Raw genomic sequence first — 117,001 nt, forward strand, 5'->3', positions numbered from 1 at the left:
TTTTTTTTTTGAGAGGATGCAAATGGTTAATGAATCAGTTGTCTGAAAAGTTAATAAAATACAAATAAATAAGCAAAGACAAATTATAATTTTGGAATGTACAAAATTAAACTTTTATAATCATTTTTTTTAAAGATTTTTATAATAAATATATTTTTTTAATGTCTTAACGAATGCGGGCACCGGTAACCAAACCCATAAATAAAAAGCATCACAGAAGAAACTGCACACTGTACCCTCTCTTCCCTTTGCTTACATTATATCCAATTTTCGCCCATTCCAAAGCCAATTTTCACACAAACCCCATCAATTCTGACTCCCCCATAACTCCAACAAAATCCTCAATTTCAGGTTATTAAGAGAAGAAATTGAAGAGCCAAGGGTGTGAGGGGTGTTGAGTAGTGATTTTCTTTTTCCTTGTTTGATATGGCTCTTCACTGTGGTACTTTCTGCTTCTGGACTGTGGCTTCTCACCCTCCAAGTTCTGTCAAGTTGAGTCAACCCACTATAAAAGCTTCCTCCTTTTCTTCCCCTCTTGCCCCTCCACTTGTCAAATTGAATGTCAGAGGTAATCCAAATTTTATGCATGTTATAAGATGAGCAACTGTTTTCTGTTCTGTTAGAATCCTTGCAAACGTTTTGGAATCTGTTTGTTGCAATTAGGGGAGGATGCTGTTTATGTTTTCAATTTGAGTTGTGTGCTTGTGAGGTTTTAGGTGTCTTTGGAAAATCAACTTCATTAAGTGCTTATTTAGTAAGCCTGGCTCTTGTAAGCTATGAAGTGCCAATTTTTGTAATGCATTTTATCATAGGTCTTATTAAGATAGGAGTTTAATAGACATCCACGGTTAGTATAAAATGTTTTTTCACTATTAACCAATAAGAAATCATCCTTGTATGACTTTTATAGTAAGACAAATGATAATCAGTGCCTTAAGCGTATTGGGTAAAAAACTAAAAGGAGAAAGATTTTTATTGGTATGCGTAAAATTGCACTGTCCATGACTTTTTTTATGCTCTCCTATAATCTCCACAATAAATACTTTCTCTCTTTAGTTCCTTAACCAATGCCCTAAGGATACTAGTTAGCAAGACCCTTATAGTAATTATAAAAATCAACAAACTTGTTAATTAGTTTGTGATTAGACCATAGTATAATAAAACTTAAAAATGTTATTCTTAAAATAAGCTTAAATTTTGTTATAGGAGTTATAAACTATTTCCATAAGTACAAATAAGCTTTGTAAAAGCTCTTTATAATGCCTCCTTAATTTAAAGATTGTATTGCTTCTTCTGGAGATGCCAAGTAATGATATGAATATATTTTCACTTCTCAACTTTTCTTTGCTATACAGGAAAGGCTTTTCCTGGTGATGGGACACCTGAAACAAAAGAATCACCTCTTGTGGTTTGTTTTGGTGAAATGCTCATTGATTTTGTCCCAACTGTTAATGGCCTTTCTTTGGCTGAAGCACCTGCTTTTAAAAAGGCTGCAGGAGGTGCCCCTGCTAATGTTGCAGTAGGCATATCCAGATTAGGAGGTTCATCAGCTTTTATTGGAAAGGTGTTGTATAAATACTTAATAAGGTTTTTTCTATACTTTTGATAGGTGTAGGAAACATCATATTTTAATGTGCAACTTAGGCATACAGCCAACGTTTACTTTGCTTGTAAACTTGAAATTGTCCCATCATCTCATATTCTTGTGCTATCAAACTTTTTTCCCATACCAAGGGGTTTACTTTGTTAATCCCATCATGCTTGTTTTCATAATCAGTTTTAATGAAAAAGAAGATAAGGTTGATCAAGAGTTAACTCCCATTTTGGTCCTTGAAATGTTTGTAGGATGTTAAATTAGTCCTTAAAAGATTTGTGTCATTAGTATAATCCCTCCATAATGGAATTTATCACCATGATAGTTCCTATGTTAGCCTCTGTAAAAAAGATTTACTAATGGATTCCAAAGTGACCTGTTAAGTGCTAATATGGCTTGTTAATGCCATCTAAGCATTTATGTGGCAACATCACCTAAGCATTCAATTGGTGGCAAAAAAATGATTATCTGATGAGACATCGATTTTTCAGAATTAAAGTCTGACATGTGAATCTTTGAGTGACACAAACAGGGGTTAACTTTTTTTTTTCCCACTCACAATACTAATTTACAGTACCAGGGTGGTTGAGGCAGGGGTTGTGTTAGTGGTCTCTTTAGGTGGCTCTTAGGCTCTGTATTTTTAGGAATTTGGTTCTCTATCATATAGGTGTGTGGGTTTGGATGGTTTCTAGGCTTAATTGTTCATGGCAAAGGGTTCGTGGTGGTACCACATAATGTTTGCAGGTGGTTTGATGTTGGCTTTTGGTTCTTTCTTTGTTGGCTTGGTTAATATAGGAGGTGGAGATTCTGTTTAGAGGTTGCTACGGGCAGTGTATTCAAGTGGGGTGGTTTTGACTTTTCTATTCTGTGTAATGTGCTGGAGGTGTGGGTTTCTTGGTTGTTTGATAGGTACTGGTTCATTTAAAAAAAAAGAAGAAAGAAAAGTTAGGATTTTATTGATGAGATCTCCTTTATTGAAGAGATAGTATGCATATAAGTTATTCCTCACAGTATTTCCAAAATCTGAGATTTCCCCCCGCCCCCCCCAAACCAGCCCCTAACCAAACAGAATACCCCTAATAATCTCTTTTTATCTCTCTATAGCCTATCTTTGCCAAATTCTATTAGAATTCTAACTAACACTGACTAACTCTAACTCCCATAACTAACAGAAACCAACCCATTGGGCTTACCTAACATAGAGGTCAGCAAGCTATAAAAGAAATGCGTTTGTTCGTGAAGCTGAAATTTGGATGTAGTAAATGTATAAATTCATCAATAATCAATCAACAATAAGAGATCTTTTTCATTAGTATTTAGAATAGACTAAGTTTATCAAATTTCTCAATGTTTTGCTGACTTTACTAACCCACCCCCTTCTTCTGGCTCTTGTGTATGGTTCCCAGAAATTGAATCCTAAATTATTATATAGCACTTGGTGTTTTATGACCTTGCTTGCTTGTTGAGTAGTTCCATTTTACGAGACTTAATTTTACAATATCAGAGTTACGTCCATAATTGTGTGTTTAAAGCTAATTTTCAATTGTGCCCTTTACTATGTAATTTTTCCTGCTGTTGAGTATGAAAGGAAAATGAGAATTTGATATCAAAGATAAATAAACTCAAATTTTGGGCATTATTCTATTTTATTTTATTTTATAAATCAGAAATCATAGTTAAAGTTTCTCTTTGAAATTCATGCTCCACAAGAGTCTAATGCTTTGTGCAACATGAACAGGTTGGTGAGGATGAATTTGGATATATGCTTGCCAATATACTCAAGGAAAATAATGTAAACAATGAAGGGATGCGTTTTGACCCTGGTGCACGAACTGCTTTAGCATTTGTTACATTGAGGAGTGATGGAGAGCGAGAGTTCATGTTTTATCGTAATCCCAGTGCTGATATGCTGCTCCAAGAAGATGAACTTGATTTGGACCTAATCAGAAAGGTAAAAACAAAAGCAGAATTTGTGGTAGTCAAACTAAAGCAAAATGTATGCCATAATCCATGAGTTAATCGAAGGGAAATCAGACCACTATTGAGCCACATTCTTTATGTTGCACTTTTCTCAAGTAATCTTTGTTCCGTTACTCAAAGTTACTTCATTGAACCAGTACTTTGTGAATTTTTTAAACATTAGAACTCACTGTGTAAGGATCTAATCTAAACCATGTTTTTGATTACTTATATAGCATTATTGTTTCTGTAGTTTAAGAACTCACTTTCAGGTTTCCTTAATATCAGGTAAAACATCAAAATGATTGCTAAGTCTATTTCCTTTTGATATTTTCCACTTTGACTCAATTCATAAATTCTAGTAATATTGTTCTATTATTTCTTTCTGGCAGGCCAAGATCTTCCATTATGGTTCTATAAGTCTTATAACAGAACCATGCAAATCAGCACACATAGCTGCAGCAAAAGCTGCAAAAGAAGCTGGTGTAGTTCTGTCTTATGACCCTAACCTGAGGCTTCCTTTATGGCCTTCTGCGGATAGTGCAAGAGAAGGAATTCTGAGTATATGGGAGACTGCAGATATCATTAAGGTTCCTTTCCTATCAATAGGGCAGAATATATATTCTATAGCAATAGACTTTTTCTTGTTCCCTTTTTCAGGAGTACAGATTACAAGGGAATGTGGAATAATAGACTACAATACCATCTCTAACAACTAATCTGATAATTATTCAGATAAGTGAAGAAGAGATTTCTTTTCTTACAAAAGGTGAGAACCCATATGATGATGCTGTTGTTCATAAACTATTCCATCCAAGCCTCAAGCTACTCCTAGTTACTGAAGGTGCAGAGGGTTGCAGATATTACACCAAGGTAAGCCTTCCAAAGATGCTACTTCCAAAAAATCATTTCAACTCTTGCTAATATTTGTTTCATGGTCACCATTTAGTGTATCTTCAAAGGCATGAAAGTAATATTTGCCAATTAAATAGTTGTTGCATAAACTGTGCCCTCATATTAGCCTTTATCCACTATATGGGGTTGGCTACATGGATTGCACTACTCCTTTGACTCAGTTAAAAATCAAACTTTTAGAGATACTATTTATGATGAGACCCTCTTAACAACTAACCCTAATGTCCTTCTAAGTCTCCCTTTCCCCGTTTTCACTAAACTACAAACCGTGCAATCTAGTCTCTATAGGGCTAATGATGAAAGAGATTGATATGAAATAATTAAACTTCTATAGGTGTCAAAGGCTAATGTCCTTGTTGCAATTCTTGCATAAATTAGTTGGATCTGAAAATGATGGGAAACAATATCATGGATATTTATTTATTAGTTGATCCTCTGTGATTAACATCCATATCTTCTGGAATTCGATCACAAAAAACAACTAAAAAGAAGTCCTGGAAAAGTTATTTAGTTCTAAATTCTTATAACATTGATGCTGCTAGTTATAGTGTATGAATGCATTATTGATAACTATGATTTGAAACCTGTCCTACTATTTCTTTGCAGGAGTTCAGTGGTAGGGTCAAGGGATTAAAGGTGGATGCTGTTGACACCACTGGTGCTGGTGATGCATTTGTGGCTGGAATATTATCACAATTAGCTGTGGATCTTTCAATACTTCAGGTGAGCAAAATTATTGTTTGAATTATTAACCATCCCAAAAGTTTACTCCACACAACTGCAGAAACTCATGTACGAAACATCTATTATTGTTTTAATTATTAAAACAAAACTCAATCTCTTGCATCTTAATTATGCATTTTTACGCCTAATCACCCAATTTAAAACTGAGAGGAGTTGAAAAGTGGCTTGATTAAAATAATCTCCCTGCACATGGCAATCCACATGTGAGGTTAAGTCTTAAGAATATAATTGAAATGAGCTGATAATATGAAAACTACATACATTGTCGTTCAATTATAGATTGCCATGTATGGTAAGATTGACGATTTTTGTGATTTATGATTGCAGAACGAGGACGAGTTGAGAGATTCTCTCAAGTTTGCTAATGTATGTGGTGCATTGACTGTGACCGAGAGAGGTGCAATACCAGCTTTGCCCACCAAGGAAGCTGTTCTGAATGCCATGCTTAAGCCCGTATCCTAGCTTTACAGACATACTCTCTGTAATTATGTTAATCAATGAAGATCAATTTTTTGTTTTTGTTTGGAGGGAAGTATTTAAATTCTTAGGAACTTGTGAGCTAGTGCAATAAATAAGAGCTGATCGTTTCAATAATTTGGCAAATGCTCAGTTCAAGCAAAATTCTACCAATCCATCATTGGGTAATGGAGAATCGTTCTCTATGCATCAATTTATACTATTTGTAAACCTAGCTTCTATATATTCAGTTCATGGTTGCATATTGAACTTATGACCTACTTCGCAAAATCTTTTCAACCACTCTATCATGAAATAATTGCTTTATCTAACATCAGTCCTCCTGCATCATCAAAATTGATGTCTTGATCTATCACGGAGTAATTGCTATGTCTAATTTGTAAGTATTCGTGATATTTTTTTTATTCAAGTGAAATATAAAAATAAAAAAGGAAAATTTTATTCAAGAGAAAACATTTAAAATTACAAAAGAGATGTACATAATTTAGTAGATTAAATAATATTTGTTAAATTGATAAATATAAAATAAGCATATTTTGTTTTGTTAGTTATAAAAAAGAGAGATAAGATAATGGATTTAGAGTTTTAAATGAAAAATAGATTTTAATATGATTTTAATTTATGTAAATGTAATTAAATTTGATTTTAGTCTTTTAAAAAAATTGTTAATTTTGATATTAATAATTTATTTTCTAGAAATCTTTTTATCATTTCTTAATAATAATGTGACATGGATCTAACTATACAATATTAGCGCGGGCTCTAGCCCCCCACCCCCCTCCCTCATGACTTTCATGGTTAATTTGAAATATAGCTTTCTTAGTTTTTTTATAGCACTGCACAGCATAGCTTAATACCCTTTTCTGGCACTCCAATTCCTATTTATAAGTGTTTTCTTTACGCTCCAATGGGACCCTCTCACCATGCCATCCTCACTTAGCATTAATTGGTGAGTGAAAGATAAAATATCTGTATAAACTATTTTAATAAATTGAAAAACAATAAATAAAATATTTTACACACTTATTTTATTTCATTTACTACTACTATTTTGATAAATTGAAAAACAATAAACAAATTAGTAAATAGATAAAATATTTGTATAAACTAAATAATTTAGTAGATTTGCATCAAACAATTATTATACTATTCAATTTTTTTTAAATAAATAACTATTATATTTCCTTTCTTTTAAAATAATAAATATTCTGATAATTAAAGAATTTTTATTGGTTAAAATATGGTTTTTCAGTGATAGAAGTATTTATTACTTTTTCTATTTTTATCATTTGAAATAAAAATCAGTTTTGATTTATGTGTAGAATGAGTAAATATTTTATATAAATAATTCTTTATTAAAAATTAGACATTTAAATAACTGTAGAAGAATTTATTTTACCTCCCCCCATCTAGTAGATTTCTGGGTCCGTCCTGTATAATCATATGTCACCTTATTAGTAAGTAGTGACAAGGATTGTTTTGGAAAGAAAGACAAAAAACTAATCGCAATATTTTTAAAAAACTAAAATCAAATTTTATAAAAAAATATCTTTCCCTAAACAATAATAAAGTAGAAAAAAGAACATGCAACACAAGGGGCATTGAAGAAAAGAGTTCATAATTTTATTTTTTTTAGGACTGAGAACTTTCATCTATATCTATGACTCTATATTCGGCTAAACTTCGTTACCTGTGTTGGGCTCTTGTGCAAATGTTTTTTCTCGTCAATGGATTTTTGGTTATTAGTAGTACAGATAACCAAAAGTCCATTTTGTATACTAGCAAATGACTTTATTGAATGGATATTCATATTTGCTTTTGACCTGGGTCTTATTTATCCAAGCAACGTTACGTTATTAAAATAATCGAATTCATCAAAATGATATATTACTTTTGTTTCTTTTTACACGTCCTTTGAGATTATAACATACAAACTAAGAAATATATAATAATGGAATTGTTTTTACATGTTCTTTTTTCTTTGATCTTGATATTTTTTAAGGAAAAATATTACATGATCTGAGATCATAGGATCTTAATAAATTTACACGTCACATGTAATTACATTTTTTTTATATCAATAACGAGCTTTTTTTGCTGAATAAATAACAATTAACCAAGACACATATAATTCTAGATGATATAATAATTTCTCGGATTTTCAAATTATCTTAAGATAAAGCAAATTCACAAAAAGAGAAGCCACGTGGACGTAGTGGTCTTTGACATTCATTCTCCCCTTGCAAATAGAAGCAACGGTAAAACAATTTCAACCATAAACCTCCATTCCATTAATTTCCTAAACATTTTTCAACCATAGATAAGTATGGTAAAAACTGTTGTGAACTATGACCAAGTCTCATTATCGTTGTGCAAAAAAGGACACAAGACCCCGATATTAAAGGGTGTCCTTACATCATGGGCACCCTCCTCCCTCTTTAAGAACCAAGTTCTAAATCCTTTGACCAATCTCCAATTTCAGTGCAACTCCAAAATTAAACTAACTAGAAGGAGCTCTTTCGTTGTCATACAATACACACTCTATCAATCCACCACAATGGCTGAAGATCCTCAAGACGTAGCCGACAGGGAGCGAATTTTCAAGCGTTTCGACGCCAATGGCGACGGCCAAATCTCTTCAGCTGAGCTTGGGGAAGCACTCAAGGCCCTTGGATCAGTCACAGCAGAAGAGGTGCAAAGGATGATGGAAGAGATTGACACCGACGGAGATGGCTACATTTCATATGCAGAATTCACAGAATTCGCCAAAGCCAACCGTGGCCTACTCAGAGATGTTGCCAAGATTTTTTAAACTTAATTACTCCCACTCTTTTTTAATTAATTAACGAGACGGGATACACATATAATAATTATTTGTACACCATTATTTCTTGTGGGTATCTCTTTTTATTACATCATTTTCCTTAGTTGTACAATATTTGCTTTTGTACAATTCTTTGTGCAAGTAATATTTCTCTTAATTAATTAATTAATTAATTAATTAAACTTCATTATTACTTCTTTGGTTCTATGTTGTCAGCAATGAGAAGAGAAAACGGTTTGTGTGCGCATGGTTTCTAATTTTCTATATACATTGTGATGACAATTAGAGATTCATTCATTTCATGATGTCAGCTTCTTTGGGACTTTTTTTTCATATTGGAACCGCCTTAATAGCTGTGCTGTTTTGTGATATGACTTATTTTGTATATAAGTATCATATACTAAGGTCCTCCCTCAAGATGCCAAGATAGGTGTACCAAACAATTAGAGATGATCTAATCTTATTAAATGAAACTTACTTTAAAACATACAAATTTTAAGTTTGTACGTCATGCAAACAAGTATGTAGACACATGACATTGTTTTATACTTTATATTCAACTAATGTTCATCAATGCGAAATTGGCTTGGTTGTGTGGGTGTGTGTATCTTCTTTTGACCTGAATCGGTGGAGAGAGACCTAGAATAGGGGTCTTCTAAAATTTGTATGTTCTAGAGCCAAGAAAAACAATCCCTAGAACTCATAAGGATAGACAGATAGAGTTTTCCTACACAGGTATAACATTATCCTTAAAGAATGAATGAAAATAGAATTTAATTAAAATGTTCTACCAATAAATGAATTTTTCTAATATTTATCACGTAATTAAAAATTATTAATTTTATAATAATTATTTTGAAAATTTAAAATAATTTTTAATTGATAGAGTGTGGAAATTAAACTCAGAAAAATATATTGCACTTTACTCCTAGGTAAAGGGAAGAAAAAAATATACAAACAAGTTACAAGTAAAGTCCCTCTTTGCTTCTACTTCTACTAACAACTTTAAAAAGTTCACATCTAATTCCTGCACTATGGTGAGAATCATGGCAAAAATAATTCTCAATGACAATAGACAAAATCTTCATCCTCACACTCTGGAACTCCTAGCATAGCTAAAGCCAAGTGACTTTTCATCTCATTATTTGTTTCTTGTAACTTAGGGTAATTATCAATCATATATCCATTGCCAAAATAACCAGATTTCCTTCTTCTAGAGAGAACATGCTCTACTTCACCTTTCAATATTGCAACAATCTCACCTATGCTAGGCCTCCTAGATTCTTCACTTGTAACACAGACAGAAGCTGCATCAATCATTCGAACCATTTGATCTGTGTAACTCGAATTGTACTTGACTTGAGGATCAAGCAACTCCTCAATGGCTCCTTTTCCTTTTCTCAGCAAGGGTTTTGCCTACAAATGAATGTCGGATTGGATGTGTCAGAAATACCATGTGCTTTTGTAGGATTTTGGCCAGAAGTAATTACTGTATCACTATTATTTTACTTTTCCATATAATAAAAAATTAAAAACTGTGTTAGTTATTTTGGCTCATTAGATATCTAAGATCTTCTATAGTTTGAAAAAAATGTTTTTTGTTTCTATGTTGATTAAATATAAAAATGTTACCATGATTTAACTTTAATCCATTTTTAAAGATTTCTTATACAAATCTTTAAAATCATGAAACCGATAAAAGCAAGATGACATTTTTGTAATTAAAAGTGAAATAAAAAACATTTTGTTTAAGCAAAACAGTCTTAATTGTCATAATTTACAGCTAGAACATGCAATTTTATTATAGAACCAGATAAAATGACCAATTTTCAACTTTGTTATGTTTTGGTCTAGTCTTTTAGAAGTTACAAACTGATGCAGAAGTCATGAGTTATATGATTGCTTTGTTCATTAATTATTGGCTTAATTGATAGGAGTAATTGATGCTCAGAGGGTTTGGGTTATATACAAAATTACAAGCCATACCATTTGATCATTAACTCACCCATACTACTAAGTTTTCCTCTCCAGGGGGTCGTTTTGCTTCAATTGGATTGCGGCCAGTTAAGAGCTCCAATAGAACAACTCCCAAAGCATAAACATCAGTCTTATCTGATACTTTCCCATGTTCAAAATACTCAGGAGCCAAATAACTGTTGAGAAAGGGCAGGTATAAAATACTTATTTCAATTATCATAATATTAAAACAAATCATGCAAAAAACCAAAAAGATCCCAAAAAATAAATTAATCAGTATGAAGGGGTTAAGTTCATACCCAAATGTTCCTTTCACAGTTTTGCAAAGGAAAGGGACTGAAGGTGCAGAAGTCCATGAAGCTAGCCCAAAATCGCATAACTACAATTTAACAAAAAAAAAAAAAAAACCAATAAGAATGACTTGTAAGGGTTTCTTATGATACAATTTCCACTGTGTAAGGTATACTCCTACTTATCGGCAATAGAGCAACACAACCTACCTTGGGAATCTTCTTAGAGGAAAGCAGAATGTTTGAAGGCTTTATGTCTCTATGAACAACACATCTTTCTGTTCCATTATGCAGATAAGCCACAGCTTCTGCAATCCCAATTGCAACTTCGTACCTCACAGACCATGGAAGTGGTGAACTACCCTTCACACCCTTCTTCCTCCCTATAAAAAAAGCCAAACTATAATCAGTGAAAATCATCAAACTCAATTCTAATCACTACACAGCTGGCAGGAATCAAGAAAAATAAAATAAGAGAAAATGAGTACCATGTAAGTGATGCTCTAAGCTTCCTCCTGACACATACTTGTACACCAAAAACAAACCCTCCTCCGAGTCAATACAAAACCCCACAAGAGGAACAACATTTGTGTCATTCAGAGAACTAGCAATCATCAATTCTCTACAAAACGCCTTGGCACACTCCTTGTCTTCCTTATCCAACCTTTTAATAGCAACAGCAGTCCTCCAAATCCCAACTCTTCCTCTAAATACACAGCTCAAGGCACCTCTCCCCAACACTCTCTCTGTCCATAGCAAAACAAAGAATCACAATCTCATACAAAGGAATCAAATTCAATTCCATCAACAGAATATCCACAGGCACGCACACACGAAAAGTTACCTTTGGAGAAATTGCGAGTAGCAGACAGAATTTCATCATAGCTGAACCTGATCAAAGTGTTGGCCACCGGAGACAGGCTTTTCTCCAGTGACTGTATTCTCCTCCATTTCAACTCCCTCACTTGAGACTCATAGTCCAAATTCACCATCAAAAAGGTTGCAGCAGCGGCAGCAGAAGCAGAATAGCTCATGTTGAAGGACTCAACCTCAACCTGAGAACAGAAGCTGAACCTGAAAGACGAGTGAACCGATCGAGGGTCAGCACTCGCCAATTCGGCTCCAGAATCCGCCAGCAACCACGCCTTGTTGTGCTCCAAAGTTGTCTTCCTTTGACCGTTAAGGTCGTTATTGCCGCCACAAGGAACAACACCAACACATGCCAAAGCATACTCCCACATGGTTTTTCTCAAAAAGGTTATGAATTTGTTGTTGTGCCTTTTTTTGTCAGAAGAGTAATTTCCAACAGTAGAAGAGGAAACGTGTGCATTGGTGTCACCAGAACAGGTTCCTTTGGAGGAACACAAACTCATCATGAATGAAGTAGAGAGAACAAAAGGCTTAGAGAGAAAAGATAAAGAAGAAAAGTGAGGAGAAGCTTCTTTGCTTGTTGTTGGATTGGAGCATAGTTTTTTTTCCTCAACTGCACAGAAAAGAAGAGAGAAAGATGGGAAGTGGGTGGGACTGTCTTTGAATAATTGAAATTGGACTAATTTAAAGGTTGCATCAAAGTGAGAGAAGCTGAAGATGACCCTGCCTTTTGAAGTTTTTAGTTATGTTATGGCAAAATGTTTATTATATAATAGAGGGTGGAGAGAGCACGAATTGATGGTGAAAAATGAGGAAGAGAATCTTGTGTTTTTAAGACTGAAGATGACAAGGTAGAACACGGACCAGGGAACATTTTTCTGCATAATTTAGTTGTTTAAGTAGGTGGGGACTAATGAATAAAAAACATACATATAAAAATAAGAAGAAACTAGTTATCATGTTTTATTTTTTCTAGGGGAAAGATAAAGTGTCTCCTCTAATCTAATGGGTCATGAATTAATCTTGCACTGTGTGGTGAACCCAACAAAATTTTACGCATAATTTTTTTATTAAATAAATTATTCCAATCTAATAATTTTAATATACATGCATTTTGAGTGTAAAAATTATTTATTATAAAAGTTAACAAATTTAACTTACATCTAATATTTATAATTGAATGGGTGGAAAAAGTCTACTAGAATGTCAACAATTTTTTTATAACACTAAAAAATATTTACAATATCAGCACATATATTATTTTGGAAAATTTTACATCTACACTCATTTTTAAAATGTAAGGATAGATGAAAGGAAAAGAGAGATTGGGAGAAAATTTAAATAGAGAGAAAATAATAGATGCAATGATATAATAAAAATAAAGATATAGTAGAGAAAATATGATAAAAAAAAGAAATAGAAGAGAAGTTGAGTGTAAGATAAGAATGTCAGTGTTATCTATTCTTTTAAGTAATTATCAGAGGCTTTAAAAGAGAGAAGGTTGGCTTTTTTTTTATATATATATATATATATATAAGATGTGGCAGATGAAGTTATCAGGCATAAAATTAATAGCGGTGCACAATTTGAAGATAGAGTTCAGTTTTTATTCTTCTTGGTTACATAAGAAAAAAGAAGTATATGATGTAATGTAATGACTTTGAATAAAAAAATACGAATGCTTGTGTAATGTCTGCACAAAAATTCTGAGATCTTTAAAAGGGGTTTGGAACGTCAAAAAGAAAAATTAAATTTCAACATTTTTTCTCTCTTATGTTATGGGAAAGAAAACTATGAAAATAATTATGGTGAAGCTATGAATGTTTATGCAAAATCTATTGAATTATTTTTGCATTATTCTCTCAAGACATACGAAAAATTATGAGGGAAGGATCATGAGAAGTTTAAATCCAGCAAAATCAACACCGAATATTCGATTGGCTTTGCAGTTTGGTGACCATACAACCAATTCCTTCAAACCATATGCTTGTTTCATATAATTGACTCAATTAATAAATCTTATTTTGCATATATATTTAAGTTTTAAAACGTTCGAATTCAATTAAAATTTTATATATAAATAACTGAATTTTATTTATTTAAATAATGAAATCTATTTTACCTCTTTAAATAATGATAAAATGATTTTTTATATATTTGTAAACTTAAATTAATTACATCTATAAGTGAATAAACAATGACTATGTTACTTTTGGATTTTGATTGAGGCTTCTTAAGGTGTACTTAATTAACAACTACATATATAATATCACCAGTAAGTACAATTAACTTTAAAGTGGAGTTAACCCTTTTACGTAAATATTACATGGGTGTTAAGCTAGTTAGGGTTTAAATACAGCGAAAAAAAAAGCTAGTTAGGGTTTAAAAAATACGTCCTTCCGAACAAGAAGAAATAGCACAGCAAACCCATGACAATTTTAATTTAGTATAGATGGAAAGGTTGCTTAAATTTAGCTTGCGTAAAATTACGATGTCTTTTAAAAACAAATGTATAATAATATGTATATATTTGTTTTGTATTAATATTTTTATTAAATGATTAAATTTAAAAATAAATCACCGTAAATCAATTCAAATATTTCAATTTATAGTATAGTGATATATACTTTTTATATTTATCTATCTATTACATCATTTATTCCATTTCATACATCCTTTTCTTTTTTTTCCTCTGAATTATAAAATTTATTACACCGTTTACTATAGAAATAACATTTCTCATAATTTAATACTACGCTAATAAAATACGTTAATAACCTAGATGGTCCCAAATTCTTGTTTGTGGTTAAAGGACTAAGTCTATCATGACACGTGGAGTGCGATTCCGTATCAGAATGGAGCCTACAAACTACCTGAAAAAATGGACATCAATCATCCATTGATCTCCAACCATGTTTTCTTTAATGTGCATTAAAATATCTTATTGTTGATAGTTTAAAGATAATTTTTAATTATAAATACCATCAAAATAAATTTACTTTTACCATTTTTTATACAATTTTATTTTTTTATTGTCTTAAAGATAATATTAAAAATATTTTTTTATTAAAAATACGATAAGGAGACATTAATAATATTTGATATTGTATTTTAGAAAAAACATTATGGTTATTTTTTCAATCATTACTTTCTAAAATAATGAAACCCGTTTATAAATACATCCAAAAATTAAACATTGGTCAATATGTTTAAAAATTCAACTACTCTTATTTATTAATTATATCAGACTTCATTAGCTCCTATACATTTGCCATTGTTATTTGAGAAAATAATTAGAAAGTATAGAAACACAATTTATTTTTAGAGATTAACCTTGATATACACTATATGTCATCAATCATAAATTATTGTAAATATAATTTTTAAAATATTTTTTTTAAATTAACAAACTTATCATAAATGATAATTTTTTATTGGTCAATAATTTAAAATTATTTTATAATATCAATGCACACCTCATGTTTTCTCTTATTTTTAAGTGAAAATAAAATAACTATTATTTTTTATAGAATAAAACAACTATTATAATTACATTAACTTTTATACTAATGTTAATTAAGTGATCCACCATTTGAATTTTGATTAGCCATAAATGAATGATATTGAAAGGAAAATATGTAATGAAACTATACTCGGAAAAAAAACTCTATTAAACTACTGATAAAAATAGTAAATCTATTACTATTAATGAGTTTTTGTCTATTGGACTCGAAATCAGTCCCTTATGACATATAATTATTATTTAGAAATAAGTTAGTTGATGAAATAATTATTGTTTAGAAATAAATAAGAATATTATTGATTATTTGATTGCCAAAATTATTTCAAAGAGATAAGGTAAAATCAACTGATTGAAGATAAGTAACTGAAGATAAGTAATTAATGTGTTAAAGTTAAAGTTGAATTATTTAAATATTATCTAAATTTAATCTTTAGCATAAATAATTTTTAGTTAAATTTTAATTATTTTTTGGTCAAATTTTAGATTTATCAGGATTTCTTTTTTTGATATTAAGAAAAAAAGAATTAGATAACTAAATGGGTCATCATAAATAGATAAATAGAGGAGAGGGACGATAATAATGTGATGTATGATTTTGAATACTAAATTACAAAAACTTATGTAATAAGCTACCTCTTAGCTTTTAAAAAAAAGAAGCTACCTCTTAAGTCAGAATGATAAATATGCTTATGGAAGTTCTGTGAACTTTTACTAACGTTAATAATCACATGCTACAAAAATGTTGTTCGAGTTAAATGGGGTTGCCATTTTTTAAAAATATATATATAATCACCAATTGAAAATATTTATTCAGAATAATTCACTTATGATTTTAAGCATATGGTTATAATTATAGGTTTATCTTTATATTGTTTTAATTTTTTATTCATAATTAGTTGGATTAGTTATAATTATATATGAATATGTTTGATTTAAAATGAATTTGAATGAATTTGAACTGTCAGTGTAAAATTAAAATACAAATGATTGTGGTTATAAATATGAGTTTAAGTGTTGATATGAGGGCAAACATTATAATATTTTACTAAGATCCTACCATTGTCATTTCTTATAAAATAAAATTTAACATTATAATGTATTATATATATGATCTTCAAGACTCAATTATTTTTACTGCAAATAGTAATTAATAATTTAAATTTTAATATACATATAGGTATTTATCATAAAATTCTTATTGCTTTTAATTCATAATTTTTAATTCAATTTTTTCATATGTTAAAAATTTAAAATATTTTATTACTTTATATATCCACAAATCAACATACATGAAATGCGTTGTAACTAGGAACTTTAATTTTAGATTGCTTGAAATATCATTTCACAATAATTATTTATATTACAACCTTACATAAGACATAATTATTTTTTATTTCTCTCATTTATTATATCTTAAAATCCATAATCTATCAGATATATAATCAACTACTATATATAATTGGAAAACAATAATTAATAATTGATTAAGTGCCTTCCAAAAAAACAATTAATAATTAATATATTATACTTTAATTTTAAATAGTTTTTAATACAACTATAAAAATTATTTCAATATTTATTATTTTATAAAAAAATTCATATACAATATTTTCCGTATATGACACAAATTACACACCCACTCTAGTATTTACAAATATCAAACCACAGATCATCAAAAACTTGAAAAGAATGAAGAAAGAGGACCATCGTGAAGTTATGAAGATTTTTTCAAAGTTTACAAAATATATACTTCTTTAATTAAAATCAGAATATTCATTATTAATATTTATTTTAAACTATTTTAAGACAAAAACAATAAATTATTAAATTAATATACTTACAAAAGAAAACTAATTACCGTGAAAGGGTTGAAAAATTGCTTCTACCAATCTTAGCTTATATACGGACCGCCCATTGATCTCCAACCACGTTATTTGATAAATGTTTATAAATGATTGCGACACTTTTGATTTTAAAATTAAATATATAAGTATTTCTTTATTTATCGATCATTAGTAATCTTAAAAATATAAATTATTGCACTTGTAAAACTATAAACAAACTATTAATACCAAATTAATTTAATAATTATTGCACTTATAAATAAATTTTTAGATATATATATATATATATATATATATATATATATATATATCAATTTAATTACTTAATAAAAGAAAATTATTGAAATAATAAAATATAATTTTAGTATTTAGTGTATATATATTTAAAAAACAAAATAATATTTTATAATTATTTAATTAAAAATAAAAGTATTTTCTTAAATCAAGCCTAGATTTATAATTAATGAGAATGAAAATCACTTTACATGTCACTTTCGATGACAAGCTTCCTTATATTTAGATTTTTGGCAGTTACTATCCTAGTACTTTTTTTTCTTTGGCAGAAAGCAGCTAACTAGTGACTAAACGTAATTGTAGATGTTTTTAGTACTATATTTTTTTTTTATAAATTCATAATTTTCATAAAAATATTCTTATTTATGAATTTATATTTTTTTAATGAAATTGTAATTTCTGATGAAACTTTTTAAAAATTTTCTTCGCAAGGCTTTCTTATAAGCAAAATAATATTAATGTTAGGAAAAATAAAATCACTGTAAAAGTTATGCAAATGCTGAGCAGCCAAAAAAAAAAAAACATGTTATACAATCAAATAAAACAGTATACCCCATATTAATCTTAACAACACCAACCACCCAATACAAAGCATGTTTGACAATTCCAAACCTTTACAGAATATGAAAAGGAAGCATCAAAACTCAGTTTCCTTGGGCAACAAAATTTATTTGTAATAATAATGGTACTGCTTCTTTTATCAAACTTGTGAGAGTTAAATCCTTGGGCAACAAAACTCAGTTTCCTTGTGAAATTTTCTGATACTAATATCTTCCTGAAAACTAAAAGCCTGTGATAGGTTGCAGGGTGATTTTCAAGTTAGATTCTTTAGCATCACAAGAGAGAAGTATGTGATATAACAACAAAATAACTTGCAAAAGTGCATTGTAATTTCTTACAGAAAATTTACTTATACAGACAAGGTCCATCTAGGCAAATACATACACAAGCTAGGAAGAATAGGTTATAGAAAACTTCTCAGGTTATCAAACAATACCTTCTTCTTGATAAACCAAAAATTTTTTGTTAGGAAGAAACAAGAAAAACAAAGATCTAATGCAGGATAACAGACATTCGGAAAAAATGCAACATTCTTCCAATTTCAAAGCACTAGTATGTTTGCCAATCAGATGCAAAGTAAACATAAAACAATCTTAATTTATAGCAGTCTAAAATTTTGGAACATATTAGCATACATTGGCTCAAAGTTACTTAACAGTCTATATGAATCAATCAACTGAAGCTACACCTACTGAAATCAACACCAACAATTTTGCTGCGACACACCTCATAAACAAGAGATGGTGCTTCATGTTGTGTCCTCCTAGAGAGGCACTTCAAGGCAAGTCAGTTTTTAGGTGGGAAAAAAGAGGATTGAGAAGTGTAACACACACCATCAACCCACGCCCTTGACTTAAATTTGGAGCATGTTGTCCCTCATTGAAAGTTTCATATATGGGAAGTGCAATGTTTGACTGACTTTTGAGCAAACTCTTTAAATGATTCTTGTGCATCAATTGTTCTGAAAAAGTAAAAAAAAAAAAAAACCTCATGTGAATAATCCATGATGTTAGAGATCACTTTGTGTGTTTAACATAGATGCATACCCCAAATCTCCCAATGAAAAAAAGTGTTTACGATAGTAAACATGAGCAAAGGCAAAGCATGAATATCAATTATCAAGTTATCAAGCATTTAGAAGTCAAAATACAACATTTGCAATGCAAATTGCCAAATACAACGCTGCTTAGTAAAATTATAAGAATTTGTTTAAAAGAATCATGCTTTGGAAACTAACTATCAACTTAAAAGCTTGACGAGCAGTTTGACTAAATGTGAAATTTAATTTATTATTTGCAAACCCACTTTCTCCGAAACAAATATAAAATATTTCCAAAATAAGCTATAATCCAAACATTCAAAATATTTTTTCTCTGTAAACACTCCAGAACAACAGAATAAAAAAGTAAAGGGAAATAAAATAAACTTTCCCATGAGTTAAAATTAGTTTATACATGAATTAAAATCAGTTTAGACTGGACCCTAAATAAAATCAGCTTTTGATGAAGCTTCTCTCATTTAGCTTCTTTAAAAAAATTGATTTTAACTTGTGAATAAGCTAATCTTGATTTATGAAATAAGTTTTTCTTTTCTTTTATTTTTTGTGCTTTCTGTTCTTACAAGTATAAGTATTTCCAGAAAAGCTTATCCAAACACGATCTAACTTTTAATCAAAATTAATTTTGCAAAAACTCAGCTCAACAATAATGATATTGTGATGATACAAAAAACTTTCAACAAATACTTAGAAATATTTTATGGCATACGAGCAGAAGGTTGAACGGGAAGAGATAAAGGAGATGATTGAGGAGAAGATGAAGCCATGCAAGGGTGAGTGAGTGAGAAGACAATGTAAAAGGAGAAGTTTCTCACGAAAGTTTTCTGATAACTGCCGTGTCAGTGTCTTCATGTTTTTCTTGTTTCTCTTTTTGGTGCATGAAGCCATGAACCCCTCTACTCGTACCATGAGAATGGGAAGATTCAAAAATAAATAAAAATACTACTTTTTTTATAAACAAAATGCTGATTATACTTATTTTACTATCTAATAAGTGTTACTTTAAATCAAATACTTAATATATTGAAATTAAGAAATACGCCACGCGGAACAAGATTGCTAATTATCAAAAACTTATTTAATTTCAAGAATTGCACGATGATATCTTCTTTCTATTGAATTTAATTTAATAATATCTCTAATTATTAGCAATATTATTTTGAATTTAACTATTATATTTTAATGTTATAAATCCGATTTATAAACTAGCCTAAAAAAATGGTTCAACAATATAGAAAAACCAATTCCGCTCTTAAAACCGATTTAAAATTAGTTCTGCACTAAATTGGTTTAGAATCGATCTAAAACCGGTTCACCAAAAATCAAACTATTTTGTCAAATAAATTAAAAACCAAACCATAAAAATTGTTCAATGTGGTTTGGTTTACCAAAACATGCACAACTCTATTTGTTAGTATCACTAAAACCAAAATAATAGGCTTAACACAAAAAATTGATTTTAAAAAATTTAACTGGATAAAAGAAACCAAATTGTTAAAAAAAAATGGATTTCAAGCCGGTTCAAAACTAATTTTGTTTTAAAACTCGATTTAAAACCAGTTCAGTTTAAAATAAGTTTAAAACCAATTTAGAATTGGTTCAGTTCAAATATCAAACCATTTGTCTAATTCAAAAGAGTTTGGAGTAAAAGTTGATGACTAAATTCAATTTGATTTTAAAAACAAAAAAAAAAATCATGCACACTCCTAATTGAGATAAATTTATCTTAACTTTTACCCCATTCAAAATTTTAATAAGTACATTTATTTAAGTTCAAATCCAACCAATAATATATGACACCATTAGGTAAACATAAAAATCAATTTTAACATGATATAATATAAAGTTTGAACCCAAAACATGTAAGACCTGGGCTTAACAAACAAAACCGGCCACTAAAGAAGGATTTTAACAACAGTTCCTAAATTTTAACCAGGAACTACGGTTTTCTCTCGATGAACTTTAGTCTTAAGAGTTTGCAACATACACAAGAATTCCATCACACTTTACATTTCTCTACTGTGCCACCTATAAAGAAGGGACTTTGTTCATGGGAGCTGCCGTACAAGGAGCGACCTGAATCATGGGAGCTGCAATGCAAGGTGGGACTTGGTTCATGGGAGCTGCAGTGCGAGGAGGGACTTGGTTCATGGGAGCTGCAGTACGAGCATAAAGTTGGTTCATGGAGGGACTTGGCTCATGGGAACTGCAGTAAAAGGAGGAACTTGGTTCATGGGTACTGCAGAACAAGGAGGGACTTGATTAATGAGAACTGCAGTACAAGGAGGGACTTGGTTCAGAGAAACTGCAGTAATTGGTAACCTGCAAATTTTCACAACAGAACAATCAATTAATCACAAGACACGTCCACAGCAGAAGAAAAAAACTAGCTTTGCCTCCCAAACAAGCAAATACATGTACATATCTATCCAGCTTAAATCATGTCACATTATAAATCCACCAAAACAAGTATTACATATAACGTCCCTCACTACATAATACAAACACAAACTTCTTTTATCCAGGTACAAGCTTTGGCATTTCACCAATGAAACAAAGATGATCTCAACAGATTGTAAGATGAAATGCATGTTCCTTCCTTCCTCTTCTTAAATGGCTTGTTGCGCTTTGGCCCCACGTCATGCACTGCATGCTCATAGAAATCACCATTTGCAAATCCTGGTCCTTTCCTCGATCTCCCATTCCCAAACAGATCAAAACATTCAGTCCCAAACCAGAGATAAACAAACCCTAGAAAATTATCCTTGGGCTTCATTTCTCAGCAATTGAGCATCGAAGCTTTTGGATTCAACTCCTTTGTGAAATCAAACTTTGATTGCAGAACAGATAGCGGCAAGGTAAAGTGAGATAGCATTGGAGGGGAAGTGTGGTCAAGGGAGAGGGGGGCTATCAAATGTCAATTTTTTGTATATGAAATCGAATTTTGGTTCGTTTTATGATTTTCAAATTTTTGTTTGATGCTGGTGCAACAAAGTGTATTAGAATTGTAGAATTAATGGGAATTGTTATGGAGATGATAGAAGTTCACAGTTTGAAATTTCTCAAATCAAAGAGAAGCATTTTTTCTTCTCTTTATGACTGGACGAATCATCTGAGTTTGGCACTAAAACAAAAATAGAATATCTTTATGTCACTATGATCTATGTTGGAAGTCTGCTAGGAAGAAAGATGTAAACCCGTGAAGGCACTCAAATATCAGAGGGTAAAAGTGCTAGGTTGGTTCCAGGCATGACACTAAAAATGTAAAGATCAAAAAAGGAGGCAGCAGATAACATTATGTAGGAATCTCGGGGAATTCAAAATGTGAGTCGACGTCTTTTAACTTGTTCTGTTTTGTGTTAATTTGAAGTAATTATAACAGAATCTCAGAGTGGAGGACAAGTATCAAAATGCCAAAGGGATAAATTTGTGTAGGAGAGCTTTGTGCAGTATTCAGAACCAGTCAAGTGTGGCAATTGCAGCTATGTTACTGGTTTTTGTATATGACCATGTGAGGGTTAGGGGGCCTTTATGTATTTTCTGTAGCTAGGGGGAGTGGCATTGTGCGAGGGGGCAAAGAATTGGATCTGTAAAGGGGTAGTTTACTATGTGCTAACTGAAAGAAGTTTTATTCCATTCTTGTGTGATGTAAACATCATAATTAATGAAAAAGCTTGATTGCTTCCATTCTCTACTTCCATTCAACATAATTTCAACATTTAATCATATTGTAGAAACATGTGGTAATTATAAACTTGGACTCTCAAACTGAGAATAGTTTATGATAAAATAAGAACTACTCTCGTGAACACTAACAAGCTTCCCAAAAAGAATATCACATCTAAGCACTAACAAGCTTCATACTAACAATATTCAGGGACACAATTTGTAAAACCCAAAAAGCATAAAACACCAAATCTCTTCCTCACGTGCACTAACACCACTCAAAACGTGATGTCACTTCTACAAAACTGCATATATCCACACATAAAAATATCCCTGACATACATCCAAACCAGAACCACAAAACTGCATAAAAATCCTCAACACGTAAACACACCGGGTTCTTATCCTCCTCTCAAACCCTCCAATATCACAAACTAAAACCAGCAACAACCTTACTGTATATATTATTAATATTCATTGCAAGTTCACCTCACTGGGAATTGACTAAAACAAAGCATTAACAATTTAACATTCATCTGAACAATGCAAACTTCAGAAATTATGGATAGACAAGGGAAACATGTAGAATAAATGCTAAATAATTATTTTGTTTGCAGAGACAGTTACTCAGTAACATAAATGAGGGGGAGAAAAGACTCAAGAAAATAAATAGCAAAGGAAGCAAAAGAAACACCAAAAAATAACAGATATGAGATTGTAGAAACTTACGGCGGAGTCTCCAACCGTAACTTCTTATTATTAGACTTCTTCTTGTTCTTTTTCCGCTTTTTTGAAGTTGAACTATTATCAATGGAATGTTCTGAACCTGGTTGCAAAGACACATTATTGGCTTCAAGGGAAGATTCTTGTTTTATCATTTGGAGTTCTTGACATGTGGAAAGCATCTTAGAAGACTCAGGAAATTCAACTTTAGCTTCAATATTCTTATTATTATTATTATTATCAAGCACGGAAGCTGTAACTCCTGTATCTCTATGACCCAGTGTAACAGAGATCTGTCCTGTATTTGTTGTGGATAACACTGCACTAGGCTGTAACAGAGGTGGTCCCTTTCCTTTGATTGCATCATAAAATGTAGACTTTGACTTAATAATCTCAATGAGTGTAGTTCCTGAGGTAGAATCACCTGCATTAAATGGTCATTTAGTAGATAAGCACATTGCTACCTAAAAAAGCTATTGTAATAAAGCATACACATAAGCATACCCATAATGGAAAGAATAGCAGCCTTTGTGGCTGACTGCTCAGCTTCCTTTTTTGTTCTAGCTGGATCACCGGTGTAACTTGTACCATTGAAAACTAAAGAAGTTTTAAAAACACGAAGCACCCCTCCTAGCTGTTCCTGAACGGTGTCATATGTAGGTTGCACATGCAGTTTATCAGCATACTCATTCATGATAGACTTGGAAAATGGAGAAATCTGGAAGACGATAACAAGAGTCAACATTTTACATAAAGATAACATTGAATGATAATACCAAACCAAACCAAAATGAAGCAATAACAAATAATTAAGAATTAATGCTATTTCACCAGCAATTTATTTTTTATAAGTTGGCAATGAATTGTTTCAACAGTAATAAGCACTTAATATTAAATCGCTTTTCCAAGACAAAAATTTAAGAATGATTACTTCAAGCTATACAGGATTAGTTTAAATCATTAACAAAGATAAGGAAGGATCTACACTCTAGTTCCATTGGCAACAAAAATTATTTGTTGTAATGATACTTCTTTTGGATCAAACTTGCATGGTTATCTGATACTGTTACCTTACCTGCTGAGAACCAAGAACCTCTGCAACATGATACAAGATGATCTTCAACCAGTGTTGTTAAATAGCAGAATGGCATGGCAGATTTTTTGCCAACCACCATAGGCAATTTGTGAAGGGAAGCCCGCCATAAGGCGCAATGGCGTGTTTATATAGTGGAATTTCAGCCTTCCACCATGTTCTGCCATTAATAACAATGTCCTCAACTAAGATTCTCTATCATTACAAGAGATATATATCCAATAAAAATATAACATTGCACAACTTAATTTATTATAGAAAATCTATTCAAATAGAGAAGATCCAACTTAACATATATGTACACTAACTGAAAAATATCCCAGGTCATTAGACAAAACGTTTTTCTATCTAATAGACAACAATATTTTGTTAGAACAAACATGAGAAACTACATTACATCTAAGGGAAGATAGCAGACATTTTCACAAAAATGAAACAAATTATTCTAATTACTACAAAGCACTAGGATGTTTGCCCACCAGATGAAAAGTAAGCATAAAACAAGCCTAACATATAGGCAGAGTTCAGTGTCTAGACTATAGAAAATTATTATTAACAAAAATTACCTCAAAATTACTTAACAATTCTAACATGGTCAATCAAATCGAAATTGCACCTACTGAAAAATTGAGAACAACAAATTTTAACACACCTGCTGATTGACAAGAGAGAGTCCTTCATCTCTGGTCCTCTGAAGCATACCTTCCAAAGCAACTCTAGCAGCATCCTGTTCAGCAGCTTTTTTCTGGGAAAATGTGGATTGGGAAGCGTAACCCATCTCAGTCACCCACACAGTCGACCTAAACTTTGGAACATGATCCTGTCCCTCCCTCATTAACAGTCTGATACACAGGAAATTTAATGCCTGACCTTGAAGTAAACTCTTGTAAACGATTTTTGTACATCAAGTGTGCTGGAAAATCCCATGAGAGCAATTCAGATCATTAGCGATCTCTTTATGCATTATACATAGACACGGGTAAAAGACTCTGAATAAAAAATGTGTGACGATAGCAAACAACTAAACATAAACATGTGCAAAGTAAGCATATCAGTTAACTTATCAAACATGCAAACACAACAATGGTAACATGATTCTAAATTTGGGTTGTGGTTTCACCACAGTCCTTGACATTGCAGAAAATTGTGAAAAAATGCAGCTGATGCAACCAATTGCGGTAAGTTGAAAAACCTTCCGGTTGCAGATGGCAATTCAGAACCATGATATGTAAGGTAAGGAAAACAACCAAATACATTCCACAATAATGCTGCAAACAAAAATTATAAAAATCATTTAAAAATAATAATCATGCTTATGAGTTAACTAATTCACTTTAAATTTTACCAAACATTTTTCAACGTGGTTTTAAGGAAAGGGTGTCCATGACAGCTATATCCGCTGCAACATCAAGGTTTTGAGCTCGATTGCAACTGCAGCCGCATTTACCCACAATTTCCAGCAAACACAATTTAAAACCTTGTTTTTAAATTCTTTTGTTTTTCTTTTTTTGAACGGCAAAAGAAATTTTATTGAGACCAACTAATACGAAAGCACAAGACTGTATTAGAAAAATTACAAAAGCAAGGAAGGCTCTGTAAAAACATGGCAGCCATATCCTCCACAAAGTCTCACCAGAACTCAAAAAGCAAAGGCTATGAAACGTTTTTCACTACTTCACTTCCTAATGAAGCACAAAGCCATGAGCCTAATTAAAACCCACAATTTCGAGTATCGAAAACCTATGGAAATGGAATCCACCACACACAAAAATACCACTGCTGTTGCTGATTCTGACAGAGTTTCCGCAAACCATCCTATCCATTTTGAGTCAAAACTATATATATATATAAAAAAAAAACATTCAAAATCAAATGCAGCAGAAGAATAACAATAATACGGTTGGTTTCGATGCTAGTATGTTGAAGAAATGAAGGACTTACGAGGAGGGTGAGAATGAACGGGAGCAGGAACTGGAGGTGGAGGCTCAGAAGAAGACGAAGCCATGGAGTTCCTCACTGGCTAGTGTTGAGAGAGGAAAATTAAAGGGTAAGAATTGTGCTGTACCCTTTTATAGATTCACCGGTCAATCAATTCAAGAGGTTCCACTCACTGGTAACTGCTAAGTTCATTTAAAATGCAGGAAATCTATTCTTTCTTAGAATAGCATTAAAACATGGTTCAATTTTGTTTTTTTATTCAGGGATTGATTGTTCTTATTGACTAGTATTCAAAATATTATAACTTCTTTATTTTTTTTCTAATTTTATCCTATATTAATTTTATTGATTTTGTGATTTTTTTTACTAAGTTTATTAATTTTTTTAAAAATCATTACTATTTATTATCCCATAGTCAAAATTAATGCAGGAAGTGAAGATATTTTTAGTAAAATTGTTTCAATAAATAATTTGTTTATTGCTACTCCTAATCCGTGTTAAATATTATACATTTTGAAATACAGGGAGTAAATCCTTATTACATTTCATTCCAAAAAAATAAACCCTTACTACACAAGAATGATAAAACCATATGTTATTAGCCACTTGTAATAAAAAAAAATGTTATTAACCATGTAGTAAAATTTCAGAGTGAGTCATTATGGCATAAAAACTTTTGTCATAAATTTTTAAAATTCAATAAGTTATTATCTTTTGAATATATATATATATGTCGAAAATTACTTACACAATTTTAGTATTAATTTTCACGGAAAAAAATGTCACTAATCATATTTAGAAATTTTCTCTCAATCATTTTTTTTTACTATTTACAAGATGCAAATTTGATATTTTACTTAAATGAAATTGATTTTTTCATTAAAAAATTATATATATTTTTTAGATTGTTATACCAATATTGATTAGAATACCAAAATAATTAAATATATTTGATTATGTTTACAATAATTTATTTTGTTTTTAAAAATATAATTTTTTTTATTTTATGATTTATTTATTTATTAATTTTATGTATTATATTATAATCATGTTGTGTCTTATCCTTTTTAAAACTTATCAATTTTTTGTTTTCATAGTATTAGTGTGAATTATTCATCAACTAATTATATTAATGATCAATCTTCATCTATTCAACTTGATTTGTTACCTTTTGTGAAATCTCTCATTCTAATCACATATTTCTTATTTACAAGACTAGAATATGAAATCGTATATAAGGGGATCGACTTTCCATTTTAGATTAAATTAAAAAAATGAAAAAGATTAAAAACTAAAATTATGAATTTTATTTTAAAAAAAAAAACTATCCAAACAATTTTTTTACACTAGTTTTGAACTATTTTTTTGTTATCAATGTTAGAATGGTTTGACTTTCCTAAGAACTTATCATCTATCTTATACAAACAAGGTCCAAATGATGCTGAGGTGAACATGACAGCGTTAATGTGTCGCAATGTCAAGCACTCTCATTCCCGTCCAAAAACGTCATTGTCATGGTGCATTTATTAGTTTTCGTCTTTTGCGTTTTTTTTCTCCGGTTACCGATACATGTATGTTTTCAAGGACATTTATTACGCTTTTGAAATGACTGTTGCATTTATTAGTTTTCGTCTTTTGCATTTTTTTTGCTTGAGGCATGTATGTTTCCAAGACCGCCATTTCGAATTCCCTTCTATGACGAGTATCACTTTTCAATTTTTCCCCATTTTTATTTTCCTCCTCTGATGACTCACAGTACACTTCCATTTTCATTTTGGATGTCAACGAGAACCCATATAGAAGCTGAGCACTATGTATCCCCTCCCTTAATTACAGGTTCATTTTCTATACCAACATATTGTGTTTTATTGATTTGTTGGTTGTAATGGTGCTTAGTTTTTGTTTTTATGCCATTTTCAGCTTAGTTTTGCATCATTATCTATATTTTTTTAGTTGTCGAAACCTAAATGGTTAAATCTTTTTGTTGTGGTGCGTTGGTTTGTTAACTTGACAGTGTTTATTGTTTCCTATACCAAGTTTTTTGTGCTTGCGTCATATGTTTGTTGGAATGGTTGGTTATTTTTGTTTTGAAAGCATTTTCACATTAGATATGCATCATTTGGTACTTATTCATGACAATCAAGGCAATCCAAAAAATACTACCATTAATGTAGTATATAAAGAAGTATTTGCAAACTTATAAACAAGGTATGTTTCCAAAATTCTTATTGTTACATATGCATTATCATTACTCAATTTCATTTTCTATCAAACTATATAGTAACATATCCTATGTTTCGTGCCTACAACATTATTCATTGACTTGATTTTGAACATATCAATTTCTAATCATAGAATTACAATACACTACATATTTTACTTTATCGTTACTTTATTTGATTTAATAGCTTTATTTCTTTATGATGCAGGAGAACAAAAACAAGAAATGCTGCAAATTTGTTATTAGGTCACAACCACTAAAGCATATTCACATCAATTTACCCCTTTTATGTTAGTATTGTATATAGTAGCAACATTCTATTTGAGATTTTTAAATTTACAGTAATCTTAATTGTATATGAAATCAATACATTCATTTATGTTCACTTTGTAGTCTCTCATTCACTACAACAACATGTAACTCATGATAATCACAATAATACCATCCAAAACTATCTACAATTGCATCAAGTTAGTTTCATATTCATTCTGTATTTAATGATTTTATTCTATCGATACATCAACAATATTATCATCCTAATTAATAGGATTATAAAATTGTATACATGTAGTAATATTTTATATTTATCATTATTCAAATGGCGCGTATTAGCCCGTGCCGATGCACGGGCGCCTATCTAATTTTCTAGAATAATATATCTCTTATTTTCATCTCAATCCAACCCATTTTGGGATGTACATATGTCATTATTCTTTCAGATTTTATAAACTTTTCTATGATATGCATTATTTCTATACAATTTTTGGATTAAAATAAGTGATAAGCTGGAATAGCTCAGTTGGTTAGAGCGTGTGGCTGTTAACCACAAGGTCGGAGGTTCAAACCCTCCTTCTAGCGTTTTCTCATTTTTCATTTATTTTAAATTTTTCAACTGTTTCGTCAAAAGAGAAAAAGTAAAATGTTAAAAACGTGAGCGGCAGGATTCGAACCTGCGCGGGCAGAGCCCACATGATTTCTAGTCATGCCCGATAACCACTCCGGCACGCCCACCTTTGCTGATAACGTTCTTCCATATTAAATTATACTTCTATCATAAAAATTCAGAAAAACATGAATGAAATATACTACTAACATGATAGAATGGTGATGAGGGATAGGAAGTTATAAAGTGATTTGATGGTTAAGGTGAGAAGTTTTTAAGAGTTGGAATGATAAAAATGTCATGAGTTTGAATTCTCTCACTATATAATATACTTTTGGTGATGAAGAAGCTTAAGAGTTGAAACGATAAAGATATTATATATTTGAATTTTCTCACAAACATAACATACTAATTGCTAAAATCTTCGGATTATAAAATAAGCGATCAAGGATCAACTTGATGATTTCTTTTTTTTTTTTAAAAAAAAAATCAAAATCCAGAGTTATGTTAAGGCAAATTGAAAAGGGCAACCTCAACTAGATTCATCAACAACTAAAACAACATATTCTACTATATTAATGATAAAAAAAATAAAGATCATCGGAGATAAACAGTCAAAATTCATGTATAATCATTTGAACCTAAAGCAAAGAATATCATATTTATTCCTAAAAAAATTATTCTAAAATAAAAGATGAAAAAGAATCTCACCAAACTAACTCATTGGTGATAACACCATGAGAGACAAATATAATTACACAAAAGTTACCCTCACAATAAATGTGAAAAATAAAGAAAAACATAAAATGAGTTAGATTTATATAATTTAACCATCTATTTTTAGGTCTCCAAGACTCCACTTTGGACGATTTGAAAGCTTGGATAACAAGCATCACATCACATTCTATCAAAACCTTTCTTTCTCCTTGTATCAAAAGTTGTCTCAATAGCTACCATAATCCCAACTAACTCAACATGAAGAGCAAAAGAGTTACCAAGATTAAAGGAGAAACCACCCATAAAAGAAACTCTATAGTCCCTGAAAATACCCTCACAGACAACTGAACTCGAGGCACCCTTAGTTACCCCAACAGGGTTGCATTTCACCCATCCCCTTTTAACCATTTCATGGCCTAAAGTTAGTCGATACCATACATCCATTGTGTCACATTGAATAAAGTTAGTGGAATTGACAAATATTGTTTCATGCTTTGTCAAACTAATGTTGTTTTTTAGATGATGATGATGCATTTGAAATTAAATCAATATTGTTGCAGTATAAGTTTGAAGTAAAGTCTTACATAATGAGAATGTTGAATACCATATAAGTGAAGACAAGATTCATAAATGTGAACTTTAAAGTTTTAGATTAAAGTATCATGTCAGGTTTACTTATAATTGTTCACTGTCCATTTGTGTACATCTACATGATGTTTGTCCACCTTTGTTGCATAACAATTAGTATTAAAGTCAATGATGATTCAACTTGATGATCGACTCAAACAAGTAAAATGGTGACAACGGATCTATAGACATGAAGATCCTTAAGGTTTTGGATTAAAATATGATGTCAGATTCACTTATATGATTGTTCATGATCCATTAGTATAAATCTCCGCGGTATTTATCCCCTCATACGCTCACCAAATATACCAGCTATCCTTGCTCACTTTGGTGACAATTCAAATTCACTTTAATTAACAAAGGGATATCCCTTATCAGCTGGCTTAACTGAACAATGCCTTAGTTGTTGTAATTATCTTTTGGTATCCGAAAGAAAAAACAAAGTTCACTTTAAATATTACAGGGGTAATGAATTACTTTTACATGAGAATATTTTGGCACATACAAGTTCTAATATCATGGAGGCTTTTTTTCGTGGAAAAAAAATAGCGAATGGCATTGTATCTGCTAAATGCCAACGTAGATTACAGCTCAGACACCCTCACTACTATATATGATGAAGCGTGTAAATTAATACCAGACTGTTACTCATTGGAGAGGTGGCCTGAGACCAAGAGATTCTAGCACATTAATTCCATCTTAGTCATCGATATATGATTTTTGTTTTATCACTGTACATTCATATGCGCTAGAAGCATTTCATTATTAAGTGTTAACCTGTAATTAAGTGTATAATTGTATATTATATAATTTAAATTTGCCCGGTGTATTCAATAAATTAAACAATGGGAAAGCTAATGACAGCACTAATTGGTTGGTTTCAAAGATGTTTACATAATGTTTGAATGGGTTTGGAAGATATAGAAAATTCTGATCTTCTCCCTGATTAAGAGTTTCCAAGTTCATGGCAAGAAGGACACAATTAGACATTCTCCATGAGACAAGGAAAAGGAATTGCTAACTTAATTTTCAATGTCAGCTCTTGTTTTTCCCCCTTTGCCCCAAAATTGTTGTGTGTAGAACTAAACATGTGGATGATCTTCTTTGTGTCTACAAAAGATATACTTAACTGTATTTCATGAGCAGCCAGAAATAGTCCTGCACCGTATGAAAAAGATAACCCTAAAAAAATGAACATGATTAAACTGAGTTGACCACAAGAATTCCTTTTGGTTAAAAAAATTCAGTATGATGGAATCTGTTCGAGAGAATGTTGACTTTTTTTTTCTTTGCCAATAGCTAATTAATGCTAAGTGAATTGTTTAAACTTATAGAAAAGCTATCTTTTCGGTGTTGATCCGTGACAGTGGTGAATAGTGTTAAAGAGAGTTAAGTAATGTCAATAGAAATAAATAAAAGATTGGACATTAATTAATATATAATTGTATTTCATTTATTTTAATGTTTATAGAAATAAGTAAAAGATAAGGATCGACATAAATAATAGTATATGTTAATCTGTCATTTTATTTCGTTTATTTTAAAATTGATATATTAGAGAATATTTATTAAATATAAAAAATTATCTTATTTTCCCCTCTAATTAATACTAATTTCCCAAACATTCTTATTTGTTTGGTTTGGTTTCAAGATAAGAGAAAGTATACCTTGCTTTGATTTTTATAAGGAGAGAAGAAAAATATGAAAAATGCATTATATTCTTATAAATAATAATAGAGGATATGAGAGACAAAATAAAAGCTCAAATACAATTAATCTCTATAGTTCAAAAATATTATAAAGTACTTTTCCTCTTCTTCAAAATATCTCAACACTAGGACTACATTTAGTTTAGAAGAAAGAAATAAAGTAGAGATAATTTAAAAAATAAGAAATAAATTAACAATGAAATGATATGTTTTATTGTTTAATTTAAGAGAAATAAGTGAGATTATAAAATAGAAATAATATTGTGAAGTTATTTAGTATAAATGAGATAAGGAGGAGATAATTAAATAAAGACATCAAAAAATCAATTTTTTTTGTCTTAATATAATAGGATAACCAAAGAAAATCATTTTATCCCTTAAGAAGTAAGTAATAATACATTTTAAAATACATGAGATTAACGTGGATTTTCAAAGTAGTATTTTGTTGATTCTTTTCCTTATTTTTTTTTTACTTAATTATACTTTTGATCCCCTTATTATATTTAAACATTCAATTTGGTCTTCCAAGACACAATTGTAATCTTTTCATCAGATCCTCACTAACAGTGTTTGCAGTGTCAGGTGACATGGCTTGGGAGGTTAGATATGTGATCGTTGGCAACGCAATTAACTTCATCTTTCCCTTTTTATACCCAAACACGAAATTAGGGCTTTCCCCATTCCCAATTCTTCTTCTTCTACGCCTTGTTCTTACTTGGAAATGTCGTGGTTTGAAGGTTCTTCATCTGGTGACATTAAGGAAATCGTTCGGTGGTCGTGGTGTGAGCGGCGACGGTGCGAACAACAGTGGTGTCAGTGATAGAGCTCCACTGTCGCCTGTTTGCAATTGAAAGCAGTTGGTGGTTGTGCAAACAACGTTCACAACAGCCTCGGGAGAAGATTTTGGGGTTGTCCTAACTACAGGGTGAGGGTTTTATTGAAAGTGTTGTGTTGATCCCTATTTTTTTATGGCCATGGTTGATTTGTATTTGTGTTTTTGTTTGAGAAACAACGTGGGAGTGCGAGTGGCTGCAACTTCTTTCAATGGTGTCCAAATGACATTAATGACAAAGATCTTGTTATTGCCAGACAGAGGAGGAAGATTAACAACCTTGAAAGTTCATTGAAGGCAAAGGAAAAATGGCTGAAAATTTTCATTGTAATTTGTTGTGTTCTGTTAGTCATGATTGTTATACTCATTTGACTAAACATGGTTGTCAAAGGAGTTATCCATGGAAGGATTATGTATCTGTAATAGAGTTCCTTTTTACATTGTAATTTGTTTGGTTATGTTAGGTTGAAAATCATTTTTTACACATTCTGGTATCAATGAGATCACTTATTAATGTATTTGATTACACATTGTGATCCAATTTGGCAAACTACGTCATAATTTGAGTGAATCCACAAAGTAACATTGAATAAAAATACCAATAACACAACAAGCATCACAAAGCCATAATCAAATGTATTGAAACTTGTCAAAATACATTCCAAATGTATTTCAAAATACATACCAACTTGCCAAATACATTCCAAATGTATTCCCAGAAAAGTATAAATGTACTTAAACTGAACATAAAGATACTAATTAGTTTTCATTTAGACACTGTAATCCAAAAAAATAATTCTCATATCAATATTCAGTTTCATGGTTTCCACTGAGGTCTTCTTATTTGCAACTTTTGCCTCCTGGAGGAGGCCTTCTTTGGGGCAACTTTTCCACTGTGGCTTGTTTGTGGTGTTTTGGTGGGTTGTAGGGATTGATTAGTTTGGGTACTTTGAGGAGTTTGGATCTGTTGTGGAGGTTGAGTAGTTAGGGTTTGTTGAGGGGTTTGGGTTTGTTGTGGAGGTTGAGTAGTTTGGTTCTGCTGTGTGGGTTAGTTTGGGTTGCAGCCTTGCAGGGGCATTCTTGCATGTAGCTTTGTTTTGACCATATCGGTGACACCTACTACATTTTTTTGTCTCACCCCTCCTGGTTACCATGTCACTATCATTTTTCTTTTCCCTTGCTTCCAAATTACATTTTTTCTTCGGTCTTCCTGGCATTTTTTTCTTTGGTGGTGGGAGGACATCAGGCCAACATGTCCTTTCCCTTACATTTTCCCCGCCAACTGGATGAATTATTGGTGCATAAACTTGGAGGGATGTAGTCAGCTGGTTCATTGTTTCTGAACTTCATGGTAGCTATGACGTGGAAATACAAGATTTTAGTCAACAACCATTTTCTGCAATTGGATTCATTTGTATGCATATTAACTGAGAATTTGTCACCATTGTTGCAAATATGTATGACTTCAAACAATTCATCTCCAACAAAACTATATTGAACAACACATAATTATGTTAATGATAGTAACATAATTATCTTAGGCAGAGGACACGAATTAATACAGAATTATTACCTTGGAACCCACATATTACTATATGTAGATTCTTTCTGCAACCTCTTATTTATCTTAGGTAGAACAAATCCTTCAAATAGAGCTATTTTTTCTCTGTTTGTAGCCTACCTATTTAGCAAATACAATCTTATGTCTTTGAGCATTGTATAGATATGCTTTGCCCTAGCATCAACAATGACACTATCGAATGCTTCACTCATATTATTTAGAAGCATATTAGGCTTATTGTTACTAGTAAACCTGGATTTACTCCAAAACTTGCCCCAAAATGTAGAATTAGTACAAAATTTAACTAGTTCAGTAAATATTAACAAATTTACCTTGGTGGTTCCTGCATCAAATACTTATATCCATCAACATTTAGGGCTTTTATATCTCTCATCAACCTTTCCCGTTTTTGTGGATATGTTGCCTTTGCTGCTCTCCACATTAGATCTTTTAATTTTTTGTTGTTCTCATCAACATTCAGGGCTTCCATTTACATTTACCATCAACCCTTAAGCATATTGCCCTCCTTCTTTTTTTGTCATTTTTCTTCATCTTCATGTTTCTTCCTGAGCTGACTACATATGTAACAGCAACATCTTTCACTTGTTATTTGTCAAGAAAATAAGTTCCAGGCTCCCATTTGTAATCTGCCATTTTTGTAGGCTGTACAAAGGTGGGATACTTCATTTTTGGCTCCATTTCTTCATCACTCTCAATGTCAGTAGCAACATCCTCAAAATCATATTCAGAATCAGACAAGTCTCTAGCATATCCACCTTTTGCAATATTTAATGCCCCAAACAAATCATCATCTGATGTAGACACATCTGCTTCAAAAGTAGGTGCTGGCAGACTACTTCTCCCTATTGGTCTTCCTCTCTTCCTTTTCTTTTTTTCAGTAGCACCTACATGTTCACAGGCACAGATCCATCATCACCAACCACAAATCCATGTCCACCAGCCACAGATCCTTCATCACCATATCTTCCTCTTCAGAGTCATAAAAAATAACATTTCTGGCAATGTCATCACTCTCAGTGTCATTGTCCCTCTGGTTTTCTACTAAAATTTTCTTACCTTTGTCTTTATTGACATTAATTGAACCACAATTTCCACTATGATCTACTGGCCCGATGTTAGAATCTAACCAAAAGTTATCAGTAAATAAAGTTATAAAGTTACAAATAAAATAATAAACTAACCAAGTGTGCATAGTGTTGGTATTGACCTGGGCCATTGTCATCAACTTGGATACTATCATCAACAACTGCTCCATTTTCTGCTACTGGGCCATTGTTTTGTTGTCCTAGGCTATTGTCTGCTACTGGCCCAATGTTATTCTCTGCAAAATTACACAAATCTTAGCGATAAACATATCCATATTTAAATTAAATCACTCCTACATAGTCTTAATTTTTACCTTGATCAGCTGGAACACAATCTATACATTCAATGGCCTCTCCTACATAAATTGGATGCAACACATACAAATGGACATTTCCATGTTGGTTTGCTATGTTAATCGTCTGCATTGCCCCATTGTCATCTGTCAAAGGCCTCAGTCCAGCCTCCACCATGTCAACAATACTCAAAAACCACATTTCCCGAACTTCATAATTCAAATCCTTCAATATTCCAATCAATTCAAAATAGCTCCACCCGGGTCACAATTCTATGTCGACTCCAACCCATCATATGTTAGGTTTTGTCTATTAGTAAAAGTCCCCCTATAGTGAACCACTACATCAAAGTAACCATCCATAAAAAATGTAACAACTACATAAAGCACTAACTGTGTCACCAAAAGTCTTACTAATATTACCCATTTAATAATAACACATTAACAACATTTTACCAACCATATCTGACAACCAACAAATGCTAAATACAACATAATCAATTTTTTTAAAAAAAATTAGACAACCCCAGTAATCAACAGTGTTTTCAAAACTGTTACTCGACCAAAAATGTTCACTTTGACCAAAAAAATGTCAAGGAATCACTAACATGCAAAGTGGACCACAACAAATATAATATTCACATGGTCCCCATAAAAGGGGCACATTGACAAAAAACTAATACAATCTGTACCCATCAATGTATCACTGCACACTATTAAAGTAAACATGAAAATCTAATAACACGTAGCATTACCAAATAGAAAATAAACTAACCTTCTAATGTGCTTGAAACCCTACCAGCAACGAACCCTAACTGCCATGAACCCTAGCCACCATGAACCCAAAACACTTGAACCCTAATCACCTCCAACCCAAATTGCCATAGCCATATGTTTCCTCAGAGTTTCAATTTTCCAACAAAACCTCTCCAATTCATGTAGCCAAAAATGATATCGTCCTGTTTAAAAAAAATTATTCATATTAATATTAATTTTTATTATACACATCATTTATTAATTTTGTAAATTAATGTTTCAACGACATGTTGGCAACCTTATTGAATATTTAATTTAATTAATTGAGGGTACAATTGCGTGCTTTAAATTAATTGAGGGACCTTATTGAATATTTAATATAATTACGGAACTAAAATTACAATTAATCTTTTTTTTTCAATTGTTAGGAATAAAAAAGTATAAATTCGAGCGGAAGATATGAAAAATGACATTAAATTTGTTTTTAAGAAAGTATGTTGGATTAGTTTGTACGTGCAATACTTAACTTTATATTTTATGATGTTTTATCTAAAATGTTCCAGTTGCATGCACTCAAACCATTTGAACGTGACCATAAGTAAACTATTATGAATTCATGCATGAGACTTTTAGCTCGTAAGCTATGAAGTCCATTTATTAATAGTTTGTGTACAAGAAACCAATTCATGCTAAGGTTCAAAATATTCCACGTTACTTTCCCCTGCACATTTTCCAACTTAAAAAGAAAAAAAAAGGAATTCAGAAAATAAATGGAATTATATACAAAACCCACCATGCTTAATGTTCATAATAATGCCAATCAGTGCTATATCTTAGCCAGTTCAATAGCTAGTGCAGACAGCTACACAGAATGTTAACCTATATATAATAATATGGTACATAAATTGAATAGAGTATGAGTCCACGTGCTTAAGTTAATTATAAAAAGGAAGCATGTGAGAAGCTGCAACCCCAAGAGTAGCTCCAGCTTAATTCTTCATCAAAGTGAGAGTAACCAAAATGGGGAATCAAAGAGAGACGTGGGTTTGGCGAAGGATCCGGCGATCCTTGTGCTACTTAATTTGCTCTTCTTTTATATTCTCAATTGCATTCTCTTTTGCCAGCCAATTAACAATCCCAACATTAAGATAAATTAATTAATAAATTAAGAGAAAAAGGATAATATATTAATAATATAAATTTTTTTACATTGGTTTGAATCACAACTCATTATATAAGATAAATTTATCAATTTTTAAAATAATTATTTTAAAATAATTCAAATAATAATTTATAATTGAATGATAATACAAGACTGTCAATGCATAAATATTAAACTCTTAAATTAATTAACATTTTTAAAATTCTTAAATTAAGACACCAGTATTTTAGTATTATATTTTGATTTCTTGTTAAAGATTTCAGTTGACTACTATTACTCCATAAATCTCAATCAACACAAAATGGTGGTTGGTTTTTGAAGGCTATAAATAGGCCTTCTTCACTAGTTGTCATACTCATTATTCACCTTAACAAACATTATAGTTGCTTTTGCATTTGGGTTTCTTTTACCTCCTTAATGGCACTCTCTTTGACATCTAATGGGGTCAATGAGTACCAAAAATGTGTGGTTGAAGAGGAAGATGGCTCACAAAGTACTAATGGGCTCAGCAATGATTCAGCTTCAGCCATAACCCATTCTCCTCCTCTATGTAGCAATAGCAATGAGTATGTTCATAATAAGAGCACACATTACCAACTTGAAGAAGCAGAATCTCTGATTAACTTCAAAGCCAATGAGTACAACACCCTCATACAAGGTAGTGAATCTTTTCTTAGCGTTCAGAAGAGTTGGCTGTTCCCCAAAGAGAGTAATTTGCATGAAGGTTATAACCAATGGAACCATGCTATTAGTCCAAAAAGCACCACAGATATGCGCCTAGTGCAAAATTTCAGTTGCTTTGAAACTTCCGCTGGCTATAGTTCCATATTCAATGGTGCAAAAGAGAAGCAACATGGTGAAAGTTCATCATCTGGGTGGCTATACTCTGAACCAAATGTCCCTAGCGATAGCCTGCTTGAGTCAGCAGCACAAGAGTTGGTCTTGACAAAACGCTCTTCTATGGTATTTTATTGTTTCCTAATCAATACTTTTTTAGAATAAGTTCATAAGAACTTTATGAAATTATAATGGAAGATATTGAGGTCAGATTTGTGTTTATAGGGAGAGAATATGCAAGCTACCAATGCCAAGAAGCCATGCACAAGTGCGAGTAAAGCAGCAAAACCAAAGTTAAACCCATTCAAGGATCCTCAAAGTGTTGCTGCCAAGGTTTGCTTCAAACCTAAGTTAAATTGTATTTGATACATATGTACTAAGTTTTGTTTGCAAATTAAGAAAACTTAAAAATATGAGATTCAATGCTGATAGAATGTTTGTATGAATATATCACAGAATAGAAGAGAGAGAATAAGTGAGCGGCTTAAGATACTACAAGAACTGGTCCCCAACGGTTCCAAGGTAGGTTTTTTTAAACTAGATAGCAGAAAAAGTTGCTTTCTTTTGTACTTTCCTACATATGTTGCAGAGTTGAATTTCAACTCAACCAAACTCTATGAAATTTTACTAACTAGAATTATGATTTGGTTGATGAATTTTGCAGGTTGATTTGGTCACAATGTTGGAGAAAGCAATTAGTTATGTGAAGTTTCTTCAGTTGCAAGTGAAGGTGTGGAACTTGCAAACAGTGCACTACTTTTCTTCTTCTTTTGATAAGCAGTTTCTTAACTTGGTCCTATTTACAATTCTTTTGCATACTCAAATCTTCAGTTTCTTCAAACTAAAGCACATGGCTTAATTTGAATTGGAATCTCACATGTGGCATCTTTGTTCTCTACTGGTTCATTGTGAAGGTGTTGGCAGCTGATGAATTTTGGCCAGTCCAAGGTGGAAAAGCCCCAGACATTTCTCAAGTGAGACAAGCCATCGATGCTATTCTTTCATCTCAAAGATGAATTGCATAAAGATCATGGATCCAAGAAATAAGTGTCATCATAATTCATAATTCAAACACAACTTTGCTGAACAAGAAAAAACTTTGTTCTGGAAGTTGGTCGTTCTGAAGGGCATTTTAGTATTTCGGAATGCTTGAACTTTTATAAATTGTTAATACTAAGTCAAGATCTAACAGAAAATTTGAGCATCTTGTGTTAGCGTTTGTGTATATGCTGGGGCTGGAAATTAAACCTCGCCCGTCCCAGGATTTATTCACAAAATATCTAAGTGTCTACGTTCTGTACCGTTCTCTGTACTAGTGGCGATGGAAATAGGGCAAATAATAAATTAAAAATATAAATCATAGTCTTATTTGACTTTTCTCTCAATTGAATGTCATCAGAATGAGCTGCTACCATTTAATTTGGTATTACTTATGGTAGATGAAACATCTTGGAGGTTGGGGTATTTCTTATCATATTATATCATGTTATATAATATAATATATATATATATATAAAATGAGAATGAAAAATGATTTTGAAGTAACTTGATCCCTTTTCATATTTACTTCAAAGTTATTTTTTTATTTTTATTATTAATTTTTTAAAAATTTAATGATTGTAGTCATTAAGAATCTTATTTGTTATATTCTAAAAAAATGATGATGTATAAGTTGACTCCCCTCATGTGTCAGTTACTGTTCACACGGAAAACGGATAGCCCAAGTGCAGCAAATGATTATTGAGAGCATAAGTAATAAACCCACATGAATGTTTTTCTATTCCAACTTCCCCAAAGCCTCCGGTATCACAGCCGAACGAAGAGTTTTCTTCCCCAGCATAAATGGTTTATGGATGAGTTCTATTGGGGTAGTCGATTGGTTTATTACGAAATTAAGGATAAATAATAATAATAATAATAATAATAATAATAATAATAATAAAATATAGATGATAAATTTAGATGTTACTTTAAAAATTAATGCTATGCTTGGTACAAACATCCCAAAAAAAATGGGAGAAAGGAGGAAATGAGAGGAAAGAAATGATTCTAAAAATATAAATAAATTGAGTTATATCTGAATTATCTGGGATCAAGTAATTGAGTGTTCTATCAAATTTTTGTTAGTTTAATTAAAATAAATAATTTTAAATTTATGAATAAACTTGATTACTTAAATGAGGAAAGTTCAAATTTTAAAGTTGCATATATACATGCATAAAGTTCACTATTTATATGAAAACACTTTATTTACTAAATTATGAAAATAATATAATGTAACATTCAATTTTGGATTTTTGAATTTCATATTTTTCCATAAATCAAAATTTCCGACTTAGTCAAAATTTTATATTAAATCTAATATGATCATACAAAAACAACAACTAAAATTATCATAATAAGTAGCTACGCCCATTAAAAAATTGTATAATTAAACAAAAGATACTAACTTATAGAAAAGAGATTTAGTTTTTAAAATATATGATAACAATTTAACTGATAAGAATTTTTTTTATTTAGATATCATGTTTAAAGGTTTAAAAAAAATAATTGACCTTCAATTTTTATCAAAGCAAAATTTAATTTTTAACATGACAATAGTTATTTGTTTCAAACAATGAAATAATATTTTTTTTTATTAAAAATCGTTTAGAAAAATATAGAAAGGTCTTGAAAACTATTGAAAATGATGGTGGTATATTTTTTGAAAATGGTATAATCTTCATTAGTAAAAGAAACATCAAGAAGAGAGAAACAAAATATGAAATCTAATAAGAAATGCAAAGAGAATTGATTGTAACAATAAAAGAATGAGGAATTAAAACACTAGAATTTGACTTATTTAATTTTAAGCTTAATATCACTTTTGTCTATTATATTGTACAATTAGTTTATTAACTTAAATTTTTTGAAATAGTAGTTTAAGATAGTGGTGACTAAAGCCGCCACTATGTGTTTTTTTCCAGGCAAAAAACTCAAACACCACATCCTTCTCCCCCAACATGAAATCAAACAATCAAGCAATAAGATGTACAAAGTATAGTCTAAATTACTTTTTATGAACTAAGAAGTTTCAGAGAATAAAGATGACTGACAAACAGAAAATAAAAAAGGGTTGTGGGGATGATTGTGTGGATATGGGTTTTTGAGATGGGAGAACGGAATGGGTGACGGTGGAGGTATTGGCGGCGTCACAGTGGTGTTGGGGCTGCGTGGTTCAGATTCCTTGCTCCTTCACTGTCATTGGCGACAAGGGCCACCATGCTATGAAAACCTCAATGTCGCTCGCACACTCTTCCACTCCATGTTGCTCAGCAACACCGTTTCCCGGAACTCCATGGTTGTGTGTGTTTCTCTGTGTTAGTTGAGGAGGAAAGAGTTGGCTATGTGTGGGGTGACTTGTTGGGATAGTGAAAAAAAGAGATTGTCGAAGGTTACTTTTGGATAAGATTTTATATGACTGTGAAGATGAGCTCGTTTGGTTAATTAGAAGAAATGATGAAAACGAGACACTTTAAAAAACTTAAATTGGATAAATAAAACTTTTAAAATTTAAAAATATGATCATCAAGATATTTTAATTAACTTATAATTGTTTTTACTATCTAAAAAATTCATTTGAGTCTTCCATAAGCAGGTTTCTTTATAGTAATTTTTCAATTATTTTTAACTTTTTCTAAATGTTAGTTGAAATAACATTTTTTGAAAAATATTTCTAGTTTATAATATTTTTTTCACTAAAATATTTATTTATTTTTGTTGTTATTTTTAAAAAATAAATTATAATTTTATTATTTTTCTATTATTTTATATTTTTCAGTTATTTCAATAACTAATTTTATTAAACTAGTTAATTTTTTAACTTTTAATTTTTCAACTAGTTAAACATCATATGTGCAAACTTTCTTCTTTTCACAATCTTTATTACTTGAGTGAGTAATGTGTGTCAACGGACGAAGCTAAAGATGCCCGGCCGACATTGATAATCCACAAATTCACCACTTGTTTTGCTATAAATTTTAACATTTTATTGGATGAATGAAGTTGACAAAGATCCAACTCTAACCCACTTGGTTATGTTATAAAAACAATTTAATTAACTTATAGAATTAGAATCATTTGGAAAAAGGTTTTCAACTAGTTAATAGATGTAAATTTATATAAAAGACATGTTCGTGTGAGATTTTATATTTTCATTTTTTAGATAGAAGTGTATCTTTAAATAAATTCAATTTTAAGTTTTTTATTTAATTTTAATCTCTTATTATTTTTAAAGGATCAAATATATAAAATGAATAGCAGTTTGTTTGTTTTTTTCCCTTATAACAGAAGACTATCACGTTCATAAGAAAAATGACACGATTATATTCAATCATGCATACAAAAAAAATCAGCGTTGATCGTGGGATGCATCTTCATAATTTTTTGACTATATACACATAGAACAATCACTGCTTAGTAAAGTAGGAAGACTTCATCTTAAAGCCTAATTAATGTTTTCTAATAACATATCTAATATCTATCCTATTAATTTTTCCATTGCAGAGAAAGAGTTTCAACTTGAAATTCATTCATTTATGCTCCCTGTATAAGTGAAGAACTTTAGTTTAGCATCAACAACGTACAATTTAAAAAATTGTAACGAATTTCAAGTTGAATTCAAGAGTTTAAAAAAAGAGATAACTCAAATATAACCACAAAAATTTGAAAAACAAACAATAAAAATTAAAAGAAATGAAAACAAAAATTCAAAGTAAAATGCCAAAGAAAGGAAAGACTAGAAGACTAAAAATAAGAATAACACAAACCAACAGCACAAAATCCTTTCATGCTATCATATTCCCTATCATTAAAGCACATAATTAGTACTGGTAACCGTAATATCCTAATAAACTCAGATTTAAAATCCTTCTATATCTAGTCCAAAGCGAATGAATTTTGATCTCTATAAATTTGAGTTGTTTATGAAATATATATGATATGACAGTATATATAGTAGATACATACTTATAAGATAAGATACACACCAGTTTTGGACTTGCATGTAGTTAATTACATGCATCTAGTTCCATTGGTTTTAGCCTTAAACACGTTTGATATACTTTTTGATTCCATGATTTCTTCAACCCCTCTCGTGCCTTTGAGAACCTAATTGGTAACGAATGTGTTGTTATCTTGATGAGCTATGCATGCACATGAGTCTCCGTACAGTTTTATGCTTTACTCTGTCTAAACAAATAATTATATATCCTGTACATGTAGAGATTCACTCAGTCTAATTAAGTTGCATTTCAATAATTCTTTTTCCTACTATAGCTTCTTTGTTATTTTGTTTGGAATGAAGTGGGGAACCATGCATTAAGCACGTGTAACTTTTAATAATTAAGGATCACATGGGCAAGGGTAATCACATGCCCAAACCCACAAAAATCGGTGACACTATACTATACAATATACATTCCAATGAATAATGATTTGGGATTAAATAAGTCTTTCTGAAATTTAAAATGAACGAATAATTAATTGGTTAATTTATTATTCCTCTCATCACATATAATTCCTTCCCTTACTTGGACATAATCATTTCCCGGCCATATCCACTTGGACATTATCAATTTGCTTTTCAATGGTTGGCTTCATTTAAATTAATTTTGGGTACAATACAATGATATTAATTGTCACAATAAAAAAAAAAAAACTTTATGTACTCATTAGAGAAGTCAGGGAAAAAAAATAGAAGATTACTGCTTTGTAATTAGTTAGTCAGAAATAACGAACACTCATAAAAAAAAACTTAATTATGTGAAAAAAATTAATTTTTTATATTATATTTTAAAAAATAATATATAAAATTATAAAAATATAATAAATTAAAAAAAATTGAATTATTTTCAAATAAAACTTATATTAATACTATATTTTACACTAAATGTTCAAATGAACACTTGGGTCTTATGGTAAAAGAGTTTTTTTTTCTTGTTTTAAGGATCATGGTTATAGTTATTGCTTAACGTTTAAAACTTAACTAAAAATTAAGATAGTGTATTTTAAAATATAAGAGAACTCAAATAGTAAATTAAAAGATAGGAAGACCGATTTAGTATAACAAGGAACGAATTTTACAATTAAACCTTAAAAAAGTCTAAAATTAAATAGTGGAAGACTTAATCATGTAACTTTCACATTATTAACTCAACGTTCTAATCAACTAAACTAATAAGTCAATTATGTTATAAAATAATTAATATCGTTATGTATAACACTAAAATTTCTAATGTATATTTAATACACGTTTACATAAAAAATTTTGTGACAATTAATTTTATTTTAATATATTTAATTTACCAAAATGCATATGTAAATTTATATAATAAATTTTGTGACAATTAATTTTGTTTTAATATATTTAATTTACCAAAATTAATTGTCACAAAATTTATTATATAAATTTACATATGCATTAAATATATATTAAAAATTTTAGTGTTATATATAACAAAATTAATTATTTTATAACATAATTAACCTATTAACTCAATTGGTTAGAGTATTATTTTAATAATATGAAAGTCAATCGTATTTAAATATAATCCGTATTTACATACAGATTGGCAATACCAATCCATAAATTTATGGATTATGAATCCATAAATTTTTTAAGACTAATTTTAAAAATAACGAAAAAATGTTGAGTGTAAAAAAAAAAATTAGATGCATAAAGCAATTGTCTTATTTCTTGTTAGACAACAAATCAAGCCTCGTAAAAACTAGTACAATTTAACCCAACCTCCCACAGTCCCACCCCCCAATAGGGCACATATATAAATGATAAAACCCACACCAGTGCACCACACACACATTGGAAACTTAAAAAAAAAAAAAAAAAAAAAAAAAAACTACTTCATTTGGGAGGAAGAGGTCAAAGTACCTCGCTTCTAATTATACATCTGTTTTTAGTTGCAGGGAAAAACTAAATAATTCTAATTTCATTTTTTTCTTTCATAATTGCAGGTTCTATAACAGTGGCATCAGGTGGAGATTTTCGTTGCATGGCAAAATATTACAAATTTTATATTTTGTTGAATACTTTTCTATGAATTAATTATTATATGTAAAAATAAATGTCTCACGTATCATTTCGACTTTCGGGTTAGCAGAAGCACATGAATTGTGTGTTGCCAAAAAAAAAAATGAACTACGACTTGTCAATAATCCATAAATTCATATTTAAAATGATCACTTCACAAGCCAATTTCGCTGGGTTTTGATGGCTATAGGGATGCATATGTTTACATCACGCATGCACATCTTATAAATTTGACTCCTTAATTAGGCTACGATATAATAATATAATCGACCGACTTACATACATAATTATGGGTTCAAACGTAAGGAGAAATGACCCTATTCCTATTTTGTTTTATGCATGATTAAGGGGACTGTTTAAAAAATACGTGGTCACATGAACGTGAAACAATTGAATGGTATTGATCCAATATTTATTTATCGATACAATCACACAATTGCCAATGGGGGCTGCTATTTTTTGGTTTATGAATATGGACCCTCCGTGTAATTTAATATCTCGAGAAGAAAAAAGAAATAAAAAAAAAAGAAAACAAGAGAAATAAAGAAAAGTACAAAGAATCAAATAAGTGTTTGCAATATACGTACATAGACGTTGATATATCATTCCTTTTAGTATATATATCCTGACAGAGTAACATAGAGCACTTATCAACGTGCTAAAAGTAATTAATTGCCTTGTGTAACGTTGCTTGAACAAAGATTCCACATCTTTTGGCCTTTTATTTAGAAAATATAGTACTTTTGAATAATCCTAGAACCTGCATACATACAAACGGGATATGTCGTCGTAGATTAGCCATGTCGTTTCATTCATCCCTTCCTTGATTCCCTATTTTTTATCAACTAAAAGTCACAATGCCTCGTGTACTCACTTTAATTACTACTTTTTTTAATCAATATAAACATAATTATATTCTTTTCAAATCAATTTAAATAATATTTGCAAAATATACGAGATACTTGCTATTTTTCAATAAATTTTATTAGAAAGAATAAACACGCACTTGTAACAAAAAAAAAAAAGAATGAATAAACACACAGACATAAGATAAAATAATGTTACCACACTGTGTGACTTCCCCCTTAGGCTGATGATGAACCTGTTTTATTTTATTTTATTTTTTACCAAAAAAGGAAAGGAATTTCAATGAACCTGTTTAATTAAATCTGTTCCAGGTTAAAGGCTTATAGAGATTAGGAATTTATGTTCATCACTTGAGGTTGTAAGAGATTAATTAGGACTCCGAAGGGTCAATTTTTTTCTTGGGCCGTATTTTTTTATTATGAAATGTCCTATAAACTATATTTTCCTTGCATTTAGTCGTAGATGTGTGTGTGTAAGATTATTCTGTATTATATTTTAAAAAATTACAATTAGAGGGACTAAAATAAAATGTTTTAAACAATAGAAACTAAGAAAAAATATTACAATTATTGGGGAGGAAATTAATTAAACCAATTTCAATTTAAATATCAAAATCACAAATTACGTGGAACCTGCAGGGTGGGTCCTGGATTTTTATTTTGGATTTATGTGTTGTAATTTGTTTGATTTGGAAAGCGTTTGGCATTACAAAAATAATGCTTCTTTGTATGAACGAGGTGTCAGTCAATTCGGGATATAAATGGCGATGTGGGGCTTGACGTTCGACCCTCCAAACTGGGCCCCCAACCAATTGCACATTTTTGTTAGGAATGAAAAATTGGTATTGATGCAACAAAAAGAAGAAACAAAAAAAGTATTTGATCTTGAGGGATTGGGAATTTTCTTCGTCTTTAGCCTGATCATTTTCTTTGAATTATACAGAAACATATGTTTGGATAAACCTTTTTATAGATACACCAAAAAAAAAATTGAAAAAATAGGATCATAAAATACATGGAACTCTTTTTATAAGTTAAAACAAACTTAGGTATTTTTTATTTTTATAAGAACTATCTCATGTAGCATTTTCAAAAAGAAGTGAGAAGTTGATTTTAATTTATAGAAGAAGCTTAATTTATTTTGTCTTTTTTTTCCTTTTATAAGTACTTATAAAAGAAGTATATTCAAATAAAGTTTAAATATTTCATTTCAATTAATAAATAAAAATATATTTTGTAAATTTTCATAATTAAAAATTCAACCTAGTATTAAGAGTTTCATATATTATCAAATAATTAAAAAAACATTCTAAATTTATTAATAATTTAAGTACATATGATAATTTGTGATTGAGTGTATGTATGATGTATTTTAGTTAAATTCGATTATTAATTAACATATAAATTTCATTTCATAATTTTATTATTATTATTATTATTATTATTATTATTTTCACGTGAAAATGAAATTGAGGTTGACAAACTTGACAGTTGCGATTAGCATTTACGTCTTTACAGAAAACTATACTACAATTGTCCATGTTTCATGATTTACACGTCGGCTTATTTTTCCTTTAATTAATTAATAAAAAAATGGCAAGACAAGTGTTTTTATGTATGGATAATTGGATATCTTTTTCATATTCACGAATTTAACATAAATTTAAAATTTTATTGAATATCGTGAATTTTAATCAATTTACTAATTTAAAACGGTTTCTTTTGACCAACATGTAATTGTAAGAGTAAAATTGTGCTTATTTTTTTTAAGTAAGTTTTATGAGAAAAAATATTTCAGGAGAGAATTCACTGAATGAAGATGTTGAGTCACATGTTTTGACATAAAATAATTACCGACAAATATTTCATACCAATATTATAATAATCTTTAAAAATAACTTTTGTGAACATGTCAATTTTATAAGTTTGAGTGGTAATGCATAATATTAAAAGAGAAAATAGATTATACATGACAATGTAAAATAATTTTACATCACAATTCATCATAATTTATTATGTATGATAAATTTATTGATAATATTAAAAATCATATTAATAATAATTTATGATTAAATGATAGTATAAAATTATTTTAAAGTGTTAATATATAATCATTAAACTTATATTAAAAATAAAAAATTTGAAAGTGTGGCATGTGGCAAGCTTTTATGATTATTTAATTAGTTTTGTTTGTTAAAGTTATTTCAAATATCTACTGTTTTTTAGAATGGAAAACAGCTTAAGTTCTAATTTGAGATTTATTAAAACCAGGTAAAAATAACAGATGAAGTATTTTTTCAAGAGGGATAATAATAATAATATAAAGTTATATAACTAAAATGTAATATATAAAGAAACTTTTTTTTAAAAAAATAATGTTTCCCATAAGATATGACATGACATAGGAGAAAAGTTTCCACGAGCTAACTTATATAGTAATCTTTATTGAGAAAAATGGTACATGAAAATTGGTTAATTCACCATCCAATTGTAAAGCTGTAGGCATCAAGTAAATTTTCATGACTACAAATCTGCAATGAAAATTAAAAAATTTAAGCAATGATAACACTAATAATGATGATGATAATAGGAACCACAAATATCATGATGTCGATCATGACAATTATGATATTAATGATAATATGATCATGATAAGAATGATAATTTACTTTTATTTGTTTATCGTATTATTAATAGTTTTCATTGTTTATTTTAACAAATTTTTCATTTGAAACATCTCTCTCAAACTAGATTTTAGATAAATCGAATATAGCCAAAAAGTAATTTTATAATCGAAATGCACTTATATTTTAAAATTTATATTACTCGCTAAATTTGATTCATTTAATATTAAAATAATTAAAAAATTTATACAAAATTATAAACTTAATCTATTTAAAAAAAAATTAAAGTATATAAAAAAATGATTAAATTGAATAACTCTATTAAAAATTTCATTTGAAATAACTTGTTGCCCATTATCTATTTTAAACAACTTAATAATCTCGCTTCCTTAGACGTTTTTGTCTACCTTTTTAATTAGTCACCATGGCACTCTATCACGCACGCGGATGTTTAGAAATATCAAAACTAAGACATAACCCAAGAGCTAAGGACACGTACGTATTAGAAAAAGAAAAAAAAAGAAGAGAATATGCTCGAAAGAAAAAGCAAAAGACTCTTGTAGAAAAATCACTTGAAGCTCAAGGAAGGAATATTTTATTTATATATTATTACATGAGTTAATTTTATAAATTACCCCCTTTGCCTTTTTCTTCCCCGTATAATAGCTACCATTAGTACTGCGACTATTTATCTTGTGTAAGTTATTATGCATACAGAACGTGTACTCTACGATAGCTTTAAAAAAATACTTGTACTTTACGAACAAATATATGTCATGTGGCAAAAGTACACAAGTAATGTGCCAACAAACGGTTCTACATCTAAAACAAAATTCTAACAAACAGTTTTAATTTTATATATTCTCCTCCAACCAGGTAGCTCATCCGAAACTTTTAAGCACATTTTTTAAGATGGCAATTGGTGATTTCCCTATTGAACTATGCAACAAAAGGCTGTAGTCATCACACCATTAATTAATTCATAGATGCTTAAATTCAAAATTGAGTTAATTAGAAGCATACATGGCAGTGGGGCTTATGAGGAAGAGTCTTGACAGTTTCAGATTTGGCAACCACCACCTTCGAAAGTTGTTGATTGATTCTGTATATAATTTTCATTTCTCATACTCTTACAAAATGAAATGGTCAAAACATTGTATGCTTGGATTAATTTTGTGATAATTAATTATGAGTAAAAAAGCAACCTTAACTTTTTTTAAATAAAAGAAAAAAAGATAAAGGATATAAAAAAAAAAGTTCAAAGCAAAGAGCTTTTTAGCATAGCTTATTGGAAGTTACTTTGAGATAATGCACTTACAAAGGCATGAACTGGAATAATTTAAAGTTGTAATAATACTAGTGGTAGGTAGGGGAAATGTTATCTCTTTCATTCGAGTTTTTTTTTTCATATTAAAAATTACAATTCACTTTTAATGAGAATAAAGCCAAAGTGAATAAGGATATGTATTTTTTATTTATCCCAGTGGAAATACCAATTAACCTAGCTATTTCAAGCCTAATTCCGTTTGTATTAATTAACTTATCAATAAATGAGCACATGATGTAATTGAAATTCAATAGAGATCAATTACCCTTGTAAAAAGAAAGCTGCATTAACCGAACCATAAAAATTAATCTTTGCCGTTTATTTTTACACCTACGACTAATCCACTAATCCCCAATACATGATTGTAAAGTAAAATTGATAGCATCTTTAAATCAAAGAGAAAATTATTGCAATGACTAACTTTTAGATGTAATTATAGCTAAAGCTATAGTCAACTGTACCTAACTGCCAATTAAATTGTCTACCTAGCAATTCTAATCAAACACTCACATCAATAGAAACATTTCTTAATTTCACCCACATTTTATGACCTAAAAATACGTCATTCAAGTTCAACACATGTGGTGGGTATATTGGCCATTAAAAAAAAATTCCAAAACTGAAAATTGGACTCAAAAGGTTTAACATATTAGCTGAGTTAGACCATGCATTACCACCACCGTGCCAAACATGCAACGACAAAATGCAATAAAGAAACAACAACTCCTATAGTTTCTACCAAACTTACCGAAACTAACGACTACGCATCCTTATTTTTTTCCACCGTATTATTACTATGAAGTGTACACTTCAAGTTGGGATGGTAATCCGATCTTGGTAACTTAGCCTTCTAGTACCTCATATTTGAGGGCTCTTGGATCGTAATTCGATCCAAATATTTTGATATTGTATTCAATTTGATTATTCTCATAATACTAGACTTATCATAAAACTGACATAGATGTAATCACATATCCATGATGGATTCATAATATTTTAGCTGTGACTTATATTATAACTTATTTTTTAAACTAATTTTTAAATTAGAAATAATTTATAACTACCTATATATGTTATATTAAGAAAAAAAAATAAAAATTTAGTGAGGTCAATTGTCCCCTTACTCTTAAAAGTAGATCCGTCCTTACATACTGAAATCCTAACATTTTGATACGTCATAGTATATTCATCCTTAAATATCGAAGACAGGATGGACATGTAAAAGAAGATAAAGTATTTTTATTTTGACTTAGGAAGATAGATGAAACAATACATTTTATTTAAATGTTTCAGACTAGATTGTCTTCATCTACTAAGAAATCTTTTATAGAACACAAAGTATTAACCAATTTTATTAACAGTGAATTTTCATTGAAAAATTTGATTTATTATTTTTACTAAAGTATCATTTTTAACTACACTTTTTATCTACAAAAATCAAGTAAAAAACTTTATTTTTCAGCTCATTTTTTATTTAGATTTTTTTTCTTAACCTTCTTACTCATCAGAAAAAAATAACTCTGGTTAAGACCGGAAAATAAATAAAATCTATCTAAAAATTATTTTTGCGAAGAATCATTTTTATATAAAGGGGTGTTTGTTTCATAGACTATTTAGTTATTCTCAAGAATATTGAATTAGAAAAAAATTATCCCACATTTATTATAAGGTCATAAAAATATTAATCATGAGTATATTTTATTTATCAAAAAAACATTTCATGTTTTTATCAATATTTAATCCTGACAAAGGAGATGGGGGAATTCTGAGACAAAAATATCTCTTCATTAATAAAAATTGATATATATCCTCTTACTAATCACTATCCACTACTCTCTCATTGTTCTTTTATGATCCATGCTTAAATTTTTTCCAATCTCACAAATATCATTCCCGTCTCATTAGTCTTCCCACAATTTGATTTAATGTCAGTTTCATTCTTACATTTTACGATAATTTATTCGTTCTTCTCTAATGCTCCTTATTGAATAGGCGTTCTTATGGTTCTTGTGTTTTCCTTTCAATCAATTATTGTAATAGTCAAACACATGAAAAGGAAACAAGAGATGAGATGTAATGAAAATTTTTCTAATAAAAATATTTTAGTAATTATAATATATAAACATTTGTTATAATCATTCCTAAAAATATAAAAAATAATCTCAACCAATTTTAATAGTTAACCAGACATATTTTTTAATAATATTAAAAAATAATATTCTGATCTTATATTTCTAAAAAAAAGTATTTTTAGGACTAAAAAATATGCTTAAATAAACGCCCGTTGGAGTAATAGTATATATGTTGAAAACGACTATACATTCTTATGTATACCAGTAAGAACTCGCCTGAACAGTGGCACTGCTCATTAATTATCCGAATCATCATTATTTCTTGCTATTAGTGTTGAGTCATCAAAGTGAAATACAATACCTGACTTAACTTGCCTAACTTTTTTTTTAAAACTCAAATAAATACAAGTTTAGGAGAAAAGAATGTTCTTTATTTCATTCACTATTAATTATTAATGGTATTAACTAATAAGATAAATAAATTACAAAATCCATAAATTTAATTCCCACAGATTATACACCAGACCAGACGATCCGAAAAGGATAAGCTTCGTTTTTTTGGTAAAAGCTTAAAGTGTTTTTCACATTATTGAACTAAAGTAATTTTTGCTTGAACGTTTTTTACATATGCATCATTTTGAAAATAAATTTAATTTATTAAAATACATTCGTAATATAAAAATATTTTACACCATCATTTTTAAAAATGAATTTAGTTATCGTGTATAATACGGTTGTTAATAAAGCAAAAAGGAGAGAGTGGCTTAGGGGGACCATGATCACTTTCAATTTTTTTTTAATTTTATTTGAATTATTATACAAATAATTTTGAATTTTTTTACATTAAAAATATATAAAAAAATTATTTACACTAATAATATAAATAAAAAAATTATTTACATAAATGATACAAAATATTTTCACGTTGAAAAATCAATTCCTCAAGAATCGTTTTTCAACATCACAACTTTTTTTATTTATTTTCACATTAGTTAACAAATCGATTCTAGAGAAACCAATTTCTTAACTAGTGCTTGTTTTTATTCTAAATATGATATTTTTATTTTTTAAAAAACTCAGTTAACATAACTCGTTTTTTTCTTAACTGATTTTTTTTAACGTTTTATAAAATGTTTTTTAATTATTTTAAATTTGTTTTTTATTAATTTATATGTGTATATATATATATATATATTATTTTATATTAATTTTTTTGCATGTGTTGTTGTTAATTTTATATTAAATTTATTTTGTTTAAAATTCTTTATAAATATTTCTATCATGTTTAAAATAATTTTTAATTATTTGATAACAAAATTTTTGCCTTCAAAAAGTGTGGAAATTAAATTTTTGAAATAGGTTATTTCATTCAATATTTTTTTAACAATAACATCAATATACTTTTTAACTAAAATTGAATATAACTCACAAAGTATCATTTTTAGTTTTTACTCAACAATATTTCATTTTTAATTCATTATTTTAATAAATTTTGATTACCAAAAAAAATTTTAATTAATAAAAAACATATTAAATAACAATTGTTATTCATACAAATTAAATACAAGTAACAAAAAGTTATAGTAATTTACACCTTGTTCAATCAATTGAACTAAATTTTTTTAATTTACTAAATTACATATGACAAATGTTTATTGGTATTTAATTAAAAAATTAAAAAATAAACTTATTTATTAAAATATATAAAATTATATTATTTATAACTTTTTTTAATACTCATGTATGATTTTTATTATAAATATTTTTTATTTAATTTTTAACCAATATTCTAATACATAACAAGAACAGTAACATATCAGTGACACTCATAAATTCTTGCTATATAAAATCAAAAAGTAAATCCAAATCAATAAATTCTTTACAAGCTTTTATTGTGAAATCTTACTTGAACGCTAACTAAGGGTGTTTGACTGGTTTGGCAAGGGAATTTTGAATCAGATAAAATGTTAGTATAACTTGGCCAATTCAAAAGAAAGAGAGAAACTGTCTCAACCAACAACTACCCTCTCTCTCTCTATATCTATATATAGACAGTGTTGTGAGTTATAACTACTGTTGCTTGCTTAAACCAATCTCTCTCTCTCCTCTCTCTCTGATTAATAACTTATGGAAGGTTTTTCACCGGAGGCGGAGGCGACAGCGGTGGCCGTACGGCGGGCGTTGGAGCTGCTGCAGCTGAACGACCCCGTTTTGAGGGTCCAAGCGGCGAGGGACATCCGGCGCCTGACCAAGACCTCGCAGCGGTGCCGCCGCCAGCTCCGGCAAGCCGTGGCGCCACTCGTGTCCATGCTCCGCGTTGACTCGTCCGAGTTCCACGAACCCGCGCTTCTCGCTCTGCTTAACCTCGCCGTACAAGACGAAAAGTACGTACCTCTTCTACTCTTGAACAATCTTTATTAACTGGAATCAACACCTTTTCTCAATTTGCAATTTTGGAGCCAAAAAAAAAATATTTTGTCTCAGAATACATAAATGTTGAATGGTAATACTATAATAGTAATTGTTGCCGTACTATTTTATTTAATTTGGTGAAGAGTGTTTGTTATAATTAATTTGTGACTTTGTGTATAGGATTTACGGTATCGGAGTCCTGAGATATTCCTCTGAGGAATCCTCCTCTGAGTTTTTGCGAATAATTTTGGTTTCTTTATTATATTAATTATTATTTTTCTTGTAATTACTCAATCTGTGTGGATGTTGTGAAACATATGGGATTCACGGAATCGTCAAGTTGGGAATAAAATATTTTCAATTTGGTGAACAAACAAATACATACATGCCACAACAATGGGTTTTTTATTCGTAGATATTTAGAAGAGATTATGAGAAGTTTGTAAATATATAGTTTATGTCTTAGCTTTTTGTTTTGTTTAACTTATTAAAATAAATTTGATTAGCTTATTTCCTTAAGTTTCATAATTTAATTTACGATCTAAACTCTCAAGTAATAAAACTTTATTAAATAAGTACTTAATGAAGTTATTTACTCAAATATGCTCTTTAGTCTTTTCCTATTTTTCTATTTACATCCCTTTTATAGGTGAGAAAAATAAAAGAAATTTTAGGGTTTTTTTTAACCTCAGCCAGATTTCTGTTAGGATTTAGGAAAGAAAGATGAGCATGAATGGAATTTTCGCGGTTGGTATTCCCATTTCTGTCAGAAAAAAAAATTAAAATTTCATGGCTTAGAATTAGAGTGCAAAAGTTGGTTGGTTGAATTGATGAAATATTCTGAAGAAGAAAAGAGAAAATTCTAGGCGAAGTTTGAGTATTTGCTTGTCATATTTTTCATTTTTAATGTTTTTCACTTTTTTATACCGTGTCACGTGTACTGATTGGATATTGATTTATCATGGTTTCTTATAGATTCAATGCGTGCATAAACAGGTTAACAAGAAATAATTGGATGCTTTAACAATAGAATCTTATCAAATTGGAGGGTGGTTTTTGTTTGGTAAATATGGTGCACTTCACCGTTTTAACGTTTTAGGCTTGTCTTTAAATGAAGTTAACCTGATATCATTTGTTGGCGAAATATTATTAGATAGATAAAAGGTGGGGCCTGCAAAAAGATGCACTGGTTATAAATCAGTATAAATTTGTCAACGGGAAATAGTAAACAAACTTCAAACAAATGAGCCATGATTTAGATGTGGTTTATTATTTCGTCCTAGTTTTAAAATATCACAAAGAAAATAATAAAAGTAAAAATATTCTATAAAATTATTAAATCATAGAGTAAAAACAATTTATTTTTATAATTCTGGCTATTGTTTTACTATTTAACTTTTCTTTTACGCTTGATTATATAAGTAAGCTGTGCCCTCTCGTTTTAATGTTTATTGTTGGAGATGTTACATGTCCCTTCATTCAATGCGGTATTCAATCACCGAATGGCTTTTTTTTTCAACTTTCGTACTCTTCGCATTAAGGCTATGCTTGTGGTTGTATGTGAAATGGATATAAAAAGATAAAAAAAATGTTTTGATTTTACCTATTGTTGCTAATGAAATCACTTTCATATCTCACTTTCAAGATGTACGAGTGGCCAACATATTACGGCGGAGTGTAAAAATCATTTAAGTTCCATCTTTCATACTTTCTTTTTCTTCCCTAACATTTTTGTTCTATCATTAACTTTGACGTGATTTTCAATTTAAAATTTTCACTTCTCGATTTTCCATGTAGTCAAAAAGCATAACCAAAAATTTATAGTTTTAGGTCGGTGTTTTGATTCCTAATTACCTTTTATATTGAATGCTTTAAGTAAAGAGAAAACCATACTTTTATATGTGTTCCACATTCAAATTTCCCTTCTCTCTCTTTTTTGGGTCCCTGGGGTGGATAGCATATTTTGATGATTATATTTTATCTAATAACTGGTAGATTGTCGGGTCCATAAATGAGCTATAATCATAGAAAATTTCTGCTATATTCGACTTTTGGAAGAAATAAATTTATCACAAACCCAATAATTCGGCCTAATGGCTTTTAAACTTCATTATCCTCATTGTACTCACACACACAAAAAATAAAAAAATTATGACATACTCTAAGCCATCATCATATGTGTGTAAATCAGGGGATCTAATGTTAATCTGGCTTAAATATTGGTCTTGGAATTGTTTCCCCTTTGTAGCTTGGCATTAATCTTGCATCTGGGGCCTGTTTGAGCATGTCCAGCTTAGGATTGAAGATAATCTGATAGTGTCTTTTATTAGAAAATGTAGTCTAATAAAAAGAAAAAAACAATATTCAGGATTATGATTGTTTTTCTCGGTCTTTCTGGCAGTTAAACATGCACTAAATATTGCCCTCTGTTATATTTTGTATCCTGTTCTCTTTATAACAAGTACCAGTCACTTAGTCTTCCTTTATCAAATGGTTCATATTCAATGATGTTTAACTATCTGCTATGTAATTTCTATGGCTTGAATTTAATTCATTCCCATTGTTATCAAGCAGGAACAAAATTAGCATTGTGGAAGCTGGTGCATTAGAGCCAATAATTAGTTTCCTCAAGTCACCAAATCCAAATCTGCAGGAGTATGCAACTGCATCTTTGCTCACTCTATCTGCCTCTCCAACCAACAAACCAATCATTAGTGCTTGTGGCACCATTCCTCTTCTTGTGAATATTCTAAGAGATGGAAGTCCTCAAGCTAAAGTTGATGCTGTGATGGCACTGTCCAATTTATCAACAACACAACCTGAAAACCTCAGCATCATTCTTGAAACAAATGCAATGCCTTTTATAGTTAGTCTTCTCAAAACCTGTAGAAAATCCTCAAAAATAGCTGAAAAATGCTCTGCTTTGATAGAATCCTTGGTGGGTTATGAAAAGGGAAGAATTTCCTTAACATCTGAAGAAGGTGGAGTTCTTGCAGTTGTGGAAGTTCTTGAAAATGGGACCCCCCAAAGTAGGGAACATGCTGTTGGGGCATTGCTGACTATGTGCCAAAGTGATAGATGTAAATATAGGGAACCAATTCTTAGAGAAGGTGTTATTCCAGGACTTCTTGAGCTTACAGTTCAAGGAACCCCCAAGTCTCAGCCAAAGGCACGTACCCTTTTGCAGTTACTAAGAGAGTCTCCATATTCAAGACCTAAAGCTGAACCTGACATTCTTGAGAACATAGTGTGTGACATCATATCACAGATTGATGGGGATGATCAATCTGGTAGAGCAAAGAAGATGCTGGCTGAGATGGTCCAAGTCAGCATGGAGCAGAGTTTGAGACATTTACAGCAAAGGGCTCTTGTATGTACCCCTAGTGAAATGCCTATTGCAAGTTGTGCTTCTGAAGTTTCTTCAAAATATTAGTTGGGGCTTTTCTTAATTTGTATCTTTTCACCCTTTTTCTCTCTGCTCTTTTTCTTTCCAGTTGGAATTAGCAACATAAATTTTCTGTAATATATAAAGAAAAAAGAAAAGTGAAAAGGAAAATATAACATAATAAAAAAATGCCAGTCCAGGCCATCGTAGAGGTATCGAGTGACTGGTAATTGCCAATAAAAATGATGTTGTATGATAATAAGAGCTTGATTTTCTAGTTGATTTGTAAAGGAGCTGTTGCATAAAATAATTTACAGTAGTTAAGAATCTTATCAAACCTTCTTCCTCCTCTATGCACAATTGCGTATTAAGAAAGAACTTCTACAAGGTAGATCCGGATAGGACTTTTTTCTTTATTAAGTTTGGTATTTTAAACATCAGAGAAGGACTCTTCAATGCTACTTTTATCAGTGCAAGAATTTTCTATTTTGGTGACAAATAATGCAGTACCTATTGTTGTGGCAAATTTGATGTTGATGTTGATGGAGTGAGGTTTGTGTGTTTGACTATTCAATCGAATCATTTACAATAAATTTAGGGAGGGCTTAAATCTTTTGATGATGACGGATAACAATTGAATCATTAATTCATTACACGCATACACACCTACCCACTCACACACATATTATAGGATCCACAAAAATAAGTGAAGAATCCATTTAAGAGCCTTAGCATTGGAGATGCACTAATTATCGAAGAGAAACCACCTAGACTGAACGCTACATATTTCTTTATAGTGCTTATTAGAGTAATTGAGTTTTTCTTTCATAGAATCTGCTGCAAGCCTGCAACACTAACTCATTGCTGTCTAGCTTCAATAAGTCCAAGTCCAATACCTTATTCCACGAGTTTCTTTGATAGAGTTCAGATTTTGTTGCACTTTTGTTCTGGTTTTGTCGGAACCAACTAACCATCACTTAAAATAGTTCCCAATTACTGTTTTTTTCTCTCTTCCACGTCCAATAAGGCAATAACTGAATGCTCATCTTGAATGAGGGGTGGCATTTTGAAGAGGAACAAAGAATAATAAGCATAACCATTATCTGAAACACGTGCACTCCAACAATAGCTAGAGACAATTTAGTGCATGTATGTTTGGTTTTTCAATTGAGATCCACATTTAGTGCAAAATTACATCAAAGACAACGCAAAAGCATTTACTAGTTCATGATCATTAGTTGTGTTGGGGATCCACATTTACTAGCTAGGACCTAACATGTTTCCAAACACATTGTTTAATCTTCATGTGAGGTATATACTTTTAGACATCCGAGGAAAAAAATATAGAAGATCTACTTAAAATTCACACCGAGTTTGCCTTGACAAGCTGAGTGATATGATAGCAAAGGTTTGGAAAGTGCTAAACTTAGTTTAGTTTGAAATTTTTAATTGTAAAATTTCGTGTTAGCAGCACTGTGTTTTAAATTCTAAAATGGATATTTATCCTAGTTTATCTCAACTAGTCAACCGGGACGTCTTGTTTTCAACACAAATAAATTTGATTTTAATATTAATTTTTATTGAAAGATTTACTTTAATCAAAAACTGAAAAAAAAAATGATTTTCTAACCCTAAAACAAACAAGAACTAAAGTTTTGGCTTATATCAATTTAGATGTATCGTTTTCATTGGGTATCCGAAACAAATTCCCCAGTGGTTATTATCTTTAAAACAGAATCTATCTAAAATCTATTTTTCCGTTGTAGTATTACGAATTTGCACGAATTTTGTTGCTTATTGAAGTTAAAACAAGAAAAAAAAAGTTGATAATAATTTGTCAAAAATCACAGAACAACCTTTGTATATAACTTGGCTCAATCATTCTTTTGGTAACAAACAGCATTTCAAAATCTCCAAGTGAGATATATAGTGTTTATATCATAAAGTGCATGCCACTCTGACACATTAACAGCAATGGCAGCCAAATCTGAAGGCATCCAAGAAGAAGAAATGTCAAGTATGGAAGAGGGTGTTTCTTCCCCCAGCTCTTCCAGAACATGTTCCATGTCACATAACTGTTGTTCTAACGTTGTAACCCTCGCGCAGAAGGTCAGTGACCACTTGATCTTTTGTCTCACAAGAAGAAGTGCATGTTCGGTTTCAGGTGAAAAAAATACTTTTGAGATATAAGTAATTTTAGCAAAAGATTAAGGCCAAATCAAGATCTTTATTTTTGTAATCATTTTGTTTTTATCCATTAGATTTGCAATGAAACGCGTGCGCACATCATTTCTAACTTCAATCCAAATATAATCCAAATATATACCGGTTAATTAACAATTGCACACACACAAGTAAACACAATATTTATAGGAGTGAAATAAAATGAGGGTGGAATGTTTCTTTCTCTCTTTGGATTGTGACTAGGTGATGGCAGAAGTTATTGGCACATATTTTGTGGTATTTGCGGGTTGTGGCTCTGTGGCAGTGAATAAGATCTATGGCTCAGTCACATTTCCAGGGGTTTGTGTCACATGGGGACTGATTGTAATGGTCATGATTTACTCTCTTCGTCGTATCTCTGGAGCTCACTTCAATCCTGCAGTCACCATTACTTTAGCCATCTTTCGCCGGTTCTCATATAAAGAGGTAAACTTTCTTTTGTTATAGTCTTTGGATTTTTGGAAAGACCATACTTAAACACAATTCTTTCTGTGCTTTTAGTTATGTTATTTTAACTAAAATAAGAGTTTCCCCTCTTTTTCTAGTAAAGGTCAACATATTTAAAGTCTACATTGAATTATCCTGAATAGTAAACATAAAAATTACTTAAATAATTGTACCTAAATTTGCAATATGCCTTAAACTGAAGAGTGATTATTAAAATGTTGTTGGTCCAAGTAGAACCAGCATTTGAATCCTTTTAAGTGTTTAAATCTTGTGGATGGGTAAAAGATACATATGAGAAGAGAAGATCACATTAGAGATATATAGGTAGATTTTTCGGCAGAAATTAATCATCGATAAAATTTAAAAATTTCTTGTTACCAATAACATACAAAATTATTTTTAAATATAATTGTCTACAAAAAGAGATACTTACAGGAAACCAAATGAAAATAAGGCACGAATGCTCCCTTAAGTGCTCACAATTAAGGAGCATCTCATATTACTCAATGTCCTGGTGACTACACTCTACGATATTTAAGATTTAACACTATACACTTATCTTTTCTGGTCAGCCTCTCCTTATTTAGCAGTTATGGAGACTTCACGACTAACTCTAATACCAATTGATAAACAATTAAAAACTTGGGTAACAAATTAAGAATTAAACCACTTAAATACTCCATCCAACCTCTTGTACTACTTGACATAGAAACCCTATATATAATACCAAGTCCCTATTAATAGTCTTCACCTATCTTGTTACAAATTACTAAAGAAAGAACATGTAAAAAAAAACTCAACTGCCGATAAAAAACCAAGAGGCATAGATGAAAACCAGGAAAAGAATCCGGGGTGTTTATAGATACGAGCGCCTGCACGGTTTAAATTTCAAGATGAAGCTATAAATTTGAAAGGAAAAAAAAAACATGGATTAATAATCTTGGTATGCTTTAATTTTTAGAAAAATATGCGAGCTATAATTTATAATGATTAAATTTGATGGTCCTTTGTTTGAGATTGAGTCTTAGTGTGTTGCTATGATGAGTTTTGTGCATGTAGGTGCCACTCTACATTTTTGCTCAGTTGCTGGGGTCGATCCTTGCTAGTGGCACATTAGCCCTAATGTTGGATGTAACGCCTAAAGCTTACTTTGGAACGGTACCAGTTGGATCCAATGGCCAGTCTTTAGTTGCTGAAATCATTATCACTTTTCTCTTGATGTTTGTTATATCTGCCGTTTCTACAGATGACAGAGCGGTTGGCACTTGTTCATACAATCTATAATATAAGGCTTTAACAAGTTAATGGTTTTCACTTTCTGTATTGATTTCTTGTGAGTCCAAGATTCTGATAATAAGCATTCTATGTTTGGCTTGATAAATTCCCAGGTGGGTGACTTTGCAGGTGTTGCAGTTGGGATGACTATAATGTTGAATGTCTTCATTGCCGGGTAATTACTAATTAGTCATTCGTTGGCAGGTTTTAAATATTGATTTTAGGCATGACTGATACAGATAAAAATTGGAGTATAGTTTTTTTTTAGTGTTTTGTTGTTGTGTCTAATAAGAATTGGAGTTTTATTTCCACAATTATAAAGGCATTTATAAAAGAAATTTGAAAAATTAGGTTAAGTCATACACTGACCTCACAGTATAAAATAATTATAGCATGTCATCTTATCATAAATCTTCAGGTAGAGTAAATTTATTTTCATTTATAATAACTATCTTAATAGTCATATCAATTAATCATATTTGATTGGTTGACAAAATTTTACACAACACTACATAACTATTAAATACAAAGAAATAACATTGTAAAAGATTGCACTAAATATTAATATAAATTATATTGAAGTGAAACTTTAATTATGAGGGAACAACAATGCTAAAAATACGTGAGCAACTGCAGATAAGTTTTGTCCTACTAAGAATAGTTCGAGAGTCTGCTATATATGTTGGTTTCTTATTAAAATTGAAATTGATTTTGCAATTGCATGCAGGCCAGTATCAGGAGCTTCCATGAACCCTGCAAGAAGTATTGGTCCCGCACTTATCAAACATGTTTACAAAGGGTTATGGGTATACGTAGTTGGTCCCGTTGTTGGATCCATTGCTGGAGCACTTGCCTATTATTTTCTTAGATCCATAGACAAGTCATCTTCAGAATAAAAACCACACGGCTAGCTTTCTTGAAGAGCAGTTAATAGGGCTACATAACATTGTTGGGGGGAGTCGATGGGAATCTATTTTCTCACACTAAATTTCATATAGTTTTGGACGTTGATCCCCAAGCTCATTTCTTGCATCAATTCATTGTTAAATGTTAATTCTTCTAAGAAGAATGAGGCTTCGAAGTTGGTATGGTGCTCTGCGGTATGGAATATATGGTCGTGTAAAAATAAAAGTATTTTCAAGGGAGAAAATTTTGATCAAAAGAAGTTAATTGATCATATTCTTTTTTGGACTTGGTCCTGGCAGGCTCAAAGGATCTAGTTCTGAATTTTCTTACTCCTTTGTGCAGTGGAGGTCCAATCCTACGGCTATTTCTCTTCTTTGTAAATTTAATCATATAAATTTAAAATATAATTTATATGTTTAAAAATATCTGCTTATTAAGATTTTAATTATAATATAATTTATATATTAAAAATATTTGTTTATTATAAATTTTAAATGTGTCAAACGTACTAAAATTGATTATATTATATACTCAAAAAGAAAAGCACACGTCAAAGATTGAGGCCAATAAAAGAAACAATAAAAAATAAATTATTAATTTTTTGGGCTCTCCATTTCATTATTTTCATGTATTATATCGGATGAAAATATGACAAAAAAAATTATGATCACAAGTTTAAATCTTAAATATATAATTACGTTAAATATATGAAATAAAAAATTTCTAACTCAAGCTTGTGAAGTAGAGTTGATGCTTCTCAAAAGGTGATTAAAAACTAAACTTATACAGCGATAGACTACTTTACCATCATGTGACGGGCTTATCTGAACTAAAATACTAGAGCGAAAAGCAACGAGCATCACATAATAAGAACTGAATTTTTTTACGTCAAATGTTAAGGTTGAATTGTTCATCGGCATCGCACATTGGAATCAGTTCACCAGGAAAGACAAAAAACAATGGAAGTAAAAATAAAAATGAAGACGATGATGATGTACCTAAAGTTAAAAATAAAATGAAGATGAATAAATAGACAAAGTTTTGAACAATGAAGCTAGCTTGATGAAGTCATCACCCAAATAACATTGTGACTGACAGTGCTCCCAAACCAGCCAAAACTAGCAACCCCACAAGTCTGTTTTGTGCAGCAGAGTAATAGTATGCATATGCATCCCCCGGCACACCGGTTACATATATGAACCTTGGCGGCGGCGGTGTTGGAGGTGGCCGTGATGATGATGGTGGTGGTGGTGGTGGTAGTGGCGATGAATCATCACAACTCTCTGGTGGGGTTGGAGAGGAAATATCTGGAAGGAATAACGGTGGCGGCGAAGGTGGAGGAGGTGATAGAAGTTGATCATCACATGGGCTTCCACAAGGACATGATCCACATTTGATTTCAGTGTGTGTTGGCTGAGAACTCAGTGATTGGTCTAATTTGCTAGAAAATGTGTTGGCATAAACCGGAGATGAAATTGTAATGCAGAAAAGAAGCAGCACTACTATTGTGAGTTTTTGAGGAGTCAAACTCTTTGTTGGAGGAGACACCATTGTGTTGTGGAGTTGTAGGTATTTGGAATTTGGTTCCTTCTGAGCCAAGGTATATAAATTAGAGATTGTATAAATATAATTTTTTGTAACTGTTGTAAGCATATTCTTACCTTTTGCATGAAGTATATGGTGACGAGACATCAATTACAAGACAAAGCTCTCTTCCTCATCATTCTCTCTGATACACCTCAGGGCTTATTTGGTTATTCTTTTCTAGAAATATTTTTAAGAGAAAATAAATAAGTTTCTAAAATGAATTCCCTACTAAATAATCATTAGTTAATTCACAGATGTCATTACATCTTTTAGGAAAATTATATGAAAAATTTCTATAAATTAACTAATGATTACTTAACGAAGAATTCATTTTAATTTATAAAAAAAATTCATTTTATTTTCTTTTTATTCTTCTTAGAATTGCTTTTAGAAAAATGCATCCAAACATACACTTGTTTAATTTCTATGGCTTTTGCAAGGTGTTCAAACGTCTAAGTGTTCAGTTTCTAGCGAATTGGACTATCTATTAAAGGAAAAATAATGAGGTAATATAGAATTATATTCGTAATTAATTAGTTATTGTTTCTACCAGTCAATAATCAGTTCTCCTTAATGTAGCAGAGAAAGTAAACTCAATTAGATTACAAAGCTTAGTTGTTACACAAAATTCTTAATTAGTTGGATTTGCATCAGGAAACAATAGAAGAGAATGGCTACTTCACTTTGTATAAAGTGGAAAGCTGGCATTATTCCTCCCCATACGTGAACAAATTATTGGCACCTTCATTTTATGTACCTTTCACCTAACATATTAGTATCTCATTATTCTGTTTTTTTTTTTTTTCCTTTTAGAATGAACCTTGTAACTATTCTGCGGAAGTAGAATTACACTAGCCTTTAGCATATTTTGAATAATTTATTTAAAGACTATAGTATAGATTTTCTATTCAATCGTGTAACATTTAAGTTGTACCTTCTTTAAAAGCCAACATTTGACGCGTTGTAGTAAAAGATTGTATTGGGATAAGAAACTAAGAAAGGAATCAGATGTTGTGGAAGGGGATTAAGAAAGTGCACTTCCAACCTGACGCCAGAATTGAACCATTGCCTTTTTTCTCTCATCAATCGATCAATTAAACTCTCCATTTACATCACAGATGCATCTAGAGACAGATTTAAAATGGAACATGAACAGAAAAGCAGAAGTTTATGAATAATTTTACTTTTATATAATCTTTCTTTTTTATCTCTTTTTTCTGTAAAAATTAATATAAAAATAGCCTTACTGAAAAAAAATTTAAAAATCATAGACAGCAAAGGTGCATGGGAAATACGAAAATAGAGGATTAGTTACGTGTAATATTTTTTTCTTGATGGCATAAAAGTTTGTGTTTGGTTCTAAAATTAAATATTGTAAGTTTCTAATGTTTCATTTTTTCTCTCGATTAAATTAATTTGTAGGCAACTACTAGATATTAGAAATACTAATACCCTCCTTTGCTATAAGAAATAGGAAAAATAGTCAACTAATCTCCTTGTCTAATGTTAGAATAGTCCCACTTCCTATGTTTAGTAAATTTGATAAGTGTTTATATAGTTGGGTAGGTCACCCCCTTACGAACTGATTTTTAAGGGGACCATTCGGATATCTTTGTTGCACTATAAAATTTAATATCTAAGACCTGTTTCCATACTAGATTATACTTAAGAAAATGTCAGACAACTATATTGAACAAACGTATGCCTTATATAATTCATAAAATAGCTTGACTAATTTCCTCCTCAAGTAGTCGCATTGATTGCTAGATATTTTGTCATATTTTCAAGCTATAATTTTTTTTATTTAGTCATTATTTCTGTTCTACCAAATAGGTTGTAAACTTTATGAGAAACAAATCCAAATTATTTTTTAGCATAATAACCAAATTATTTACAAATTAGTAGTTAGTTAGAAAAATAGGTCAAAAATATGATTTGAAATAAGCCATGTTTGGGAACATAGTGAAAATCTTACAGAAAAGTTGGTGGTAAGTGTTAGTGGATCGCATGGCCCACTACAGTCAACAGGGAAGGGTGTATTGGGCTTTGCTAGAAAATGTGTTGGCATAGCAAATAAAAGGAGGCTGTGTTGTTACGGGCATCAGCATAATTGTTAGTACATCCGGTAAAGTAAAATAGTAAATTCCATTTTTCCCTAAAGCTAAATATGGATTGGTATATAAAAATATATTTTATAAATTAATTTAAAATTAATAATACATGTAGAAATTAAACTTATGACTTTGGCATTATTAATATGACACTCTAATCAACTGAATTAATATATTAATTATATTATAAAATAATTAATGTTGTTATATATAACAATAAAATTTCTAATCTATATTTAATACAAATATAAATTTAGATAGTAAATTTTATAAAAATTATTCGTATGGTGCTTACGGATTCGCCAAGCTTTACATAAAAATGAAATTTTACGGTTTTAATGGGTATAGCAACAATTATGTTGGATGCCTGTATCAAGATGACTTAATTAATAAAATAAAGCCATGGATCTCCACTGTCACTCCATGAGTGTCAAATGAATGGTGATTTGAGAAGTTCATGACCATAAGGAATTGACACCTTGACTGGAACAGCCACTATTCATCTTTTTTCCCTCAAACCCAAAATAATTATTGGAGCCATAAATTAAAATAAAAGTATGCATAGTAACCTAATAGATTTGGCTACAGGACCTTTAGTAAAAATCCTTCAGTGGTCCCTTGACTCCTATCAATTTAATAGGTAAGAGCCTCTTTTTTAAATCCTTTTAAATGGAATTTTGGTGGAAGTAATTTTGTTTTTAGAAAACATTTTTTTTGTGTTGTTCAGTTAAAATTAGAGTTTAAAACCTTTAATCTATATTGTTATTTAATAATAAAAAAGTAATATTATAACCTTCGATTAATTCCCCTATAAATCTTCTTATTATCTTATAAAGAAAATATGGAACGAAAAAATAAGTATTTATTATCTTGAAAATATGAAACGCGTATAATATTTACCATATTAGAGCATTAGTATGAGGATGCTATATAATATTTAAAATCATTCATTCAAAAAATACCTAAAATACCTTATGTTGTTTTTCCCTTCTAGAGGATCTAAATATAAAATGACTCAAACCAACATCATCTAGTAGTACATAACAGCTCCTGAAAACACAGACTTGCAAAATTTAGTAGCTACCAACACCATCTCTACCTCTTCAAGTTCATAAAAGGGAAATGGCCACCTTGTGCCTAAATCGGCCAACTCTGAACCTTACCAATTAATCAAGCACGGTGGTTCAATTCAAGCCCCATATATAAATACTAGCCAAGACAATTGTTCCAAAGGTGCTGGTAACTAACAATCATAAATAATTAATTAATTAGCCAGAGATGAAATAATGAAAAACCTTCAACTATCTACTCCCAACTATTTTAGAATTTTTCAGATGGTATTGGGAGTCCTGTGGTCTTTGCTTAGAAGATTCTCCAGTTTTCTTCCTTCTCAATTAAAGCAACATTAGACAATTAGAACATAGTTTAAAGTAAATGTGTATGACTAGAAAGAAGACGTTTTACAAATGGAAAACAAATACTGACAAAAACAATGACCCAAAAGTCTACCAGTCTAAGTCAAGTAAAACCCTTTAGACAAGCAATGCCCATTTGTACTTACATACACTCCTAGGTCATTAAGGAATTTTGGTATTTGCTCATTAATAATGATCTATTATCTTTTACACCTTTTTATTATAAAATAAAAGTATATTTGAAAAGTCAGTGCAAAAATTATATGATAAATAACGGTAGTGATATTGTAAATTAGCGTTTGGGATTAGATACTGTTTAATAAGAAAAATATATTAATAGTATATATTAAAAAAAAGTTGCACAACTTATGTGAGGTATGTATATAATTTGACTTATTTAAAAAATAAGACAGAGAAATCACTTTATTTAGATAAAATTGACTAAGATGGGTACACCCACGTAGGGGTGGGGGCTAAGTAAGAGAAATTCCTTAACAAATAGCTTGCATCAAAAGATGTGGACAAATGATGATATTTGATTTTTTATAATTAATAATATATTTTTATTTTAAATTACAAAAAAAGAATATCACCCTTTATAATTTTGAATTAAAAACATAGTGACTCAAAATAAAATAAATAAAACCCGCCAAAGTACCCGTTGGTTTGTACTCTGTAAAAAGACTTGACGAAATTGTTATATTTTATTAGTACACGGCTATTCAAAAGAAAGTTTTTTATAATGTCCAAGGGAAAGATATGTATATTTGCTTTTTCAAATTTCCATGTTCTCCAGAGATAAAAAAAAGAAAAAAGAATACTGCACAGTATACAAATATATATGTAATGATATAGTGTAGAGTTCCACACGTATTTTACAGCTTGGTAATGGAGTGTCAAAATCTTAATGACAGGCAAATAGGAGTTGTTGGCATTTAGAGCGTGTGACATACTCTTAAACCAAGGTTTTGCTCTGTCTCTTTTTATTGCACCACCATCCAACCCTTCTCTTCTAAGTAACTAACTAACTTCATTTCATTTCTCAGTTCTCACCCATGGCGAGGCCTCTTCTCACCTCTTCCATGCACAATCTTCTATTCTCCTCCATGCCCATCCCCACACTTTTCTTAGCTATACTCTCAGTCTTGTGTTTATTTTCCATCATCACTTTTCTCTGTGGTTCTGACAAACTGAAGAAGCTCCACTTAGAAGCAGAGAAAGAAGCAGCAATAAAAACGAATTCCAAGGAGCACAAGCTGATTTCGAAGCTGAACAGCAATATTGGCAACAGGGCACTCTCCATGGTGAAGATGTTGTCTTGGAGGAAAGTGCAAGAGGGAGAAGTGGAGGGAGAATATAGTGATCAAGATGAAGAAGCCCTTTGGAGGAAGAACATCTTGATGGGAGAAAAGTGTCGTCCTCTTAGCTTTTCTGGGAAGATTGAGAATGATTCTGAAGAGAAAAATTAACACTTCTTTTTCGTTTGTGTTGTGGAGATGAGTATGGTTAGAAATTGTATTTGTGTGGCTTCAATTAGAACTTGCTAACTAATTGCTCAGATTTTGGACAGTATCTAGAGTTTGCTACTATATTGTAACATAGGAAATAAACTTGGCAACTTTTTTTTTGTGGGAACTTGTGTGAAACGTGTTGGCTTTGCAGGGATAGACACGGAGCTTAGAAACTTTTCCATGAAACTTATAATGGGATTGATTTCTTCTTGGTCTCTTATCTTATTCTTTAAAATTTCTTTTTAATTTTGTTATCAGGTTTTTATAATTTACAGAAGGAAATGCTAGAAATAAACGTATCTAGCTCATGACACTTTTCATTATTGATTGATTTTGGTACCACGTAATTCGAAATGAATGGATCAAATTAATTGTCCAGTTCTCAAGTTGCATTGCACAGACACACTTAATTGAAGCAGGGATTGTATTGTGTGAACAGTGAAAAACTTTCATTTTCTCACCCTCTACACGGTTGACTTTGTGAAGTCTTTCAATCGTGTAATTGAAGTTTAATTTAATGTATTAGGATTAAGGAGGCTTTTCCCGTGTTTGACGATTAAACATAGAATCTGTTATGTGTTTCTTGTAGCTTTGATTCTCTTTTAGTAGTCACCACATGTTTGTAGCTTTAGTTTGGTAGTTGTAGAATGTGTCTGTCGTTCTGGACATTTCATTCAGTGCACGCTTTTAAAATATTTTAAAGTAAATAAATACATTTTGCTATTTGTTAATAAATTGGTTTAAGTGTCTGTTTGGTTAAGGGATGCTATGACCCCATGTTGCTTTTTTTTTTCTCATGGTGTCTGCGAAGCAACTGTTTGTTTCTAATTTTTCACGGTAACACCTCGGTTTTGGGATCAAAATCGATTCCGATAAGGTTTTCAACCACTCACTAAATGGCTTTAGATTATGCTTTTGCATGAAGAGAGAAAAAAAGACATAGTAAAATTCACCAATTTCCTTTTTTTCCTTGTTTTTATTGGTTGTTTTTTTGCCCAACCAGAAAATTTAGAAAGTCCCACAGATTAAATGATCCCCGCCCCCTCTCACTCTTTTCATTGTTTTAATTGGATGGTTAGAGTAATGCTCGATGCAACATATAAAGAAGAATGCGATTTTCTACTCTAAACACTTGTTAAAAAAAAAAAAAACGCTACAAGTAATTTTATGGGAGATAAACCTAATAGATTTATTATGGTATAAAACTTTAAGTGTTTAATAACACTGTATATTTAACATTCAAACTGAAGAGTACTATTTAAACATAAATAATTTTGTATCAGTTTGATTTATACATTTGATAATATTTTATTGATATATCAATTTTTTTATTTTTTTTCTTTATCATATCATATTATTTATTATATTTTTTGCTATGAAGAATGTCTACCAATCATTTTTATTTAAAACTTTAAGTACTAACATTTTAATTTCTACAAATGAATGAGGAGAATATTTTTATATTTAATTATATAGATTAAAATAACTTTATTGTATTTTTCAAATGAATTAAATAATTATAAAAATAAAAATAAATTTTAATTTGTTTTAAATATAAAGATGATAGTATAATTTTAATAATAGCATTTTAAAAAAATATAATTTTTTCGAACTTAAAATAAATATAGTTTAATTTGTATTTAAATATAATATCATGATTATAACAATAATTAACACAAATTATTTAAGTTTAAAATATTATTTTTGTAATTTAATAATAAAAAAGATTTAATTTAAATTTGAATGTGAATATTATAATAATAATAATAATAAATTAAAAAAATATGTAAATCTTGAAAATTAATCTCACTCTCATAAGTTGTATATGTAGACTACTATATAAGGGTTTTTGGGGCTAGCATTTTTCCTATACTCAGTCCACTACACGCCCCGCGCAAAGCCTGACCCAATTCCCCTTCTTCCGCCCCTCGAGTCACCTCACCCAAAGCTCTATGTGCCCAATTAAGGTTATATATATGATAAAAAATATTAGTAGAAGGAAGTTTAAATTATTATTCTTTTACTTGCAAAAAATATTAATAAAGTCTTACTACTAAAATAAATGTCACATTTATAATTTGAATGTTTAATAATTGATGTAAGAAAGTTTTACTCAAACAATAATTGGGTAAAAGGCTTCAAATCCACATTATTTCTGTATGATACATCATGCTTCACACAATATAAGTAAAAAGGCTTAATTGTTGTTACTGTATCAAACACACATTATTACACCAAAATTAAAATTTTCTATTTTTGCATCATACAGCCAAATTAATCTTTTAAATAACTTTCCTTATCTAAACTAATTCTTCAGGGTTTGCTTAAGGGTGACGTTTTGGAAGAAAAAAATAAGTGGAGGACAATTTTTTTTTTAATTAAGAGAGTTATATAATGTTTATAAAATAAATACAAAATAGAACATTAAATTTATGTTAATTTTCTATGCTATTTTTTTTACTTCAAACAATTGTCAAATTTAAAACTAATATTTATTGGAAATGACAGTTTTTCTTCTTTATTTTCTTTCTCCAAAACCCCATACCCAAATACAACCCTAAAGAATTCTTGGAATAACATTATAGTGTGTTTAGTTTTGACTAGTTCCAAAATATTGCTTGGGAAAAAGGCACAAGAGACAAATTTTCCAAACACAGATTGATCATTCAATCTTTTCATTAGACGTAAATAAGATATATATCTCGTTCAGCCAAGAAAAAAAAATCTGGCTTTAAAGTTTAAACCTTGAAATGAGTGTTTTGGTGTGTTTGTTTAGCATAATATTTAACGCCGGGTCGTTTGCTGGTAGAAATTAAAAAATGTTAAACAAACAAGGCAAAGAGGATCAAATTCGAAGCAATAATCTTCTAACCATATCACTACAAATAAATGCATGTATATACATATCTATATCTGCTCTCATAGTGAAGTAGGTTACACATTAATTACAGAACAAAATTAACATGCTTCAGACGCACCAAAACGAACCTATGAGAGTGTTATTGCTCCGGCTAGCTTCTTGCTTCTGCATTTTTGCCTTGGTCACGACTTTGCTTCTACTTAAATACTAATTACAAGGAAGAAAGTAACCTTATTGAGAAGCTCCTACTACATGAATTTCTTCATTTTCCATTGGGCTAAAACTCACCCGTTTCTGCAAAATCATATGATTCAATTCAAGAAATAGCATTAACACAATCCCCTGAAGAATCGCATATTAGTTACTTAGGAAATTAAATGAACTGCTAGGAAACTACATACATGTGAAATGTTTCTTTTTTTACTCGTTATTTTAATACACCAACTCTCACCAAGTCTAAGTCTCGGATAATATATTGTTTCGTGGATCTATATGACCACAATCAGTAAACGACGAGTACTATAATTGGGTGCACATGTAATACTACCAAATTTGTGAATTATTCTTTAATTGGCGTGTTTGATTTTACATAAACTTCCAAAATCCTGTCTGTTTCCCTCGACGCAACTTCATTTTGTATGAGATAAAGTTAAATTTGAAGTCTTAATTAATGCTAATTCTTTATTGTAAAACCAACATTTTGCTATTTTTACAATAAACAGAAAAATATTGATAAAATTATTTTTCATTTAATATTATATTAATACCACCAAAACTACATATAGTATATTAAAATCACTTTCAAATAAATAAATAATTTTAAACATGGATTAATATGCTCAAATTTGTCTTTAACTGAGATTAATTTATCGAAGCAAGTCCATCAAATTGAAGCAAATAGTAAAACGTGGTGTATGATTGTATGAACACTGAAATACTCTCCACACACTAGGGGTGCAAACAAACCGATTCGGTTGAATTGTAACCAAATTTAAATCGATTTTTATTCGAGTTGGTTCAAGAAAAAAATATACTATTTTATAAAAATTAATTTAGTTAATGGAATTATTTTTACAATAGTTCGATTAATCAATTTTCACTTGAGTTTTATTTTATTTTTTTGAAAAAAATAATTCAAAAACTAGTTTAAAATTGGTCTTGTCCTTAGAATCAATTTAAATATCGATTGAATCAATTTTTTGAAACCAATTTAATTTTGAACCAATTTTCAAGATTAGTTTGACTATTTAAATGTAAAATTAAACAAACCGGTTTAAACAGTTCAAAATCAGATAGGTTTAATTTTTTATTTTTTTTACCTATTTGCAACCCCTATTCCACACGTTTGGAGATCGGAAAGAGAGTATTTGTTGTCCTCATGTAAGAAAGCAGTCGCAATTAATTAAAGCCAAAACATATTAGACTTACGGAGTGTTTGGACACGCGTTTTCAACACTCATTTTCCTGTATTTTCACATCAAATGGAAAAAACAAATGCAGAAACTACTATTTGTGATTTCTAACTTGATGCAAATCTTTCCGGATACAGTGAATGTTTGGTAAGTCGATGAGGATCCGCATTCAGTACATAATCAACACAAACAATTATTAATTGCTTCAACAATTGAAGTTCAGTGCAAACCAACTTGTTACCAAACACATTAATAGAACTAAACATGCATTTAATTAATACGAATTTGAGTTAGGGTGCTTATTTGAAGTATAATTCAACTTTTTAAAACAAAGTATGGCTGGTATTAAAATAGTTTGATTCTATTTCCTCTAACAATATAAAGAGAACTTATTGAGAGATTATTTAAAAGCAATTTGTAAGAAGATGTTTTTGAAGAAAAAGCAAGTATAAAGATGATGAAATCTTCAACTTGGAAGTATAAACGCTTAAAATATAACTATACTATCCCATGAAATCCGGTACAAGAAAACGACCCTGTCTAAGCAGCCACATGCAATTTCGCGTACGTCGACATCAGCATTAACCGACGCCTTAATAAGCGCCCGTGAACACAAACGACCAAACACTAACAGATACGAAAGTTCAACCCACTTTCAAAGATTCAAGAATAATAATAATGTTTTTTTTAAAGAGATTTCAGTGTCTCTTTACCTATTTCAACTAAAAATAAATATAACATAAGAATAATGAATAATTATTAAGAAAGAAATAATAACAATTTAAAAATAATCTAATAAAATATGCACATCAAATAAGGATATTTTCTTTATTATTAATATAAATAATAATAAAAAAACCAAGATATTCGCAAAAGAAATACATACCTCACGTGGTTTGTGATTGTGCACAGTCTTCCGGCCACCGTCCTCCGGCGCAGAAACTCCGGCAGCACCCTCGCCGGCATTGGTTCCCATATACAAACTTATGATTTTCTGGGCCACCTGGGAGCCGTCGGTGCTCTCCTCCATCAACTTATCCAGATGGGCCTTGGGGAGCCTCATCTTAACCCTGATGGGCCCATCAGAGCCCAGATTGGGGCTCTGCCTGGAGAGCGGGAGGTCCGAAACGGAGCGTTTGGAGAGCATGAGAAGCTGGAGCCTATCGGAGGCGTTCATGCCGCGTATCCCACTGGATCGCACCCTCCTCGGTAGCGCCGTTTTTTCCTCTTCGGGCTGAATCTTGGGTAACTCAACGAGAAAGTAAATCTTTGTGGGCTTCAGTTCCTGGTACGGCTCAAGAGGTTTGGCCCGAAGCCCGAAATGTTTCACCGCTTCGGAGTCCAGAAGCACGTGGCCCGGGTAGTCCTTTACGACGTCGTTTGCTCTCGCTGGTGTTTTCAGTTTCAACGTCTCTCCATCCACCTTCATCACCTTGGCCTTTTTACTCCTTCCCATGGTGTTCCCCATAGCTTCAAGCTTTCTCTTCTGTTCCTTTGGATTCTTTTTTTGTCTTTGGTTGATTTGGCGAAATTAAGGTACGTGTTCTTCTTTTTTTTTTTTTTTTTTGCCTCACCGAATTTTGTGGGGGGTATTTATATTGGGATTATGGGAGGGATGCTTTAGTAGTAAGGGGTTGACAAAACCAAAGTTGAATTATCAATGATGGGATTGCATGTGTGAATTGGTGGAATATTGCTACTATGCATAAAATAAAATAAAAATAGGTTAGTTTAGTGATATGGATGGTAAATAGTAGTGGGGAAACTTTGGTTGTTAGGGGATAAACACTAGTTTGGTTGGTTTATAACAATAGTAGTGGGTAGGCCAAACCAAGCTTCAATCTTAATCAATGTCATTGTAGTTTTGTACAACCTATTTGAGAAAAAAAAAAGAAGTGGGGTACCTCATGTTCTTTTCATATGTGGTTTGTCTACCTGTCAAGGGAAGTTGCGTTTATGAGATAGTATGATGACGTTGGATATTGTCAAAAAAGAGAAACAATTAATGATTTAGTCAATTTTGGTAGTCAGGCCACCAGATAAATAATAAATTCTTCATATATGGTGCAAATAATTAATATTTTTAACTACATAAATTATACTATTATAATTCAGATTCATAATAAATAAATATTTTTAAATATAAAATTTATATTTTAAATTTATAATAAACAATTTAGGTTTAAATATTTTTTAATTTGGGTAATTTAACATTTTTTCATTTTTATTCTTGTAATTTTTTTCTTTTAATCCTTTTAATTTGTTTTTGATATTTTTGTACTCTTTAAAGTGTTTTAAGGATGAAAAATAAAATACGCATTTTATAATGATTAAAACGAAAAATAATATTATAAGGACAAAAATGAAAAAAAATGTATTTAAACCTATAATTCAATATGTGATATAAAATTATTATTAATTATGTATATTTTTTAAAAATAAAAAAAATTGATAATTAATTTTGAATTGAGATAGAATATTATAGATTTAAAAAGGATGTGAGCGTAAGAAGATCATGCATGTATACTTAAAAAAATAAGAGGAGTGTTAAAGAATATATAAAACAATGAATTAATATTTGAAATATAAATTTTAAAAAATAGGAGAAAATAATGTGTGATATAACTTTTAAAAAACATTTCTCTATTATTATATATAAAACTCAATTTATCTAATTTACCAAGATTAATGAAAGTGATTGATTTAGTTGATAATAATATTTTTTTAAAAAAATTATAATTTTTTAAAAAAACTATCATCATCATTATTATTTCTCTCTTCTAATAATTTATCAATGCATTATCTTTAATGAAAGGTATTTTTAATCTAAAAACAATTTATGTAAAAAATATTATATTTTAGATCTTATAAATAGAAAAAAGAAAAAGAAGAAAAATGATGGAAATGCCTCCCCATAAAAAACATAGCCCTACACTGTATCATTATTGTTAAAGACTTTAGGGAGTTTTAGGACACCTAAAAAATATAAACATTTTTATTGATACTTCATTATTTCTATTTATTATTTTTATCACCTCGCATCATTAATGTATTAATTATTGAGGTGTAGAAACTCCTTCGAGTGTTCAACTATCTTTTTCCAATTGATAATCTCCTTTGGGTTTCTGTTTTTACTTTATAGTGTTCCCATGCTGCTGCAATCTCAACTCCAAGTAGGTAGGCATTCACATTAGGCAACTCTTAATGGATAAGACCATCGAATTCGAAAGTACCTTTTTTTACTTTATAAAGTATAATTTAAAGATTTAAATATATTTTTATTATGTAATAATTTAAACGTTTCTTTTTAATTTTTTTCCTGACAAAATACGATTATTTCATTTTTGTGTTTAAAATGTTTTAAATAATATTTTTATTGTTTAAAGTGATATTTTTGGTCTTAGGTTAGAAATTATGAATGAGTTAGAGATTAATTCTATTCACGCTGTTATTTTAAAAAAAATTACATATAATAAAAATAAAATATGAATTTTTTTATCAAATAAATTATTTTTATTTGTGTAAATACAATAAAATTTTACATGACTGTACTAACTTTTTGAGTTCTTTAAAGTAATATTACATTAAAAATAAAAAATAAAAAAAATATATTTTATAAGAACTAAATAAAAAAATCAGAAAAAAAAACATTAAATTACATTAAAATAAAAATATATTTAAATCTAATTTAAAACTGTAAATTACCTGCTCTTCGTAAATCGTAAAAGTGGGTGTCGGCGTTGGAGAGGTGCTTCTCACACTCGCACTCGCACCTTACGTGAGATTATCTAATGTTTGACCACTTGACCTTCCAAATTTGTGTTCATTTTTTTTTTTTTTTATGAATATGAATATTTCTATTCTTTCATGCTATTTTTGTCCTGTTTAGATTTAAATAATCCTACACGTACATATATATTATATTATTCTATAATTTTTTCACGATGATGACATCATATATTTTTTATTATTATTTAACATCTTATTGTTTAATTAATATTCTTATACTTTTATTTAATTATTTATTAAATAATGAAAGTTGTATAAATAATTAATATATATATATATATAATTTTTCTCTAACTTTTTTATGTCTTTTCTTTGTACTTCGCAGGTACATATTAAAAAGCAACAATATGCAACTGTTCCGGAACAAATTGAAAATAATTATACAAATATAATTTAATGTACATCATATAATAATTGATTATTAATAGTATATTTTGATTAGTTAGAGATCTACTAACTCTACGTGTAGATGTTGTCAAACTTATTTGACTTGATAATATTTTATGACCATTGGATGGCAAGCTTATATCCAAAAAATCAAGTTTATGACATTTTATATAAATTAAATATTAGTTTGTATTTTATTAATCAAATTTATTTTAACATTACAAACTCCCTTTGTAGATGAAGGTTACCTTAAAAGAAATTGATATTGTTTTAGAAGTATAACAACTAACAAAGTTTTAATATTATTTTTTTTTTTACCTTCGTTAGAAGTAAATGGTGCCACTACATTTTTGTTTAAAACAAAGTTCTAGTTAATTAAGGAGTGCTATTTTATCAAGAAGTATTTAATATATCGGATTCAATATTTTTAACTTTTTAAAATAAATTTTGAAATTTAAGATAATTATTTTTTTAATTTTCTTAAATACTTTGTATTTAATACATTATTACTTTAACAACGCACGTTAACATTTTCTTAATTTTGATTAATATGCGCCTATTAATAAGCTAACAACATTACTATTAAGAATTGAATTAATTATGTTTTTAGTGTTTGAATTTTTTTCAACTTTTCACTTTTAATCTTTAAATAAAAAATTGATGGGTCTTCATTCCTAATATTTATCTCTATATTTACATTTGATCCTTGCTTTAAAAATCATCCTTAGAGGCTGAGGTGACAGTTTTTTTTTTAATTACGGTTAAAAATCCCAAGCTTTGCGTTGCGACGTCGCGTAAAAAATGAAATTGGATTTCGAATAAAGAAGAATGAAGTCTCGATGAATCAATATTCAAACATAAAAATAAAAACGAAAATGCAAAAGGTAATATTTTGATTTTTCAATCTACAATTGCAGAAATTGTTAGGGCAAAGAGAATTTTACAAAGCATGAAATGCAGCACAAACAGAGTAATCTTTCTCTTAGCTCAAAAAAATTTGACGACAAATATCCCATTTTTACAGATTCGTTTTGAGTTCCATTTTTTAATACTTTTAAAAATATCAGAAAAACAATTTCTATCGATTTTACACACCGTTCAAAAATGGTCTAACACGTTTAAGACACTTTAACCAGGTATTTTCTTGTGGTTCAAAGATGCCAGAAAATAAATTGCCACAAAATACTTTAAAATAATTTTAAAAAACAGTCACCCTATTCAATAAGGGTGATTTTTTAAGAGATCAAAAACAAAAACAGAAATAAACATTAGGAAGAGTTGTTGTACCATTTTTTATTTTATTATTTTTGCATTTTCCTTCCAATAATTTTCATAAAGTAGTTTTCAGTTAGGAAAGACATTGACTTCTTTCATTCGTATAATTTTTTTTTCTTCCTTTCAATCCTTTGAGGTTTCGGTTATTGAAGATGAAGAGTGAACAGTTAAGAATGATGAGTTGATAAACTAAGTTGGGACGAGTTTGACTATTTTCATTCCGACTCCCATCATAGGCGAAATGAGTTTAGAGACAAGTTTAAAAGAAATGAATAAGGAAAAAAAAAATATAAGCTCATTTATATAGGGATTGGAGAAATCTATGGAGCATCCACTCACCTTTCTTTAAAAAAATAATTGTCTTGTATATAATTTAAAATAAATCATAAGTTATTAATTTCGTTTAATTATATCAATATATAGAAGTTAACAAATAAAATAAATTACAAAAATAATAATTTTAAATACTAAATTGTTTATTGATAAATTGTGTAATTTTATTATTATTATTTAAATTATTTAATTATTATAATGACTATTTTATTAATTTTCAATAAGCATTTATAAGACAACAAATAAGAAAACAAAATGAATCAAAATTTTCGTATAAATTAAAATTAAGTTAAGTACTACTAATTTTGAAGAAATTAAATTATGGAACTTTAAGAAAAGATGTGGCAAGTTAATTTTAACTTTGTTTTTTCTCCCACAAATTTAAACATTTTGAATATCTATATGACTTCATAACTTTTATTTATCAGTGGTTTGCATTTATTATTTCATAAGTACTAGAAACATAATGGAAAGATCGACAAAGAGATAAAATTTAAAGAGTGCTTATAATAGTAAAATTGAAGAAGGAAAAGATAACACTACTCTTTTAGATTTTTTTTGGATTAATGGAAAGCTGATGGAAATTAAGAAAGCCAAAAGAAGGGGAAAAAACACATAAAAAACGTTTTCATCATTTGATTGATTTCCTTTCACTTGTGATGAAATGGTGCTGAATTGTTATTCTAATCTAAGAAAGCATATTATGAATTTTCACTAGTGATTCTTTTTAAGCCTTGCACTTTATCCTTTCTGCATCCTCCTTTATCATCCATCAATTTATCACTAAGATATTAGAAGTTGGATTCAAGGACAAAGCGTTCTTGGTCCTCCAATTCTTGCACATACATGCTTGACCTCCTATTATTATTATTAAAAAAATGACCAAATTGAATTGGCATCATATGTATGGATCTCAATTCTAATCAGCAATCAGTTTCCTAAATGGTAGTTCGTTTGAATTGTTAGAACTTTGAATATGTTAATGAGTCAGCGGATTTTCATCAGCTTAGTGAGATTACCATTAATAATTTGTGTCAATTGACATTTGACTGTGGTAATAAAAAGTTCATATGATGATTTATTTAAAACACGCTAACTAGGATATATAACAGAATTCAGAAGTTTGTGTTGGTCCAATTCCAATATAATTGTTATAGTATTAATAAAGACTACGTTTCTTCTCATCCTCTAGCATAGTAATTCAATGCATCTAAAGTTTTATACTAATTCAATTCATGGTAGTTATAGTCTTCTACATCTCAATGTTAAACCAATTAGGTACAAGAAATTTCTCTATTTTCACTACATTCCTAACGTGCTTGCTATTATGGCTCGATCACTAAATTGACATACTCAGGAGCATAACTGAAATTTCTACTTCTGTTGCCACTTTAAATGCGGACACAATTACAGAAACAAAAACTTTATCACTGAAGTGCAACGAAGTAAAACACTTACAGAAAAAATATATTAAGGATTTTGTTTCCTTCAAAATTGTCTGTTAAATATTCGATTAGACTTGCAATCTTAACCTTTATTATTATTTCTCTCAAACAATTTTTTCTTAAAAAAAAAATTGCATACAGGACCTATACTTAATGCTCGGATAATTTTTTAATTTAAAATTTTCATAAGCAAAATTCTCGACTTTAGTATGATATATTGTAAAAACAAATGATAAGAAGGGCCACGTTATTCGGGTTTTGTGTGAACCCAATTCTAAACAAAGGTGACCGAATGCAAGAAATATGAAAGCCTGTCGAGTGATTTTCTTTCTGCACCAACCCTAAGAATTGAAAATGGGTATGAACCTTACGAAATAATTTAAAATCAATGGTAGGTCTCAAACCCTCTCACCAATTAAACTAATAACTTAATTATGTTAAAAAATAAGTAATATTATTATATAATACTAAATTTTTTAATATAATTTAATACATATAATAATAAATTTTGTAATAATTAAATTCGATCTAATAATATATTTATATATATATGTATATATAAATAAATTTTAAATAAAAATAAAAAATTCAATAAAAAAATTTATATATATATATAAAATATATTATTAGATTAAAATTAATTGTTATAAAATTTATTATCTAGATTTATATGTTTATTAATATATATATTAAAAATTTTAATATTATATATAATAATATTAATTATTTTTTAATATAATTGATCTATTAATTTAATTATTTTGAGAATTGCTTAGAGTGCCAGCTAACGTAACACTCACGTGTTTGTATAACAATTTTGTGGACTGCAGACTACATTATTAAAGTGTTGACTGTTGATAAATTTAAAGATTTGATTCTCATTCAATAATTCATATGGTGGTTAATTTAGCAAAATAAAAGTTATCAAGAAGGGGATTGAAAAATTATACCATTCCGAATCGATGAATAATTTAACGTGTCTGAATAATTGTTTTTTTTTTTTGGTACAGTGTTTGAATAATAGTTTGAATCTTATTTAATCTAGATTAATAAATTTTGCTTAAATATAATTTTTAGTTTTACTTAAGTTGAAATAAATAAATTGAATTATTATTTGCAAACTATTATCCACATAGGACTGCGTAAAATCAATGAGCATCTAGATCAACTTTAAGGAAAAAAAAAATTGTTTTTCTAGAGGAAGAAAAAAATTGTTGGTCAAAAGCTGAAATATCACGAAATTAAACCGCGTTCGTTATAAAATACGTAGATTCATTTGTAGTTTGTAAACGAAATGCCAGTTTACCCCAAACAAGCACATGCACGCATCCTTCTAAACACGCGGTCTTATCCAAAGTCAAAATATTATCATGCGTACATAATTGGCCAAGAATAAATATTTTTTTGAGTTTTAAAAATATATTCCCATGACATCTTTATAAAGAGAGATTAAAAATATTATGAATGTTTAGGTGAAAGTATTATTTTATAAAATTAAAAAAAATATAAGAGATATTTCAACTCATTGACAAACAGAAAAATAAAGTCCAATCTATAAGATTAATATGTCCGAAAAAGTAGTTAAATTGATACACCACTCAGTCAACAAACAAAAGTCCTTATTGAATTTGGCCTTTAACCATGGATCTCTAAGAGATCATATATATCATAATAGCATAGTCCTATCCAAAGTGGTAACTAAATGCACCTCATATTTGAAAGAAAAAAAAAATGACTCTATTTTAAATGACATGCACCTCATAGTGAAACAAAATTGACTACGAAAATTTAATGGCTAATTAATGAGTATTGCAATATGCTTCAAATGGTTTAAGCTTTTAAAAATCCATATAAAACGATATGAATCATAATTAAAAGTAAACACATATTATAAAAAGAAGATATTTTTTTTGGTAAAAAATAAAAAGAAGAGATAATTACTTTTATATATATATATATATATATTAGTAGTAGTTATGTCTATACTCTACTTGTTTAATTTGGACATTATATTATCTCCTTTACGCATTCTTTACTTTGTGTATTTTTAATTGTGTAACAATTTTAGGGAAGGCGGTGGTATTCTTTGACTAACAATTTTCCTAAGTTATGTGCAAATACGTATATGCGTGTGGAAAGGATACATTGCATTTATCTATGTATTTTGGATATATAAATTAAGCTTTTTGTTCGTGTGGGGTATACAATCTGCTTTAGGTGGTGTAGTTTCACTTCATTTGTATAAGACATAGTTATGTATAGAGAAAGGTCATGGAGAGTGTTTTCTTTCTCTATCTAGTAATGGGATTCCTATTCTATGTATAAGGGGAGGGCATCCCCTTGTACCCAATCTTAAAACATATGTTTAATTTGTTGGCTGAAAATAAAATTATGTGTAATTTTATAAAAAAAAATAATGTATACCTACCAAGCTAGATAACGATCTAAGTGTAATTATTACTAGTCTTACAAGAAATTAATGTACTTACCCTATGAAAAGAAAGCTAAACTTATATTATAGCCATAAAAAATATGTTATATTTTAATATTTAACTTATCAAAAGTATATATAATGGCATACATGATCATGTAATGTAACATATTATACTCTTAATAAAATGATATAATACTCTCAAAATATTTATAAAAAAATTATAAGGAAAAAATAAGGAATAACAATATATTTTCTTCTATTCATTAGAGAGAAATTGAAAGGAGAGAGACCTTGGTTTGACCCCCTGTAGTGGTCCTTGTTTTTAATAAAGCGGACCAATTTAGAAACAGAGATTCTCTTTTCATAAATTTTTCTTTTAATTCAATTTTTTTTTTTAAATTCTTCTAACCAAACAAACTCTTATGTTGTGTTTGGGGCAAGTGATTTTCAAGGAGTGACTGGAGATCGAAACGAGCTTGTCTGTTTGGTAAAGGCTATTATTTTGTGTAAAAACAAGTTTCACGTGTACTAGGGTCTCACTCACAATCACTTTTGATGTGATCATATAATATGTGAATGAATTTTTCTCCTTATTTTGTCACAAAAAATATTTGATGTTGGGTGAATAAGGATACAATAATATTTTAATTACAATGTTTTAATTTTATTTTTACTATATGTTTTATCTAATTATTTTTCTTTTATTTTTATTCATTTTATTTTTCTTCTCGCAATCAAATAAAAAATCAAGCTATCATGTGTGTGCATTTTTTTATATATTTAATATTAACTTTAGATGCCTATATAATTGGCGTGCCATTTAGTATATATATATAATGAACTCTGATTTGTTTGTTAAATTAGTAATTCTATTTATGATATTTTTTACGATTTGTATTTAAAAATGATGCTAATGTTACTCACTATAATTGACGTTGTAATGTCATTATCCATTCTCCCTCCCTCCAACTATTGCGAAAAGCAATTCCGACCATTTTTTTTCCTTTCTGAAATGAAATATATGTGTAAAGGACATAAATATTTTCAAAAGAATTTGAGGCCATTCCGTGTGAACCACCAAATCGTGATATATATATATATATATATATATATATATGAATGGTAGATGCCCCAACATGAGCTTATGAAGGGATAACTATGAAAGATATTTGTACTACCAAATTGTTAGATATATCAATTTGACACCATAAAATTGCTAATTCATTTTAAAGTGATGATTTCATTGTGTGATGACGCTAAGAAAAGCTCGCTCAATCTGCATTCCAAATTTTACAAACCTATAGACACTTGAAGTTTGATTCATCATGATCACCTAGAGGTTTTGTGTAATTTTACTTCTGATTAAGGCTATTATATATTTTTTCAATAATAATTTAATTTGTGTTGAAATTTTATTAATATTTTTCTTCAAATAAATATTAAATAAGTCTCGTTTATTTTTTAATAGAAAATAAATAAACATAAAATTTAAATATGATCATATTAATTGTCAAAATTAATTTTGGCAAAAGATAATTCATTTCCATCGACTAGCTAGTAGTATGTAGCGGCACTTGTTTTATAATTTTTTTTCTTTTTTTTTCATATGAACAAAAATAAATGAATAGATTATGGGTAAACAAGTATGATTCACAAAACTTCAAGCAAGATTTACTAGCTGTACGTACGTCAGGATGATATATCTGAAGGGTCTTAAAGATTGTATGGTATCATAAGGGTGCTGATTGTTGCTCTCTCAGTATAAATCTATAGATTAGTTAAATTTAATTTCTACTTAATTATTTTAATATTGACATTATATGTATGCAAGAACTAGTTTTAGAAACGTTAATAAAGGTCTTGCCCCATCAAGAGAAGATGTCCAAGCGAAGTCAGTTGGCATGTATGATTATGCGTTGTGCTTGAAGTCTTGTGCTTTGAACTTCTGCATAATGGATAAGAAACCAAAAAAAGGTACGTACACAAACTAAAACTTTAAGCATAATAAATTACTTTAAGAAGTTTTGGATGCTCATCCCTATGGTGGTTGTTTGGTCTACTTAGTGCATAAAAATGGAATTGTGTCTTTACGGGAAAAAAAAAAACAAGTAGATTAAGCAAAAGTTGTGGATTACATAATGGTTGATCTTAGTTGACTTCACAATTGGAGAGTTCTCTTTTTGTTTATGTTATATTATTCCCTTACAATTCACGAGTTTTTTTCTTTTGGTGGGCGTTATAATTCATGAGGTCATGGCAACATCTTTTGAACAAATCTGGTTGTAATGCGGGCTGAAATATCTCTCGTATTTTTCATAAATATTTTTTAATAATTTATTAAATTAATACTACTTAACTTTGAATTTTTTTTATATAGTTAAGATTGGGAATAGGAGGCATCTTCAAAATGCATATGCTCTTTACAAATTAAATCTAATATATTTTAAAAAAAAATCATTAATTTTATCATAGAAGTGTGAAAATGTGGAAAAGCGCATATATAAAACTATATAGATTACTTGTACCTCTTTTGATTAAAAGAGAGAAGTCCAATATGTATACTTTTTCTATGCCATGAGATGATCACATCAAAATAACTTTAGAGTTCGTTACTTTTCTTTTTTTCAAATGTTATTCTAAAAATAATCATACCTAGAAACTTGGTCAATTTTGTAGAATATCTAGCTAGTACTACTGTCAGACAGGTTTTGCATGGGTCTTCTGGTAGCTATAACCACCACTCTCAAAATAAGATTCATCATCACTTGGAAACTGAATGGAAATTGCACCCACTACTCAACTCCGAACTTAATGGAAATCTTGCATTCATTGATTTGATTCTTTACTTTAATGCTTTTCTCTCTATATATGAATACGTGTCCGAAAATTCCAAATCAACAATAAAACTCAATAACGACTTTTGCATCACTTTTCGCCGCATTAGCACTACATATACTTATAAGTAATAATCAAGGTCTAGCTTGCAGGAACATGCACATGAACCGAATTTAGGTCATCATAATATGTATATACAAAGGACACTTGCCATTACATGAAAATAACTCATGTTAAATCCTTCATTCATCCCTCAGCTTTCGTTGTCATGTATCTCTCATCAAGATCTAGCAGGAAAATTCTAGTACATTTTGTGTACTTAATTAATTCAACTTATTTTAAAGAGATAATCAAATTTTTTTAATGTTTTTTTGTTTGAATTGCTTTTGAAAAACTGATTATTTCTCCAAAATTAATTTGTAACAAACATGAAGTACTACTGCTGGTAATTAATACTCTTGCCAACAACTAAAAGTACTAACAGTTGAGATCTATATCCACGTCACATGTCTTGGCGGACTCATGATCAGAATTTTTGTTTTCTTCCACAGGCGAAGGTAAAGAAATTGTAAGATCAAGATTCAAAGGGGGTGATGAAATAATTGATGTTTCTTCTTTAGTGAACGAAATCTTATGATGATCAGTGGCAGCTGAACCACGGGAATTGAAGAAAGGGACTTTGTTGTTGTTGATGGACTCAGATGTTGATGCACCCTGATGATCAGCAGAAGAAACATGAGGACGAGGAAAGCTTTGGTGTGGCTTATGGCTATTTGGATCAATTCCCATCTTTATTAGTTTTCTTCGGATGTGAGAATTCCAATAGTTCTTCACCTCATTGTCTGTCCTCCCAGGCAACCTTCCAGCAATGAGTGACCACCTATGATTACATACATATATATATATAAGCATCCAATTAACTGAAGATGCTCTAATAATATGGTATATGTATATAAAATACCTTTTGTTAATAATATAGTAGTAGTTCAAAAATTTGATGAATGAAATTATTTTTTATTAGAAATCACGATAAGAAGGAATTTATAAAACTCAATATTGTGTTTTACAATAAAACTATTTTACTTCCAATTCTCTATTCATTTCTCTTAGGTAGTTAATGGTTAACAAAAACGGTAATAGTGTCTTTTAATGTCAAACGAGGGATTTAAAATTTTCTATTTCAATTTTCATAAATGTGATGTCGATATTTGGTACCTGTTACCAAGGAGGGCATGGAGTTTGATGATGAGGTCTTCCTCATCTTCAGCAAAGATTCCACGTTTGATGCCTGGTCGTAAGTAGTTTAACCATCTCATCCTACAGCTTTTGCCACAACGATGCAGCCCTATATATATGTTGAATGACATATGGTTATAAATGGTACTCAAAACGATATAACAAGAAATTAATTTAAGGTTTTGGTATTATTATTTTTTTAACTAATAATAGTTGAATGAATTTCTATTCAATGAAACTCTTTCTTCTTTAGTATGTCTAAATTCATTTAACTATTGAGTATTGACAGCAAAAAAATTGTATATCAAAACCCTCTTTGGATACTATAACAGCTCTCTATTTAATATGATACACCCTCATGAGTTAAGTTATAAGTTTTTGCTACCTAGTTAATTGATTGGGTGTACCTAGTGTAATCTTCTAAGAGAGAACTGTATGAAGAATGAATATAATTAACTCATGGTGGTTGAATAGAGAAAGAAAGAGGAAAAAGTCGTGGTAAATTTGAATGTTTCTCGTTAAAAAAAAAAAAAAAAAAAAACTAACAAATTAAGACTAATGTTTGTTAATAAAAAATAAAAATAAAAAACTAACCAGCAGCTTTAGGAATGGAACGCCAACAGCCTTCACCATGGACTTGGATGTAGTCAATGAGCTTTTGGTCTTCTTGCTTGGACCAAGCACCTTTATTGATGTTTTCCTTGTCACAACAAGGTTTTCTCATTGTTTTCTTTTTGTTGTGAACTCCCCCTTTTGTACCTGCAGGGGTGTGCCCGTGTGGGTGTTTGGGGCTAACAAAAGGCTAAAAAATGTATATGGAAAGAGAGAAAGAGAGTGGAAGCCCAGACAAATAGCAGAAGAAAGGTTAGATATATATTTGTAAAGGAGTGAGGATGAAGGGTGTGGGATATGGATATTTTGACTTGGACTGGTGGTTTTGCCGTATTGTATTTTTTGATTTATTTTTGGTGATAGGATAATATTAAGGGTATGCATTTGCCCTTAGGTGTTCTTAGCATTCCATTGCTTACCGTTAAGTAAATGTCATTATCAGGTGTCATACATTTGTTGCACACTATTGAGATGGTCTTTATTGGGTCGAATTCACAAATTTTCGTACTGATAAGAAAAACATGGTGTCAAGAGTCAATAATGATGGCTTTTATTCGGAGAAACTAACGCATGATACTCCAAATTTTAGATGAAAATGGATGCAGGCCAAGACCAGCGTCTGCATGTACTAGGGATGGCAAATTGGCAGTTGTATCCCTGGATAACCGCAAAAATATATGTAAATAAGTCGAAAAATATTCACTCCTTTGGGGATGAGTTTGGGATATATATATATAAAAGGAATCAAATTATATCCATATAATTTTAATAGTTATATAATTTTTATAATTTGTATTAATTCAATCATTTAATTATATCAATTATTATTTGTATCAAATTTTATTAAAATCAAATAATAATAAAAAATAATCAAATAATTTATTATTTATTATATTTTGAAATGTTTATGTTATGTTAATATTAATTTATATGAAAAAGGTAACAAATAATTTTATATTAATATAAAATTTTAAATATGTAATTTATGTAAAAAAAATTTAACCCAACAATGAATTTAAAAAAATATTTTCCACTAGAAAGTTATAAAATGATTGTAATATATATTTTATTAATTATTAAATTTAATTACTAAAACATAGTACTTTATCATTGTTAATTTTATGCAATCAAACAAATATGATTCAATTTGTAGGGCATGTTGATCTTGTAGCCTTATAGGAGAATACCTGGTTTGATTCCAAAAAAAAAAAAAAATCATGAGAAGGAATCATTAACTTTTAAGTATAATTAAATCTTAAATTAATAATTAGTCTCATCATTAACTAAAAAATTAAAACATATAAAAATACATCAAAATTTTATCAGTGAGTTAAAAGACCTAATTTCAGTGTAAAAAACATTATCTTATTGTATTTTCTTTCTTTCTTTCTTAATTTCTTCTTATTTGTCTCTTTATATATATAGTGGTAAAAAAATTATAAATCTAATTTCTTTTAAAATAAAAATGACTCTAAAAAAGTTCCCCCTCTCCACCGACTCTAAACAACACCAAATCTATGTTAGCCACATAATAGCCGAGAAAATAAGTGGTGAAGATCTTGATGTCCCCCACAGAAATGACAACATGAAATTCACCGTGACTCATATCAGCACCTTAGTAGGCACGAAAACAAAGTTGTTTATTAATTCTGACCTCCGTCCTCACGTATACATAGTAACCAAAATATAAGACCAATTATATTACAGCAATCATCTATGTCAATTATACTACAATCATCGACCTATACCTAACTCGATAAAGATACCAGTCTCAACTACGAGTCCCATCTGCACTTCGTTTTTATACATCTCATTACACAGATGACCAGAAATATCTCTAAGGGTGTGTTTGGAATTTATCGGAAATAAATAGGATAAATAAAAATAAAAAAGAGATATAAAAAAATAAAATGATATGTTGTGTGGTTTAATTTAACAGAAATAAGTAAGAAAGAATAGTTTTTGTGTCAAAGAAAATTGATTTTTTTCCCAAAAAATTAAGATAGATTGTGATCCATATATATAATAATATAATCACATAGATACATATATTTAACTCGATATATCATAAATTAAATAGAAAATAATTAAAGACTAAAATTGTCTATTCAGTAGTCACGAGACAGGATCCATCTTTGTTGGACTTTTCTTAGGACAAAGGGCAACCACCAATAATTTAAGAATAATTACATTATGATTGATATTGCTAGGGTTTATGCATATTTAATAAAAACATTTGAAACGGAAACAATTTCTACAGTCACATTAGAAGTAGCTAGAGATTTCTCAAGGAGCATTATAAGTGGCTTCCTAACCCATCACGGTATTCTAAATAAATTAAAAATACTTACTTACAATTTCATTAACTAATCAAGTGTTATAATCAAGTTAATAGTCTCCATAATTAATTGATGTATTATATTAAATAATTCAAAGAATTCATTCTAAATATATGAATCTTATATCTCCACAATTAATCATCATCTTTTCTCATCTCATCAATATATCCACAAGTATTTCTCATGAAAACGCAATATTATATATATTCAAAATATCAACATATAAGGATGTTGCATCTAGCAACCCACTTGCGTACGTATAAGGTGGCCTATCACATCGATCGACATACAATATAAACATAATATTAGGTATGGCCAAAATATTTAACAATTAGATTCACCGGTTAATGATTCCGGAAGCGACATAATATCATTGCTGGAATGAAGCATTCAAGAAAGGCAATAAGTACTATGTTCATGCCATCATATATATAAACATTGATATCTACCAAGAAGGTGCCTCTACAAAAAAAAAAAAAAAAAAATACATGACAGGGGAAGGGAAAAGTGTCAGGTGAGATATATGCAGCCGTACAATGATATATACATCAAAAGACTCCAAGTCCTTCTCAGGTGAAATCAGTCACTACCCATCACCTATGGCTAACCTCTTGAGTAATGTAAGCATAGTGTCCCCTGCCATTCATAGATAGAACTTCTAATTAGTTCACTGGCATATTCTTTTGTCTTGTCAATAGCTCCCCTTCATATATAGGATTTAATCGCATATAACATACCAGACAAAATAGATAAAGCAAACGGAGAGGGATAAGAATCTAATATGAATAAATAGTCCAAGTTATATATATATATATTCTATATGTTAGTTAGGACCATGAAACTAAACTTTCTAAGAATTCCTCGTTTTAAAGAAATGATTTAGTTCCATGTCAACTAAATATATGGTTTAAATAAAGTTTATAAATTTGAACAGTTCTCATTTTATAAATTAATTTTGTAGGATTAAGTTAAATTTTGAACTCAAATTCCATGAATTAGGATTTACTTCTCTTCTTAAACCAATGTTCTTGGTCCGTTGACCAAAAACAAAAAACATTCCACAATTTTCATCAACATTGGTTTTACTCTCCTCCTCTTCCCCACTCATGGCAACAAAAGATTGATGGTCTTGGGTCCTAGATAGAGCTCTGGTACGGTACCATGTAACAGAAACAAAAATCTTTTTATATAATATATATATATATATAATACAAATACTAATACAGATCTAATAATATTCAAGAGTTCAACATAAGCAACTCTTTATTTTTATGCTAACTTACAATTAATTGATATTGATAGTTGATTCCTAAAGATAAGAATCATAATCTCCCAGGTGTTAAGGATATCATGCTAACACGTTTTTTTTTATTTATTTTAATAAATCACTCGATGTGAAAGGATATGACAAACAACAGCGCGACATAATATCACTTTAATTTATATACATGTGCTCTTCTCCTGGCTGATCTTTGTGTACTCTTCTATATATGTGGGTGCCTTATCAATCTTACACTCTTACAGCATTACTCTGTATTTTTTAACTCAAAATAAAGAAAAAACATAAAAAAAAACAATTGAATTTTATTATTATTTTTTCTCCAATCAGACCTGGACAGGAGGGTATTATTATGAGCTGGTGAACAACATTTATTTGGACGGGTAGGTTGGACGCAATATAACATCCAACGGTCTTGCTTTACTCTGTTTGAAGTACATTCAGATTAGATATCAAAAATTCAAAATCACTTTTCTGGTTTGCGCTGAAGAATTATGCGCATGCACATCCAATGTTGATTGTTGAGAGAATCACACGAATCACATATATCATAGGTCAGCTTTGGGGATTAAACATTCAGTCATTCAATATTTGTGTTCCAACATCCAGTGCAAACCATGTGCATTCCATTTAACATTAAACACGGGAAAATTATGTCAACCATGTTTTTGAAAATTTGTCTTTACATTTACTAGTGGTTGAAAATTAAAATATAGTTGTATGATTTTTAGTCTCTTCTTAATAGCTAATTTTACTAATTATTAAATAAAAGAGTATTTTCATTTTTTTTATGTTTTGAAGATGTTTTAGGCTAATTCCAAAACCTTGGTCCAAATTAAAGTATAAAAACAAGTCTAAATCTCCATAGTAAGCCAAATTAGCCCAATCCAAACCTATCTGGCTGGGATATCACTTAACCTGACAAAACAGAACGATGGCACCCTAAATGTCACTTTAACAAAGTGTATTACACAATCAAGTAAGAACTCTCTTTCAAGATCCAATAGTAATATTTAATTATCTATCTATATACATTCACTAAAACACAATAAAAAAATAAATAAAAAGTCAGACAGGTAAAGACCCAGAAATCTATTATAAAGGGGGGCAAAATTTTTTTTTTCTTCCTTTAAAATTGTTTAACTTTTCAAATAAATAATAATTTTTAAAAAATGTTTACTATTTTTACACATAAAATTGAAACTAAATTTTATTTTAAATGATAATAACCTTAACTGTTACACATAATTAATTTTATATAATTTTACACCAGCTAGAGCCTTAATCATTGTATTGCACACCTGTTTTTACACAATTTTACACTATCTAATTAACCTTAACTATTATTATTATTATTATAATAACATAAACAATTAATTTTACACAATTTTATACTAACTAATATAAAAATATACATGAAAAATTCTAAAGGAGGGACTGTCCCCCTAGGTCCGTCCCTGAGAGGTCAGATGATATTGGTTCATAAAAAATTATCCCAAAATTAAAGGAAATGAAGAATCTGATTAATAAGTGAGTTTGTTCCATAGTAGTTAATAGCAGATCACGGAAGGAGTGGGATGACCACTGTTTTGATCCCTAAAAACACCTAGAATTAAACACATTTAGAATTAATATTCATAGCAGTTTCCCAAAACAACAAAAGTTGCATAACAACATATCACATGTCCAATATAGAAAAAGCCATTGTTTGCATATCCAAGACACCAAACAATTAAGGAAATCGAATAAAAAAAAGTTTAGGCCTCTAAGCCTAGGCTAGAGGCAATTTGCAAAAAACATTAAAAGGATTGAGAGGATGACTAAACAGGTTCAATGAGTGAGCCATAACTGTTGTTGCTTTCAACAACAGTAGGGCCGCCAAGTCATATTTTTTTTGGACCCCTCTCTGTGAAAGGCTTTTTGTGAAAGGCATCACTTATAGTTTAAAACAAAACTACCCTAGGTTGCGAATAAGTCATCCAGCCAGCCAGCCGCTCCACTACACAAATCCGTGAAAGCACCACTATTGACTACTCTAGTTTGTTCTGCTAGAAAGGGTTGTGAAACAATTCTAAATTACCATCTCCCTACCGCCCAAGTTACAAACACAAATTAATAAATAGTATTTAAGTCACTAAATAAATTCTAAAATGAAAATGCTCTCAGCAACACCATGTCATATTTCCTTTAGCCAATTCCTTGTTTCCTGTTATTGTCATAAACCTTTTACCCATGTGGTTCATGGCCAAACACTTGCAAATACTATTATACTTTCAGCTACACTTAAGAAAAAAACAGGAAAATCAAACCACCAACCCAACAGTTATAGAAGCTAAAATCAAGGTTCAAATGTTTAGGGAGTAAAAACAGGAAGACAGATCAAAAGAACAAGACAAACAGAGAAATCAAACCACTGACCCAACAGTTATAGAAGCTAAAATCAAAATTCAAGACAAACACCCTAAATCCAAGACTGATGAATACAGCACATGTTTGGAAGCAAAAAAACTTTTATCAACAAAATATCTAAGAAATGATCATTTTGATATTTAGAAAAAACGTTTCAAAATTTATAATGAATTAATGATAAAGTATTACAATCCAGCACAAACAAGTTAAACTCTATTTGTAACGCAACAATTTAATATTAGTCAATATAAGAAATAATTTTAAAATCATTAAGCATCAAAGTAAATCTCGCAATAGTTTTGGGCAAAGAAATACCAGTTTACTTATATCATAGCATCTTAGTAATATCAACAACAAACTTCTAGGAAAAGAATCATAGACACATCAATAACAAGTAACATGAAAGAAACTGATGAAATATATGCTTGAAAGCAAAAAACATCATCAGCGATACCTAAGAAATGATTATTTTGATATCTTAGAATTTCAAAATTTATAATGGTAAAGTATTACAGCAGCACAAACAAGCAAGTTAAATTCCATTCCTAACAGACTCAACAATTTAATATTTGCCATAGAACCTATAAGTTGTAGCCACTTTTTATGAAAGAAAGGATCAAACCTATCCTGCATATGCTAATATTCTCACAAAACTTAAAATTATGAATACAAATACAAATATTGAACCAATTGAAGTGTGTATTGTGCTATTGTCAAACAACAGCTATTGAAGAAGAAGAAAAGAATAAATTTTCTACAATGTCTGGAGTTTGAATAGATTTAATGGCATTAGAGACCCCGACACGCATCCACCCAAAAAATAAACAGACTGTCAATAGTAGCATTCTAGTGAAATTCAGAAAGACATATATTTATACTTCTGCACTCACATCTATTATTACTCACCGGATTTTGAATTACTTGCTTGGGCTTTTCTATTTTGGTCAATATCCTCATTATTTTATTCCTTTCTAACATATCCTTCAACACAAAGTCTACATACCCCTAATAATCACCGAGAATAAAAGGATAACATAAATCCACCTAGACAATAACCAACACCTTCGGCTGCTGAAATAGCTAAATAAATCTTTGAAATTTTAAAACAACTACTTATCTTTTCAAATTACAAGTACTAAGAGATTACTATTTACATCTCTGAAAGCAAAATATCCAATCCAACAGTATTCTTAAATCTTAGAAACACGTCAAACAAGCATGCTCAACTGTTTCCCCTTCTTTCCCTCCCCAAAGTTTCGCATTCCCTTCAAGATAATATGATACAGTTGCAAAGGACAGGTAATTGCACATTCCATGTTTTCAATTATCATCTGTTGAGAAGATCACCTGAACTATATAAATTCGGAAGGCGAATTGGCATCTGGTTTTACATTACCCAATCCACCTCCATGATGCAAAACCTGAGGAGGCAATGCCCCCAAACCATTACTCAATCCATCAGTTCCGGACCCGAAGAACTGGCAAAGGAGTCTAGCCATGATCCCTAGAACCTGCATTTGATTCTGGCACGCCTCTACGTGCATCTGCATCATCTGCTTCTCGTGCTCGACCTGCATTGCCACCATCCTCTGCCTCCACTCCATCTCCTCCTCCTCCATCTTCTCCTCCACGCGCTTCCGCCACCGCCGCTCCGCGTCAAGCTCCCTCTCCAACCTAAGCCTCTTCTCCAGCCCCCTCCGGGCCCACCTCAACTGCCGCTCCTCCAGCTCCATCTCCCGATCTTCCAGCAACTCCCTTCGCCTCTCCCGCCGAAACTCCGACTCCCTCCGCTTCCTCTCCCGCTCCGCCTCCACCTTCTCCCGCCGAAACTCCCTCTCCCGCCGCCTCTCCTCGCGCTTCACCACCGCCTCCCTCAGCTCCACCACCGAACCCAACCTCCTCACCTTCAACACATCCTCCTCTTCATCACAATCCTCCTCATCATCATCTTCTTCTTCTTCCTCCTCATTCTCATCATCATCAGAATCAACATCAAACCCTAATTTGGCGGTGGTGATAGGTTTGGGGGATTCCAACAATTGCACATCGCCGAAGACTTCTTTGTATTTAAGAAAATTCTCCCAATGATTGTTACCGTCCTTCCAATTGAAGTGGTGAGGGGAGAGGCGGATCTTCTGCTTGACGCCGAGGTACTGGTGGCGCATGTTCTGCACCTTGATCGAGACGTCGCGCCACGACCACTTGAAGGGGAAGGAGGCTGGGTTGCGGAGGTGGTGCACCGCATTCACGTGCTCCGCCACAGGCTTGAACTTCTTCTCGCGGGTTTTGAGCTTGGCGAGGGTTCCTGAACGGAGGAGCTCGGAGTATTTGGAGAGTAGGGTTTGCTCTTCCAGCTCCGACCACTTCTTCCGCTTCATTGGCGCTGGATGTGAGATTGATTGGTGGGTGGCGTTGAAATCAAACGGGGAGCGACCTTGGTTGGACACTATTTTCCTATTCAGAAACAATCATATTCGACCCTCCCTTCACTTCTAGAACTAGAATAACTCTTCTATTTGAATTTCAAGGATTTAGTCAATAAGACTCAACTCTCTCTCCTTCTCATATTTAGTAGGACTAGATTGTGAATTCAAGTTTTTTTTTTGTTTAAGTTGAATTAATGTAAGTTTTCATAAGTATTTTTAACTATTTTTCTTACTTTAAACTAAGACTAAATCTCTTTATCTTAATATCTTGTAATTAAAAAAAACTTAGCAATATGAAGTAATTTTCTATAAATATTATTAGAAGAAAAGCTTTTTAACTAAATATGAAGAGTCATTTTGTTCAAAATAGTGTATGTTAAAGTCACTTTTATTTTTTTATTATTTAGAAATAAGCTCTTAAAGAAGTAACTTATTGACTACCAATTTGTATGTTATTGTAAATCTTAATACTTATTCTTTATTTTTTTTAAATAATTATTGTTTTATTGGATTGAATCCTTATTGTCCCGCATTAGGATTAGTTATGTAGATCTTGGTTTAACTGGTCTACTTTCGATCCATAAAAAATGACACGACAGGTTAAGTCATTCTCAACCTGTCAACTCCTATTGGTTTGTCTCTCCTGATGTGTGAATTCAGTGTCATTGATATTTTTTGTTTCAAACAAAAAATCTTTATAACATTTTTAATTTTTTAAAATTTAAATAAAGCCTTCAATTGTTTTTCTTTTGTAAAATGCATTCAATTATTTTTCTTTCGCGTGGCTTTCTTCCATAATCCCTATTGGACAATGTTTAATTTTTTTGATGGATCAATATTGCTATTTATGTTTGGTGCCATGTAAAAACGGTATCCCCTTTAATGTGATATTTTCCCCCTTCATAGATCGTTTCATGCATTGTGTTTATATTTGAAAAGGAAATAAAATATTTAAATTGAGTTTCTAATGTTTAGGTGAAAGGTAACGAATGGGCATTATAGGGTTATTGAAAAAAAGTAAGTATAAATATTAATTTCATCCTCATAAAAACTTTCGTATTAATTTGATCTTTATAAAATTTAAACATATTTTTGTTAATTCTCAGGAGTTAGATAGTAACATAGAGGAATTAACAAACTTACAATCTAATTTGATTATAAATAAATTAAACAACTTGTGATGGTTAAAATTTTCCATAATAATTAAACATTCCTTAAAATTGCAAGTTTTGTTACTTTCTAATCGATTTTCTTGCATTTTTATGATGAGATTAGGGGAAAGATATAATAACAATAGATTCTCATGTCTTCTAAGTGGGTTTTGACAAGATAAAATGAAAACCAACAAAAATATATTTTAGTTTTACAAGAACCATATTAATAAAAAAATGAGGATGAAATTAATATTTTATAAATTTTCCAAGCACCCAAACATATTTTATAAATTTTTAAAAATGTCATAAATCCTTTCCTGAGATTGGAAATAATTGAGGAAAAATAATTAAATTTAAATTTATTCATAGTAAATATTTGATAATCATGAAACTCTTTTTCTAAAGATATTAAACTTTTAAAAAATGTTATAAATGATTTTTTGAAACTAGGAAATAGGAATAGTTGGGGAGAAATTAGTAATTTCAAATTTGTTGAATTTAATTATTTAATGTTACAGATGCTTTATTTAAATTTTAAAATTTTTAAAAATGTTAACAAAGAATAATTAAATTAGTAATTTGGAATTTACTACTTTTCATTAAAAAAAATGGACTTAGTGTAACCATAATCATCCAAAAACAGTTACAAGACCAAAGATTATACTCATAATTTTTCCCGGTCCATTATCTAGTAGTAGTAGTAGTATTAATCAAAAGTAATATAGGTAACAACAGCTAGGGGGAAAATAATAGAATACACATTATAAATCTTGGGCTCAATACGTGCTTCGACGACAACTCAACTCAATCATCTCAATTGTCGCACTGTATTTACAGAAGAAAATGATAAGCAAACAAGGAAATGATGAAAGCCGCAAAGTGAGGTTTAATGTGCGTGTCATGAAACAAGACCCTCCCGAGCGATACTGGTGGTTACACGAAGTACAGCTTGAGCACTAAGAGGAGAAAGTTTTGACTGACAGAAGCTTTCCCAAGAACTCACCTCTGGATTCTCCTCATTCACAGTATGCTCATTATTGACAGTAGGAGTAGCTGGCTTGATGAGATCATGAGATTTCTCATACACATTTTGAAGCTCGAGAAGTAGAGTTCGGGCCGCTTCCCTGGACTCTGGGAGCTGGTCACTCAACTGAGATGCAGCTACTTGGATCAATTTGTCAATCCCATATGTCTTTATGCCTTCTGCACCCTGTTTAAAAGTTCATGGATACAAATCAGTAAATTTTAATGCTCCTCATCCAGTTGCAAAAATAGACTGGCCATATTCATGACCCTTTCTAGATCAACAAAATCCCTTCCAAGTTCCAATTAGATAATGCAGGTTGTAAACTTAAAAACGTAGCAGTAATTTAAATCATTTGAGACAAACCCCCACCCTTCAATAGAGTTTTTCCAAGCATGGATCTATCAATAACAAGAATTAAACCAAAAAGAAAATAACAATATTATAGAATTGAGCTCTTTATATATAACTATCGAATAAAAAAGCCTGAAATAATTTTGAACAAAACATTACAGAGAAAGAGAGATACACAGATATATATTATATACACACACACACACACATTGATTGTTTTACAAGCAGTCACAGAGCATTGCACAGTAGAATTAAATAGATACATGTTCATTGCAACTAAGAAACATTATCCTTCTATTTGATGACACTATGTTTGTCCATATATCAACAAAAAATATGATTTATAGGAAGGTTCAAGATAAACCATTTCTCTAATCATAGACATAGAAAGCTTTGTTGAATAAATTTGGGAGTGAAACAAAACCAATTCAAAACTCAATCAGATTTCCATAATCAAGGCAGACATTTTGGAATTTCAAAGTCATTGGTGAGGAAAGTTCTTTTCCTGCATCATTAATCTGTTTCATTAAGTTTTGTGTTTCGTTTCATTTTGCTTAATAAAAAATCGCTTTCTGAAAATGTACTCATACCAGCTGAGGAACACTCCGAGAAAAGCACATTGATGCCTTTGCACGGATACGAGGATTCTTGTTCTTAAGGTATGGTTGCAATTTTGGCAATAAAGAAATAGGGGAAATCCAAATAGTCATTGATATCAAGGCTTTTTCAGCTGCCTCACATACAAAGCGTTTGTCTTGTGAAGACTTGAGAAGAAGTTGTACTAGCTGCATTGACCAAATAAATGTTTCACAGAGAAAACTATCAAGTGTAGTTTGAGATTCCATATTGATTAAGTGAGGAAATTTATTAGTACACATAATGAAGCTGGCTTACCAGAGGGTCCAATGAATCTATTATAAGATCATTATATGCACTGAAAATGTCTGCAGATGTCATAATGGCAGTTTTGCAAACAGCACTTCTAGGACTTTTCAGTGACTTTGCAATAGATGTGATCACATCCCCCCTATTTACCAGATAACATGAATAATTTAATAAATCCAAATAAAATCCATAACATATTAATCAATGATGTTTTGATTTTAAAAACCATATTTCAATCTGAAAACCAAAAAAAAAGATAGAGTTTGATACTTACAGCATATCAAGCATTGCTTCCTTATGAAATATAGACAATCGACGTACGTTATTCAGTGTGTCACAAACCAGGACCCAGTCCTTTGAGTCAAGTCCAGCTAATAGGGTCTGTAGCAAAAACAAATAACTATTTTCACATAATACAAGTGTTGCATTTTTATATAAGGCTAATAACCAAAGGTAAATAAATAAAAAGAAAAATAAAACAACCACATTTAAGCTAGACCATTTTCAATGGTTATCAACTTTCAAACCCTCTAAGTTCCTCAACCCAAAATGTGGATAAAAAAAATACCTTGAGACAAGTATCAATATCGTCTACATCATTCAAGTTCTCAGATTCAATATATTCTACTTCTGCATTTACAACCTCCGCACCAGAATTAGCAGTCACAGCCAGATTTCCATTAACAGCTGGAGAAACCAAGGAGGAACTATTATTTTTCTTTTGCCATTCTTCAATATTTTCAACAGCATTGTCAACAGAAGGCTTGGATAAACATGCCTTACTGGAGTCCTCATTCTTCCTTTCAGTTCCAAGAATTGTATTGAGATCCCTAAGAGCTTTCTCCGACATCCCTGTCAGCTATAGTCTGAGATCAAAACATCCAATCAAACTCAAAAATAAGAGCTGTTCAAAACACCATCTAATTTCTGAAAACAAACTCTTAAGTCAAGATCTGAACTTAACAACAAAGACACAGTCATGAAAATATGATGTAGTGCCATAACATCCCCCCCCCCCCCCCTCCCTCCCTAAACAAACATACACTCTAATAGTCCATAGAACAAAAATGATCCATTCTCATTCTTTCTGATTCACTACTAATTTTCCATCCCTCCCCTAACTTTGGAATTTCAACACTGTTTCTCTTCTTTCTTGTTCTCAATCACACTCATTCAAAAAATAATAATAATACATCGAATTTCCAAAGCCAATTCCAATCCTAGGACTGAACTTCCACTTCAAACATGACATCCAAATACTCTACAAATCACCACACACAATTCTCTAGACACGAAACGAGAAAGCACAAGTCGAAGCATTACAGATGATTCACGAGCGTCAAGTAAGATAAACACTGCAAACTAAGGAGATCAAAGCAGAACCAAAATAAGAACACGGCGCAGATAAAATCCATAAACCAACAGATTCAATGCGAAATTGAATCCACGCAATCAAATCCCCCAAAAAATAAAGCAAAACAAAACAAATCAGCAAGATCTCGTTATCCCCCGCACTACACCCCTCGAATCTCCATTCACAGACACTCGCATTTCAATCCTAAACCCTAACACCGCAGCATTCGATTCGAAAACGGAGAAACAAAACGATACAGTAATCTCAATTGCGCTAACGGATCACCACAATTACAGTGGAGAGTAGAGAGAGGAGATTACCGAACGAAGAGAGAGAAAATGTGATCGGAGGATAAATGCAGAGAATGCGATGAGTAGCTGAGACAGTAGAGAGCGAGTTACGAAGACTCAGTCAACTCAGTGTGAAGAAGACGGAGAAGAAGAAGAAAGGGAAAGAGAGAGGCAATTGGTGTATTTTAGTAACCGACGAAACGAAGAGAAGGGACAATAGTCGCACACCCCAAAACGACGCCGTATAAGGTGAACCGGACCAGGGCCGGCAAAAATAATAAATACACATACATTGCATTTGCATTTGCATTTGCATGTGAACCAAATTAATTCCACCTTTTTTTTTTCATGAGGATTTATTTTACTACCTCAATTGCTTTTATTCAAATTAGTACTAATCACCCCTCCCTTTTTCTCTCCCCTCGCGCCATTACATTATTGCTTTTTAAGAATTTTAAATTTTGATTTTGATAGTAATTAATGCTACTATGAGTCTATGATCATGCTTCTTTTGAATTTTGTTGTATTATTATTGTTGTTTATAAAGTTAGGTCGCCTGTTTCTCCAGCAATCAATGACGTTCCAACACGATAAAGGTGTAAGTTTTGAGTTTTGAAATGATGCTTTATCATTTTAGACAATGATTAATTAATTAATTAATTGTTGTGTTAAGAAATTGATAGCATTCGCCTAGCTCCTGGCTCTTGATTGAGATTTGAGAGTCAATTGGAAATAGAAGTCTAATATTTGCTGTCATATTATCATTATTATCATGGATGAATAATAAGAATATCTTTAATATGGATTTTTTTTAAAGATTTGTTAGGTGTCTTACTTTTTTTTTTCTCCATTAAAATAAATTTATGTAGTTGGAAAATTTTCTTAAAAATAAGATTTGTATTTTATGTAAGAAATTATTTCTTAATAATAAAAATATATTTATCTAATACATAACATCATAATTAAGTGAATAAAAAATATAAAGATATGAGCTTTTTTAAGTTTTTTATTATAAGAGTAAAATTGTATATAAATTTTTTACAATGATATAACATTATAAATGTTAAAAAATAACTTAAGAAATTTACTTTAAAAATTTTCATTGGAGATGTAGCATGATGTGATTTACTTTTATGTCCCTAACTCCATTTAATTTTTTTTCTGAACCCTTAGTTCCTACCCTTCCAAAGACTACACAGCACCATAGCCACTCTAACAACATTTTACTGCTATGAAATGCTACGTTAATTTGTTTTTAAAAAAATGAAAAACGTACTAGTTTATTTTGGTATTCGACATTATATGATTTTGTTGATCCCGTGACTAGCCTCTCTATGGTAGAAGAAAATATCACAAGAGTCACAACACAACACAGTCCACGCAATGTTATTAAAAGGTAAGGAGATAAAAGGTGGTAAGTGTAAGGGTGTGCTTATGTACCATAAATAGATAGATAATCCAAAGGTTTTGTTACATTAGATCAAAAAAATTTAAACTAATAGCCAAAAGTGTATATCAAAATGTCAATACCACCCCACTTAATTATTTGAAAGACTCATTTGCCACCTCTACCAGCCAATGCTTATTATGTAGAAAAAACTAAATTTGGGATTAAGGAGGGAAATATTAGAATAAGTCACTACGTTATAAAAAAGTTTATACCTTATTTTATAAATTTAAATATATTTTATTGAAGAAAATTTAAATATATTTTTTAAAAATGCCTCTTTATTTTACATTTTTATTAATATTTATTATGAAAATAATTCAAAAAAAATTATAAAAAAAAACACATGCATTTTAACAAAGAGAAAAATGATGATAAGATGGCAATGTAAAAAGTTTTATATGTCATCCAATCACAACACATTATGTATAATAAAATTATTGACTTTTATGGTAATAATTTTTTAACAAATTAGTATTAAGAAAAAAAGAATAAAAAAAATTGGATCCTTCTAATTATTATATCATCATGACATTAGTGTGAAGTATTTATTTTAATATGTATAAATCTACTTACATCCAAGACATTTGTTCTTTCCTAAACCTCCACATTAATTATAACCTATCATATTAAATCTATAACTCCTTAGATATAACTTACTAATGCTAACTCTTAATCTTTTCCATCTCATTCAATCATTCCTTAAACATAAGGTACTACTAATAACTCCTATTCTCTTCATTCTATTTCTCCTTCTTTCTATCTATCCATGGATAAGAGTCCATGGTTCCGTTTATACTCCCCAAAGGTATGACTACAAATTGATAAAATTAAATCAATTTCATATTCCTACTTTTTTTTATACTAACTATGACTTGTTTCCTATCATTTTCTTTGAACATGTGATAATGGAGCATCTAAATATGAATGAGGTATATTAGGGATGGACTGTTATGGATCTTCTAGGAAAGCTTCATATTGTGATTGTTGATAAGGTTCTCCATGATTCATAATTTTCTAACATTAATTTTAATGTTTTATTTATTCTCATGGAATTATGTTGTCTTAAAGATATGACAACAAATTGATAAAATTAAATCAATATCACATTTTTACTTTTTTTTTATATATTACCTATAACTTGCTTCTTATCTATTATTTTTTTAAGGTTTAAAATAAAGTGACCATGTGAGAATATTAGTTTGGAACATTGATCTAACCACTTCTTAAAAATGTATTTGCTTATATAAAAAAAAAATACTTGAACCATGCTAAATTCTTCTATAATAACCTAATCATGAACTCTAAAATTATACCTATGTATTTTTTTTAAATAATGTTAAAGTACTTTAGTTTTATGTATTATTAAGTAACCATGTTATTCCAAATTTAAAACTAACATATATTCTTTTAGTATCATTACATTTTTTTCTTATATTCTATTCTTTCTTTCTTTTTTTTCCTCTCTCTAGGTGTCTTATAGTATAATGGGTTTTCATAAAACATTTTTCAAATACAAAAAAAAAATTATTATCTTTTAAATAATGTTTAAATACTTTTTTCTTGTCCTATAATACCTCATTTATTTATAATATTTAAAATCTCTAACAAACCAAATAAGAAAATTAAACACATCTCTTATCATCATCATATAAGATATTTTTTAAGAAAATCGAATTCAACATCAGTTATACCAATCACTTATTAATGAATCTTACTAATTTAATATTAAAAGATTATTCTTATATACCTATAAGTCAGGTATAAAACTAATTTGAAACAGATAAATTAAAATTTTAATTAGACTACAATTCAATTACAAATTATGTATCAACCATAAAGTTGTTAATTTTTATAATAAAATTATTCAATAATATTTCAAAACAATGTTTAATTAATTAATACGATAACTGTATATATTTTCAAAATAATAAAGTGTGAAAATTGAACTCGATGTATGTGAAAAAATTGTAAGCCTTTACTATCTACTATTTAGCCTCCAGGATATAAAAACTTACAAAAATTTAATGAAAAACTTAGGAAAAAAAATCCAATTGTACTATTTAAGCCATCAATATTGACTGTTCACTATTTAGGATTGGGCATTGATACGAAATTGTCTTTATCAAAAGCAAAGTGATAAATCTTCTTTGATTGTGAGCACACATAGTATATTGTAACTTGAGATTAAGCATAAACTTTATAATAAATGAAGCACATTTTAAATATAATTTTATTAAATGAAATAAAAAGGCTAAAAATTTACTGAAATTAAAAAAATGTTTAATTTTAGATTATTTTAAATGGTTTAATTTGATTTTTAATTTTTAAATAGTTGATTTTGGTTCCAAATTAATAATTAAGTAATTTTATTTATTTATTTTATAATCCGTCCGCAGCTCTGGAAGAGTGTTCTCATTTCCCAATTGTTCTAAGTTGCGAAGCAGTTTGCAGCATAGCACTATCTCGAAATTGTTCATTTTCCTCTAATCTATGGATCCCGGAAAAGCTTTAGAGCTTGTCAAGCACGGTGTCACTCTTCTCTTCCTCGATGTTCCTCAGTACACCCTCGTCGCCGTTGGTACTCAGGTAAACTTTGTTCCTCTGTAACCTTTTTCGTACTATCGTGGATTATGAAGTTGTTGCCTTGTTTTTTTTATGGTATCTGAAAATAAAACTTCAAGTTCGTGGGATATGAAACCATGATTTCAACTTTGTTTCACACTGGCAATGTGACATTATTTTTCTTCTGTGTTTGGTTTTGTAGATGTTCTCTGTGGGGCCTACTTTTAAGGGTATTAAGATGATTCCTCCAGGCATTCATTTTGTGTATTATAGTTCATCAAGCAGGTTTGTTCATGTTTCCTAACTTTCCAGGCTTTTTTCTCTTTTGTTTAGTTCTTCTTATTCCTGCAAAATCCTATCTTCCCCTATTGATATATGTGGTGGCCTATTCTATTAAATTAAAAGGCAAATATAGGAGTGGTTGGTGTTCCTGTGTATGATAAAGCAATGCTTTTGCTATAGTGTTGTTGCTCTTTCCCACGTGTATTAGTGTCTTTTCAATCTTGTATACTGTGGCACTGTGTATTTTGTGGGAAATAAAGTTGGATTCATAATATTGGAAATAATATATCTCTTGCATATGGTCTCTCTATTATTATGTATGCTGACCACAGAAATGTTAAGCATAGGAGATAGGACTTCACTGTTTCTTTCAGTTGCTAGAATCAGTAATGTTTCTTTCCTGTAGCATAATTTTTCAAATTTCTTGGTGCATTGATTCTTCTTCTTCTCTCTCTCTTTTTTTCTTTTTTGATTCATGCAGGGATGGGAAGGAGTTCTCACCAATTATTGGATTTTTTATTGATGCTGGCCCTTCAGAGGTATGGGAATAAAAAATTCAGTGTCTCAAATGATTCAATTAAATTTACATTAATTTTGGTTCACTGAGCTTTGACTGAATCTTTTTCTAGTTTAGAGATCATAGCAGACACTATATCTTAATGTTATAATTTATGTTCATTTCTCACTTATTATTTGACTATGGAATCACGGTTGAGATGGGGTGTAAGTAACCTTTATGCTTTGCTTTTAAATAATTTTTGTTGAAATCTTTGATAATATTGATATTTTGCTTTGTTTTTTTGATAAATTCTCAAATGAATTGATTCATGCAATTTTGTTTCAGTACTGGCCTAATGGCAAGATTTAAGAAAATAATTAGTTTTGAATATCAATCAATGACCAATTTTATGAAGATGGTAACTCAGAAAGAAGGCTAAGTGACTAAAACCTTTCCTGTTAAGTGATGTGACTTTCCTTGGCAAATGATGGTGAAGTTAAAATTATTACAGTAGTTATTGCCTTTTAGGTGTGCAATTTTTTTTCTTACTTGTACCACAGTCCTGTCTTTCAATAATTTTGTGGTGTAAATGCACTTTAACCATCTTAATTATAACTAAAATGACATCTAAAATGGATTGATTAGAACATTTTTCTCCTGATGAAAAAAAGAATATATTAAAAATGAAGGGAAAGTTAGAAATGTGAGAACCTAGAGGATAAAATCCTTAATAACTAAAAAAATTAAGACCGAGAAGAAAAGTGGAAAAAAAATTTAAGAACAAGAAACACACAACACACCATGCCAATTTCTCTGTAAATCTTACGAAGACACTCCTCTAAAAAACGATTAGCAGAATTTCACAGAGAATCTAGGAAAACCACTTGATCTGTTAATCAATGCTCATCTGTTTGACCTTGTTTGTGGTTAATTTGTATACCAAAAACATATAAGAAAAAATGTGACACAGTGATTATGTGGTTTAGTCTCATGGCCATGCAGGTAATAGTTCGTAAATGGGATCAACAAGATGAAAGGTTAATCAAATTATCCGAGGAAGAGGTATGCATTCATTTAAATTTTTAATAAATATATAAATACTCGTAACATGCCTATTATGCAGCAAAATGTCATGATTGATATAGTTTACATCATGTTGGTCAAATGAGGTCATCATGAGAAAGTATTTAGGAAACAATAATTTTGGTGGATTTATAGAAAATGTGGGGTATCCCCTAATATATTCCGTCAAATCAGTGCTAATTTGTGTTCTGGTTCATATATTGATTATGGCCAAGGAAACAATTTTTTTTATTTCATTTCCTTTAATTCCATGCTTTTTATTTTTAATGTGGCATATTTTGTTTTCTCTGCTTTTCCTCTAGGAAGAAAGATATAGTCAAGCTGTTAAAAATTTGGAATTTGACAGACAACTTGGGCCTTACAATCTCAGCCATTATGAAGACTGGAAACGATTATCTAATTTTATCACAAAGAGCGTCATTGAACGACTTGGTATGCTATTTGCTTGACTGAGGTGTTCTTTGTATTAAATAGTTCATTGATCTTTCGATATTGTATTAAATTGTTAATTTATAAGCAGAGCCCATTGGAGGTGAAATTACTGTTGAATGTGAAAATGAGATAGTTAGGAACACTACTAAAATGCCAATGGAGGAAGCAATAGACAAGCAGCTGAAGGTTGGTAATTCTGCAACATCTGTTGGCAAGTCCCCAAGGAAAGGATGTTATTATACCTCAATTCCACGTGTTGTGAAATGCAAGGGGATTAGTGGGCAGGAACTTACTTCTTTGAATCTTGACAAGGTTGGTCCCTGAAAAGTAATTGTGAGAAAACAGAAAAGGTTACTGTAATCAATACTCTTACCTTAAAATAGTACCTGTTATTGTTTGCTCATTTGTGAATTTTATTTTTGTTTGCCTTCTCAGACACAATTGTTAGAAACTCTACTGGCAAAAGATTATGGAGATTCTGAAGACTTGCTTCTTGGAGAACTGCAGTTTGCATTTATTGCCTTTTTGGTATTGTTGACAAAACATAATTTTTTTATACATTTTGTTGATTTTGTTCAATCCAATGTGACATTTTGCGATGGTTCAGATGGGGCAATCACTAGAAGCATTTCTCCAATGGAAGTCATTAGTTAGCCTTTTGTTTGGCTGCACCGAAGCAGTAAGCATTACCTTTTATCCAGACTGAATAGTGAAAAATGCATGCATAGACTCTCTACATTGACTTTAGAGTTTCTGGTTTTTTTTGTGTACTTGTCTTTGGCATGACTCATAAACCAACTATCCCAAAAGCTTAAAGCAGTTAGGTGAAGACATGTGAATGGTTTTATATTGCATCTCTAACATGCCCCTCACACCAGAGCCCTTTAGACTTGAAGGGTGGATAACATTTGCAACCCACATAGTGCTGAAATTCAACTTTTTATTAGAAGAATTGGGGTGACAAAGTTTGATCACTAGACCACTTGGTCATAGTGACTTCGATACCATGTCATGATCCATCCCAAGCAGCTTAAGCTGGTGGGTGAAGGCAGATGAATGGTTTTATATTACATCTCTATCGGTCTGCTTTTCCACCACATAAAATAAATATATTGATTTGCTGATATTGAATATTTTAAAATGTTGCTTATTCACCAAACTTTCAAACCTATATGAGATATCTATATATAATTAATCACACTATGATGTTCATTAATTAGATATTCAATTGACTTAGTACAAGTGATATATATGAACCACTAATATATATATATATATATATATATATATATATATATATATATATATATATATATATATATATTTAAATTAATAAGCTCATTCTTGAGCTCTTGATTAGTTGATTGACAGCTTAAGCTTTAATTCAAGTGATTCTATGAGATGTGCTTACTGTCAATTGTTGCTCTATGTTCAATAAGTACTTGTGCTTTCATTTGTGTTTTGTTAGATGCTTGTTTGGTCTTTCAACTTGGTGGGCCAGTTTGTTAAGTTCTTTGATTCCGTGGGCTTTACCATTTTGCCTTTGCATCATTTGCTGGAGGGTTCCCCATCTTTTGAGATTTGTGCTTCAACCCAGAAAATAGATATAAATATGATAAGAGTAATCATTTTCGATTCTTCTTATGGAAATTTCTACAATATTTTTTCTATGAACAATTTTTACTTCTTTCTTAGGACATTTTATGGTGGTAGGGCCTAGGTTATGTTGCATATGGATACCAGACACTTATTGATTATGGTAAGATATCTAGTGTGGGATTGCTTAGGTTCAAATAAGCTTGAAGTTGTATCATTTCATAAATATATATGATTTTAATAAATTTGCATGACTTTGTATACTCTTTTGCAGCCTTTCCGCACACGAACTCATCTATTCACAAAGGTAAACATTATTAATGTATTTTTTTTTCTTTAGGTACAAAACATTGACATTAATACTTGGAATGCTGTTAATTTCATCCCTGATTGTAGTAGTTCTTCTGACTTCTGAATTTAGTCTTGGAACTGCTAGCAACTGATTCTTGATTAAGAAAATGAGTAATGATCTTGAATCTTATATTATTTGTTAAACTCATTTCAATGATGGAAAATCAGAACTTTCACCTTCACACTTTTGTGGTTTGGGACATGGAAGACAGGGAAAATAAAATATGTTCTGTTTAACAGACTATGTGCAGTCCTAGAAATAATGGAGAATTGTTCAGCAGAAAGCTCTGGTGTTGATATTTAATATATAGAAAGCACTGATTAGAACTAAAAAATCTACAAAGTAATTCAAAAGAGGCAGCAAATAATCGGAATTTTATTCTTTTCCAAAAGTTTAATGTGGTAGCTACTTGGGATAATTTTATATTTTCTATTTTTTCTTCCTTAACAATTTGTAATATATAAGTTATTATTTAAGATATTGTACATATCCTTAATACATATTGTAGATTAATTTGATTGACTTTTTTTTTTTATACTTTAATGGCAGTCTAAATTCTTGTACCCTACCTCCTGTTTACTGCTTTCTTTCCTCATCAAACTTTTTGGATTCTTGTAGTTCATAAAAGTCATATATAATCAACTAAAATACGGACTACAGAAAGATCACATGGATGAAACAGGATCTGCATTATTGGATGATTCTTGGCTTTCTGCTGATAGCTTTTTGCACCATCTTTGCAAGGTATTTTCACTGATGTTAACTCAATATTCATGTGCACAAATTTAATATGTGACCTACCTTTCTTAATTTTAAGAAGCTAGATTGGCGCATATTCTGGTCAATTATGGATTTTTAAGATCTTGAAATTCTAAAACTTGTCCTTTTAGCACCAAAAAGAAATGCATGAGTTGATCTTGAAAGTGGAGGTCAGCAGCTCATTTCTCCATATATGTGGTTGTTCTTCATTGATAATGGTTAGCATATTAGACTGCACATTGTTTCCCTCTACTTGACACTGTCCTCCACTTTCTTTATCATCCTTATTAATCTTTTTTGTGTTTTCTAAGTAGTTAGTGTCCATAGGACAAAAACTGTTAAACAAGCAACTCATTCCAGGGGGAAAATCAGAAAAGGCTGTCAATTTTCATAAGAATAATGCAGGCCTTTCAGAATGCAGTTTCCTTTCCTAACTGAACATCAAATCCCCCAGCCTCAAGCATACTTGCCTTTCCTACTGGATTCTGTATCCCAATTTACAGAATAACACAATTAATGCATGCCAATAACAAGCGGACATGTTTTGTTACTTTTGTAAGTCTACCACAGGATGTCAGAATTGATAAAATATAAAGATGTTTTTGTGGGAACTCTAACTTCCTAAAATCTTTTCAAGGGAGGCTTGGTCAAGGAAAATGTGGCTAGAAGAAAATTCCCCTTTCTTGTTCAATGATTCAATTATCCTCCTTATAAGACGGGTTGTATTTTGATGCCTTTGATTTTTGTGGACTAGTTGCTCAAAGTAAAGTATTGTCTGTTTCAGGCTTTTAGCTAATACTGATTGAATATTTCTTTCATTTTAGAAATTTGATATGCTTTCCTGAGCTCAAGTGCAACTTATTCCTTTTGATTGTTTTGGAATTGCAGGACTTCTTTTCATCATTGCTTGATGGGTCGGTTGTTGATGGAGATCTTTTAAACTGGGTATGAGCATGGAACCTGTCTTGACATAATGTGATATTATTATTGATATCTGCCTCCCTAACTTCAATCTGCCAGAGAGACAAAATATGGCATTGATTTGAAAAAATAGGAAAAAAATTGTGAAAGTGAATATCAAAAGTATTAGAATAAAGTGACCTCAACCTGGGTATAATGTGCTTGAAATGCATTATGCAGCAAAGCAATATTCGGCAGGGATAGATTTGTGATTTTTTTTTAAAAATGCTACCTGGATATATTGCTCCTCCAAGTTATTTATGAATTTTTAGGCTAAAAACTTGTTGATGGATATGTATAATTGACTCTGTAAACAATCTTTTGTCGTTATATATAGGAAATAGGAAGTGATTATTAATTATAATCTTGAACCTTAATTCCTTAACACATCTAGGAAGTGAGTATTAATTCTAATCTTGCACCTTAAACACACGCATGCACACACGTGAAGTTATTCTGCACCTGAGTTTAGACTTCAGAGTATAATGCCAATTCTATGAGCACTGTTTATGCGCTCATAAAATTGGCTGCAGACTTGCACCATTTGCTGCTTGCTACAATGTATTTGTTTGTAACCTTCCTCTCCTTGCAGACAAGGAAATTTAAGGAGCTGCTTGAGAGAAATCTAGGGTGGGAGTTTCAGCAGGGAAGTGCTGTTGATGGAATATATTTTGAGGAAAACGATGAGGTCAGTATATGCGTTTATCTGAGTTGCTTTGCCACGTGTAATACGTTTGTTCACAGACCTTATTGGTTCACTTTGCAGTATGCTCCCGTAGTTGAGATGTTGGATGATGAAGCTCAGGTAGTTTTAAAATGTGGATTATATCATCACTGGGGAACTAAACCACAACTGTCACGAATACCACTTTGCATGGCCTTTGGCCAACGTACTCTCACAGGCATACTACCCTTCCCCCACATTGTACAGTAAAGCATACGTAAAATCCACCTTAGCAAAGCAAACTATAGGAAGATCATTTTGCAATATGTCAAATTTCAATTGTGCTAAAGTCAAATGTTGTACTTGAAGTAGAAATGCAATAACCTTTCTCTTTGGTGGGATAGACTTTCAATAACTTTGATGATGGAGATTGATATTGTATACATAGCTGAACAAATTTTGGTACTTCTCAAGGAAACTTGGGATTTGTCAATTTATTATGACATGTTCGAGTAGATTTGTCAACAATTGAAGGCATGCTTTCCTTTTATGTTGGCCTTTGAAGTTGGGGCAATATGATAAACAGACAGAAAGGACTACGGATGAAAAGGGATAAGCACGAAAAATGTTAAATTGTATTAATGAATTTTAATGAAACCATATAGGAACAAGTAAGGAAATTGAGTTTTGTTGGTTAACTATTTAGTTATCAAGTTTTTTCATATAAAAATTTCCATATCAAGTACTAGTAGCTTTTTTAGTTTTTACTTAAGAAAAGATAATTTAATGAACATGGTCAGCTAATACTGAAATCTCGAAAATAGTAGTAAACGGGCCATCAGTGAGCCCCTATTCCCTCAATCCTCTTCAAGAACCATGGTCAGGGTTTGCTATTCGCACCTTTCTTTTTGCTCTTTGCATCACCTATCAATTTTTTTTATTGTTTATGAAAATACTTATATATATATATATATATTAAGCAGTAAATTTTAAGAGTTAATTAAATTTTTAGTCCCTCAACTTTTTTCATATTTTAATTTTTAATTCCTTAAAATTTATTTGACAACTTAAAAGTCTTTGTTAATTTTTTAAACATTTTTAGTCCCTCAAATTTTTTTCCAATTTTTAGTCAGTCATGCATTAATTAAATTTTTTTCTCTCACAATTTCTGCTTTTCTCACAATTTCATGACTCAAAAGTAGATTTTAATAATTCATATGCTATCGTATGTATTTTAAATACGTATTTGTACAAGTTAAAACGAGCGAAATCATTGATTATGTACATAGGTTCGTCGTGTAGTATGTTTTGGTTTGAGATATTGTATTGCATAGGCCTATTGGGTAAATTATACTCTTTATGTATATGACCTTAAAGAAGAGCAACACTAATTTATTCTAAATTCTTTGTTCTTCGTCATGTTTCATCTTCCGTACTCAATCTTAATCTTGTACAGTTATCATGTTGACTAGTAAAAAAACGTGTAATACACCCTGTATTTATGCATATTTATATGATCTACTAATCATTCACATGATTTCTTAAATGTGTAATCTCCTACATTTTTCCTGATTTTTTAAACATAGGCGCATCTGCTGCAGATTTATATATTTTTAATAATATGAAAAATTATTTTTTAAATACTTAACTATTTATATTTTTAGATTAACTATTTCAAACTTTTAAAAAATTTACGTTTAATAAAGGCAAACTTCTAACTACTTTACTTATTTATTTAAATTAGTTTATAAATTTTCTTGTAGTTTCAATTATTTTGTTTATTTTTAAAAATTTTACTTAAATTTTTCATAATGACTTATTATTGAGAAAAATAAATGAGAATTTGCTGAATTAAATAATGGCCAAGAGTTTATTGTACTACTCGAACTCAGCAAAACTTTGCACTTGGTGGTCAGGTGCTAGTTGAATAGCCCACTCAGAATTCAAAGAATGTATTTAAGTAAGAAAAGAGAAAAACTCCATCTTCTAATAGAAAAATAAAGATATCTTCTAAAATAGTATATTATCTATTATTAAAAGAAAAATGAGATAAAGTCACTTATTTTTTTTTATTTACTTTATCTTACGAGAAAAATTGAGATCCTAACATCAAATTTCATCTACATAAAAAAGACTATCAAAGTTCAGATAAATTAACTCTAATTCAATCTACTTTAGGATATTTATTCTTATCTTCACGTCACTAATTTAAGTGTTGGAGCGTCTTCACATACTCACCACTGTTCGTGAGAAGATTCTACCAAATTTGATAATACGACCCATATTTATCCTAATCACAATTATTGTTTCTATTAATTTGAGTAAATTCCTGTAGTTACCTTCAACAAATATAAATTTTAATTTTTGGGATATTTCTATTGTCAATTTATCGACTAATAATTCAAAGATTTATTGTTTTTATTATTTTGTTGCACTGTATTAAGAAGTTATATACTTGACATTGACGGCACCTGTTATGTGATTATGTAGATGTTGACTTGACTAAATATACGTTTGACATTAGGAAACTTTAAATAAAAAAAAAAATCTGGATGACAAAATGTATTTTTAAGTGACCATAAAAGGGTTTACACTCTTTTTTCAAATCTACATGCTTTTTTTTTCTTCTCTTAAGCATACATGGTGCAAGAAATAATGGGATGAGATCATGGGAGAATGAGATGCTCGTATAATTTTTGCTAAGGAATAACATTGCTGATTGGTTGGTTCACTATGCACTTACTATTGATTTCGATGTTAAAAATGTTTATGTTCCTTCTCCAAGCTTTGGTAGATTGTTATCGATAATGATGATGATGATCTTCTTGAATATTTTTTCTTCTCAGTAGCTATTAGTTGTTCGTAAAAAAAAACTATTAGTTAGTTTATTGGGCTATGCCTTCTTGTAATAAATAAAAGTAATTGAAATATAATGTAAAATGATTTGCTCCATTTCTATTATTGTGTTCACAACTTTACATTTCATTCAATAAATTCAATTATATTTAATAATCAATGAGATTAATGTAAAATTTATTAAATAAAAATAAAAGGATTATATATTATTAAATACATGTTTACTTTTTAGGCATACAATTTATTTAAATTAAATTCATTAAATATTTTATTTTCTTAAAAAAAGTTGGGCAAGCCATGATGAGTCTTTGAGTGACAAATTACTTTAATAATTTTTTACATTATCATTCAACTAATATATATATATATATATATATATATATATAAAAGGAGAGATTCACTTATTTAATTGATTTTTGAAATAATTATTCTAAAAATTATATCAATAATATTTTTATTAAGTTAAAAGTGTAAATTTTTTTTATCACTAACAATTCATAACAATTAAACTCGTATATAAATGTATAATGAAAACAAACAATAAAATTATGCCGCAAAAGTATCATATTTTTGCTTCAGTCCAAAAATGATACCGCTATCTAAAACTCATGTATAAATTCAAAAAAATCATATTTGAGTGGTGTAACTGTGTTTCCAAAGATTAATTATAGAGTGTTTGAATTTTTTATGAAAAAATATCAAATTCTAATATGAAAAAAATTAACTTTTTTTAAACGAGAATCCTCAAACTATTACCCTTCCTTTGGTAGAGAGGAAGATGAAAATGTAAAAGATAAAAATAGAATAAATTTTTTGAAATTAAAATAGAGTGTTAAAAATGTGAATCTCACATAATATATCCTTTATTTCTCTCCTCATTCACCCTATCTCTCTCCTGGTAAACACACCATAATATGAATTGGCATTGTGAACTTTCATGTCTTTTTCAATTCTATTCATTAACATCTTCATTTTTTTAATGAATATTCATTTCTTTTATTCATCACTTTTGAAGAAAAAAATATTAAATTATATTCTCATATAAAAGAAAGGAAAATAATAATATGGTAATA

General features: G+C 30.1%; 13 protein-coding genes, 1 long non-coding RNA gene and 2 other non-coding genes across 21 annotated transcripts; 9 read left to right on the forward strand and 7 right to left on the reverse strand.

Annotated features, from left to right (window-relative positions):
• Nucleotides 1-214: 214 nt before the first annotated feature.
• Nucleotides 215-5,942, forward strand: LOC114398267 (probable fructokinase-6, chloroplastic). The gene is made up of 7 exons (XM_028360449.1): nt 215-568; nt 1,356-1,564; nt 3,333-3,545; nt 3,946-4,143; nt 4,289-4,426; nt 5,075-5,191; nt 5,540-5,942. Exons 1-7 carry the CDS (start codon nt 427-429, stop codon nt 5,672-5,674), a joined length of 1,152 nt encoding a protein of 383 aa, XP_028216250.1. The 5' UTR covers nt 215-426; the 3' UTR covers nt 5,675-5,942.
• A 2,209-nt stretch (nt 5,943-8,151) lies between these two features.
• LOC114398270 (polcalcin Nic t 1-like) lies at nt 8,152-8,649 on the forward strand. Its single transcript, XM_028360457.1, has one exon. The coding sequence runs from the start codon at nt 8,247-8,249 to the stop codon at nt 8,499-8,501; it is 255 nt and encodes an 84-aa protein (XP_028216258.1). The 5' UTR covers nt 8,152-8,246; the 3' UTR covers nt 8,502-8,649.
• Nucleotides 8,650-9,403: 754 nt separating this feature from the next.
• On the reverse strand, nt 9,404-12,482 carry LOC114398257 (probable serine/threonine-protein kinase PBL7). Its single transcript, XM_028360440.1, has 6 exons — nt 11,625-12,482; nt 11,269-11,526; nt 10,991-11,163; nt 10,790-10,869; nt 10,519-10,666; nt 9,404-9,929 (listed from the first exon to the last, which is right to left on the reverse strand). The coding sequence occupies exons 1-6, from the start codon at nt 12,154-12,156 to the stop codon at nt 9,576-9,578; spliced, it is 1,545 nt and encodes a 514-aa protein (XP_028216241.1). The 5' UTR covers nt 12,157-12,482; the 3' UTR covers nt 9,404-9,575.
• An 8,254-nt stretch (nt 12,483-20,736) lies between these two features.
• Nucleotides 20,737-26,512, reverse strand: LOC114398274 (double-stranded RNA-binding protein 4-like). 2 transcript variants are annotated; one of them, XM_028360463.1, is made up of 5 exons: nt 26,353-26,512; nt 25,064-25,324; nt 23,823-24,036; nt 23,325-23,742; nt 20,737-21,251 (listed from the first exon to the last, which is right to left on the reverse strand). In XM_028360463.1, exons 2-5 carry the CDS (start codon nt 25,244-25,246, stop codon nt 21,110-21,112), a joined length of 957 nt encoding a protein of 318 aa, XP_028216264.1. In that variant the 5' UTR covers nt 25,247-25,324; nt 26,353-26,512; the 3' UTR covers nt 20,737-21,109. The 2 variants fall into 2 exon arrangements, with proteins under 2 accessions (XP_028216264.1, XP_028216269.1); XM_028360468.1 differs by lacking the exon at nt 26,353-26,512 and adding an exon at nt 24,389-24,571 and having other exon boundaries at nt 25,064-25,200.
• A 2,842-nt stretch (nt 26,513-29,354) lies between these two features.
• On the forward strand, nt 29,355-29,428 carry TRNAN-GUU. The gene has a single exon. It is a non-coding gene; the product is annotated as a tRNA-Asn (tRNA).
• Nucleotides 29,429-29,499: 71 nt separating this feature from the next.
• Nucleotides 29,500-29,581, reverse strand: TRNAS-AGA. The gene has a single exon. It is a non-coding gene; the product is annotated as a tRNA-Ser (tRNA).
• A 3,427-nt stretch (nt 29,582-33,008) lies between these two features.
• LOC114398291 lies at nt 33,009-33,866 on the forward strand. The gene is made up of 2 exons (XR_003663572.1): nt 33,009-33,105; nt 33,244-33,866. It is a non-coding gene; the product is annotated as an uncharacterized LOC114398291 (long non-coding RNA).
• A 4,727-nt stretch (nt 33,867-38,593) lies between these two features.
• LOC114371876 (putative transcription factor bHLH086) lies at nt 38,594-40,438 on the forward strand. Its single transcript, XM_028329184.1, has 5 exons — nt 38,594-39,179; nt 39,279-39,386; nt 39,510-39,575; nt 39,718-39,783; nt 39,968-40,438. Exons 1-5 carry the CDS (start codon nt 38,634-38,636, stop codon nt 40,067-40,069), a joined length of 888 nt encoding a protein of 295 aa, XP_028184985.1. The 5' UTR covers nt 38,594-38,633; the 3' UTR covers nt 40,070-40,438.
• A 14,588-nt stretch (nt 40,439-55,026) lies between these two features.
• LOC114398298 (U-box domain-containing protein 4-like) lies at nt 55,027-59,155 on the forward strand. Its single transcript, XM_028360484.1, has 2 exons — nt 55,027-55,413; nt 58,016-59,155. Exons 1-2 carry the CDS (start codon nt 55,157-55,159, stop codon nt 58,872-58,874), a joined length of 1,116 nt encoding a protein of 371 aa, XP_028216285.1. The 5' UTR covers nt 55,027-55,156; the 3' UTR covers nt 58,875-59,155.
• Nucleotides 59,156-60,800: 1,645 nt separating this feature from the next.
• On the forward strand, nt 60,801-63,667 carry LOC114371885 (probable aquaporin NIP-type). The gene is made up of 5 exons (XM_028329194.1): nt 60,801-60,935; nt 61,254-61,475; nt 62,556-62,753; nt 62,885-62,946; nt 63,499-63,667. Exons 1-5 carry the CDS (start codon nt 60,801-60,803, stop codon nt 63,665-63,667), a joined length of 786 nt encoding a protein of 261 aa, XP_028184995.1.
• Nucleotides 63,668-64,748: 1,081 nt separating this feature from the next.
• Nucleotides 64,749-65,228, reverse strand: LOC114376800 (leucine-rich repeat extensin-like protein 3). The gene has a single exon (XM_028335079.1). It carries the CDS (start codon nt 65,226-65,228, stop codon nt 64,749-64,751), a length of 480 nt encoding a protein of 159 aa, XP_028190880.1.
• Nucleotides 65,229-69,635: 4,407 nt separating this feature from the next.
• LOC114398308 lies at nt 69,636-70,521 on the forward strand. Its single transcript, XM_028360495.1, has 2 exons — nt 69,636-69,755; nt 69,837-70,521. The coding sequence occupies exon 2, from the start codon at nt 69,846-69,848 to the stop codon at nt 70,257-70,259; it is 414 nt and encodes a 137-aa protein (XP_028216296.1). The 5' UTR covers nt 69,636-69,755; nt 69,837-69,845; the 3' UTR covers nt 70,260-70,521.
• Nucleotides 70,522-73,142: 2,621 nt separating this feature from the next.
• On the reverse strand, nt 73,143-76,340 carry LOC114398316 (uncharacterized protein At1g66480-like). Of its 2 annotated transcripts, XM_028360512.1 has the most exons (3): nt 75,460-76,340; nt 73,351-73,455; nt 73,143-73,319 (listed from the first exon to the last, which is right to left on the reverse strand). In XM_028360512.1, the coding sequence occupies exons 1-2, from the start codon at nt 76,039-76,041 to the stop codon at nt 73,393-73,395; spliced, it is 645 nt and encodes a 214-aa protein (XP_028216313.1). In that variant the 5' UTR covers nt 76,042-76,340; the 3' UTR covers nt 73,143-73,319; nt 73,351-73,392. The 2 variants fall into 2 exon arrangements, with proteins under 2 accessions (XP_028216313.1, XP_028216306.1); XM_028360505.1 differs by having other exon boundaries at nt 73,143-73,455; nt 75,460-76,339.
• Nucleotides 76,341-87,234: 10,894 nt separating this feature from the next.
• LOC114398333 (transcription repressor MYB4-like) lies at nt 87,235-89,205 on the reverse strand. Its single transcript, XM_028360520.1, has 3 exons — nt 88,902-89,205; nt 88,287-88,416; nt 87,235-87,951 (listed from the first exon to the last, which is right to left on the reverse strand). The coding sequence occupies exons 1-3, from the start codon at nt 89,029-89,031 to the stop codon at nt 87,549-87,551; spliced, it is 663 nt and encodes a 220-aa protein (XP_028216321.1). The 5' UTR covers nt 89,032-89,205; the 3' UTR covers nt 87,235-87,548.
• Nucleotides 89,206-99,104: 9,899 nt separating this feature from the next.
• LOC114398340 lies at nt 99,105-102,679 on the reverse strand. Of its 2 annotated transcripts, none has more exons than XM_028360531.1 (6): nt 102,464-102,679; nt 101,358-101,655; nt 101,064-101,170; nt 100,799-100,931; nt 100,495-100,689; nt 99,105-99,736 (listed from the first exon to the last, which is right to left on the reverse strand). In XM_028360531.1, the coding sequence occupies exons 2-6, from the start codon at nt 101,637-101,639 to the stop codon at nt 99,425-99,427; spliced, it is 1,029 nt and encodes a 342-aa protein (XP_028216332.1). In that variant the 5' UTR covers nt 101,640-101,655; nt 102,464-102,679; the 3' UTR covers nt 99,105-99,424. The 2 variants fall into 2 exon arrangements, with proteins under 2 accessions (XP_028216332.1, XP_028216339.1); XM_028360538.1 differs by having other exon boundaries at nt 101,358-101,641; nt 102,464-102,663.
• Nucleotides 102,680-106,272: 3,593 nt separating this feature from the next.
• LOC114398357 (protein AAR2 homolog) lies at nt 106,273-113,620 on the forward strand. 3 transcript variants are annotated; one of them, XM_028360545.1, is made up of 13 exons: nt 106,275-106,469; nt 106,648-106,730; nt 107,209-107,266; nt 108,229-108,288; nt 108,612-108,741; nt 108,830-109,053; nt 109,177-109,269; nt 109,349-109,420; nt 110,612-110,644; nt 111,308-111,433; nt 112,337-112,393; nt 113,001-113,096; nt 113,175-113,620. In XM_028360545.1, the coding sequence occupies exons 1-13, from the start codon at nt 106,374-106,376 to the stop codon at nt 113,340-113,342; spliced, it is 1,296 nt and encodes a 431-aa protein (XP_028216346.1). In that variant the 5' UTR covers nt 106,275-106,373; the 3' UTR covers nt 113,343-113,620. The 3 variants fall into 3 exon arrangements, 2 of the variants coding, with proteins under 2 accessions (XP_028216346.1, XP_028216355.1); XM_028360554.1 differs by having other exon boundaries at nt 106,411-106,469; nt 108,213-108,288; XR_003663590.1 differs by lacking the exons at nt 112,337-112,393; nt 113,001-113,096; nt 113,175-113,620 and adding an exon at nt 110,210-110,500 and having other exon boundaries at nt 106,273-106,469; nt 111,308-111,352.
• The last annotated feature ends 3,381 nt before the right edge of the window (nt 113,621-117,001 follow it).

The sequence above is a fragment of the Glycine soja genome, chromosome 2, assembly GCF_004193775.1.
Source record: "Glycine soja cultivar W05 chromosome 2, ASM419377v2, whole genome shotgun sequence".
NCBI classification, from domain to species: domain Eukaryota; kingdom Viridiplantae; phylum Streptophyta; class Magnoliopsida; order Fabales; family Fabaceae; genus Glycine; species Glycine soja.

Excerpts from the sequence above, each read along its gene's own strand:
- LOC114398267 (XM_028360449.1), top strand. The coding sequence starts at position 427 with ATGGCTCTTCACTGTGGTACTTTCTGCTTCTGGACTGTGGCTTCTCAC. Across the intron at positions 1,565-3,332 it reads CATCAGCTTTTATTGGAAAG|GTTGGTGAGGATGAATTTGG; the intron begins GTGTTGTATAAA and ends CAACATGAACAG. Across the intron at positions 5,192-5,539 it reads TGGATCTTTCAATACTTCAG|AACGAGGACGAGTTGAGAGA; the intron begins GTGAGCAAAATT and ends TTATGATTGCAG.
- LOC114398270 (XM_028360457.1), top strand. The coding sequence starts at position 8,247 with ATGGCTGAAGATCCTCAAGACGTAGCCGACAGGGAGCGAATTTTCAAG.
- LOC114398257 (XM_028360440.1), bottom strand. The coding sequence starts at position 12,156 with ATGATGAGTTTGTGTTCCTCCAAAGGAACCTGTTCTGGTGACACCAAT. Across the intron at positions 11,527-11,624 it reads TACTCGCAATTTCTCCAAAG|AGAGAGTGTTGGGGAGAGGT; the intron begins GTAACTTTTCGT and ends TGCTATGGACAG. Across the intron at positions 10,667-10,789 it reads ACTGTGAAAGGAACATTTGG|TTATTTGGCTCCTGAGTATT; the intron begins GTATGAACTTAA and ends CTTTCTCAACAG.
- LOC114398274 (XM_028360463.1), bottom strand. The coding sequence starts at position 25,246 with ATGAGGGAGGGACAGGATCATGTTCCAAAGTTTAGGTCGACTGTGTGG. Across the intron at positions 23,743-23,822 it reads TGCTATTCTTTCCATTATGG|GTGATTCTACCTCAGGAACT; the intron begins GTATGCTTATGT and ends CATTTAATGCAG. Across the intron at positions 21,252-23,324 it reads TTACGGTTGGAGACTCCGCC|GTTACCAATTACTGCAGTTT; the intron begins GTAAGTTTCTAC and ends GAAAATTTGCAG.
- LOC114371876 (XM_028329184.1), top strand. The coding sequence starts at position 38,634 with ATGGCACTCTCTTTGACATCTAATGGGGTCAATGAGTACCAAAAATGT. Across the intron at positions 39,576-39,717 it reads TGGTCCCCAACGGTTCCAAG|GTTGATTTGGTCACAATGTT; the intron begins GTAGGTTTTTTT and ends TGAATTTTGCAG. Across the intron at positions 39,784-39,967 it reads TTCTTCAGTTGCAAGTGAAG|GTGTTGGCAGCTGATGAATT; the intron begins GTGTGGAACTTG and ends TTCATTGTGAAG.
- LOC114398298 (XM_028360484.1), top strand. The coding sequence starts at position 55,157 with ATGGAAGGTTTTTCACCGGAGGCGGAGGCGACAGCGGTGGCCGTACGG. Across the intron at positions 55,414-58,015 it reads CTCGCCGTACAAGACGAAAA|GAACAAAATTAGCATTGTGG; the intron begins GTACGTACCTCT and ends GTTATCAAGCAG.
- LOC114371885 (XM_028329194.1), top strand. The coding sequence starts at position 60,801 with ATGGCAGCCAAATCTGAAGGCATCCAAGAAGAAGAAATGTCAAGTATG. Across the intron at positions 60,936-61,253 it reads TTGTAACCCTCGCGCAGAAG|GTGATGGCAGAAGTTATTGG; the intron begins GTCAGTGACCAC and ends GATTGTGACTAG. Across the intron at positions 62,754-62,884 it reads TTTCTACAGATGACAGAGCG|GTGGGTGACTTTGCAGGTGT; the intron begins GTTGGCACTTGT and ends ATAAATTCCCAG.
- LOC114376800 (XM_028335079.1), bottom strand. The coding sequence starts at position 65,228 with ATGGTGTCTCCTCCAACAAAGAGTTTGACTCCTCAAAAACTCACAATA.
- LOC114398308 (XM_028360495.1), top strand. The coding sequence starts at position 69,846 with ATGGCGAGGCCTCTTCTCACCTCTTCCATGCACAATCTTCTATTCTCC.
- LOC114398316 (XM_028360512.1), bottom strand. The coding sequence starts at position 76,041 with ATGGGGAACACCATGGGAAGGAGTAAAAAGGCCAAGGTGATGAAGGTG. Across the intron at positions 73,456-75,459 it reads ACAATCACAAACCACGTGAG|AAACGGGTGAGTTTTAGCCC; the intron begins GTATGTATTTCT and ends ATGATTTTGCAG.
- LOC114398333 (XM_028360520.1), bottom strand. The coding sequence starts at position 89,031 with ATGAGAAAACCTTGTTGTGACAAGGAAAACATCAATAAAGGTGCTTGG. Across the intron at positions 88,417-88,901 it reads TTCCATTCCTAAAGCTGCTG|GGCTGCATCGTTGTGGCAAA; the intron begins GTTAGTTTTTTA and ends ACATATATATAG. Across the intron at positions 87,952-88,286 it reads CATGCCCTCCTTGGTAACAG|GTGGTCACTCATTGCTGGAA; the intron begins GTACCAAATATC and ends ATGTAATCATAG.
- LOC114398340 (XM_028360531.1), bottom strand. The coding sequence starts at position 101,639 with ATGTCGGAGAAAGCTCTTAGGGATCTCAATACAATTCTTGGAACTGAA. Across the intron at positions 100,690-100,798 it reads TAGATTCATTGGACCCTCTG|CTAGTACAACTTCTTCTCAA; the intron begins GTAAGCCAGCTT and ends TGGTCAATGCAG. Across the intron at positions 99,737-100,494 it reads CTCGGAGTGTTCCTCAGCTG|GGTGCAGAAGGCATAAAGAC; the intron begins GTATGAGTACAT and ends ACTTTTAAACAG.
- LOC114398357 (XM_028360545.1), top strand. The coding sequence starts at position 106,374 with ATGGATCCCGGAAAAGCTTTAGAGCTTGTCAAGCACGGTGTCACTCTT. Across the intron at positions 106,731-107,208 it reads TATTATAGTTCATCAAGCAG|GGATGGGAAGGAGTTCTCAC; the intron begins GTTTGTTCATGT and ends TGATTCATGCAG. Across the intron at positions 112,394-113,000 it reads ATGGAGATCTTTTAAACTGG|ACAAGGAAATTTAAGGAGCT; the intron begins GTATGAGCATGG and ends CTCTCCTTGCAG.